The 119,495-nt window shown below is 44.7% G+C and overlaps 5 protein-coding genes across 6 annotated transcripts in view; 2 read left to right on the top strand and 3 right to left on the bottom strand.

Annotated features, from left to right (window-relative positions):
• Positions 1 to 17,013: 17,013 nt before the first annotated feature.
• TRIM31 (tripartite motif containing 31) lies at positions 17,014 to 26,742 on the bottom strand. The gene is made up of 9 exons (XM_046640970.1): positions 26,326 to 26,742; positions 25,572 to 25,667; positions 24,298 to 24,528; positions 23,271 to 23,279; positions 22,583 to 22,712; positions 20,565 to 20,639; positions 19,471 to 19,548; positions 18,634 to 18,849; positions 17,014 to 17,540 (listed from the first exon to the last, which is right to left on the bottom strand). Exons 1-9 carry the CDS (start codon positions 26,740 to 26,742, stop codon positions 17,014 to 17,016), a joined length of 1,779 nt encoding a protein of 592 aa, XP_046496926.1.
• Positions 26,743 to 51,663: 24,921 nt separating this feature from the next.
• On the top strand, positions 51,664 to 62,744 carry TRIM40 (tripartite motif containing 40). Its single transcript, XM_046639195.1, has 5 exons — positions 51,664 to 52,008; positions 61,217 to 61,312; positions 61,993 to 62,217; positions 62,520 to 62,542; positions 62,726 to 62,744. Exons 1-5 carry the CDS (start codon positions 51,664 to 51,666, stop codon positions 62,742 to 62,744), a joined length of 708 nt encoding a protein of 235 aa, XP_046495151.1.
• A 6,395-nt stretch (positions 62,745 to 69,139) lies between these two features.
• On the bottom strand, positions 69,140 to 75,915 carry TRIM10 (tripartite motif containing 10). Its single transcript, XM_046641401.1, has 7 exons — positions 75,487 to 75,915; positions 74,139 to 74,234; positions 73,314 to 73,544; positions 72,543 to 72,565; positions 72,086 to 72,201; positions 70,845 to 70,877; positions 69,140 to 69,657 (listed from the first exon to the last, which is right to left on the bottom strand). Exons 1-7 carry the CDS (start codon positions 75,913 to 75,915, stop codon positions 69,140 to 69,142), a joined length of 1,446 nt encoding a protein of 481 aa, XP_046497357.1.
• A 2,417-nt stretch (positions 75,916 to 78,332) lies between these two features.
• Positions 78,333 to 85,846, top strand: TRIM15 (tripartite motif containing 15). The gene is made up of 7 exons (XM_046638738.1): positions 78,333 to 78,701; positions 80,135 to 80,230; positions 81,305 to 81,535; positions 82,277 to 82,299; positions 83,771 to 83,886; positions 84,228 to 84,260; positions 85,112 to 85,846. Exons 1-7 carry the CDS (start codon positions 78,333 to 78,335, stop codon positions 85,618 to 85,620), a joined length of 1,377 nt encoding a protein of 458 aa, XP_046494694.1. The 3' UTR covers positions 85,621 to 85,846.
• Positions 85,847 to 106,561: 20,715 nt separating this feature from the next.
• Positions 106,562 to 119,495, bottom strand: part of TRIM26 (tripartite motif containing 26) — a 21,815-nt gene continuing 8,881 nt past the window's right edge. For both annotated transcript variants that reach the window (XM_046640737.1, XM_046640736.1), the window contains exons 2-8: positions 116,111 to 116,598; positions 115,831 to 115,926; positions 114,268 to 114,498; positions 110,141 to 110,163; positions 109,535 to 109,650; positions 109,260 to 109,292; positions 106,562 to 108,695 (exon numbers count right to left, since the gene is read on the bottom strand). In XM_046640737.1, coding sequence (XP_046496693.1) covers positions 108,013 to 108,695; positions 109,260 to 109,292; positions 109,535 to 109,650; positions 110,141 to 110,163; positions 114,268 to 114,498; positions 115,831 to 115,926; positions 116,111 to 116,548 — 1,620 coding nt within the window. In that variant the 5' untranslated portion in view covers positions 116,549 to 116,598 and the 3' untranslated portion in view covers positions 106,562 to 108,012. The remainder of the gene's footprint in view (positions 108,696 to 109,259; positions 109,293 to 109,534; positions 109,651 to 110,140; positions 110,164 to 114,267; positions 114,499 to 115,830; positions 115,927 to 116,110; positions 116,599 to 119,495) is intronic.

Here is a 119,495-nt window from a genome sequence, read left to right as displayed (position 1 = left end):
CTAACATCCGTACCCATCTTCCTCTACTTTATATGTGGGACGCCTACCACAGCATCACTTGCCAAGCGGTGTCATGTCAGCACCCAGGATCCGAACTGGTGAACCCTGGGCTGCTGAAGCAGAACATGCACACTTAACTGCTGCGCCACCGGGCCAGCCCCTACTTTCTCTTTTCTGTCCCTCCTGGAAGCCTCCTTCTTCCCTCTCCCTTTAACTCCCCGCTTAGCGCTAACAGTTTCTCTGAGATGTTGCCTCTCCTTCAAGTTCGTCCTGGATGCTCATTTATTCTCTTTCCTTCTGACAACCGCCCCATCAATGTCGCTGATATTTCTTTATCCTTTAAAAGTTCCCTTAAACATTCACTATTCATTCTTCTCTTCTTGATGTTCCCTAGCCCTTCTTATTCTCCACTCCCTTAGCAGTGTTCCTTTAGGAACTGAGCATTCATTCATTCATTCATTTAATCATTCAACAACTATTTACAAAGCACGTATTATGTGACAAGCACTGTTCTAGGGGTTAGTGTTCCACGGTGAACAAGCCAGCCATGGTCCCTTATCCTCTGGCAATTTAGATTCTATTTGGAAAGACTAACAATAAGCAAGTAAACAAATAAATTAACAAGATAATTATAGATGTGATAAGTGCTTTGAAGAATATAAAGTGGGTAAATAAGAGGAATGAACTGGAGGAGGTGTGCACACTTTTAATAGGGTGTCAGAAAAAGCTTCTCTGATGAGGTGACATTTGAGCTGAGCCCTGACTGATGAGAGGGAGCAAGCAGTGAGGAGAGTTGGGGGAGAGCTTTCCAGGCAGCAGGAACAGCAGGTGCAAAGGCCCTGAAGTGAGGAAGATCTTGATGAAGATTACACACTATGAGGTGTGATGAGAATGCTTTGATATGAGATTGAGAGGTACAAAGAGCCACGCTGTGCAGGACCTTAGGGAGCAGGACAAGGAGTTGAGTTTTGTTCTAAGAGCAGTGAAATGCCACTGAAGGGCTTTAAGTGGGGAATTTACATGGTCCAATTTACGTATTGAGACACTCACTGAGTCCTGGTAGTCTTTTCTTGCCATTTTATTTTCTTTCCATTTTCTTTTCTTTCTTTTTTTGTTTTTTTTTTTTTACTTTTTTCCCCCATCTTCTCCCCAAAGCTCCCCAAGTACATAGTTGTATATTCTAGTTGTGGGTCCTTGTGGTTGTGCTATGTGGGATGCCACCTAAGCATGGCTTGATGAGTGGTGCTGGGTCTGTGCCCAGGATCTGAGTCAGTGAAACCCTGGGCAGTCGAAGCAGAGTGTGCAAACTTAACCACTTGGCCACGGGGCCAGCCCCTCCATTTCCTTTTCTAACTCTTGTCCTCCTTGACATATTTACATTCAAAATGAGTGTCCCATTTCTATGTCTATTCCCCATCAGGGAGAAAAAGTCTTCCAAACAAATAATTTCTTAACCTATACGGTGCACCAAATGTAGCTAATTTGATTCTGGTTCCCACCTCTATTACTAGAGTTCAAAGAATCATAGATTTGAAGAATATTAGAGTCAAAAGGGACATAAACACCACATAGTCTACCTTTACATTATACATAAGAAAATTGAGGCCCAGAGGGTTGACCTAGCTTGTCTAAGATAACTGGTGTGTAAGTAGGGGAGCCTTTCTGATCCTTATGTCTTAGGAGTGCAGAAGCAGGTTTCTTCCTGTTTCTTAGACATTATTTCAATTAAAAGATATTCACTGACCACTTACTATATGTCGAGAGTCGAGGCCCAGCTTCAAAAGGAATGGAAGGGACAAATGACGAGGCCCGTGCACAGTCACACCAGGATGTGATGTGAGCATAACAGCTACTGCCTTCAGGAAGCTTAGAGTCTGTGGACGAGAGAGACACTGAGAAATCACATTGAACACAAACTGTAACGTGAAGGAAAGTACAGAGTGACGAGAGTTGTGTCGGCTGGCCTCAGTGCAGGAAGCAGAAATCACTCTGGGTGTTTTAAGCAGCGACGGACTTAATACAGGGGAATAGATAATAAGAAAACCATTGAAAGGGCTGGAAGATTAGAAGTCAACAGGTCCTCAGTGGACTCTTGGCTTCAGGTTCAATCACTGTAGGTCAGAAATGCTGCAACTACTGCTGGCAGTGCGGCCACTGCCCCAACTGTCCCACTCCACGGATGACTCATGTTTATTGGAGCTCGTCCATCCTCTCTGCTATGGGAAAATGGCCTCCACCTCCCTTCTGCCCTTCAAATCTCCTACAAATACATCTAATAGGCGGAACTTAATTCATGTCCAGAACCCTACCTGCAAAAATTTCTGAGAAATAGTATTTTACTTTCCAACCTCCCCAAATAAAAGAGGAATGAAGTCAACCCACATATCTAGAGTTGCCAGATAAAATGCAGGACATCCAGTTAAGTCTGAATTTTAGGTAAACAATGAATTTCTTTTTGGTGGAAGTATCTCCCAAATATTGTATGGAGCATACTTATACTAAGAAATGATACATTATTTATCTGAAATTCAAATTTAAATAGGAGTTTTATATTTTTATGTGCCAAATCTGGCAACTCTACAAAGATCCAGCACAGAGACTGATAGCAGGGAGCTCTAATTAGATGGAGGGTTGAGGAAGGCCTCCCTGAGGAGGTGACATTTAGGAGGAGAGCTGAGAGATGGATAACAGTTCACCAGGCATGGAGAGGAGGGAAGGCCATTCCAGGAAGAGGGAACAGCTTTGCAAAGATTCTGAGGCAAGAACAACTTGGGTTAACTTAAACAAACCTGGCGCATTATGAGCTGGGGGCAAAGGTGTGTGAAGACTTAGGCAGAGACCAGATATGCAGGGTCCTAAGTTTTGAGTAGTGTAATAAGACAAGCATTGAATGCAAGAGACCCAGGGCCAACACATGCTAATGGCATCCCCCAGAGTTGTGTGAGATGGTCATCCTGAAGAGAGAAAATTATTCTAGTAACTTAGGTGAGAGATGATGATGGCTTAAGTTAGGTGGGAGGCAGTGGAGCTGGAAATGATAGACCAGTTGGAAGTATATTTTGTGGACAGAACTGACAGAAGTGTTGGAGTGGTCTTTGAGGGTGAGGGAGAGGAAGATCAAGGGTGAATTCCTAGTTCCTGGAATGGACAACTGGGTCAATACAAGTGCTATTATGGAAATGGGAAAAGCTCTTAAAGAGCTTTGGGTGTTGAGATGGTATCACAAGAGAGGAGGTAAGAACAAAGTGATGATATGTCTTGTTTCAGTAGGACAACAGTGCACAACCACTGCCTCTCTCTGCAGAATACTCCCTAACGGGCACTTACCTGCCTATTCTTTCCCTCCCTCCCTGTCTTCTCCTCCATCATTTTCTCTTTCTTATTCTGTCTCTCTCTCTCTTTTTTTGCTTTGTAGTCATCCCATTTCCTGGACAGAATCAGAGCCTCAGCCAGTAAGATGGATGGAGCGTAGGAAGCTAGAAATGGAAAGGTTTCCTGTCATTCTGTGGTCCATGGTTTCCCAGTAGACCTAGTAAACCATTTAGCCTCTCTTCCCTGGACCCAGGAAGGGGGGAGGCTGAGAGGAAGGAGAAGAACTTGGACTGAAGCAGCTAAGGAGGCATCATGCTCTAGAAGATGGGAATCGACTAGTCCGAACCCCTCATTTCAGAACTGAGAAAACAGGGTTTTGCCCATTCTGATTAAACTAGGTAGGAACTACAGAGATGAAGGAACATACACCTCACTTGGAAACAGTGAATTTTCAAGATTTGACTCAACTCTTGTTAGTTTTATGACTATAAAGTGAAAACAACTATATTTACATCAGAGAATTGTTTTAAGGATCAATGGTAATAATTTATATTCATTTACTCAACAAATGTTTATTAAGCACCTACTATGGGCCAGATACCGCGGTGGGAGCTAGGGACTCAGCAGAGAACAAAGCAGATAGGAATCTGTCCTAGAGGGAATTTTATTCTGATGAGTAAAATAGATAATTAACAAGTAAGTAAAATGTATGATAGGTACCATAAAGCAATATAAAACTGAAAAGGAAAATAGCGGTGCTGGATAGGGTTGGCAGGGTTACAATTTCAGTAGGTAATATTTGAGCAAGGATTTGAAGCAGCTGAAAGAATTAGCCAATTACTTTATCCAGAGGAAGAGTGGTCCAGATGGAGGGAAAGACAGGCTCAAAGCCCCTGAGGCAGAAGCTGTTGATGTGTGAGATTTAGCATGAAGGCCGTGTGGCTGGAGCAGAGGGAGCAGTGGGGAGAGTGGTAGGAAGTTAGAGAGGTCATGGGCAGACCGTGCAGGACCTTGAGGCCATTGTGAGGACTTTCTGTGCTAATGAGTGAAGTGAACCTGGTAGGGGATGGAGGTGACAAGAACGGGCAGACTTCTGGATGTGAGCTGATGGAGAGCTGACACGGTTTGCTGCTGGATTGGATGTGGGATGTGAGAACAAAAGAGGAGTCAGGAAGCACCAAGGGATTTGGCCCAAGCACCTGGGAGGATGGAGCTGCCAGCGACTGAGGTGCAGAAGACTGAGTTGCCGATTTGGTTGGGAAGTCAGGAGTTAAATGGTGGACGTGTGAAGCTGAGCTGGCTATCAGATATTCAATAGCTTTGTGAAGTGTGCAGCCCTACAGAAGCATATGGCATTACGAGTAGGGGCAGAACCAAAAAGAATAGTTCGTGGTTATATAGCAATTTATAAACTTCAAAGCTTCTTCTTTTTTTATTTTGTAAATTTCACTGACTACTTCAGGACAGTGAAGACCATCTAGTTACAGGGAAGAAACTGGGTCGTGTACTTGCTTGCCCAACGTCAAAGGCTGCAAGGGGCAGAGTCAGGGCTGGGACTCAAAGGGCTTCTTCCTCCAACACAGTGTTAGAACTTTGACTCCTGACTCCCAGAGACACAGAGTCAGAGACATGGACTATGAGTCAGAGAAACCAAGTCAGAAACATGAAAGGAAGCGTGAGGCAGAGCACAGGGACCCATGAGGGAGACAGCAACACAGAGAGTGACCTAGAAAAGCTTAATGAGCTGGAGAGCACCTGAGGGAAGCCCCACGCGCCTCTTGGATCGTGGGCCACATGACAGACTCTCCTTCCCGCCCTTCCTTCCTCCTCCAGAGTGACCTGTCGCCAAAACATCACTGGCACGCTGCTGGCATCAAGCCTGCCAATTAGTTCAGGAGCCTCTCCCTCTGACTTCCTCCGGAGCCTCAGATGTACCTTCCCCCCCCCCCCCAACACACACCCCTCCAGCCCTGTCCCGCCCTGCCCTGCATCTCAGGGAGGAAAACTGGCCCTGGGACCTGACTCGGACTCTGTGGCTCCCCTCATCAAGCCCCTCCCTGCGCAGAGTGTGGCATCTCATGCCCTTTTATCTGCCATCTCTGAGCATCTTTGCCAGCGTCCTTGAAACCAGTGCTTGGTAGAGGCATCCATGGGCAACGCCTGGCGCCTCCACCCCCAGGGGTAAAGTGTGTGGCAGGAAGGATAGGGAGGGGCTTCAAGGAAGAGAGGAAAAAGATCCCACAAAAGTTCGTGGGATGGCTCTGAGGAAGTTGTGAAGATTTATTTACACCTAAGAGGAGGAAGGCAAAGCCTGCAGAGAAGTGCTCACAGGAGGAATTAGAGGAGAACAGAGCCCAGCAAATTAGATGGAGGGGAGAGGAAGGTGAAACGACAGCACCAGAAATGAATGAGAGACAGATGAGGAGGAGAGAAATGGTCTCACACATGTGTCTGGACTAGGGAGAAGATTTTGTCAGAACTAAGTAAAGATGGAAATGAATTTGGAGAAGGGGTAATAATAATACTTGTGCTGTTTTTTGAGCACGTTCACATATTTTAATTTATTTCATCCTTGTGAAGTAGATATATTTACCCCCATTTTACAGATCAAGAAACTGAGGCTCAGAGAGGTAAAGTGACTTGCCCCAAATCACACAGCTAGTAAGACTCTAAATGCTGTACTTTATCCTTTATACCACAGCTGCAGCTGCTTCTGTATGTGGCATATTAAATAAAAAAGAGAGGTTAAACTTATAAAAGTGAAGATTTTCAACCAATAAACACTTATAGGGCACTCTTTCTGTGCTGGGCAATATACTAAGTACTGAAGATACTAAGACAGGGCTTTCAAAAGACCTTGCTTCTAGTTGGGGTGTGATGTGGGCGGTACAAAGAGGACAGGAGGCTGTGAGAGGACTGAAGGTTCTCCTCTGCGGGAGGGCAGCTTTCATAGGGGAAGTGACACAGTCTGCTCTTAGAAGAAGGGAACTATTTCCTCAGTGGATGATGGGAGGGGGGTGGAGAGGGCCTTTGAGGCATACGCAAGCAAACACAGTGTGTGGGAGAGCTCCAAGGAGTTGAGTGTGATAAAAGAGAACAAAGGAGGGATGTGAAGGGAACTGGATGGAGAATAGTGATGTTTAATTCATGATCTATTTAAAACCATTGCCTAGCTGTAGTAAGGGTTGAGGAGGGATCTTACCACTATTATTTTATGGGATAATGAGGGTGTTTCTCCATTATGCTGGGGTAATAGGAACTTAAATGAAATAAAGAAACATTCATGGAGCATTCCTAGGTGCCAGATAGCATGCAAAGTGCTTTTATATACATTATCTAATTTAATTCATGTAGCAGTTAAAAAGAATGAGGAAGACCTATTTGGATTGACCTGAAAATATCTCTAAGATTCGTGATTAAAACACAAAGTAAGTGAGGAGTATTTTCTACTATGAGTTATGATCCATATTAGAGAAACACACAGGGCAGGGTTTGGTCAGATGGAACAGGGAGTACAGAACCAGGAAAGCCCAGGAGAATGAGGCATGTCTGGAGAATAGCAGGTGTTTCACCTCTGTGAGGATTACGTGTGTGGTGAGGATGGTGGGTTTTGCCTGAGGCTGGAGCTGAGGGGGACACTGAGCTTGCCATGCTTAGGGCTTAACGTCAACACTATTCTAGACGAGTCTCAGAGTTTTTAAGTGGGAAGAAACACACTCTGATTAAACCTGTTACAGAGATGGTTCTGGCTGCAGGTGGAGAACAGATTGAAGGAGGGAGGGAGACCCCGAGGGCTGCACCAGGCTGGACCGTGGGAACGCAGAGGAGGAGCGAGGGAGTGTGTGAAACTGGTCCGAGGGAATGAGTGGGTAGCAGATCTCAACAAGTCTGATGGGGAAAAAAAGGAACAAAACACAGATTATTTTTCAGGATTGTAATAGAAGTTATACACGCACATAAAAAGTCAAATCATTAAATGAGTTTAATGAGAAAAACCAGCAGCCCCACCCCTATCTCCACCAAATCCCTAGCTGATTTGCTTTTTGGTGTTGATCTCCATATCTATAAACACCAAGATTATATTATTACTGGATGCTCTTTCAATTTTCAGTATTATCTATTGATTTGCTTTTATGAAAGATACAGCGTTTCTATTTATTTATTTATTTATTACTGAGGTAGATTCGCCCTGAGCTAACACCTGTTGCCAATCTTCCTCTTTCTGTGCGTGAGCTGCGGAGACAGCGTGTCCACTGACAGATGGGTGGTGTAGGTCGGCGCCCAGGAATGGAACCTCGGGGTCCCGAAGTGGAGCATGCTGAGCTTAACCACTAGGCCACTAGGGCTGGTTCATTTTTCTTTTTAAGCACGAACCTCACTTGGTCCACAAACAGATATCTTTATCATCCCCACTGTCCTCACTTAATAGCTATTTCAAAAATACATACACACATGTTCACATATATATCTCCACATGTACATAAATATATATGAAAGTGCACAGAAAAATGTCCTGAAGGACCACATCAAACTAGGATTCAGGAGGACAGTGGCTAAAGGAAACTTTCATTCTACTTGTCTGATTTAAATTCCTTTCAAATGAATGTATACATTAATCACTTGTGTGATTACTAATCCACACAACAATACTAAAAGGTAATTACCATTAGCCACAGTTTACAGATGCAAAAACTGAAGCCCAGAGACTTAAGTAATTTGTTCAAGGTCTTAGAGCAAGCAAGCACAACTGGTAAAAACTGGATTTGAACCTAAAGGAAGAGAAGGGACCAGCACTGGGGCAGGACAAAAGAAAGTGAAAAAGAAAGCCAGGCTCTGAGGGGTGGGGGTGGGAGGAACCTTTAACCAGAGAGATACCACCTTCGGCAGAAAGAGATAATGAAGGCAGAAGGCAGGAGGAAGTAACCTCAGGGCTGTTGATTTGAAGGAAATGTGAAGGGCACCGTCAGTGAAGGGGGCTCACTAATAGTCAGACAGAAGCTGGACTGAAGGGGGAAAGGTCATGGCCCCACGTACTTGGAGAATGTCCCCAGAGAACTCATGTGCCAGGCATTTGCAGTGAGTCATCGGATCCCAAAAACTGACAGCAAGAGTGAGATCATTACCCCAAAAGGAAGGGAGCAGAGACAACAAGGCCCTTGGGGTCCAGGGAGCTTAACCCGTCTGGTCAAAGGCCACTGTCACAAAACCAACAAAGAATTCATATCTAATAGGTTTTCCTCAGGGCTCAAATGAGTAGGTATGGGAGTCACTGGGAGGCTGTGATACCAGGCAGGATGACAAACAAAAACAGCCTGACTACGAAAACAAGCTGCAGAGTCTCTGCCCTGGGAGAATGAGGGGTGTCTGGGGAGGAGAAGCCTAGGAGAGTTCGTAACCAAGGCCACCCAAAGCACCTGGCCCCTCCCTAATCACAACTCAACTTCACCCAGTGCCCAGGGTCACCTGTCCCCTCCCATGGCCATGAGAGTGGTGACTATGAGGGCTCAAAGAGCCAGCCATGTGACCTTGGATTATATGGCTGGGTTGCGGGTTGGATGCTGGAGATAAACTCTGAGGCTTGCTCTATTTAAAAAGTTTCTTGCTTTGAACTGGATTCTACACTGGTATATACACATGCTCCAACCCCACTAACCCATCCTTTCCCCAATTCCCCACCTAAAAACTGACAAAGGAAAAAAGAGCAGCCTCTGCATTCAGAAGCTAGTTTGACACTCGATAGCTAAACCATGTTCTTCTCCTATGAGGTGTAAACTACCCTACAGAAGATCAATCTTGGACGAGCTTACTCTGAGACCATGATAAAATGAGACAAAGTGAGGCCAGTTGATACTTCTGTCTCAGCACAGGCAAAAACAAGATCACTGTGCCACCCACAAAATACCAAACACCCCTTCTCTTAGCCAAAAGGAATGATTACTACTTCTTTAACAATTACAGCTTTATCCTCATTCTAGTCTCCCCACCCTGTAGATTGGGTGGATTGAGATATCCAGTCATAGAATTCACCCTGCTTTCTGACAGCATCTAATCTAGAGCAGATCTCTACTTCCTTAGACCCTCCCCAAAATTGCCTAATCAAAGCCCAAATCCTAGAATAGGTTTTTTCCCTAACACTCTCTTACTGAGACGTTCTGTGGTTCCCTATGGTGTGTGTTCTCTCTTGCTGCAGGTAATAAACTCAACTTGTTTAACTACAGGTGTGTTTCTTGGGGTCTTTGGCTGGAGGACGTTGATAACATCAAGTGTTTCTTTTCTTCATTCTCACCCTCTGGGATCTACACTGAGGATCTGGATGTAAGCTGTGTGGGAGAAGATGGCATAAAGGCAAGAGGTGCTGTCAGAGGGACAAAACCAGTCATACATTCATTCAACAAGTATTTATTGGGCACCCACATATGCTGCAGACTGTTCTATGTGCCAAGGACAATAGGCAAACAAAGCAGGATCCATGATTTTTCAGGAAGCTCTCAGTTGGGGCCAGAGGTGGGAAAGACAAATTAACAGATCATTATTGTTTATGAAGATAAGTGAAATGATTGAGGTAGGCCGTGGGGGCTGCTAATTCTCATAGAGGAGATGCATCTACACTGGTGTGTTAAGGGAGATGGGATATCAAAAAGCCTTTCTGAGGACAGGAATGTTTGAGGCCTTGGAGGCTGAGGACAATCTCATGAGAAGGGACAAGAGCAGGTCAGGGACATGATAAACAGCATGGTAAGTGGGGAATTTTACATGCAATCGATCTTATTAGAATGAAAAATAGGAAGCATGTTGGGGAAGGGTTAGGCTGGAGGCACTTACAAATCGTGATATGGAGTTTGAACTTCATCCTTTACTGAAAGGGGGCATCATTAAAGTCCACTGAAAGTTCAGTAAGTCCTGACATGATCTGATTATGTTTTTAAGAATCATTTGAATATCTGCAACTTACTTTAAAATGCATAAAATTACAAGATGGACTGATGGATGAATAAAGGGAAGGATAGATGGAAACATTTGCTAGAGCAATTATAGCAAAATGCTAACAGTAGAATCTAGGTGGTCGGTATTTGGGTGGTCACTGTGAAATTCTTCCAACTCTTCTGTTTCTTTGAAAATTTTCATAAGGAACTTTTGGAAAAAAATTACTTTGGCCTCAGTCATGGAGGATGGATTGGGCAGGATAAATCTAGAGACAGGGAGATGAGGGAGGAAGCTGTTGTCGTAATCCAGATGACGGCTGATGGCCTGGTCTAGGCATCTAGAGGACGGAGGGAAGTGCGTGGAGTCCTGAAGTAGGAGCTAACATCAACAGGGTGGGGCCTGAAGGACCGTGAGAGTGAGGAAGAAGAAGGAGTTGAGGATAATACCCAGGTGAGGTGACTGGGTGGGGGATGGGGGCAACAAATTAGTAGAGAACAGGGCAGTGGGAACAGATGTGGGGAGGGTGAGAAGATGACTTGATGGTCTTGAAGTGTCTGCAGGTACATGCTTTGGGAACTCACGGACCGCTGGCTTCTCAAGGGGGCCTCAGGTCGGGAAGAGGGGTTGAGCACCGTGGATCTCCTTCTCTTGACGCTTACTGCAACTTTGAGTGGACTTTTCTAAGAGCGGAGTGGCACGTGCTCACTCTCCCTCCCCGGGGAGCAGTCCTTCTGCCCTCCTAGTCCCTCCTCAGCTCCCACTGTGCTGCTGCTTCTTCTGCCTTTTGAAGACCATCTCTCTCCTTCCTCTGATCTGCCAGCCCAGATGCTCAAACTCGACTCTTCCTAGAGAATACATCCTCTGTCCCCCACTGCCTTGTCTTCCTTTTTCCTCATTGTAGCCTCCCTCAAATCTTGTCTTTGGCTTTCCTATCCAATGTCATTATCTCTCTCTTTTTTATACCCATGCTTTCCAGTGAGTGGTTGATTGGTAGAGTTATGGGTTGAATTGTGTCTACTCAAAAGACATGTTGAAGTCCTAACCCCTAGAACCTGTGAATGTGACATTGTTTAGAAATAGGGTCTTTTCAGATGTAATCAAGTTAAAATAAGGTCATACTAAATTAGGGCGAACTGGATAGCTAGTCCAATATGACTGGTATCCTTATAAGAAGAGAAATGTGGACACAGAGACACAAGGGAGAAGGCCACATGAAGATGGAGGCAGAGACTGGATTGATGTATCTACAAGCTAAGGAACGTCAAGGATTGCCGGCAAACACCAGAAACTAGAAGAGGCAAGGAAGTGTTCTTCCCTAGACACTTCTGAGGGAGCCTGGCCCTTGATTTCAGACATCCAGCTTCCAGAACGGTGAGGGAAAAAGTTTCTCTTGTTTTAGGCCACTATTTTGTGGCAATTTTTTATAGGAGCCCTGGGAAACTAACATAGGAGTTAAGGATGTCAAGGTGGAAGGCAATACCATGGAAAGGTTATTTTTTGTTATAACCATACTGTTATATGTTTTATGGGATTTTATATTTTCAAGATGGCTTTTGTATGTGCTTTGGATTAAAAGATCTGAGATTGAGCATCAGTATCATATCTGGAATATGGGGATGTAATGATACCTAATTCAAGAGGTTGTGAGGGGTAAATGGAATAATGTCTATGAAACCGTTTAGTAAAGGATTAAGCTCTGTAAACAAGTTGTTTTCAGGACTATTATAACTGTGCTATAACTATTATAAATGTGTGGAGGACCATGGACTAGAGAACGGAAAACTAGGCCTTTGGCCTCAGTAACCACTTGACATCCCAGCCACATTACTTTGTGTGTGAATGGCCAAGACTCTCTTCAGGTACGTCAATCAGCTTCTGAAAGGTTAAACAGTGCTTCCCTGCCCCCAGGGACGGAAGAGGGAGTGGTCATAGGTCAAGGTTAAGGACTAGGTGGGAAGACCTCCCCCAATTTATTTTTATTTATTTATTTTTTTGAGGAAGATTAGCCCTGAGCTAACTACTGCCAATCCTCCTCTTTTTGCTGAGGAAGACTGGCCCTGAGCTAACATCCATGTCCATCTTCCATTACTTTATACGTGGGACGCCTACCACAGCATGACTTTTGCCAAGCAGTGGCATATCCACACCTGGGATCCCAACCAGCAAACCTGGGCTGCCTAGAAGCGCAACGTGTGAACTTAACGGCTGGGCCACCAGGCCGGCCCAGACCTCCCCCAGTTTAAACCTTGCCACAAAGTATCCCTTCGTTCTCTAAGAACTGTGCAAGGAGGGTGGGAGAGTGAAACCAGGATAGTAAGAAGCTGTTTCTGCCCTCAAGGAGTTCACCATCTGCTGGGGTCAGTGTTGTGATGGAGCTGGCTGTAATGGCGTTGGGAGTGTGCACATTTCCTACAAGAAGAGCCAGGAACCCGGCCTGGGGAAGCCATCCTGGAGGAGGTGAGGTGAAGCTGGTCCACAAAAATTGAGTGGGATTGCCAAGACATCAGTCTTTTGTAGGAAAGAGGAATTAGGGGATGGTTTAAATTTAGTAAAGATTTATTATCAACTACTCCATTATAGGGTCCATGCTAAGTGTCAAATTAGGGGTGGGAGAAAGAAAGTTTGAAATCAGCATAATCCAGCCCAAGAAGATCTCCCTTTGTAGTCAGGAAGCTAAATCTGCATACAATTGGAGGAAAATAACAAGTTACAGTGTGTGATGTCACTGACTAGGGATTTGAGCGCCCGAAACAGGGAATTTGGACTGATGGGGGTGATTCTGAATGAACATCTGGAGGGGTGTTGCTTTCAGGTCCAAACCCTCATGTCCCCAGCCGTCACCTAACAGGCAAGTGAGGGCTGCTTATGAAATCGGCGGTGCCTCGCCTGCGACCAGGGGAACTGGACGGGGGAGCCTGGCCGGGGCTGACTGCGCTCCCCTGGAATCTGCGCTGGGGGCGTTGGCTCAGCCCGGGCCGGACACCCGGACCCGCCCTCCCGCTGCGGAGACGCGCGCAGCAGACTGGCGGTCTTCTGGCGACTCCTCACGCCTCCTGTAATCCCGCCACCTTCCAGCTGCAACAGGAGGCTGTAAATGCCCGGGAAGCCCGCCCCGATCCGCCTACTCCACCCCTTGCCCGGTTGAAAGGAGTCAAAGAGGAAGGAACACATGTTAATCTTGAACTCTGGCGCCAATCCTGGGTCTTCTCTGCGTAGGTCATCTTGTCATCCTGTTGGCTCTGTGTTTCCAAGCCCCTCGCCCCTTTTACTTTTTCGGGATCACTCTGGAAACAGGGGCAGTCCTCCTCCTCTCAGTTTAACTTTAATCCCTCACATGGCAAAACTATAAACGATCAAGATTTTTGTTGTGGTTGGTAGTAGGGAGGGTTGGAGAGCAGGATGCCTCTGGTCCTGAGATTGATTTTGTTTTCTGAACATGAGGAAGTAGAAAAGGCAGGCGGTTTTGTCTTTGAGAGGGAAACTATATCCACTGCCACTCCAGACTAAACCGATCTTTGATGAGAATCAAAATCTTTGAAAGGATGTCTGTGTTGTGAGTCAGATTCACTCCCAAATATTGCCTGTGGGAGGCCACACTTAGATCATGTCTTTAAAATTATTTTTAAAGTGTCAACTTTTTTATTACGCAGAATTTCAAACATACAGAGAGAAAATAACACAATGAACTCTTGTGTACCCATCACCTCCTTCAACAGTGATCAACTCATGATCAATTTTGTTTCATCAATTACATCCCACCTATCCTCCCCCTTTTCCCACTGTTATTTGTAAGCAAATCCCAGACATCATATTTCATTGGTAAAAACTTCAGTATGCCAAAAACTCCCTTTAAAAAAGTACAATGACCACATCTTAAAAATGCGTAATTCTTTAGTATAAATGTAAAATCAATGTTCAAATTTCTGTCTCATACTTTAAAAAGTAAGATTACAATTAATTTGTTCAAACCAGGATGCAAACTAATCCACCAATGCATTTGGTTGAACTGTCTCTTTTAATCTATAGGTTCCCTTTCTCCCTTTTTTTTCTGGCAACTTATCTGATGAAGAAAACTGATCCTTTGTCCTGTGAATTTTCCAAAACTGGGGTTTGCTGAGTGCTGTGTTGTTAAAGTGATTCTGATAGATCCAGAACCCTGATGGGTTTCAGGTTCATTATTTTTGGCAAGTATCCATGAAGTTGTTACTTCCTGTTGCATTACACTGGGAGGCGCATAATGTTGGATTGCCTCTCTTTTTACGATGTTAGGATTGATCAGTTGGTTCAGGTGGTGTCAGCTTGATCCATCATTATAAGATTCCCCGTCAGCTGTTCGCATAATATTTCTAGCAGCTGCTGATTATTGCCTAAGTTCATTATTTCATTAGGTATTACAAAAAAGTGATATTCTTTCATCCTTTCTTCATTCATTACCTGGAGTTTGTAATAAAGAACTGTCCCTCAACCATTCGGTTATCCTAGATATGTTTGTACAGAATGGTAGCATAAATACTGAGTCTTTCTCTTTATTTACCAGTTTTCAGAAAGTTGAGTGGGTTCCAAGCATCCTCTAACAATGACCAATGAGTTTAGTTTTTAATTATTATAATGAACTGATGGAATTTTTACATATTTGATGTGTTTCAGTCAATTGCAGTTATTATCCTTATTGATGCTAAGTATCCCATCTTTGACCCTTCAAGTTGGCTCTTGAGTAACTGTTTTTTATGTGAATTCATTCACTCAACTTTTTTTTCCTTCTTCTCCCCAAAGCCCCCCAGTACATAGCTGTATATTCTAGTTGTAGGTCTTTCTAGTTCTGCTATGTGGGACACCACCTCAGCATGGCTTGATGTGTGGTACTGGGTCGGCACCCAGGATCTGAACCGGCGAAATCCTGCACCGCTGAAGTGGAGCACAGGAACTTAACTACTCGGCCACGGGGCTGGTCCCAGCTCTTGAGTCATTTTTGAGTAACTCCAGGAGCTTTCTCTCAATCTGGTGTGACAAGATGTTCCAGAGTCATCTTATGTATTTCTTCTCCCAGACCTAGAATAAGCCAGTTCTCCAAGGAGCCATTTTCCTTTCAGTGGGAAATAATATTTAGAGACCACCCTCTGGGTGGAAGCCTTGCCCACTCAGTGCATCCAGATAAGCCATTATTATTAGGTCTTCTTTGTGAACAGAACTAAGAAATACATTTTATTATTTTTAAGAAAAAACACGTCATGAGTTTATACTGTTTTTCTAATTCAAATTTGGAAATACTATGCTTTTATTTCTCTTCTTTTATGTCATATTCATAAGAGAAAATCTAATCTTTTATTTTAGGCTGGTTTCTAGTGAGAGTAACATAATTACTTATTTACTTTACCCTACATACATGTATAGGCACACACATATATAATAGATTCAGTAACAACATTAATATTATTATTACCAAGATGATAACTGAAAAATTTAAGTTTTATTTGCAATTCTTTTTGTCATTAGTATTTATCCCACCAAGGATATACAGTCAAATTATGGCATTTGAAAGTCACATAAAATAACTCTCCTCTGGGTGTTTAAGCTATCAACTACATGCAGAGTTAGGTTTATTTTCTTTATATATATATATTTTTTTTGGGGGGGGGGGAAGATTAGCTCTGAGCTAATATCTGCCACCAATCCTCCTCTTTTTGCTGAGGAAGACTGGCCCTGAGCTAACATCCACACCCATCTTCCTCTACTTTATATGTGGGATGCCTGCCATATCATGTCTGGACAAGTAGTGTGTAGGTCTGCACCCAGGATCCGAACTGGGGAACCTGGCTGTCCAAGCAGAACATGCAAACTTAACCACTGAGCCACCGGGCTGGCCCTAGGTTCATTTTGTCTTGTTTTAATTTAATTTTGTTTTATAATGATGTTTAACATTTACCTGGCTCCAAATGTACAAAACAAGGTACATTCAGAAAAAACTAATTTCTATCCCTTCCACCTGAGTTTCCTTTTCCCCCATAGGTAACTGTTTCTGTTAGGTTTCGGTTTATCCTTCCATTTAAAAAAATAAATACAAGCAAACAAATATGTATATTTATATTCCCCTTTTCTTAGGTAAAATGTGGCATACAATGTGCACTGTTCCTCACCTTGTTTTTTTTTTCACTCATGGATATATCCTGGGGAGAGTTATCCTATAATAATACATAGATAGCCCTTATTTGCAAAATGGATTGAAGGCACCAGGGTGGGCCTGGCTGAGTCTCCAGGAGAGACAATGTCCAGCATAACATTTTTCAGGTCCCCAGAAAGGAAGAGGTCCAGATGGGCCAAGGCCACATCTAGGATCACGGAGGCTTTGGAAAACAAAGTGGAGGAGAAGAAAGGGGCAGCCCGGGGTCAGTTGTCGTCTCCTGTATCTGCGTCTCAACCAGGATGCAGCTGGATGCTGCTTTCTCATTGCCTCGTTTTCACCATCGCCTGTTGGTTTACATTTGGGTTGTTTTCAGTTTAGTCCTATTACAAACAGTGCTGCAATGAATAGCCTTGTGCAGAGTCTTTTCACGTATGTGAGGCTTTCTTTCGACCTAGGCATACTGGGGAGAGAGGGACTGAGAGAAAAACGGAAAATTTAAAGCGAGGTCAGAGACATCAGGACTGGACCAGGAAGGCCGAAGAGTATAACTTTCCTAAAGTGCTCCTGGAAGCCTAGCTTCAACCTTACCAGCTGCAGGACATCCCAAAGTGAGGGGGTATCGGGGAGGAGTTGGAGAGAAAGGTAAAGGAAGAACTCTAGGGACTCAGGATGATCTGGGTGCCGGGAAACAGGAGCCGGAAAAAGGGGAAGATCTGCCCCGGGAAGGAGGTGTGGAAGGTGTAGATGTAGTTGCTTGTGGTGGCGTCGTAGAAGACGACCTCCCCACACTCGTGATCCACGTGGACGCCCACTTTCCTCGGACGAACCGGGAGATTCTCCCGGGTGCCGCTCTCGGTGAGCGCCTGGCACTCGGAGCCCGCGATGCGCAGCGCCCAAAAGCCGGTCAAGGGCTCCACCACCAGGAAGCCTCTCCGCGGCACTAGCCCCGAGGCCACGCCTACCAGGCAGGCCCCGCCCTCGGGTCCTCGGAGCTCCGCCTCCCAGGCCTGGCACCCGGAGGACACGCCGGGCGAGCCCAGAACGCAGCAGAACGGGAAAAAGCGCGCGGGGTCCTCGGGCTCGGCTGAGCTGTCCTGAGGAATGAAGTCCAGCGTCACTGTCTTCAGATCCTGGGAAATGACGAGGTTTGGGTGGGCCGAGGCCGCATCCAGGGTCACGGGGGCTGTGGGAAGATGAGGAGGAGAAGGAGGCGCAGCCCCGGTTCAAGTCGTCCAGCCGCCTACCCCTGAGCTCCCCCTGGATGCCGCCAATGGAGGCTTTCTCTTCCTAGTCAGAACCCTCCTTATCCCCAGAGAAGTCCAAGCCTCCTCCTCCTCCTTGAAGTTAATCCCTAAATTTCACATATGCTGCTCTGTGGGTGCGGAGCGGGAGCTCCCCGCTGGTGGTAGGGGCGTGTAATTTCAACACCCAAAGCTGAGACTATCTTCTCTTCCTTCCCCGTTTCCTGTGGTCCTTGAGTCTCATACCTAAAAAACGCTTTGGGACTAACATAAGAGATGTTGAGGCTCAGACTTTCTGAGCTCGAGTAATTTTATAAAGTAGAGCCCCTCAAAGATAGGGATGAATGAAGGGTTGGAATATAGAAGGAGGAAGAGTCAGCTCCCACCCCACCACGTACGCACACTTCTAACTGGATTTGGATGTCGAGTCGTTGTTTATCAAGGTTAGAAGCGCCCCGATCCACCCTCTACAATGGCTTGAGTAGCGGTGGTTCCAGTCTCTGCTAACGATTTAGGCATGGGAGCCTCATTCTAGCTCCTGATTTGTTATCTAATCTCACACCCTCTTATTGGAATATTATTTATTTCCCTTGCTGGATGTGGAAGGTTGGGAAGAGATGGATGATGTGGGAATGTGGAGAAGAGGAGAGAGAGTGGTCAGGTTCATGGGGATAGGTTAGACGGATTATGACCCAGGCAGGCTTTACTTGTCTCTATACGCCACGCCTGGCAGAACTGCCGCCTGGGTAAATAGTTAAAAAAAAAAAAAAAAAAAAGTGCAAGAGATAGCTATCGGGGCTCCCTTTATCCACTAGGGGGCACTACAGCCAAAGCGATAAAGAGAAGCCAAGCGTGTGGCGGGGACGCTGGGTGTCCCAGATCATCTGCTTTTTGCTCAAGAACACTCGCATCCTTTCTCCAAGTCTTAACATCACCACCCTCGCCATTCTCAGTAGTCCGGGCCTCTCCCCACGTTCCACTTCTTCAGCCCGACTCCTCTCAGTCAGGGACCCCTGACTGCTCTCAGCTACTCACTCAGCGCCACCTTGAGCCCTTCAGTCCACTCAGCGCCAGGGCTGCTCGGGTTCTCAGAGCTGGCTTGGTTTGGAGAAAACTCAGGAAATGAGGCCATGCTTCGGGGCCGGGGCTGGGGCCGGAGCGATGCTGGAGGGGTGGCTTTCACAGCAAAGGAGTCCTCCGATAGAGTTGAGGGGTGGAGATTTGGTGACGCTGATTTAGTTGTTCCGTCCTCTTGGAGGGAGAAGGAAAGGAGAAAAGAGGTCAGCGGGAGAAAAGCAGCAATAACCCTCCATTACCAGAAAGTGCTGCTGAGCTCTAGACACAGCAGGAATGATACAGGTTAGACTCAAGAAAGTACACCTGAACAAGATAGGAGTAAGTTGATCAGGAGGTGGGCATATTATTGCCTGAGGGAGGTATAATTTGGGACAGAGTAGAGGAGATGGATGAGAAGTCTTCTGTCCCCACACCCCATATCTGCTCCTATCTGCTCATGCCATCCTAGCACCTGAAGTCTTCAGGAACTGTAGATTCCACAGCTCTTCCTCCCTGTCTCTCAACTCCCCATCCCTCTTTCAGTCTCTCTAAATCCCTCTCTCTGCTCTGTTCTATTCCCCTCCCTCACCGGCTAGAACTGAGAGAAGGTTATTTCCACCTAGCTGCGGTCAGGGAGTACTATCTTGTATGTTAGGAAGCTCTCTCTGCAGTCCGGTCTCCTCCCTTCCCCTGCGGGATCAGGTCAGCGCACCTGTCTGTGCTTTGGGTGAAGAGAGCATTCTGAGCCCCTCTAGGCTTTGAGGTCCCCTCACTACACCGCAGGAAGCCTCCGGGGTTCAGAGGCAGAACTCCTACCTGCAGAGGGTGACTCAGGCTCCGAGGTTTTGCTCGTTTTAAGGGTATGTTTCTCCATCAGAGAATGAAATGAAGACCCTAGGAATCAGGGAGAGAAAACCAGTTTTGGTCTTGATCACCAGAAGCTGCAAATTAAAAACAAAAGCAGGCACCCTGCCAGCAAACAAAAAGAATAACAGTAGGAGGTTCTCAGTGAGGACCTCTCCCACCCTGGGGAAATCTGGAAATTTTTGGATTGTCTCGATGACAGCAGGAGGGGGCTTCTGGCCTATAGAGTTTCCTGGTGCCTGGGATGTGAAACATTCCACCCGGCACAAGGCAGGGAGCACAACAGAGACTTGTCCTCTGCAAATGCCAGGAACTCCTCTCCTGGAGAAACGCTGGTGGGATAGAATCCCTAAATTCTGCTCTCTGGCTTTGGAATGCAACATGTAGTTTCTGGCTTTTGCAAAGTGAGTTCTAATTCTGTCTCTTCCACTTCGTAGTCGCGTGACTTACCTCCCCTCCCTGTATTTGCAGGGAACTCACTTATCTGTAAAGTGCACATAATGACACCCACGTTGAAGGATAGTTTTGGGATTTTGAACTATCAGATGTGGGGTGCTTAGCACACAGTGGCTCTTTAAGAAATGATACTTGGTAATGTTACTATCTCAGGTGGCAGAACCATCTCTGATGACTTTGGCACAGGCTGTTGTTACCGTGGGTCTCCATCCCCTGAGCTGTCCTCACCTCACACCCAGAGGAGTTTACCCAGAAACCTGACATACGGCGGAGGGCAGCTAATACTACGGAGCCTGAGCTCCCTTTGCCTCCTCTTTGCCCCACCTTTTCCTCTCTTCCTCTGAGGAATGAAGAAATAAATTTACAATTGCTATTACTTTTGATACCTCTAAGTTTTGAGGTCAGTCACTGTTTTGCGAGTTACCTGAGTTGAAAATAATAAAACATATCCATATGCCTGTTCTTCTCCATCAGCTGAGGGATGGGTATTCACCATATTTGGCTTTCCTGTAGTCATCGAGACAGAATGCTTCCCCTTTGCTTTCCTCACTTTCCCCAAATGGCAGAAGTAACCATCAGTCTCTACTTACAGCTCTTTCTGTAGTTTTCCTTCATGCCTTTGAAAAATCTGTTTTTATCTCTCTTCATATCAGCCTGGAAGTTGTCTGTGGGGAGAGAACGGAATGAGATGGAGAGAGTCCAGAAAGGCTGAACAAGGAACCCAGGACTGCACAGCAGGGCACTGATTTGAAATGCCTTGGAGAAGTGGAAGCTGGTTTTGTCTCTCATATTCATCATGGACAAAGAAGGTATAAAATACTGAGAGATGCTCTTTCTGCTTCCCTGAGGTGTCTATCTAGCACAGCACTGTCCGGTAGAAATATAATGTGAGCCACAAATATCATTTTAAGTTTTCTAGTTGTCACATTAACAACTAAAGTAAAAAGAAAGTAAAATTAATTTTAATTATATATTGTTATTTCAACATATAGTATAAGAAACTATTGCTATATTTTACATTCTGTTTTCATACTAAGTCTTGTGAAACTCGATGTGTATTCTTCACTGACAGCACACCTGAATTTGGACTATTAAGCTATAAGGTGGGGCCTCTGGGTGGGGGGCTTCCTCTGGGCCTCTTCCCCCTTGTAGTCCCCGACTACTCCAGGAGAGCACAGAACGGTCCTGGGGATAGGTGGAGGGAGAAGCACTCTTTGAGAGCTCCCCTGAGAGCCACCAGTCTGGCCATGGAGAACGCTCAAGGACCCTCTTATGAGGGGTCCATCTACCTAGAGCCAGAGCAGAGGAAACATTGCTGAGAACACGTTGCCAACAAGGCCCTTCAGGTTCCAGCCACTGCCACCTCCACCCCTGGGTTCCCAGACCCAGTCGTCCCCCACAGGGAGCAACAACCCTCAGACTAGGGGACTATGGAGATTGGATGAGTGTCGTGAGCAGACTCTCCAGCACCCCCTCCATCTGGGCTTTAATAGGGCTGAGTGGCAGTTGAGGGACCATGTTTGTGTGTAGGGGGAAGACAAAACAGACCATACCCAGCTCCACCCTAAGCTGTGCCCTTGAAGCCCCTCCCCCACTCCCAAATATGTGCTGAAGTGGATGGGGCAGGGGGCCCTTCATTGCAATTCTAAACTGGAACCAAAGTATTTTAAACCTGAAGTGACCATAAAGTTGCTGGAATGCGTGAGATTACACCCAGTGGGATGGGAGAACTGGACAAAGCAGAACAGTTACTGGGGGAAAGAAAAGCTCAAACAACAGAACTAAGAACAAAACCAAACCCTGTTCCCTGTTTGTGTGTGGCCAGTAGAGATTCCTGGCTGAATGACTGGGGTCCTTGGGGCGTTGCCCGGGCCCTCCTTTCTCATAGGCACATGGCAGGTATGTGTATGTGTGCGTGGGTGGGTGGGTGGGTCTTGTGATATTTCTAGGAAGAAAACTCCATCCAGTTGTCTTTACTCCTGGCCTAGACAAGCACAGCCCTCCCAGTGAAGGGAGTCCTTACAAATACCGAACGTTCTTACTAGTTGCAAACCCAGATGAGTTTTTGAAAGATCTCTGACTGAACATCCTAAGTCATCCACTTCTGTTCTTACTGATTTCTGTTTCCCTGTAAGTCTGGAAGAGGGACTTCCCCAGAATGTCACTGACTTTGAATCTATGTTCTCTTCTTCTGTAGTCAGGACTAGACAGAGCTCCAGTGTGCACCAGAGCAGTAACAGTCACTTGCTGGAGATCACACAGTTCCTGCCTGAGGGCCCTGGGAAGCCAGGACCCTGCTTCCTCTCTGGTCCACTGGACAAATGAGCATCAACTTCCCGACAGCCACTGCACCAGGCAAGGGGGCCTTTTGTGGCTCTGACAGGAGTCAGGGAGGCAGACAAATAACAGATGATTAAGATAGAGTGTAAGAAATCCCTGAAAGGAAGCACAGTGATGCATGGGAAGTGCTCAGCAGAAAGCCTTGCACTTGAGAGGGCCTGTGATTATTATAGGCATGTAGAGAAGTTACAATCCGGTTTCCATGGGGTGATGGGGGAAGACTCTTCTAAAGGGAGATGAATGGAGAAGGAGATAGCTTTTTCCTTACCTTTGAATCTCTTCAGGCTCTCTGTGAGGGAGTCATGTCTTGATTGTGCTTCACTGAGTTTTTTCTCCAGGGCCAGAGGAACAGGGGATGGGCTGAGATAGCGAAACCCTTCACTCCTAGGAAGATATGGCTAAGCTGCATGATGAGATCAGGGGATGGGGTGCAGGGGAGGAGGAGCTGTGACAGGAGATGGTATCCTAGGGGTGAGGGAGGAAGTCGGGGGATAGTGAGCTGGGAGTTGGGAGGCCAGGGCTAGGGATGTGGGGCCAGGGTGAGGTGGGCCACGGGGAGAGATGGAAATGGAGATGGGAGATGAAGCCAAAGAGAAGGAGAGAAGAGAAAGGAGGCAGGAAGAAGTGGCAGGGAGATGGGGTAGGGACCTAGGAGCCATCCAGTTGAACAAGAGGGCATGCAGGAGGGTTAAGGAGAGAGGAGAATCCATGCTGAAGAAACAGGAACCTGAGGAAAACAGCTCTTCTCTTCAGCAACCAACCTGCCTGCTGATATGCTCAGTTTGGGCCTTTCCTACCTGCAGCCTAAGTATTTGACTGCAAAGTTAGACGGAGTGTACAGGAATTTGTGAGGGAGGAATGTTGAGTGTGTTTGAATATGTATCGAACATTGTAGGATGAATGAATCAGTAGGCAAAATGCATTTGGGATGGCCCATCATACCTGCACAGGACAACTTTGACGTCCTAGAAGAGAAAGAGAAAGAGCACAACCTCAGCACCAGGTTAGGAGGAACTGCAGGCCCTGCTGGGTGTGGGCGGAGGAGGTAGAGAACACCTCCACGCCCCTCTTTCTCTTCCCACCTGCCATGAAGGGCTCCTCCAAGAACTGTCTGATATGCCAGTAGGCAGGAAAATGATTAGACCTCACTAGGAACTGAGGGGAAGTAGGAGTGAGATTTTGGAGATGAAATTTGTCTCTGGGACTAAACCAGAGACAGGAGAGGGAGGACAGGAAGAAGGGCTGGAATAGCTTTCATGATCTTTCTTGAAAGAAAGAAATGGATTCCTGAACTGGTGGGAGTGGGAGATGAATTCAGGAGGGATCTCAGCTTATTTTGCTCATCAGCTAGGTCTGCACCGTCCAGTATGGTAGCCACCAGCCACACATGGCTACTGATCACTTGAAATATGGCTAGTGTGATAAGGAACTGAAGTTTTAGTTTTTTTGAATTTTCAGTAATCCAAGCTTAAATTTAAAAATTGAAGTGGTGTAAAATCCTTTTTCCATTAAACACAACTATATTGATTTGGTAGGATTGCATTTTACTCTAACCATTGAAAATTTAGGATCCAAATGGAGATCTGCCGACCTATAAAATATATACCAGATTTCAGACTCAGTACAAAAAAGAAAACAAAAAAGAGATCATAAAATATTTCATTAGTATTTTTTAAACATTGGTTAACAGGTTGAAATGATAATATTTTGATATATTGACTTAAATAAAATATTTTATTAAAATTAATTTTACCTGTTTATCTTTTTAATGTGTCTACTAGAAAAATTTTAAATTACATATGTGGCTTGCAATATAATTCTAAATTAAATATTTGGTTCACATTATCTTTCTATTGGACAGCATTGGGCTAGGGTAGGGTGATGGGAGCAATCTCAGGTATTCTGCCAGGTGGTCAGAGCTCTGACCTGTCACTAGGGATGGGCTGCTGCCTTTTTGCAACTCAGCCCCCAAGGGATTCTTACCCGAAGCAGCTGACTGGGTGGCAAGCGCTGCATGGCCTTGACAGAATCAATCAACTTCCTGAAAGAGTTCAGCTGCGCCTCGGCAGAAGCAATGTAGAATTTCTTTCCCTTCTCTTCCTCTTGACCCAGCCAAAGTACCCGTGACAGTAGGAAACTCTCCTCTTCCTTTAGGACTTGACGCAGCTGCTTGAATTCTGTGATGATCCTTTGCTTTTCAAGTTCCACCTGGGCCTGGGGGCAAGGAAAATGGACACCCGGAAGATGAGAGGGTGGCTCCAAGGTCCATCTAGCCCATTTTATTCAAGTTTTCAATTTTATTAAGTTTATACTGAGTACCAATGCAATGTGCTGTGGCAGACCTAGAGGAAAGGACAAGTGAGGAGAACTTATTATGTGCTGAGTTTTAGTTTTAGGATATTTATTTATGATTTATCATTTTTGCCTTTGAGGACCTAAGTATCTTTTTTTTTTTTGAGGAAGATTAGCCCTGAGCTAACTACTGCCAATCCTCCTCTTGAGCTAGCATCTGTGCCCTTCTTCCTCTACTTTATATGTGGGACGCCTACTACAGCATGGCTTTTTGCCAAGCGGTGCCATGTCCGCACCTGGGATCCGAACCAGCGAACCCCGGGCTGCCGAGAAGCAGAACATGTGAATTTAACCACTGCACCACCAGGCCTGCCCTGAGGGCCTAAGTATCTAATACTTAACATCTACCTAATAGATGTTAAGTATCTAATATGTTTCCAGAAGGCTTTTCAGTTTATAATCTTTCACATAGATTTTTCTTTTGACACAAAAAAACAGGTGAAGATATTGGGTGGCTTTACAGTGTCTTCATTTTCTAACTGGGGAATCAACCTCTGGTTACTAAGGGACTATGAGGGGCAGAGCTAGGTCTTCAAACTGGTATTTCCAATTCTAAGACGAGCACTGGTTTCCCTTACACTACCCGCCCCCAGGTGGAAGAGACCAAAGCACCCACCTACTCCAATAATACAAGGCTGGACGTGGAAGGTGCTCCTACCACACGGCAAGCCAAGTGCTGCAGTGGAGAGGAAGGCATGAACACGCCCCGACCCACGATGCCACTATGCTTCCCATCTCTCCTGGTCTGCCCCTCCTATATTCCACCCTGTTCTTGCCCTCTGTTTCTGGGTTAGGGGTCTCTTTCTGAGTGGTCAGTGTAATAAGGGGTTCCAGGAGCTTTTGCAGAGATGTTTCTGCTTCCAAGCTCATAGGCCAGAGACACCGACACCTGAGGTTTTTCTTACCATGAAGACATTGATCTTCTGTTCACCTTGTTCCTTCAGTTGTACTATCACCTTCTCCTTTTCCTGCAAGACCTCAACCTGCGATTGAAGCTGCCCCTGTGGAGAGAGAGTTGCTCTGGCAAGCTGTGCCTGGAGTTCTCCCAGCCTCATAACACTGTCCTGATTGCTCAGGATGGGGGGTGAGGCTCACCAGGGTGATTCCTGATGTAATTATTAGAGCCCCCTCTCCTCGTCAGTCTAGGGAGCAGGGGTGTGATGGGGGAGGGAGAAATCTGGAACCTAAGTGACCTATAAGAGAGGAATGTTGTTATAAATTATAACTAATAAATCATGACTAATATTTGGATGGGGTTTTAGGATTATCAAAGAACTCCCACAAACTCTCCCTCATTTGTCATCCAACAGCTCTTAAGAGGTACATTATATTTGCCCCATTTGAAAGGTGAGACACCTGAGGCTCAGAGAGGTAAAGTGATTCCTTCAAGGTCATACAGTGAACTCAGGAGTCTGAACTTGAGCCCAAACCTTCTGACTCAAAATTCCGTGTTCTTTCCATTCTTCCTTATGCCTTGATTTCAACAGGCAGCAGTTCTCTAAACTCAAAACTTTGAACCCGCTGTGCCTGACCATGAGCTGCCTACTCAAGGATGGGGGCAATGAGGTGCAAGCTCAGAGGGAAGAGGTAACAGTTTTCAAGTCCTCACTGAACTCGTGGGTCTGATGCAGAGACTGGAAAGGGACCCCAAATGCCTACCTGATAACTCAGGGCAGCTTCTTCTATCAAACTTATCTTGTGCAGTTTGTGGTCCTTGGATTCACGACACACCACACAGAGGAACATCCCATCGTACTCACAGAAGTAGTGGAACTTCTCCCCATGTCTCTGACATTTTAGCTCTTCCCTTCCTGGCTGCATCTCAGAGGGATCCATAGCTTGGATTTTTTCCACCAGATTCACCAGCAGCCAGTTGGGCCTGAACGTGTCCCTCCTCACAAGTTTGTTGCAGAGGGGACAGTTGAGAAAGTCGTTTGATGTGTCCCCACTCTGGGTGATGCATCGGAGGCAGAAATTGTGCCCGCAGTCAATGGTGACAGGGTCCTGCAGAATATCCATGCAGATGGGGCAAATCACTTCCTCCTTCAGTGTGTTGGTAAAATGTTGGCTGGCCATGATAGGGCAGAGGGCTGCTTCGGGTCTGTAGAAAGTCTAGATGTCTGCTGTGGACACTGGTTCCAGGAAGGGAGAAGGAAACAGAGGAGGTGGAGTTCAAAGATTCCGCCAAGTAGAGAAGCAGGGAGGGAGGAAAAGAAAAGAAAGAGAGAGAAAATAAATGAATAACAGAAAAGGGTAAAAATTAGAATGTAGGGAGTATTATAAAGAGAGGAAAACAGATGGGCAATCCTACCTCACTCCCTCTTGAGAACAAATGGATATTGTGAATGGATACATGCTGCTTATAAAATAGGGTAAGTTGTCCTGAACCTTGGACTAATTAAAGATACATTGATAAGGCAGTTAAGCACATCAGAAGGATCAAGGTAACAAAGTCCACTCACAAAGGTTCAGGTGGGGAGTGGAGGAGCTGGGGGACGCTTCCTGAAACATCATAGCTAGTTCACCAGTGTACCTCTAGGCATTTCTTGCATGCAGAGCCCAAGCCTGGGGAAAGCATATGGAAAGGAAGGGAGGGGGTAATTCTCTACCTCAGGTTTTTTGGCTCCGCACTTTGAAGAGTTTTGTGAAAATGTGGAAGATGTAATCACTCACCTTGGGGAATTTCCAGTTATCAGGAGAAGCAACCATTCCTCTCACTAGGGGATTCCTAGTACAGTGGGAGAAGCGAGGAATTTCCTGTCTGGAAGGTCATTCTCTGTTTTTCTATGTTGTTCTCTACTCTGGTTGCTCTTTGACTTCCCCACAGCACCTGTAGCAGTTTGTCCTCTTTTGGATTTTTTCCCTTGTATGTCTTCAATAGTCTGATGTCTCCATGCCCATTCTTAGTTTGGTCTATCTGTGTTTTTCCCTGCTTCTTGGTGCTTCTCTGATCCCTGAATTGCTTTCCCTTGCGGCTTCTGTTCTGACTAGGAAAATATCAACCAGCATCGCCTACACACCTTTCTGTAGCTCAGCACATTTACGTCATAACCTTTTCTCCTTCCCTCTTGTGTTGAGAGTAGAAAATCTTCCTTCCCTCCCTTGTCATGTGGGTCCCACCTTCCATCCTTACCTCCCCTCTCTCCAGTATCTGACGTCTGTCCCCCGCCAAGAAGTATACCATCAATTTTTATCTGATCTTAATCTTAGGTCAAACAGGGATTATGGGTAATTTTATGATTATAATCAGAGTGATCATACATTCTGGTTTGCCTGGGACAGTCCTCAGTTTCCCCTTTGTCCTCTGTAATTAATAGCACCTCCTTTCCTTCTGAAAAGTGTCCAGTTTGGATGATCCATTATATAATCACCCTAATTATAGCAACTGTTGGAACCCAAAGGCTTTCTGAAATGCTATATCTCCATTTCAGAAATGTTATGAAAAAGTCTTTCTCTTTGTTTGCTTTGGGATTGAATTAAAGCATTAACATGTGTATAATATTTTACAGTTTATACCCATCCTAAACTGCTGGCCCCTGGAGGCAGAATTTAACTTTTAGACAGGTTTTGTTTGAATGGCATGGCAATTTGAAAAATAATGATAATTTGAATGCCTGTAGAGAGGGTGGCTGCTTATCCCACCTTTGTTACCTCTTGTCTGCCCAGCCTCTGAAGGCATTTGACCTTGCCCCCTAGCTTTATTGAGATAAAATTGACATATAACATTGTATAAGTTTAAGGTGTACAATATGGTGATTTGATATATATTTACATTGTGAAATGTTCACCACAGTAATTTTGCTTAACATATGTTGTTGTTATGGTGAGAATACTAACAATCTATTCACATAGCAACTTTCAAGTATACAATATTGTTAACTATAGTCACCACACTGTACATTAGATCTCTGGAACTTACTCCGCCTATAACTGAAAGTTTGTACGCTTTAGCAAACATCTCCCCATTTCACCCACCCGTCAGACCCTGACAACCACCATTCTACTCTCCAATTCTAAGAGTGCAATGTTTTAAAATTCCACATATAAATGAGATCATACAGTGTTTGTCTTTCTCTGACATTTCACTTAGCATAATGCCCTCAAGGTCCATTCATGTTGTCACAAATGGTAGGATTTTCTTTTCTTTTCTTTTCTTTTTTTAAACTCAAATTTGAGTTCATAATAGTTTACATCATTGCTAAATTTCAGTTGTACATTATTTCTTGTCTGTCACCACGTAGGTGCTCCCCTTGACCCCCTGTGCCTACCCCCCACCCCACTTCCCCTGGTAACCACTGAACTGTTTTCTTTGTCCATGTGCTTGTTTATATTCCACATATGAGTGAAATCATCTGGTGTTTGTCTTTCTCAGTCTGGCTTATTTCGCTAAGCATAATTCCCTCCAGGTCTTTCCATGTTGTTGCAAATGGGATGAATTTGTCTTTTATTCTGGCTGAGTAGTATTCCATTGTGTGTGTATATATATATATATATATATATATATATATATATATATATCTCACATCTTCTTTATCTAATCATCAGTTGATGGGCACTTGGTTTGCTTCCATGTCTTGGCTATTGTGAATATTGCTGCGATGAACTTACGGGTACATATGTTACTTTGGATTGTTGATTTCAAGTTGTTTGGGTAGATACCCAGTAGTGGGATAGCTGGGTCATATGGTAGTTCTATTTTTAGTTTTTTGAGGAGTCTCCATACTGTTTTCCGTAGTGGCTGCACTAGTTGGCATTCCCACCAGCAGTGTACGAGGGTTCCCTTCTCTCTCCACCCTTCTCCAACGTTTATTATTTTTAGGCTTAGTGATTATAGCCATTTTAACAGGCATAAGGTGGTATCTTAGTGTAGTTTTGATTTGCATTTCCCTGATTAATGATGCTGAACATCTGTTGATCTGTTTATTGGCGATCTGTATATCTTCTTTGGAAAAATGTTTATTCATATCCTTGGCCCATTTTTTTATCTGGCGTTTTTGTTGTTGTTGTTCAGTTGTGTGAGTTCCTTATATATTATGGAGATTAACCCCTTATTGGATGATTTGCAAAAATTTTCTCCCAACTGGTGGGCTGTCTTTTGGTTTTGATCCTAGTTTCTTTTGCCTTGCAGAAGCTCATTAGTCTGACGAACTCCCACTTGTTTATTTTTTCTTTTGTTTCCCTTGTCTGAGAAGACATGGTATTGAAAAAGATCCTTTTAAATTCAATGTCAAAGAATGTACTACCTGTATTATGTTCCAGGAGTTTATGGTTTCAGGACTTATCTTCGAGTCTTTGATCCATTTTGAGTTTATTTTTGTGTATGGCATGAGATAATGATCTACATTCATTCTTTTGCATGTGGCTGCCCAGTTTTCCCAACACGATTTATTGAAGAGACTGTCTTTTCTCCATTGTATGTTCCTGGCACCTTTGTTGAAGATTACCTGTCTGCATATGTACGGTTTTATTTCTGGGCTTTCAGTTCTGTTCCATTGATCTCTGTGCCTGTTTTTGTACCAGTACCATGCTGTTTTGAAGTCAGGGATTGTGATGCCTCCAGCTTTGTTCTTTTTTCTGAGGATTGCTTTAGCAATTCGGGGTCTTTGGTTGCCCCATGTGAATTTTAGGATTCTTTGCTCTATTTCTGTAAAGAATGTCATTGGGATTCTGACTGGGACTGCATTGAGTCTGCAGATTGCTTTGGGTAGTATGGACATTTTAATTATGTTTATTCTTCCAATCCATGTGCATGGAATCTCTTTCCATCTCTTTATATCATTATCTTTTTCTTTCCATAATGTCTTATAGTTTTCATTGTATAAGTCCTTCACCTCCTTAGTTAAATTTATTCTCAGGTATTTTATTCTTTTTTTTTTTTTTTGCAATTGTAAATGGAATTGTATTCTTAAGTTCTCTTTCTTAAGTTCGTTATTAGAGTACAGAAATGCAACTGATTTTTGTAAGTTGATTTTGTACCCTGCAAATTTACTGTAGTTGTTAATTATTTCTAATAGTTTTCCAATAGATTCTTTAGGGTTTTCTATGTATAAGATCATGTCATCTGCAAACAGTGAGAGTTTCACTTCTTCACTCCCTATTTGGATCCCTTTTATTCCTTTCTCTTGCCTAATTGTTCTGGTCAAAACCTCCAGTACTATGTTGAATAAGAGTGGTGATGGGATTTTCTTTTTTTAATGGCTGAATTATATATATATGTATGTATGTATATATATATATATACATACATACATATATATATATATGTGATCTCTCTCTCTCTCACACACACACACACACACACGTATCTCACATTTTTTTTTTAATCTATTCATACATCGATGGGCACAGGTTGTTTCCAAGTCTTGGCCATTGTCAATAATGCTGCTATGAACATGGGATTGCAGGTATCTCTTGGAGATTCTGATTTCATCTTCTTCAGATATATATCCAGAAGTTGGACTTCTGGATTGAATGGTAGTTCTATTTTTCATTGTTTGAGAAATCTCCATACTGTTTTCCATAGTGGGTGAACCAATTTACATTCCTACCAACAGTGCACGAGTGTTTCCTTTTCTCCACATCCTTGCCAGCATTTGTTGTCTTTTTGATAATGGCCTTTCTAACAGGGATAAGATGATATTGCATTGTGGTTTTGATTTGCATTTCCCTAACGATTAGTGGTGTTAAGCACTTTTTCACATACCTTTTGGCTATTTGTATGTCTTCTTTGGAAAAGCGTTTATTCAGCCTATTAAATCTTCTTTTTAATGGATTATTTGTGTTTTTTTGCTGTTGAGTTGCATGGGTTCCTTATATATTTTAGATATTAATCCCTGATTCAATATATGGTTTGCAAATATTTTCTCCCATTCCATAGGTTGCTTTTTCATTTTGTTGATTGTTTCTTTTGCTGTGCAGAAGTGTTTTAGTTTGGTGCAGTCCCACTTGTTGATTTTCACTTTTGCTGCTTGTGCTTTTGGTGTCATACTCGAAAAATCATTGTCGAGGCCAAGGTAGAGGAGCTTTCTAGTATGTTTTCTTCAAGGAGTTTTATGGTTTCAGGTCTTATATTTAAGTCCTTAATTTTGAGTTAATTTTTATGAGTGGTGTAAGATAGGGGTCCAATTTCATTCTTTTGCATGTGGATATTCAGTTTTCCCAACACCATTTATAGAGCAGACTATCCTTTCCCCATTGAGTATTCTTGGCTCCCTTGCCAAACATTGGTTGACTGAATATGGGTAGGTGTATTTCTGTGCTCTCAATTCTGTTCCGTTGGTGTGTCTGTTTTTATGCCAGTGCCATGCTGCTTTGATTACTATAACTTTGTAATATAGTTTGAAATCAGGAAGTATGATGCCTCCAGCTTGTTTTTTTTCTCAAGATTGCTTTGGCTATTTGGAGTCTTTTGTGGCTCCATACAAATTTTAGGATTGTTTTTTCTATTTCTGTGAAAAATGCTATTAGAATTTTGATAGAGATTGCACATTGATACAGATGGCTTTGGGTAGTATGGAAATTTTAACAATATTAACTCTCTGGTCCATAAATACAGGATATCTTTCCATTTATTTGGGTCTTCTTAAATTTATTTCACCAATGTCTTATAGTTTTTGGTGTATAGATCTTTCACTTTCTTGGGTAAATTTATTCCTAAGTATTTTATTGTTTTTGATGCTATTATAATTGGGATCATATTCTTTATTTTTTTTCACATAATTCATTGTTAGTGTACAGAAATGCAACTGATTTTTGTATATTGATTTTGTATCCTGAAACTTCACTAAATTAGGTTTAACAGTTTTTTGGGAAAGTCTTTAGGATTTTCTATATACAAGATCATGTCATCAGCAAATAGACATGATTTTGCTTCTTCCTTTACAATTTAGATACCTTTTATTTCTTTTTCTTGCCTAATTGCTCTGGTTAGGACTTCTAGTACTATGTTTAATAGGTTTGGTTAGTGTGGGCGCCCTTGTCTTGCTCCTGATCTTAGTGGGAAAACTTTCAACCTTTCACAATTGAGTAGGATCTTAGCTGTGGGTTAGTCATATATGGTCTTAAATATGTTGAGGTATTTTCCTTCTATACATAATTTGTTGAGAGTGTTTATCATGAAATCATGGTGAATTTTTTCAAGTGCTTTTTCTGCATCTATTGAAATGATCATATGATTTTTGTCTTTCATTCTATTAATGTGGTGTATCACATTTATTGATTTGTGTATGTTGACTCATCCTTGCATCACAGGGATAAATCCCACTTGATCATGACGTATGATTCTTTTCTTGTGCTATGGAATTTGGTTTGAGAATTCAAATCGTTGAGAATTTTTGCATCTATATTCATTAGGGATATTGGCCTGTCATTTTCTTTTCTTGTAGTATCTTCATCTGGCTTTGACAGCAAGGTGATGCTGCCCTCATTAAATGAGTTTAGGAGTGTTCCCTCTTCTTCAATTTTTTGTAAGAATTTGAGAATTGGCATTTTTTTCTCTGGATGATCAATCCATTGTTGAAAGTGGGGTATTGAAATCCCCTACTATTATTGTATTGTTGCCTATTACTCTGTTCATATCTGTTGGTATTTGTTTAATATATTTAGGTACTTTGATGCTGGGTACATATATATTTACAATTATTACATCCTTTTGATAAATTAACCCCTTTATCATTATATAAAGACCTTCTTTGTGTCTGGTTACCAGTTTTGGCTTAAAGTCTATTTTGTCTGATATAAGTATAGCTACCTCTGCTCTCTTTTGGTTTCCATTTGCATGAAATATCTTTTTCCACCCCTTCACTTTGAGCCTATGCATATCCTTGAAGCTGAAGTGAGTTTCTTGTGGCCAGCATATCATTGGGTCTTGTTTATTTATTCATTCAGTCATTCTGTTCTTTTTGATTGAAGAATTTAATCCATTTACATTTAAGGTAATTATTGACAGGTAAGGACTTACTATCCCCATTGTTTTCTGCCTGTTTGGTAGTTCCTTTCTTCCTCTCTTACTCCCTTCCTTGTGAATTGATGATTTTCCATGGTGGTATACTTTGAATCCCTTCATATTATGTTGTGTATATCTATTATAGGTTTTTGTTTTGTGGTTACCCCAAGGCTTACTTGAAATATGCTATAGATATAACAATCTATTTTAAGCTAAAACAACTTATCTTCAATTGCATACAAAATTCTACCTTTAACTCCCCCCTTTTATTTTTTTGCTGTCATAATTTACATCTTTTTATATGGTGTATTCATTAAGAAATTATTGTAATTATAGCTATTTTTAATACTTTTGTCCTTTAACCTTCACACTAGAGTTATTATCACACCCCTATATCACAGTATTAGAGTATTCTGAATCTGACTGTATGCTTAGCTTTACCAGTATGTTGTATATTTTTATTTATTTTCATTTTACTACTTAGTGGCCTTTCATTTAAGCTTGAAGAATGCCTTTTGGCATTTCTTATAAGGCAAGTCTGGCAGTGATAAACTTCCTCAGCTATTGTTTTTTGGGGAAAGTCTTTACCTGTCCTTCATTTCTGAAGAACAACTTGCTGGGCAAAGCATTCTTGGTTGGTAGTCTTTTTCTTTCAGCACTTTGAATATATCATCCCATTCTCTCCTGGCCTGCGAAGTTTCTGCTGAGAAATCAGCTGATAGCATTATGGGGGTTCTCTTATATGAGAGAAATTTTTTCTTGCTGCTTTAAAAATTCTCTTTGATTTTACACAATTTTATTATAATGTGTCTCAGAGAAGATCATTCTGGAATGAAATTTTGGGGTGACCTGTTAGCTTAATGAACTTGGATATACAAATCTCTCCTTGGGTTTGGGAAGTTCTCAGCCATTATTATTCTTTTTTTTAATTTTTATTGAGTTTATGATAGTTTACAACCTTGTGTCAGCCATTATTTTTTAAACAAGCTTTCTGCCCCTTTCTCTCTCTCTTCTTTTTTTGAGATTCCAATTATGTGTAGATTGTTCCTCTTAGTATTAACCCATAAGTCCCATAGCCTTTCTTCATTCCTTTTTATTCTCTTTTCTTTTTGTTCCTCTTCCTGGATAATTTCAAATGATCTGTCTTTGAGATCATTGATTCTTTCTTCTGCTTGGTCTAGTCTGCTGTTGAAGCTCTCTATTGAATTCTTTAGTTCAATCATTGTATTCTTCAGCTCTAAAATTTCAAATTCTAGTTCTTTTTTACATTTTCTATCTCTTCATTGAACTTCTTATTTTGTCCTTGTGTTGTTTTCCTGATTTCATTAAATTATTTATCTGTGTTCTCTTGTAGCTCTCTGAGTACCTTTAGAACAATATTTTGAATTCTTCGTAGGGCAATTCTTGTATTTCCATTTCTTTGGAGTCAGTTAGTGGAAGTTTACTGTATTCGTTTCATGGTGTCATGTTTCCTTCATTCTTCATGATCCCTGTAGCCTTACGTAGGTGTCTGCACATTTGAAGAAGCAGTCAGCTCTTTCAGATTTTATGAACTGACTTTAAGGAAAGACCTTCCCCTGCAGGTAAGGGCACACTGGAGCATGCTGCGTCTAGTAGGCACCCTGGGTCTAGTAATGTAGGATACCAGGTGTAGGGGTGTCTGGTGGCTCTGGGTCCAGGTGGCATGGTGACTCATCAGCTCAGGCCACTGGGGTCCACAACATCAATAACTGCATGGTCCTTGGATAGCACTGAGGGGGTCCACAGAGGCTGCAAGAGCTGTTAGAGTCCTTAGCAGTGCCTGGGTTCAGCAGCCAGGGATCAGCAGGCCCTGGTGGTGGCCGGAGCTGGTGGTAAGCATACATTTGGCTTCAGGGGCCAGCTGCAGATGCCTGTATAGTGGCAGGGGCTGGCAGCAAAACACACATATTAGTGGGGGCCTGGCCAGCAGCTAGGGCTGGGGTCGACTACAGGCACATTGGCAGCTGCAGGGGCCATGGCTGTTGGCATGTATTACCATGGCTGCTGGTTCTTGCCATGGGTGCATGGCAGTGGAGCCTAGTGTCAGGAGTTAAGCCAGGGGCATGCTGGTGCACAGCTGTAGGGGCCAGCTGTAGATCACCCCAGTGGTGCAGGCTAGTGATAGGAGATAAGACTGAATCTGGGACCACCAGCAGCTTTGGGAGCCTTGGCTATTGGTGTACACTTACTTGGATGCAGGATCTTGCCACAGGTGCACAAACAGCAATGGAGGCTGGTAATAGGTGTCAGGCCAGCAGCATGAAAGTGCATGACTGGAGAGGCTATCCCTGAGCATGCGTACAGCAGTGAGGGTCAGCCGTGGATGTCCAGGCTGATGTCTTGGACTCATGCAGTTGCAGAGGCTTGGACTGGCTGCTGCTGCAGGTCCAGGATTCAGTGGGGATGGTGGATTTGAACCAGTGAAACACTGGGCCGCCACAGCAGAGTGCGCGAACTTAACCACTTGGCCACAGGGCCAGCCCCGGAACCTCAAATTTATCTGTAATATTTAATGCTCTTTAAAAAAATCTGAAGCTGGCCCCATGGCCAAGTGGTTAAGTTCTGCACTCTGCTGCAGTGGTCCAGGGTTTTGCCAGTTAGGATCCTGGGTGCAGATATGGCACCGCTGATCAGGCCATGCTGAGGCGGTGTCCCACATGCCACAACTAGAAGGACCCACAACCAAAATATATACAACTATGTACCAGAGGGCTTTGGGGAGGAAAAGGAAAAATAAAATCTTAAAAAAAAAAGTCTGAAGCACATATGGCAAAATGTGTACATTTGTTAATTCTAGGTTATGTTTATAAGAGCGCTTCTTATATTATTCTCTTCTTTTCATATTAATTTTTTCAAAACAAAACAATTTAGTTAAAAAAGTAAAATTATAAAAAATGAGCAATGGATTTATATAGATATTCAAAATAATTCTTAAATTCTAAAATAAAAGTTCAACCTCCCTACTACTTGAGGAAAATACAGATAACGAGATACAAAGACAATAATGAGATAAAACTTTGTATTCACCAGATTGGCAAAATTTTTTTTTAAAATGTCCAAAGCTGATTAGGATGTAGAAAAATGGGACTCTTCATACATTGCTAGTGGGAGTGCAAATGGTCACTGTCTTTTTGGAAAGCATCAAGGCAAATGATAGAAAATGCAATCAGTTGTAACTAGAAAGCATATTATAAGAAAAGTAAAATGTACACAAGATTTCTAAAAGGTTTTCAGACTTCAAGATAAGTCCAGGACTGTGAGGTAGGAATGAGGTAAAGGGACAGCCTACACAGAGATATCCTGTAACCAGTTTCCCTAGGAGAGAGAAAGAGATTTTGCTTAGTTAAAAATACAAGTCAGAAGGGCTGGCCCCGTGGCCGAGTGGTTAAGTTTGCGCGCTCCACTGCAGGCGGCCCAGTGTTTCTTTGGTTCGAATCCTGGGCGCGGACATGGCACTGCTCATCAAACCACGCTGAGGCAGCGTCCCACATACCACAACTAGAAAGACCCACAACGAAGAATATACAACTATGTACTGGGGGACTTGGGGGAGAAAAAGGAAAAAAATAAAAAATAAAATCTTAAAAAAAAAATACAAGTCAGAAATTGAAAGTAACAAAAGCAGTTCTGTTAGAATATCTTGATGATTGAAATGTTTCCTGCATTGGTGAGATTGGATGAGGTTATCATATGACCCCATTTAAAAGGAGTAAAGAGTTTAAAGTCCTCTAGAGAAATTACACATGTGCAGAGAGCAAAGAAAAACAACCATAAAAATAAATGCAGGGGGTAATAGAAGTCAGTTTATAAGTAACAGTTTAGCATTCAATATAATATTGGACTGAATCGCTCAACAAAAGGAAGGATCAGTCATGGGATTAAAAAAAACAACAAAACATAATGTCTCTTTTCTTCCTTAAAGAGACCCATTAAAAGACATGAGCACAAATCCAGAGATAGTTTAAGGGCTGCTGTGCCAACACAAATCCAAAAATCTGTGGCAGGCTCACCTGTCTCTCTCTGCTGGGAGAAACTGCAGGCTTCCTAAACACCCCAACTCCAACTTACATATGAGCAAGGACAAGGGAAGAAGCTGAAAAGATCTGGTCTTCACTTGACTCAGTTATCTAAAGAGATTGTTTAAATTGTTGGGTTGGCCTATGTGATGACTAATTTCATGTGTCAATTTAGCTAGGCTATGGTACCCAGATATTTGGTCAACGGGAGTCTGGATGTTGCTGTGAATGTATTTTTTAGATGAGATTAACATTTAAATCAGGAATCTTTGAGTAAAGCAGCTTCCCTCCCTGATGCGGGTGGACCTCATCAATCAGTTGAAGTTAAGAGGAAAAGACTGGGGGCCTGCCCGGTGGCTCAGTGGTTAAGTGCACACGTTCCACTTCGGTGGCCCAGGGTTCGCCAGTTCGGATCCTGGGTGCTGACATGGCACTGCTTGGCAAGCCATGCTGTAGTAGGCATCCTACATATAAAGTAGAGGAAGATGGGCACGGATGTTAGCTCAGGGCCAGCCTTCCTCAGGAAAAAGAGGAGAATTGGCAGCAGATGTTAGCTCAGGGCTAATCTTCCTCAAAAAATAAAAAAGACTGAGGTCCCCCTGAAGAAGAGAGAATTCTGCCTCCAGACCACCTCCAGCTGCAACATCAACTCTTCCCTAGAAGTGGGTGGGTCTCCATCCCATCCCCCTCACCCTGTGGAGTTTGAACTTGCCAGCCTCCACAATGACGGGAGCCAATTTCTTAAATCTCTTTCTATGTACACATCCTATTGTTGTGTTTCTCTGGAGAATCTTGACTAATACAGCCTGTATAATCTCAACCTGTACTCTCAAAAATTATGCTACTTAGGCAATAAATGACATCAAAGAAAACTGGCAAGAAGAAATGTAAATATGGTTGCAGCTGATGCTCTAAACACTTTTTATCATAACACATCAGACTGCGTAACATTCTTGTACCACAGAAGCACTGTGCCCAGAGCCCAGTACAGCACTCTTCGTGATTCCTCACTCTGAGAGCCACATTTTAATCAAGATACCCACAGACTGGAGCACCTTCGAGGAGGACACTAGGATGGCGAGCAGCTTTGAAATCCCATTGCTGGAGGCGTGGACAAGGATCTGGTGTCGGCCCTGAGGAGACTCCGAGTGCATGAGAGCTGCTTTCTGAACGTTAGTAGGTTTGTAGTGGACGTCTGCCCGTCCTGTGGTCTCGACTTCATGCAGGTTGTTTTGGGCTGAATCGTGTCCCTCCAAATTCAGATGTTGAAGGCATAACCCCAAGTACCTCAGAATGTGGCTGTATTTGGAGATAAGACCTTTAAAGAGGTCACTAAGTTAAAATAAAGCCATTAGGATGGGACCAAGTCTAATCAGACTGGTGCCTTTATGAGATTAGGACACATAAAGAGACATCGGAGATATTCCCTCACAGAGAAAGGACCATGTGAGGACACAGCAAGAAGCTGGCCTACTGCAAGCCAAGGACGGAGGCCTCAAAAGAAAGAACCTTGATCTTGGACTTCTAGCCTCCAGAACTGTGAGAAGATAAATTTGTATTGCTTAAACCACCCAGTTTGTGGTATTTTGTTAGGACAACCCTAGCAAATTAGCATACAGATTAACTCCCACATGGCAGTAGTACACCTCACCCCAAGCTCCGAGGGTCCGGCTCCTCACAAGGGGTCTCCTTACCCCCAACACTTCCCACTGCACACAGCAGTGCTCCTGGCTGTTTGCCCTCCATTCCAAACTCCTCAGTGCAGCCACTCCACAGTCCTCTAGGTGGGATGTGAGCTGGTTCAACCTCTCTGGACTACACATTGACAATATATACTAAAATTCTTCAAAAATGCACATAAGGCCTTTTGACCCAGCAATTCCATGCCTAAAAATTTGCCCTATGGAAATAATCAAAAGTGTATATATATATATATATATATTTAGAGAAAAGAGACAAGAAGGATAACTTACTTGTTCATGACAGCAGATATTTAGTATTTTTATGTGCCAGGCACAGTTCTAGATATTTGTGGTAGACATTAAAGTGAACAAAGTAGACAGAAGCCCCACCCACTGAGGAAAGCCAGGCAAATTAGCTAAGCAAGTGGCTTATATATTAGAAGGTAATAAACATTATGGGGAAAAAAATAAAGCAGGAAGGGGGCACAGGGAGCAGGTGGTAAGGTTCCATTTTTCAATAGGTTGGTCAAAATGGGCCTAAGGTGGTGATAATTGGGCAAGAACTTGGCAGTTAACGGCAAAATGCCAGTAGCTGTTATGGCTGGTCAGTGGAACTATGGCTATTTTCTTTTATACTTTTCTATACTTTCCAAATATATTACAATGAACATACTTGCTTCTGCAGTGTAGAAAAAACCCACAATAAATATTACTTAAAAAAAATCTTCAGTCGGCCCAGGACAAAGTCTAAACAGCTGACGATAAGTAAGGGCCTCCTCCTTCCATCTAAACTGATCCTTAGTTCCTCCTCAAGATGAGCTGTCTTTTCCAGTCAGACTGATAGTCTGTGACCCAAATTTGCCAAGCAGAGTTGCCAGATTTAGCAAGTCAAAGTGCAGGACACCCAGTCAAATCTGGATTTTAGATAAATGATGAATAGTGCAGTATTGGGACATATTTACACAAAAAAGTTATTTTTCTGAAGTTCAAGTTTTACTGAGCATCCTATATTTTATCTGGCAACGCTACTCCAGATAAAGTGAGACTCCTTCCCCATCTGCTGGAAAAATCTCTCTTTTCCATTTTCCCAAGTCTTTCCAGTTAAGCCAGAGGGTGGGGAGGCAGGAAGGGAGTGGGTGGGACTGAAAGACAAGCCTGCCTGTCAGCTCCTGTATAAGATATACATGGGGTGGGGGTGTAATTAATGGGGCTCTTTCTTGACCTTAGCTTGTGACTTCCCTGTAGATAAAGAATGCACCTTTGATCAGAGGCCCCGACCCTGGAGTCAGGTAAGTAGGTGAATGTCCAAAGGCTCTGATGTTCTCCCCAGAAAAGAAATTCTGTTTTAATTTAGAGGACATTTATTCCAATCTTCTAGTTATTTTAATTCGGGTAAAATGTCCTTAGTCATTTTCTTTAACCCAAGAGTGTTAAAAAAATTATTTTTTTTTTGCTTCTTTACATGTTGAATAATTTAAGGAAGCTTTGAAATGTACAGCTTTTGTTCTAAACAAGGACACATCCCCATCTGTCTGACTACCCTTTACGTCACACTGTCCCCTACCCCTTCGTTAGCACCACAGGGACCTCGGAGCATCTTAAAGCTGATCTCTGAGTCACAGTCATGGTCCTGTCACAAGGTTAACTCAGAGCTTCTGCTAAGTCTGAAGGGGGCAAGGCTGATACTCCCGTTCTCCTGCAAGACAGCAGTGTGCTCTGGCCCTTAGCTGGCACAGGAGAGCTGCTGGGCTCAGGCTGCCAGAAACTCCCGGGCTAACATCCAGCATCTGCAGCGCACCAAGCTGCCTAACACCCACCAGCTGTCCCAGTTAGTCCACATCACAGACGATGGGGAAGCAGTGGGATGCCGCACCCAGGGCGCAGTGTAATCCCATCCAAAGACAAATTCTAGAAAAAACTTCCCCTTAAGACTGCGAGAATAAAGGTTCTTACAACCATGACTGTGTTTTTCTATCTTGACGTCTTCAGCACTCACTGTAGTCCCTGGAGCAAAATAGCTAATTTTTGTTGCCATATTAAACTGAGCCATTTCATAGAGGCTCTATGTACTGCAGTGACAAAAATCTTTAGGCTATGTCATTAAATGAAAATAGAACAGTGTTTAGCATGCAAAATTTTGCTTAATAAAAGGGAGAAATAGGGGCCAGTCCGGTGGCGCAGCAGTTGAGTTCCCATGTTCTTCTTCAGCGGCCTGGAGTTTGTAGGTTCAGATCCTGAGTGTGGACATATGCACTGCTTATCGAGCCATGCTGTGGCAGGCGTCCCACATATAAAGTAGAGGAAGATGGGCACAGATGTTAGCTCAGGGCCCATTTTCCTCAGCAAAAAGAGGAGGATTGGTAGCAGATGTTAGCTCCAGGCTAATCTTCCTCAAAAAAAAAAAAAAGGGAGAAATACAAATAGATATACTTGTATTTACTACTTTGTAAAGAAACATTGAAAGATACAGGAAACTAGTAAAAGTGTTTACCTGTGCAGCAGAGATGAGTAGTGGCAGATAGGGTAAATAGGGGCAGGGCGGGTGTAAATCTCGACGCACATCTTTTTATATATTAATTTTTGAATCAAGTGAATGTATAACCCTTTAAAAGTTAAATTATATAGTTAATATTAAATTATATATTTTATTTTTTTAAATCATTTTGTCATGGCAAAAAGCTGAACTGGAAATAGGAAACTACCCTCTCCAGGTGTCTCTGATCTTTCCTCCTGGACCAACAAGACACCATACTTGAGTTTCTATGACTTTATAACTTTAGTGCCCATCACGCAGTCTAAAATTTCCTTTTTTTTTTTTCTTTTTTCAAATCTGCAATGCCATTTGTTATAATTTCTAGTTCTCTGCCGGATCTTTCAAGCTTGGCTTTTATTTCTTTGAAGGTAGCATATCCATAGTCGTCATACAGTCTGTCCCATAATCCCAGTGTCTGAAATCTCCATGGGTCTGATTGTATTGTCTGTTTCTGCTTTTTTTACTGGTGTTCTCTTGTCTCTCTGATGCCTGGGTATTTTTGCTTGTGTGCTAGACATATTTAAAAAAGTATTTGTAGAAATAATTCAAGGCCTAGATGATGTTAGCTTCTTCCCAAAAGGGTTTTCTTTTTTGGCACTAGCAGTCTAGTGTCCCCTTAAACAGGTTCAACACCTGTGATTTTGGAGGCCGGAAACTCCATTTCTAGTTCCTTAACCCTTTGAAGGCTGCCAAAAATGCAGCTTGGAATCTCAGCAACCTGCAGGATAAACAAATGTCTCCAGACAGAATCAGCCCCAAGTTCCAGGCTCACCTCTATAGATTCCTTTCCCAAATTTTGGCCCAGCAATTCCTCACTAGCCCTTGGAATTTTTTATGTACCTTAAAAATATTTTATCCAGCTTTTTAAGCTGCCTTCACTTAGAGGAAGTCTGAATTACTCTGTCCACTAATGAGAGTGGAAACCCTTCTGATGCAGGTTCACTCCTCTCTGGACCATCTCTGGAGCTTTCAGACAATGTTTTTCTTCTTTTTACCTTTAGTAGTGAAGTCTGTACAGACTTTTCTTATGCATAGGCACTGCTCCCTTCATCCCCACTTAGGGCTGAAATAAAATCTTGCATCCTACACACAATATTCCAGAAGAGCTGGAGTCAGAGCAGTCCTCCTTACTAGGCTCAGAAAGAGTCTGTTTGTGCATATATTCATGATGCGGCCTCTAAAACGCAGGCACAGGCTGCAGCTGCGAGGATTCTAGCTTCAGTGCAACACCAGCATAAGGAATTATTGCCCTGTGGCATGAAGGCCCCTGATAGGTCTCAGTTTGCAGACCAGGATTTGACAATGAGATTGGAGCTGCAGCCAACTCTGGAGACAGAAAGAGGAGCCAAAAAGAAAACACACAAAGGTGCAAACAATGCATTAAAACCCTGTAAGCCAGCCAGGACTTCCGCAGGCCGCTCTTCTTAACAAAGCTTTTTCATTCCATTGGTTTGGGGTGAGCTGTTCCCAGATCTTTCGCTAAATGATTTGGGAGAGGGATGACTTGAAGGACTGAGGGTCCTGCAGGGAAAAAGTTCAGTGTCCGGCTTTCTGAAGTTGCCTCTGTTGTAGGAGATCAAGTGTTAATCTTTCCAGAGTCACTTACAGTCCCTGCTTTTGGCGACCACTCTCAGGGGTCTTTAGAGCGCGCTTTTCTGGGCTCTGGGCTTCTGTTTCTCCATCTGTAGAGTGGACATGGCTACTCTGCAGAGGTCTGAGACGCGCAGGACCGAGGTAGGGCACTGGCGCCGGCGCCCTGAAGTCGGCAAGGTCAGGAAGGGCCAGAAGGCGGCAGTGCGGAGACCCGAGAGGACCTGCTGGCGGTGAGAAGAGGACACCTCGGTTTTGGCGGCGGGCTCAGCGGCGGTGATCCGCCTACTGCGCAGAGAGGCGGGACAGGCCACCGGCCGCGAAGGGGCTGGGTCAGGATGCGGTTCGGGGCGTTAGGGCGGTTGGGGCGAGCACGACCGGATGAGCGCGCTCTGGAATGAGCCGGGCGCGCGCCCCTACTGCTAAATAAGTGATGGCATTTTGAAAAAGCAAGTGGTTTGAGGGTAATCCTGACTCTATATTGCCCCACTTTCAGTTGAGGTGGATTTTTTTGTTTTTTAATTCCAAAGCACATATTCGATCATGAAAGCCACGAAAAAGGTTGGAGAGGTGGGGCTGGAAACACCCGAGAGCCCTCCTGCGTGCTGGTGAAGGTTTTTGCGAACCAAGGCAAATGCAGGCTTTGCCTCTGGAATTCTGGAGCTGCTGCAAAGATAGGAACGAAGACAGTCTGAACACGCGGAGCCGCAGCCCCTTGGGACGGTTATGGATTTTCAGCAGGGACTTCTAAGTGGAGTGGCCTTTGGCACACTCAGCCAGGGCGCCAGGGAGGGAGCTCTGCTTCTCAGCTGTCACTCCATCCGTTGAGCTTCGCCAACCAGTGCACCCAAGCAACCTCTTTTCCTGTTCAACTCTCCTTAGAGCCTCCTGATGAAAAAGGGCCCATCTGTGGTGCCTTCGTGCTTCACACTGTCACGGCTGCAGAACGCTCACGGGGTGGGGGTGGGGAAGGGTCCGGGTCTGTGGGGCTTCAGGCTTACACGTTGTTGGGTCCTCTTCAAGAAAAAGGATACAAAATGAGAAATATAAAATTAGGAACCAAAGTTAATGCTTACTTAGCATGAGAAAATTAGTGACAACAAATTACAAATTTTAGAAAGCTGACAAATACCACAAACATCAAAAAATTCAGAGAGGGGCTGCCCAGCGGCGGAGTGGTTAAGTTCGTGCGCTCCGCTTAGCTGGCCCAGGACGGCCCAGGGTTTGGCCGGTTCTGGTCCTGGGCGCGGACATGGCACCGCTCATCAAGCCCTCCTGAGGTGGCGTCCCACATGCCACAACTAGAAGGACCCACAACTAAAAATATACAACTATGTACCTGCGGGCTTTGGAGAGAAAAAGGAAAAATAAAATCTTAAAAAAACATAATTCAGAGAGATTCAGCTGCCTGACCACAGCTGTATTTTCCCTATATTTTTAGCTTTATATTTTTCGTTACTCTCTTCATTTGACAACAATTTTGTAATACATTTTCTCTGGTGAGAATGAATAATTTGGTATTTCCTTTAGCACAGTTAATAAAAAAATATTTTCAATTGAACGTTTAGAAAGTTGATTTCAGTTTCACAATCATAACTGGTAATAAGATGTCAGTTTTCAGTATTGTTAACTTTGGGGAAACTTCTGTCAAGAGTTTCTTAAGTGAGCTCTAAGATTTCAGGGCATTGCAAGTTTCCTTGGGCAGTGATTGACTCTTTAAATTGCTAAAGGCCATTAAAGTGTCTATTATTAATTCCTTGTTGTAAAAGTGTATTATGAGTTCTAGATTATCTTTGTAGATGTCAAATCAAGAAATTTTTAAAAGTTTCGATGTGTTTATAGGTTCATTCTTTTTCATCAATTGATCAACAAAAAATCTAGGAGACTATCTTGTATTTAAAATTTCTCTCTTCCCTTTGATTATTGATTTTGGTTTAATCTGAAAATTTTTTTCTTTCAATTCACTTTTTGAGGTCAGAATAACTTCTATTGATTTAGTATAGAAATATATAAAAAATTATTTTATGATGTAGATATAATTGTATCTGTTGTGTTGTTAAATATATTCCTGAAGAAAAGAACTTCCATTTTGGCTATTCATTGATGAGACTGAATCCTACACTTGTGACTTTCCACATCTGGCAGTTGCAAACATTTATTCGTTCCAGTGTCTACTGGCTTCTGGCATCTCATGTCACAGAACACGTTCCTATCATGACACACCCTCTGACCCTGCACTTTAGTCTCTGGTGTCAGGTGAGTTTTGTCAGCGGCTGGTAGCGGTGTTCCTGGAAGCCATTTCTACACGGAGACACCTAGCAATAACTTACAAACCTCACATCTTAGTAAACCCAAACAATGTAAGCTCAATTCAATTTCCCCTTGGCTAGATCTCTCCCCCGAATGATATAAGGGAAAATGTGACAGAGGGAAGTTGGAGCAGAAAGAGACAGCAATCTGACCTGTGATTAAAATATATTACTTTTGCAAAATTTACAAAAGAGTATGACCATATGAACACATTGTTGGGCCCATCCCAGGGCCTTGAAAGGGTCAGTGCAAATGAGCAGCTTCTGGGTGGATCCTCCTCTGTATACCTGGCTGATGCAGCAAGATTGTCCCTGCAGTCTTCTCTCTGCTGGGGTCCCACTTCCGGCTGACCCTCACTCTCTGCCTCACTTCACGTCACTCTCTGCACTTGCTGGCTCCTTTTGATTCTTCTCCATGCCTCGGGGAGTTTGGAATCAGAAGTTCATAAATTCCCCTATAACTAGGAAGTGGCCAATTGTGTAGCCTTATCCTTTTGTTGAAACAGGTGTGTCCAAACAAGTACTGACAGTAAGTCAGCCACTCACACACATTCCCCTCGGGTGGATTCTGCCCTTTCTACAGCCTCTACAAGTGAAGCGTCCGTACAGGTCCATCTGGCTTTGCTTCGCAGGAGCAGCTGTTCTGCCGGACCCAGGGATTCTTCACCAACCTGGTCAATGACTAATGGCCTCAATACATTTCACGCTGTTTCCTCCATACTGCTGGTAGATTCCAGGAGCTTCTACCAAGAACATGTTACTTTCACTAGCAGCTCTTAAGGTCTCTGCTGAGTTCTCCGTGTCTCCTGAGTCTCAAATCTTGAGCTCTGCAGCACCACCCAACACACAGCATAGTGTCTTTCCTGTGATTTCTCTAAAATGTCTCTCACCCAAGCTGTTACATACAGTAGATTGACTGACAGTTTCCTGGAGATCCAGGGACGGATGGTGTTGAGTGCCGGAGCAGAGGATGGGTTTCATCAGAGCACACAGCTGCAGAACAGATAACTTAAGGTTCAATATTAGACATTCTGTCCTTGAAAATTCTTTGGCTATTTCTGCCACAGGACATTTTCACTGGCAAACTTTCTTCCTTCGTCCCCTTGCCTTCTCCTGCTCTGCAGGCTCTCTCTCTCCTGGGCTATATACCCCTCTTCCTCTTACACATTTATGCCCCCTTCCCAAACTTCCTCCCTCCCACTTCCCACATCTGCAAATTTCAGGTCTAACTTTCCACAGCCAGATATTTCTTGCCCTAAGGAATTACATTGCCTGTTTTTAAGCTACCATTTTTTAATGAAATATCCCAAGGCACTGCTGTCGAGGCAGCCTTCCCAGAGAAGGGAAAAAAAAAAACCAACCGTGTCCTGTCTTGGGAGATAGCGCCACCTACTGCCCACTGAAAACACACAGCTGAAGGACCCTCTCCACTGCCTGTTCCGGGGAGGTGGCAGATCATCCAGGTAAGAATAATTTTAGAAGGTGCACAGAATTTGAGGTGATGACGAGACATCCAAGGTTTCACAGGAATTTAAACTCAGTAAGGATATCAAGACCAGGAATAAGGATCTGGATGGTATCGGGGCTCAAGGAAGTTACAAGATCTGGGTAAGGTTAACAACTGCCAAGTGGCAGAGTAGAGATCTCAATCTGGCCAGTCCACCTTCAAAGTCCAAATAGCTCCACCTCATTGCTCTAGCAGGGAGTGACTATGCTTACAGATGGTAGTCAGAGAAGAGAAAGGGAACCCAGGAGGCAGTGAAGAAGAGAATTTCAAGGAAGGGACTACTGATGATCTGCTGTTTCAGAGCTGTCACTGTGGTTCTGGGCTGAGGAAACATAACTAAGATTCGGGTTTAGGATTTAGCTGGAGACTTTTGAAAGAATGGCTTAAGCTACCCACCACTGGGCTCGGCATTGGATGGTATGCAAAGATGGAAAGACATATTCCTATCATACCTCATGGAGCTAAATGTGAGCCAAAGTCAGGGAAGCTGGCAAAAGTTTAATGGCAATAAATTAGGTGGTGATTCAGGAAAGGGAGAGACGCATAGACGTCTGTAAGCCCCTCTGACACCCTGTGCAAATTAGAATGGGCCCCTCCTCCACTTCAGAGCCAATGCTCCTCCGTGCCAGGGTCCACGGCTTGGTGAGTGGACTGTGGGCTGCATCTCAGACCCTCTACTGGCTGCTCTTGTGCAGTGAACAACCTGCCAAACTGTAAGTGGAGGCCCTGGAAGAATGAAGACTGAGCAGTTAGGATGGTTTCATGCAGGAAACTGGGAGATGAGCTGGGCTTAAACTGATATGAAGAGTTTAGAGCAGCTGCAAGGAAGAGGTAGGAGGGCTTCTCCGCTGGGAAGTGTCAGAGCAGAGACAGAAAAGAAGTGACGAAGGAGAGGGAAAAGATGCAAGTCACCTGACTGCTGGCTCTAGTATTTTAAAGTAGGTGAAATTACGTAAGATCACTCATTCAAAAAATTATTGAGCACCTTCTATAAGCAAGGAGCTGTGCTGAATAGGCTGTGAGGCCGGAGACTCGTAATAACCCCTAACAACTGTGCACTGGTTTATAGTTTATAAAGCACATCCATTCCCAGCTACGGCATCTGATCCGCTCTCCGGGGAAGGAGGCAGAGGTTGTGGCTGTCCCAGAACATGAAGCCCCAAATCTCAGAATTAGGACCAAAATTCAGATCTTTTGGCTAGTCCAGAATTCATTCTAGCCACTGATTCTTCCTCTTCCTTAGATTTAAGTAATTGTTTAAATAGATGATACATTTACTGGTTCCAAATTTAAAAGTTACAATGTGAACACAGGAGAAGGTCCCCTTCCCACCCGTGTTCTCCAGCCACCCGGACATCTAAAGTCAGTGTCATTTTTTTTTTTTTTTTTGAGGAAGATTAACCCTGAGCCAACACGTGCTGCCAATCCTCCTCTTTTTGCTGAGGAAGACTGGCTCTGAGCTAACATCCATACCCATCTTCCTCCACTTTATATGTGGGACACCTGCCACAGCATGGCTTGCTGAGCTGTGCCATGTCCGCACCCGGGATCTGAACCGGCGAACCCCGGGCCACCAAAGCGGAACATGCCAACCTAACTGCTGCGCCATCATGCCGGGCTGGTCAGTGTCATTTTAATTTTCATTTTCTTCACATGCGTGAGATTGAGCATCTTGTCATCTGTTTTAGAAACATTTTGTATTTTTTTTTTTCTGTGAAGTGTTTGTTCATTTCCTCTGTCCAGTTTCCTACTTGGTAGTTGATAATTTCTTTTTTATTTGTAGGAGCTCTCTATGCATTAGAGAAATTTGCCCTTTGGTTTTGATGATAGTTGTAAATATTTTCCTTTTACATTTTCATTTGATCATTTGTCTCTTGACATTGCTTTTGTAGTTTTTTTCCATGCTGATCTTTTAAAATGTGGTTGAATTTATCTGTCTTTCCTTTTATGACTTGTACGCTTGGATCATACTTAAGCTAGTGTTAACTTAAATATGTGCAGTGGATCCCTGCCTTCAGGTTGCTCAAGAAGCCAGGAGGAAAATCAAGAAAAGTATCTAAATAACTACAGAAGTTACTATACGGTCAGTACTCTAAGGTGGTACAAAGCGCTATTTCTTTACCTGTCTATCCAGAATCCAGCTATCAATCTATCTGTCCTTTCGCCCACCCATTTATTAAGTCTTTACTGAACTCTTTCTAAGAGCTGGGAAAGGTGTGAAGAGGTGATGTTTTGTGGCGATGAAGCACGTGGGCTAGGATGACAGACACCCAAATCTGGATTCTGGCTCAGTTTACCCCTCTGTGGCCTTGCGCAGTCACTTAATCTGTCCACATTTTTGTTTCTCATATTATCTCATGAGATGTGACAGAAATGTAGAATGTGGAGCCGTCAAGGATTAGAGGTCGAAGAACAGACGTGGTGGTGTGTAGCTTAGGGAGAGAGCTGTAAGATGAGCCCCATGCCTGGCTTTGTGATTTCAGGTGGGGAAATCTGAATTCTGACAAGGTCCAGAGAATGGTCACTTAGGGTGGGTGGCAAAAGTAAAGGTCACTGGATTGAGCAAGTCAAGGGGCTGCAGGGCCTCGGTGTGGATGGTCATCTACACAGTCCTTGAAGTCACCGGGGATGATGGCAAAACATGAGCTAGGGAGAAGCCTGCGGGCCTCGTGTGCAAGTCCTAAATAAATTAAAGGGATGGCTCTGCGGAGGGCGGGCAGGAAGGAGTAGCGCGTGGACAAGCAGAGCTCCACAGCAGGTATTTTATCTGGCTCTGGGGAAGTCCTGCTCAGGAGGTGATAGTATGGGACGAGGAAGAGGCCCACCCACCCGTGACCCTGAGATTCAAGGGGACTGTGTATCTCCTTTGAGAAGAAAGCCAAGGAACCGTGACTTTGGGAAAGTGACTTTAGCAGCACCTCCACAGCAGACAGTGGCAAAGTGGGGCTGAAGGAGGAGACTATGGAGTGAGATTTTAACAAGAATCTTGAACCTTCTAAAGCCTCAACTGGCAGTCCTTATTGGCGGGACCCTCTGTGGGCCTCTCCAATGTCAGGGCAGAGACTAGCTTGACTGGAGAGAAACTGGAAGACAGCAGGGTGGGCAGTTGATGTTCCAGTGTCATGAGTAGACCCCATGGTTCTGTGAAGCCTGGATCCTGAGGTACCATAAGCTGGGGTTCCGGGAGGTCCTCATTCAGTGAGTTGACTCTCAGTTCGTGTCATTTACATCGAAGGCCCCAAGACCTTCCTCCTCTCCTTGAGCAAATAAGCCACACCCTGCACCAATCAAAGTCCATCTCACCTTCCAACTGCTCCAGGTCAGTTACTCAGCCATGAGTTGTTTCATTTTCCTGGTAAGTCAGTGTTTCTAGGAGAGGATGGGCCTTTTCACCTCTCCCCAAGTTTTACTGATACGTGAGCATATATAACCGGCACAATTTGAAAAGAACCATTCACTGTTGGCCATCTCTCCAGATCTGGAGCCTGAGAAAATGACCTGAAGTTGTAGCAGGAGAAATTGAGGTAGGATACTAACAGAGCTTTTTGGGAGGAGGACTAGGCAAGAGGTTTGGGGATGAGGGGATGAGAGTGAATGCAGCGTTTAAGGGAAGTGATGAAAGGGGAGTACTTCCTTCTTTGGGTCATCTTTGGAGATGGTTTGAAAGGAAAGGTAAAGGTGATTTTGAACATGACCCAGGTCTCTGGTCTGCTCTGTGTCCTGTTCTCTTTCTCTTACCCTTTCACTGTGGAATCCATATAACCCTGGAAAGGATGCTGGTCGAGAGAATGGCCAGCTGACAGAGATGCTGATGCAAATGGTTGGTAGTAGTAGTTGATAGCAGTAGCCAAATGCTTAGAGTGTGACCAGGAGCCTTCTAATATTCCAGTGTGGGAGAGGACACTCCAAACTCCTGCCAAATTCTCCCAGCTCAGGGTAAGTTAGAGGCTTTCAACTTTTAAGTTCGTCATGCTCTGACTTCTGGCCATGATGCTCTGGCCTTTTTAACTTTGAACTATAAAAATATTCACAGAAAACTCTGAAGAGGAAAATAGAATTAGTTTTTGAATCACCTGCTTCCTCCAGGTGTCTGAAAAATCAAGAGTGATTTCAAGTTTAGTAAGTAAAAGGAAACCAGAGGGTGCATGTCAGCTGATGAGATATTTCTGCAACTCACGGAGAACTGTGGTTTGTGTGGTCTGTCTATGGCTCCAGTGATGGAGAGCGGGCAGTTGTCTGAAGTTGTGGGGCTAAGTCATGTCCTCTAAGCTGCTCTAGGGCTGCCACCTTCCAGCTGGGCCATCTTACCTGGATTGTCTATGTGGCAGGCCTTCCAAAGCCCCAGTGGAGAAAGAGGTCCTATGGACAGGAGGCTGGCAGTGTGGGGTGGAGACCATGCTCCCTTTGCAAGAGGACAGCCGGGAAGAAGGCATCTGCCCCATTTGCCAGGAGAACCTGAAGGAGGCAGTGAGCACTGACTGCAAGCACCTCTTCTGTCGAGTGTGCCTGGCCCGGCACGTGGCAAAGGCCCCGGCCTCTGGAGTCCTCTGCTGTCCTCTCTGCCGGAAACCCTGTTCCGAAGAGGTGCTGGGGGCAGGCTATATCTGCCACAGCCACCAGAAGAAGGTGTGCTGGTTCTGTGAGGAAAGCAGACATCTTCTGTGTATGGAATGCCTGGTGTCCCCTGAACACAAATCTCATTGTGAGCTGGCCATTGAAAATGCCATCAGCCACTACAAGGTAAGGCTGGGTCCCCACCTCTGTGACCTTCTCTTACTCCTTCTACCCTTCTGTCCATTATGCCTGGCATCTCACAGAGGCTCAATAGCTAAGACTTTTCTTGTTTCTTCTGCTTCATCCTATTTTGGACACTTGTCTTTGCTTTTCCATATATTTTGCTACTGGTATTAAAGTGTCAACACATTAATATGAGTGTAAGAGGGGATACTGTCACTGTGATGTCAGATTCTCTCTGACACTGTGATGTCAGAGAGAAGCATGAGCTACTCTCACTTTCTCATCTGTAGAATGAAGGAGTTGGACTAGATAATGCAAAACGCTTTCAGTACTAAGACTATTTATTTCCTGAGGTTGATAGTACTAGAAATGGGGTAGAATGCAATCAAGTTTGACATATGCTAATAAAATCCTGCAAATATATCCATTGGAACCTGGAGATTAGTACATGAGTCTCTCTCTCTTTCTCTTCCTTCTTCCTTTGTCTTTTCCTTCCTTCCTTTCTATAGCGATTATCTTCATCCTATTTTTTAATTTTTTATCATAAAAGTTACATGCTCTTGGAAATAATTTCAGACAACACTTTAAGGTATAAAGTCAGGACTAAAGTCTTTATTCCTGCTTTCCTCCATTCTCAGTCCCTAGAGGTAACCATTGTTAGATTTTTGTGTATCTTCCTTCCATAAAATTTTGTGTGTGTATCAACGCACTCTTTAAAACACACACACGCACAAAAGGATTCTCTATTTTTTCTGTAAGTCATTTTTATCATGTAAAAATACATCTTGGACATTTTCCCATTTTCCCTTCAGTATGTATAGATCTTATGAATTCTTTTCAACAATCGCATGGTATTCAATTCTATGAATGTCCATAAATTGTCAGACATTGCGTTATTTCCAGATTATTGTTTTGTTTTGAGATCACGTGGAATGTTGCAATGAATACCCTTCAACGTATATTTTGGAGGACTTAGCATACCCAAGATATATTTTGGTGAAAGAGTAAGGTAACTTCCAGCAACAAGCAGCTTTTCCTATCACTGGTTTTTGAATAATCCGTAGTTCCCCCACTGATTTGAATGCCAGCTTCATAATATGCGATGTACGCACATACATATACTCGTATATTTTCTTGACTCTCTATTCTGTTCTATTCTTCTGTCTGTTCTTTCCTCTGTATCAAACCATTTTAAACACTCTATCTTTGCAACGTGTTTTAATGCCAGTAGATCTTAGAACCCTCACAATACTCTTATTTTTCAGAATTTTTGTGGATATTCATGTGTTTATTTTACCATTAGCTTTAGCATTATTTTTACCAAGCTTCCCTCCCTCCCACCCCCAATCCAGTCAGTGTTTGACATATTTTCACCATGGTGTCTTTCTATCAAATAATGAAGGATGAATTTCCAAAGGCTTCTATTCAATACTTGACTTTTTGAGAACTTGTTATGATACAGGATGAGAAAGTGGGGAGTCTAGGTTGGGGGTGACTATGGGAAGGTAGAGAAACAGTTTCGAAAGACAAAGAGGCAGAGCTCTCTGGTTCTAACGTCATTCCCTCTAGGTGCAGGATGGGGTCCCACCTGCTGATGAGCCGGGCACAAGATGGAGAAAATCTGCTTACTCACTTGATGATTTATTCAGGTCTGTGCTCCTGTAGAACGTCATGCTAGGAACTGTGGGAAGTAAGAAGATGATTCATAATCCTTGTCCTCAAGGCTACCTTTAAATTTAGACAGGACATCTAAAATAAATAAATAACAATATTTGTTCATTTAAGAAAGACTTAAATAAGTTCCTGAAGTGTGTTAGGAACTACAATATGTACCAGGAGTACAATGATGAACAAGAGAGATGCCATCTCTGCTGGCAGGGAGTTTTCAGTTTATAATGGAGAGAGACAAGAAATCAAACAAACTACAAGTTTTTAATGAGCCGGAAAGAAAACAAGCAAGGATCTGAGGTGGAGAGTAATGGGTAACTCATGTTAGTGTGGTCAGTGAGGGCCTCATGGAGGAGGTGACACTGAAACTGAGACCTAGAAAAAGAAAAGCCGACCAATGGGAAGAATGGGAGCAATCAGAGGCCCACGTCTGGAAAAGTCTTGTTATATTTGAAGAATTTATAATTAGAGTTTGAATTGACAGCATGTACTGATAGATTAGAAGTGGGGTAAGGGAATGAAGGGAATCCAAGATGACTTCATGAGTTTCTGTCTTGAGAAACTGGATGGATGATGGAAAGATAAGGACTGGGGAGAACAGGTTTGAACAAAACATCGTTTCATTTAGGACAAGTTGAGTCCAAGTTGAGACACATCAAAGTAGGATTTTAGATATGCAGTTGGATATGAACTCTGGATCTCCAAAGGGAGACTTGAATAGTATTCCCAAGATTTAGAATGAGGATCCATCAAAATAAAGATGATATTTAAATCCAAGGGAATTGATGCAATAGCCTCAGGAGAGAGTCCAGAGAGAAAAGAACTTCCAGGGCAAGGTCCTGAGAAAGGCCATCCTTTAGACGTAAGGTAGAGGAGGGCCCAGCAAATGAGACTGAGAATGAGCCACTAGCAAGGCAGGAGAGGAACAAGAGGGGTGGTGTTCCAGATGCTAAAAGAGAAGAATATTTTAAGAAGTGATGGCAGAGTGTGTTGAACGATGCCGAGCAGTCCCATAAGATAGGGGGCGGAGAAGTGAATGCCGGGATGGGAGGAAGTGCACTTCTTCCATTGTAACAGTAGGAAACAAAAGAAGGTGTCTGCAAGCGTAGGTAGTTTTGTAGTCTGGGAGACAGCTTGAGTGTTCTGGTTGATTTCCTCAATAACGTGAGGAAAGACCATCAGCAACGTGAGTAGAGATGGGGATGTGAAAGGTTTGAAAAGAGAGGAGAAGGTGTCATATCGTTTGTGAAAGCCAACCAGTGAGAGAAACTGAGTAGGATTGGCAGGCGGTGTGGAGCACCAATTTAAGTTCTGAAACTAGGGATTTAATGTGTTTCATGAGACTGCTTGAGGACAGCCAAGGAAAGACGATGGTAAGAGTTTATCCAGGCAGGAGTTGCCCGGAAAGTAACAGAAGGAGAGGCAAGGGAGACGAGGGTGTTTCTGAAGGAGTGATGACAATGGTGGACTCTGTGTGTTTGTAGATGTTGATAGAGTTTTGAAATAAAGGTTTCTTATGATTTCTCACCATGTTTCTATTTCTTTGAATTACATTTTCTTTTTTTTTAAGATTGGCACCTGAGCTAACAACTGTTGCCAATCTTCTCTTTTTTTCTTTGTCTCCCCAAATCCCCCCAGTACATAGTTGTATATATTTTTTAGTTGTGGGTCCTTCTAGTTGTGGCATGTGGGACGCTTCCTCAGCGTGGCTTGTTGAGCGGTGCCATGTCCGCGCCCTCAGGATCTGAACCAGTGAAACCCTGGGCTGCAGAAGCAGAACGTGCGAACTTAACCACTCGGCCACTGGACCAGCCCCTACATTTTGTAAATGTTATAAACTGTGTCCTGTTTAAAGGAATTATGTAATCCCACACTGCACTACAGAAAGACTGAAAAATTTGCAATGCTACAAAGTCCTTTTTGTACACTTGTTTCCCCAACAGTCCAACCCATGTCAGTGTCAATTACTTTAATGTATTTTGCTGATTTCCTACATATGTAACAGTGACTGAAGTTTTTTGCTTTGCTTGATTATGAATGCTGGTGGTGAGGTTTTCTTCTATATGAAGACTCGCTGTCTGCATTTTCCCCTAGAATCAGAGCATACCTTTTACATGACTGCATAAACGTAGTTTGTCTTTTGGATAATAAACTATATTCGTTATGTTTCATAACCATTTTTCTTATTCCGTTATTTCTTTTCTTATTTATTGTATTTTGGGGCAAAACTTTTAGAAGTTTGTATGTAAATCAGTTCTATTGTTTAAAAAAATATAATCAGTGTCTTACTTAGAAATTCATCTAAATGATTTGCTTTTCTGTTTCCTTTTTAAATATTAGTTAATTCCTTGCTTGTTTGGAATTTAGTATACTGTGTTGTATAAAGGAGGACACTATGTTAATTTTTCTTTATGCTGACATCCAGCTGTCCCCAAAACATGTCTGTAAGAGTGAGTCCTTTCCACATCTATGTGTTGTTTCTGGTTTGACATAAATTAAATTTTCATAATAGCAGGGTTTTTTTTTCACTCTAGTCCATTGATTATTTTTTCTTTCCTAAAATTGTTATATAGTTTTAATACTTGTTTTGTTTTTTAAAAAATCTATAAGCATCTTTGCCATATAATAATTTTTTGTAACCTGATGTTCTTCTGACTGTCTTTTCAGAGGAATTTTCTTATGCAATGTTTCTAAGTTTTATAAAGCATTCCCTCAGATTTTAATTGGCATTGCATTAAATTGGTTGATTACATTAATGATTATAACTTTTGGGGGCTTACTTAATTTTATGAACTAATAGTCGAATATATCACTGTGTTTTCATTTATGTTTCTGAAACAGATGCTAAATTGTCTTTACTTAAACCTTGTATTTTATAAGGTTCATTTTTTGGCAATTGGTACTTGTAGATCAAATGAGAGTCTTTGCTGAGCTCATATATCCTTTAAGTTAATTTCCTGACCTTTTCTAGATGCACAATCACATGGACATTGTTAGGTTTAGTCATCAACCCACTTTTCCTCATAAAATATAACGAGTGACATCATTCTCATCCAGATTTTGGGACATTTTTAGTTCGATAAGGAGGATGCTTTTCGAAAGTTGGTAGTTTTTTTGGAAACTGTATCAGAAAAAGGCAGCTTTTTGCCTGTTAACCACTTTTTCTTTCATGAGTTTTGTTAGTAAGCCATTTGAGAAAGAATTTCAGTGTTGCTACGTTCTCATGTTTTATCACTACTTAATGCTCTTTTTGGTCAATTTTTTATACTGGAAACCACATTTTATCTGATATCTGGTAGAATCACAAACTTTTAAACGTATCCATTAAGACAAAACAGGTCTTATACTATTCCCTATATTTCAATTTGTTTTTTTTCCCAGAAGAATATTTTAGGAAGATAAAAGTTTGTAGAATTTTGCTTTTTAGTTCTAACGTGTGCTTTATTCACATGATATGCACCCACTAAATATTATTTTAATGCAAAAATGAACAATTTTTTGAAGAACAGAGGACTTTACCTTACTCATGTTCGATATTGTAAATGATAGATCGGTATTATCTTTATTTCATGCATTATTCTTTATTGCTGTTATCTTTGCTTTCTTTTTTACTTTACACATTGTTTGCAGTTGACTTTAAAGTCTTTATTAAATTTTCAACTACGCCAGAAGATAGGACTGTGGCTTTTTGGACTGGATCTTAAGAATGGGCCTGATTTTGACAGGCAGAAATAGATAGTATTCCTTCCAGAGGGAATTAAAAAGGAAGCCGTGAGGAGGTGTGGCTGCATGGGGTGTGTTCAGGAAACCCCAAGTGACTCTGTTTGGCTGCTGCAGAGAACATGGAGAGAGTAGGGAGAGGTAACGCCGGAGTTGTAAATAGGGTTAGGTCACGGACAGCCTTGGATCCTGCATTAAGGAGTTTGGGTTTATCTTTGGTAATGAGAAGTCATTTTAAGAGAGGAGTAGCATAGGTAAAAGATGAAATAGGTCTGAGATTTCACTCTGGGTGACAGGCAGACTGGTGGGTCCAATGACAGAAGCATGGAGGTCAAGAGTAGTGGATTGCGGAAGAGAGTGGGGAAGGGGATCATAAGCATGATTTCTCCAGATTGGTTTTGAGCTGCCAATAGGGCAGTAGGAGATAATTAGCCCTCAGCTGGAAACGTGGGATTGACTGTTAGGAGAAAGATCTGGTTTGGGAATTGCGATAAGATCTTAAACCGCCAGATGGAAAGTGAAAGATATAGTTTGGAGATAGAAAAGTGTTACGGAAACAACCTCAAGGAGGTCAAGGAAGGACAGGGCTTTGGGGTGGGGAGAGTGAGGTGGGACACGAGGGGAGAATTACATCAGAGAATAGGAAGCCTGAGAACTTCATTCCTGGAGATCAGTGGTGACCGTGGAGAGAGAAGTTTCAAAAGAGTGATGAGAAACAAAACAGTTGGCAGAGGAGCAAAGGGCCCATGAGGAGGGGAAGACAGTGGGGACTGACTACTCATTCAAGTTCAATTGTGAGGGGCTGGCCCAGTGGCGCAGCAGTCATGTTCAATTGTGAGGACAGAGACAGAGAGTAGATTGATGAGGTAGCAAGGTGAAGCTTGTTTGTTTGCTTTTTTGAGCTTTATGAGACCTGAACTTTTGTAGCCACATGAACAATTCCCCAGCCCAGCCTCCTCCTTCACCATTGAGACCCATGAGTGAAATCCACGATGCCCATTTATTACCTCCCACACCTCCACTGAGTGTTTTATTCCTTCTCTGAAGGGAAATGACTGCAGGTGACACCCAGTGACATGACAAGTTTTTAATAACTTCCTAGTGACATCATTGTCTCCTCTGCTTACTGAAGCTTTTTGTTTGCATGGATGTCCTTGCCGATCTCTCACCCACAGTCCCTTGACTTTGATTGCACCCGCAGAATCTCAGCGCCAGAACTTTCAAAGTCATCTCCTCCAACCCCAACCTCCACACGTACATCTCCGGTAACGTGGGGCTCTTCCTGAAGCAACACATTTTAAGAGTTTATGAGAGGGGACCAGACAAAAATGACAAAAACAAAACATATTCCTCATAAACAGTCAACAACAACAGCAAAATCTGCTAATTTTTTTTTTTCACCTGAGGTGGGAAGGATTCAGTTAATGAAACACACGCTCTTCAGTCAATAGCACATCCTTATCTTTAGTCCACAAATCCCTTTCTTGTTTTACTTGCTCGTTCCAGTTAATCACCATTCCTCTCCATCATGGGCAACCATTTAAAGCATTTACTGTATTTTTATTCATAGATGGTTTGGTAAAAACACATATTTCTGTGTTGTGTGCTTGTATATTGAATTAACAAAGTTATATTATAGACCTCCTTCTATTTCTTGCTTTTCCACTCCACCGTGTTTTTAAGATCAGTGCATGTTTTGTGTGTCATATAGTCCATTGCTTATGACAACTGCATAGTATTCTGTAGGAGGCGTCTGCCACACTCTACTCATCCATTTCCCCAGGAATGTACTTTACCTAATTCCAACTCTCTGTTACCACAAACAATTCTGTAGTGTTCATGTCCTCTTAGGACATAAGTGAGGAGTTCTCTGGGATATTTACCCAGAAGCAGGACCACTGGCTTACAGAGGAAAGCACGCTTAGGTGGCCCAGACCCTCACCAGAGTGGCTGTGCTAGTGCACATCTCACCAGCCTGCAGTACGTTCCTTATATCCGCATCCATCCCCCACCCCTGGCATTTTCCAGTTGTCTAATTTTTATTAATCTGATCGGTGTCAGTCAAATACTATTTCATCATTGTGTCAATTTCCATCTCTCTAATCACGGGTGAGTTTGGGCATCGATTCACATGCACTTTAGCCCTTTTCCTATTTCCTCTTCTGTGAATTAACTCTTCATATTCTTGGCAAATTTTTCTCTTGGGTTCCTGTCTTCTTATTGATTTGTAGCCTTTCCTTTTTACATTCTACAATTAAGTCTCTTGATTTTACACTTGGCAGATATCATCTCCTAATCTGTCATTTCTCTGTTAATTTCGTCCATGGTGTTGTCACTGAGCAGAAATATTTAATTTTGAGGTAATCAAATTAAATAATTCCTTCATGGTTTGTACTTCTGGGGGGTTATTTTAAGACATCTCTCCCTGCCCATAGGTCCCAAATTTATTCTCTAACATGATTTTCTTTTAACTTTATAGTTTTACCTCTCACACTTAGGTCTTTAATCTACCTGGAGTCTACCTTCACATATGGTTCGAGGTAGGGATCCAGCTTTATTTTTCTCTGTTCTTGCAGGCCAGTTTTCTCAACACGGTCTCTATAGATTCTGTCCCTTCTCTCACTGATTTATGTACCACTTTTTCTTTTTTAAATTCCTTTATAAACATGAGCCTGTCCCTGAGCTCTCTCTTCTGTCATTTTTGATTTGTTCTTGCACCAGTACCATACCATTTTATTGCTACGGCTTTGTATGACCTTTTATCTGGTAGGGCAAATACATTTTATAACTAATCTAACAAGAGATTACAAGAATATTTCCAGAATCTTTTGTTGACACCTGTCCTCTGGCCCTCACCTTTCTTCCACTTTGATTCATTAAAGGCCTATGTTGTTATCAGTACTGGCTTTGTTTATTTTTGCTTCCCTCATGGTTTATCAAAAACCCAAAAGCAAATTTTTTTGAAACTGAAATCATTCATTATATCCTTAGCTTCAGGACCCATTTGGACACTGATTTATGATTTAGAGAGAGGTCACATGCTTCCCTGGGCTGTGGGTTTGCATCCAATAGAGGGCTCTTGTCCATCCCAGCCAGGCCAGGGAGTGGTACCAGAGGCTTTGCATCTCCCCTAAGTCAGCCTCTCTAGACTTGCTTCACTTGTTGATGTGAAGTAGTAAGAATTGCCAGTGATCAGCATACAACTTTTAGATGTTGGGAAAAAACATCCTGAAGTCAAATAGAAAAGCTTCTGTTACTACGTTATTTTTGTGTAGTTAAGGCTTTTAAAAAAATTGCCCACACAACCAGAAGGACGTGCAACTAAGATATACAACTGTGTACAGGGGGGGTTTGGGGAGATAAAGCAGAAAAAAAAAAAAGATTGGTAACAGTTGTTAGCCCAGGTGCCAATCTTTGGGGAAAAAAAAATTGCCCATAACTTCTTCCCCATCATTATCCATTAAATAAACTCATGTTCCTTATCCCAAGCAGGATGCTTTGAGGACTGCCGTTTTTTTGGAGGGAGATTAGCCCTGAGCTAACATCTGTGCCCACCCTCCTCCACTTTATATATGGGACGCCTGCCACAACATGGGCTTGATAAACGGTGTGCAGGTCCACACCCAAGATCCTAACTGATGAACCAGGGCAACAGAAGCGGAGCATGTGAACTTGACCGCTATGCCACTGGGCCAGCCCAAGGACTGCCTATTTTTAAACAGAATTTTACTTTAGCCTCATCCTGGGTTCAGGACCCGCACCATGTTTGATTAAGCACCACCTTCACCCGTAGTGTGACAAGCAAGTGTGTCCGTCTCTCTAGGAACGACTCAACCGCAGAAGCAGGAAGCTCAGAAAAGACACTGAGGAACTTCGGCGGCTCAGGGCTCAGGAGGAGGAGAAACTGCAGGCTGTGCAGGTGAGATGTGCAGAGTCTTGGGAAGGACACCTCAGAGTGTCCTCAGCGCCCTTGCTCCTTGTTCTGGCCATGTTGCTGTCTGGAGCAGCCTAATGTAGGAGGAGGTCCTGCAGGCTGGCAACCTGGGGGCTGGGCTCGGCCTCATGGTTTGCTGGCTGAGTGACCTGGGGCAAGTCAAGCCCTCTGATCTTCATATGGTTTATATGTTAAATGAAAGCCAATCCTGTTACACCTGGCTCACGGTGAGGATCAAAGGAGACAAGCGGCTCATCAATTGAAAATGACCACACAAACTGTAGGTCTCTATCTCTGTCTCTGATGGTCTACCTTTCTGTCCCTCTTGCCCACTTAGGTGGGGGTCCCTTCTCACCTTATAACCTGAAGGGTGTTAAAAGCAGGCAGTGGAAAGATATTGCTGAGCAGTGTGTGTGTGTGTGTGTATGTGTGCCCACTGTGTGTGATATGGCATCCGTGGATGTTCACAAGAGTGTGAGGTGGGAGGGAAGGTGTACCCACATTTATGAGGAACACAGCTGCCTCTGCAATGCCTGTGACCCACAGAGGCAATGCCACAAGAGGAAGAGGACTGAGGAATTAACATTCTCACTCAGAGTATTCAGAGACTGTGAAGGACCAGGGAGACATTTGACACTGAATCTTAGGGAGTCCCTTTTCTGTAGTTTCAGGTAGACTGTGGGACCAACAGGCTGGAGGCTGAGCTGGAGAGCCAGCACCAAACCAGGAGACAACTGGAGACCCTCCCTCAGCAGTGGCCAGACCAACTGGAGGACATGCCAGCAGAGGTGTCCAAAATCTTTGACATCTCCAGGGCAATAACTCAGCTCAACAACGTGGTCACTGATCTGGAGAGGACAGCTAAGGAACTGGACGCCAACACGCTGAAGGTACATACCTTGAGACACCTCCCAAAGATGGGGATTTTCCCCAGTTAGTAGGCAGGGCAGCTTACCTGTGGCACCCTTCTGGGAGGTCTAAGAAGGAGAGGCTTCCCTGTAACATGTGGTGATGGCTTGTCCAAGGCCTCACAATGCTGCTACAGCAAGGTGGGGTGAGGGGGGCGCTATCGTCTCCAGTTCTCAAGGTCACCCCCCAGAGTGGCATCCAATAGCAGGTCAGGGAGAGAATTTGGAGGTGACAAGAACCTGCGAACCAATTATGATTCTCTCTCTCATTCTCTTTCTTCTAGAATGCCAGTGACTTATTGGCCAGGTATGAGCCGTCTCATCTTTCTTCCCATATGTGTTTACACATGCAAACCCACACAAGCATAGACATGCTCATGAGCTTTATCAAAGTCAAAGAGATCTACTTCTCTGTTAACTTTTGTATCTTCATGCTACATGGCCAGTAGAAGATTCAACGGAATACACTGAAGGATTTCTTTATTTCTAGGAGTGCTCCACAGAAATAAGAGGCTATTTATCCCGAGTTAGAGAAAAGAATCAACGAATCACTTCTTCTGTCATCCTCAGCAGCTCTGACCTGTTCATCCCTGGACGACCTCATCTCAGACTCACCTCAGCCTCCTTGATCTCCTTTCTCCAACCTGTCTGGCTTTCCATTAGGTCTACCCCATGTACCTTCAGACCTGCCATCTCCTGAACATGACCCCCTTTTCTCACCCCCACAGCCGTGACCTGATGCCTGACCCTCTGACACTTGGACAATGCTCACATCCTCCTTCCTGAACCAAGTTTGTGCTGGTGGTTCCCACTGCAGAGGTCAGGATCCAAGATCTCCATTTTGCCTGTGAAACGATAATAATGCTCATCTCTTACAATCTCATATTAAAATAGGAGTACCCAGGCACCTGGATGGCATGAGCTCAATAGTGGTGATACCACCTCTGTGCATGGAGCTGGCAGGTCTGTTGGATGGAATATTCCTTCTGAGCTCCTGTAGCGCCTATTGTCTGTACCACTCACCTGGCACTTATTCATTATTTTTGTGGTGGACAGACTCCAGGGTGGTCCCCCATGAGCCTCCTCTCTTGCTGTTCATGCCCTTGTGTGATCCTCTCCCCTTGAGCATGAGCAGGATCTGTGACTTTCTTCTAATCAATGGAATATGGCAAAGGGGATAGGATGTGACTTCAGTGACTGTGTTACGTTGTATGGACTCCCCATTGCTAACAGACTCACTCTTGAGACTCTCATTGCTGGATTGATGAAGTGGCCCCACGGCCAGCAGGCAGCCTCTAGGAGCTGACAGCAGCCTCCAGCCTTTAGCCAATAAGAAGTAGAGGCCATTGGTCTTGCAGCTGCAAGAAAAGGAATTCTGCTAATAGCCTGCATGAACTTGGAAGTGGATTATTTTCCCCAGCTGAGCCTCCAGATGAGAACCCAGCCCAGCTGACATCTTGATTGCAGTCTTGTAAGACCCTATGCAGAGGACCCAAATTTCTGACCCACAGAAACTGTGAGGTAATAAATGTCAAAGTAACTGTGATGTAATAAATGTGTGTTGTTTTAAGACTAAATTTGTGGGGTTTTTTATGGAGCAATGGATAACATACATTTGTGTATTAATTATTTGTACATCACTTCTTTGGTTGAGTAAGGACAGTATTCTGTCTTTGTGTCTCCAGCGTCTAGGACAGTGCCCGGCTCATAGTTGGTGCCCAGTGAAATGTGTCAAGTGGATGTATGAATGAATTAATAGAAAATATAAGGACCTTCTTGATGTCCCATGTTCAACAAAGGCAGCCTTTAACTAGTATTTATTGAGTCTTTGCTGAAATAGTCAGTACTATACTAGGCACTGAGGGATATAAAGAATAAAACATGGCCACAGGAGGTGCTGCCTTATGGTGCAAAGAGTGGGAACTCAGATGTGTGTCAGGCTTGAGTTCAAGTCCCAGTCCTGACACCTAATACCTCTGTAACCCTGGGCAACTTCATCTCTCTGAGCCTCAGTACTACTCCCTGTAAAATGAGGATAATGGTACCTGCGGCCTGGGACTGTCGTAAGAATTAAATTTTGTTATGTATGCTAGGTGCCTGCTGTAGTGCCTAACATGTTGTAAACATTCAAATGTGGTAATTCTGTCTTATTCTACTTCTGCGCTCAGAAGTTTATAATCTAGCTGTGGAACCAGTACAAGCATATAAGGAATAACAAGAGAGTATGTGACACATTAAATTAAGTGTCACAGTTGCTAAGTGCTGTGGGGGTCCAGAGGAGAGAGTGAGGCTTGGAATGTTGGGGTCGGCTTCCTGAGGGAGGTGGGGATTGAACAGCGGGAGAGAAAGGTGACAGCATTCAGATCAGGATAGCTCCACAAATGAAAATATGGAGGTAGAAAAAAGCCACAGCACATATGTAGGAGTCCGAGGAAACTGACCTGGTTAATCTGGACTATTCAGGAATGGGGAAGACCAGAAATCAAGCAGAGGGTTAGTTTAGTGACACAAAGATGTAGGCACCCATCAAAGATTTTTGAGTCAGGTGTGAACGGAACAAGTGGTGTTTAAGGAAAACCACTCTGGACTCTTGGTGCCAGATAGATTGGGGGCAGGAAGTTGGGGGTTTAAGGGGAGGCAGAAGGGGAAAAAGCCTAGCATAGATGTTCAGATAAAGGAGGGTATAGTTACTAGGCAGGAAGCTGTAGGTCTCAGAGAAACAGGAGACACCAAATCTAAGAACAAGACATTAGCCAAGAAAAGAGCACTCCTGGAGGTGACAGCTAACCATACTTACATCCTAGTTGAGTTATTGTCACAGAGAATTTGGCCAGAACTATCCTACCCAGGAGTGGGAGGAGACTGAGGAGCTCCAAGGGCCTCCCTCCACTGGAGAGTCAGTTAGCCTGCAGGTGCCTGCCAGCCCCTCTCCCCTCTTCTGATATGACTACAGATGGTTGGACTGGGGTGGGCATCTGACCAGCAGATGGTTGGTCAATCAAGCCTATGAGGTGGCCTAATGAGAAAGATTTTACCAAAGTGGGACAATGATAACCAACTGAACATCAAGTTCTCTTGGAAATTCAAAATGGGTCTGTGATGAACACCTCATTAGTTGGTGGAAAGAGCAGCAGCAGAGGGAATCAAAGCCACATGTGTGGCCGTGTACTGGAGCGAGTGTCCATGACCTGTGCTGCTCAGTAGCCACAGGATAATCCAGTCTCTAAGCTTCCTTGGACTTCAAGTGGCCTTCCTATCAGTTCTTACACATACAGAGGCAGTATTACATAACGGACATGAGCACAGACTTGGGAGCTAAACCATCTGAATTCAAATGTGTTATTACTGTCTAATGTGTAATGTGTGTTATTGCTGTGCTGTTTACTCTTTGCTAACTTGGGACCAGTTACTCAACCTCCACATGTCTCAGTTCTCTCATGCATAAAATAGGGCTATTAATAATAGTACCCCCTCATAGGGTTGCTGTGAGGATTAAATGAGTTTATATATAAAATATTTATTATAGTGACTGGCCAAAATGAACTCTATATGTGTTTGTTATTATTATTAACCTTTTCTTTTGGTGAGGAAGATTGACCAAAGCTAACATCTGTGCCAATCTTCCTCTATTTTTTGTATGTGGGATGCCTCCACAGCACGGCCTGAAGAGTAGTGCTAGGTCTGTACCCAGGATCCGAGCCCACGAAACCCGGGCTGCCGAAGCAGAGAATATGCACTTAACCCTTACACCACCGGGCTGGCCCATGATTATTAACATTTTAAAAATCTCTGGTTCTTCCTTTGGGATTTGGTTATGTCACCCCACCGCTTCTGTCACCCCCACCACAGCTTCCCATGAGGCCTAGCAAATGGTGGAAAATCCCATTTTCCATATTCACATGTCTGTTCTTATAAAAAACTTTCCTGTTATTTGAACTAACTTGAGTGAGTCTCCATTCTTTGTAATAGAAAGAGCTAAGACAGTGTAAGCTGTGAAAATGTAAGCTGTGAAAAAATATGGATGTCACTACAAGTATGCACTGCTCCTTTGGAGTCTCGGAGAGGGCGATTGGAAGGTTGGGACCTCCTGAATTTAGTGCTTCTCTGGAGGCGGGAACCCTGAATCCAGACTCTGTGAAAAGCAGAGCATGGAGCTTCATCGAGCTGCCTTATCTTGAAGTCATAATGTTTTAGGATCCACCTGTTCCCTCTGTGCTCACTCCACCCTCTAAAACAAGTAAACCTCAAATACAATTACTCCAGGAGAGAAGCAGGTGCTGACAGCCCAAGCGGAGTATTTTCACTCACTAGCAGTTTTATTTCTCAGTGTAAGAAATAGAAATTGTCTTTCTGATTCCAAGTCAGTTGTGGAGAGTGTGGCCGGCATTAAAATATTCACCAGGATCCACCTGGGCACCTATTTCTGAACAAGGCAGTGTAGGAGAGCGGTTAAGAGCTCTTGAGACGGACATGAATTAAAATCCTGGCTGTGGGGCTGGCTCCGCAGCCGAGTGGTTAAGTTCTTGCTCTCCGCTACGGCGGCCCAGGGTTCAGATCCTGGGCGAGGACATGGCACCGCTCGTCAGGCCACGTTGAGGCAGCGTCCCATATCCCACAACTAGAAGGACATGCAACTAAGATATACAACTATGTACCGGGGGGGGGGGGGGGGGGCTGGGGAAAAAAAGCAAAAAAAAAAAAAAAAAAAGATTGGCAACAGTTGTTAGCCCGGGTGCCAATCCTTAAAAAAAAAAAAAAAAATCATTGCTGTATGATCTTGGCTGGGCAAATAACCAAAACTCACCAGGCTTCAGCTTTCTTCACTTAACAGTGAAGAAAAGTGGGGATAGTAAAAGGAGCTACCTCATCAGTTGCCACGATTAAGTGACATAATGTGTGTTCAGCCCTCCAGCAGGCCAGGATCTTCAAACATATTTAACCTAGAGGCTAATGGTCATTTTTAAAGACCCAGCCCAAACCAATAAAAATAAATAGAAGAATGCAATCCACTTTTTGGTGGAATCCCAGGTTTGGGGGCCTTGGATATGTTTTACCATTATATAGAGAATTTGCATCTATTTTTCTTGAATATACATTTTTGTAGGAAATGCTGAACACTCCCAGAGAAAGCAATTCAGCCCCCCTCCAATCCCTGGCTCCTAACCTCCACGTCTTTTCTACCTGCTAAGCTGAGATGAGCAACAGAAGTTCTTGGGTGACTTCTAAGCCTGTGCCGGCTCCCTTTGAAACTGCCCGCTGGATGGTTCACTCCTCCTGGGGCCCCAGTGGGGAGATGATAGAAACATTTTAGTTTATGTCTGAGTAGAGTAAACAGAGACAATGTTAAAGAGATTGTCAGTGAAGGATATGTTTAAGCAGAATAAATGACAACACCAACAAGAACTAGAAAACAAAAGGTGCTGAGACGATACTTTTATTGTGCATAGGATTTAAAACTCCCCCTGGGGATGACTGATAATCATTTTCCAAATTCTAGGCAGTCATGTGTTAGTGCTTGTACCTCTCCCAGAATCAGCACCAGGCACAGGGATTTCTGGCATCATCAGTACTCAGCTTCTTCACACCACGTGGTCACAGACTCCCCCAATACCACCTGGCTTCCTGTCTCTCCTAGAGCTCTCCACCCCAAATCCACACATCTTCTCCAAATCCCTAACTGTCTCTCTTTTTCCACCTCATCTCTCAGATGTCACTTCTTGTCCAGCCCTAGAGCAGTCTCAACTCTTTGGGCTAAAGGTCATGGGTCATCCAGTTTATCCCCCTGCCTCCACCTGGGATCCTTTTGCCTCATACAAGGGTTAAGACGGTGCTGTTCTGGCTCACACAGCTGAGCTATTTGAGACTCATTCCTTTCCACCATCTAATTCTTTTCATCTCATTATTTGACTGATGGCGATCAACAGATCAGGAAGAGGATTTTCCCCAGAAGTTGAGTGTGGTCCTTCGGTTGTGGTTTATGGCCATGCCTCCCTGGTCCCCTCCCACCAATTCCCATCTTCATCTTGGCCAGAAGGACACCACCAGGAGGAGGGAAGCATTGACTGCTGTCAGGGGTGGGGGTGGCCCCATCTGCTCATGAGGATAGTGGAGATGACCCAGTGTCTCTTGAGTCATGGATCATCCAGCCAGTTCTCTGCCATCCCTCTTCCCTGAGATTCTTCTTCCCCTCCTTTCCTCATTCACGATATTCATCTTTTAGACTCACTCTTTGCAGAAAGCCATCCTGACTCACCCACTGACATCCAAGAAGGGTTATACTCCCTCCTCTGGCTTCCCTAACCCCAAGGTCAGATCTCTATCACAGCACCCATCACATGGTACTGTGATTTCCTCTTTATGTCTCTGTCTCTTCCCATGAGCTCCTTCAGATATGGGACAATTTTTAAAAATTTTTATTTTCATATCACCAGTGGCTACCATACTGCTTGGTTTATAATTAACACACAATAAATGTTTCTTGAGGATGTGAGTAAATTAACCCTAATATTTTTGGAAGAAAACAAGATGAAGAGAGATGAGATGCCTTGCTTAAGATCACACAATTGGTTGGTTACAGGGCTGGGTTTAGAATCCAGGTCTTCTGGCTCCAAATCCAGTATTCCCTCCTCTGCACAGCTACTTCTGTGCCTAGTGGGGATGGTGATGAGGAGGTCTGGCAGTGGTCTGAGTCCCCGGATACGCTGAGCATCCACTGGGCATGGAGGAAAGGGCTTCGTCAGCAGATTGAAGGTCATCTCATCTTGTCCTTTGCCAAAGTTCTGACTCATTATATCATCTAAAGCAGTAATTTCTGTGCCAAGTCTTCCAGGTGATGCAGCCAGGGGTCAAGTCCATAAGGTCCTCTCTTTGACACTTGTACTTAGAGGAGGGTAATTGCACCCTCTCAGGAGCTCAGAGAGAAACTAGACCCTCGGCCCCAGAGCCCAAAGAAGGGGAAGACCTTCTGGGTGAAGGAGGCAGTGAAAGTATAGATGGGCATGTGAGTGACAGCATTGGCAAAAGTTACCCAGCCCACCTCATAGTCGATAGACACCCGCAGCTTCTGGGGCTGCTCCTCCAGGGCCAGCCGTGTAGGGAAGGATCCCAGGGCTGAGACAAAGCCCCAAGCCAGTCTCAGGGCCCACACCCCCTCCTCCGGCCGCAGCCGAAGCTCGCCCTTCCGCTGCATGTCCTCGCTGACGACACCCACGGTGCAGCTGCCCCCGTGGACCAAGTCTACATTCACCACCCAAGTGTGTCTCCCTCCTGTAAATCCACTGCTGGCCAGGACACAGGTGGCCCGGTCAAAACGCTGGGGGTTGTCTGGTGAGTTCTGCCATTTGTAGGAAAACCGAGCCTGCTTGTGGTCCTCAGATAAGAGGAGCTTGGGGTGGGAAGTCTGGGCATCTAGAGAGATGTGAGCTGTGGGGAAAACCAAAAGCAACACAGATGTCAACAGACATGTTATCACCTTCAAGAAAGGCCTAAAAATCCCCGTTGGCATCCACCAGTTGGTGTTATTATCAACAATGTGTATAGTGCCTACACGCACCAGCAGCATGGTTATCACCTGGGAATGTGTTAGAACTAGACCCTCAGGCTTCACCCCAGACCACCTGAGATGGAATCTGCATCTTACCAAGATCCACAGGTGATTGGTGCGCATGTTAAAGCCCGAGAAGCATGCCTCCGAGGATGCGAGGATGCGTCAGCTGGATATCCACGCTCTCGTCTGGCTCTATGTGGTCCTCTGGAAAGCAGTTCTGCTCCCTGCAAACTAGTTGACTCCCAAAGCTGTGCGTGCCTGCTCTGATCTCCTCCTGCTGCTGACACATCACCTCCTCCCCCTCCTGTATCTCCTATCTCGGAGGGTGGAGACAGTCTCCCCTCAGTCCTAACTTCATGATTCCTCCCTGGGCACTTATGACTCATTCACAGTCTTTGCTCCTGGCAAGCTCTTGGGCTCACTCGCAGGTTATTCATTCTGCCTCAGCAATTCTAAAATCATCAGAGTCAGAGAACCACTTTTTAACATCAAAAACTTCTGCAGACCCCTGCATAGTTACTTTTAGTATCCATAAATTGAGACAAATTCATAAATTCAGATACGTCCATGGGTTAGAGTCCCTTCCAATAAACAACTCTATGACTTCCCAAGGTCTTTGGCTGACAGACTGGGAACAACAGCCTTGAGTGGGCTCCATTCTGTTCATTCCTTTCTCACCCAGAGGCTGCCCTCCTCCTAACGCTCACCTAGGAAACAACACCTGAGAAGGAGTACAGGTTCCCAATGGTTCTAAGAATGCGATTCCAAACACAGATCAAAGTTCCCCTCCTCCAGGAAGCCTTTCTTGATAGACCTTGTCCCATTCTGATTTAATCTTTCTATCCCCTCATCATGAGCAGATGAGAACATGAGCTTCATGCCAGGTATGTGATATGTGTGTGCACCCGTCCTTTCTTCATGGTTCTCCTACACGCTTTATAAAGGCAGTGACGTGTGTGTGTGTGTGTGTGTGTGACAATATATTTGCAGAACTCTGCAAAGCTATCTGTCCTTTTCAATTTTAGATTCCTCATTCCCTCCCATCCTGACGTAGGGTGCTTACCTGGCTCATAGTCCAACTCAAAGCAGAGTGTTTCTGTAAAGAGGAAATAAAAAACAATGAGATTTCTTTAGTCTCACAAAACCGTAGAACATTTAATGATGAGGAAACAGGCCTAGAGAAGGGAAGGGACAAAGAGAAGAACGGAAGCCAGAACCCTCTCGACCAGTGCTTCTAAACTTGAGCTTGCACCAGAGTCCCCTGGAGCAGTTGCTAAAACACTCGTGTTTCTGATTCAGGCAGCCTGGGGTGGGGCTGAGAATCTGCGTTTCTAACAAGTTCCCAGGGGATGATGCTGCTGGCCAGGAGCCCCACTTTAAGACCCACTGCCCTAGCTCTGAGCGGCAGGGACCACGTCTGCCTTGCTCGCCTCTATATCCTCAATGCCTCGCACACAGCCCAGGACATAGTCAATGTTCAAGAAACATCCACTTAATGAATGGATAACTGGGTTAATTTATTTCTCATTCTGCTTAGAAACAATTTTTTGGATAGTCAAAAGTCAGCCTTTGATTAGGGTAAAGTTTCCTCACTGCCAGGCCACTGGGAATACTTGCAGGAAGTGGACTCATGCAGAAAGCTCTTCTAGGGTGACATTTTTGTGGGTGGGTCATCTAGAAATAGGTGGCATAGGTGGCATCACTCATGATGTCATATGTGAGGGGGGTGTTGGCAGAGAGCCACATTCATGACTCTCATTTCAAAGCCTCCAAACCCTATCCTACCACCACTCCCTGTTCCAGAAAAGGGGGGCATTGTCACCACAGGAGCAGTTCAATTGTGAGAACCAGACTAATGGGGGAAAGCGAGAGAAAAGAGGAAGGAGGGAAGTCAGTGACCACAGGGCAAAGAGAAGTACTGTTGCTGGTTATTAATTAACAATATTCATCATCAAAAACTTACCATGTATTAAAAATGCCTCTGTGGATTTTTTAAATTATTGAGAATGACAGATTTCGTTAATCATTATCTTTTCTACTGCTTAATGCCAATTGATCAGATTTATTTGTTTACTTATTTTTCAAATCAGCTAAGTTTTTTCCAGAAGTCTTAACATTTATTATCTCTCTTCATTGTCACATCATCCTGATAAGTAGATTTTACAAAGATCTTCACATAAGGAAACCAAATCACAGGAAGGGTACAGCCTTGCCAAAAGTCACACGAGCATCAGGCAGCCTAGCATGGAGGCCATTCCTAAACCCAGGCTTCAGGGCCACCTGTGCCCTGTGGGGTCCTCTTACCTAGGAACGTCTTCATCTCCCTCTGCAGTGGAAGGGCCTGCTGGGGGAAGTCCCGAATCCTCTGGCCCAGTTTAGGGGACACAGCCTCTGGTTTCCGGCACTTTCTGGTTTCAGATCTAGGGACACAGAAATGGCGGGGTCTGGAAATTATCTGCCTTAGCAATGCCTCCAGACTCAGCCAGCTGCCTTCTTCTCACTGGACATGGAGATGCCAGTTCCCACAGGCACACAGGCCTCCTCTAGGGTGGACCCCACTGCCCACTCCTGGGCAATGCTATGCAGGGATGTGTGTCTATGGCTGTATGTGGGAATGCATTTGAGCATGAGCAAGTTTACACGTGAATTTTTATCCTTAATAAAGTGAGAATGTTGTATACTTTCATGGCAGTAACTAGGCATGTCGTGCATGTACATATATGTAAGAAGGAAAAGAGAAGAGAAAAACTGTACCGCTTACCTTATTAGAGTGCTTCTGATATCCTAGGAGAAGGGGAGAGAGAGAGCAGGGATTCAGTCTCCACCCTCCCCCTTCCCCTTTTCTTATAACTAGAAAGACAAAATACCATATTAATAGCCCTGGACAGAAAAAGGACCAGATCCTACAGTCACAGAGTTTTAGGGTTTACGAGGTTTCAAGGACCATGGAGCCCAACCTCTTTATTTTTTAGACTCAGATGTGAAGTGACCTGCTCCTGCTAGCTGGAGGCAAAGGCAAGTCCCATCCCACGGTCTCCTGTTTCTCAGCCCTGACTGTGTTCCCCTAAATCGTGTAGCCTTTCTGATGCCTTGTTGGAACCCCAATATCTCTCTTCCAGTGTGAGGAAGTGAAATAGACCAGGAAGAGCTTCCTGACTGGTGGGTCAGTCAGGATACAGAGAATAGCTCGCCTTGGAAATAGCACCTGACATTTGTTTACATAGTACATGATGCTTTTCAAAGTGCTACTTTCACTCCCATCTTACTGTTGGATCCTCACAAAATCCCCGTGAGGAAGATAAGGAAAGCATCTTCCCTATTTGATGGATAGTGGGATGGAGAGACCGAGACCAGGGAGCAAAGTCACCAGGGCATTCTTGACGAAGCAAAGACGAGAATTCAGAACTTCTGGTCCTGTGACCCAGCTTCTATCTGGGATACGGAGATGTGTGGGTGAAGGAGACATGGCTTAGACAAGGTAAAGATGCAGCAAATATAGGCGAGCACAGGTGGGGAGGGGCTCAGGCCTCACCGTCAGGAGCTCCCTTGCCGGCCTCTCTTTCTTCTCCTCTAGTTCTGCGATCAGGGCGCTAAATCGGCAGATCTCCTCAGTGATCAGGACATCAAACTCATCCCGTTGCTTCAAGATGTCCTCATCCAGCCTCTCCAGCTGGGCCAAGAGAATGTTCTGCTGTTCCTCCAGGAACTGGCTCAGATGCGCAAACTCGGAAATCACTTTTTGTCTCTTGGTGGCCACCTGAGTCTGAGGGGGCAGGAGGAAGTTATTCCTCCTTCTCCTCCTCCTCCTCTTCCTTTTCCCTCTTTTTCCTTCGTTCACTCCCATCTCCCTCCTGGCCCAGATCTTCCAAGGTCTGGTGGTAAAATCAGAGGCCCCCGCCCTGCCTTGGGTCCCCAGACAGACTTGGAACTGTAGGAAGGTTTCCTTTCCACCTGCCACACTATTTCTGGGAGCTAGACCACCCAGCCTTGCCTCAGCACCTTCTGCTGGAGCTTCTAAAAGGGTGGGGCTCATAGGGGGTATAGAGGATATGGTGGGGACACACTACCTCGTGCCTTTTACAAAATGCATACCACGTGCACAGCACTAAGCTACGTGACAGACACGGTCTCATTCAATCCTCACAGAAATTCAGTGAGGTAGTGACAATTTTTAATCTCCACTTTACAGATAAATAAACTGAGGATACAGAATTGTTTGAGGTCATAAATCTAGTGAGCGTCAGAGTCAGGATTCGAACTCAGAATGACCTCACAGGCCTATATGCTATGTTGCCTCTGTTTCAGGGAGGCCCTGGACCTGAGGAAGAGGGTGCCCAGGGAAGGGATGATGACTTACCAGGAGGACTTGTATCCTTTCATTTTCTCTTGACTGGATTCCCTGAATCTCCTCTCTCTCTTTTCTTAGACACTCAAGACACTTCTGTATTTGTTTCTGGAGAGAAGGAGCATAAAAAGAGCATATAGTGTAGAAGAAGCATAAAATATTTAAGATGGAAACAATGATTTGTTAAGAGGTGGCCAACCCTCATCCAACACTCTGCCTCCAGGAATGGAATGACACAAGGGAAGACGTCATTCTCTTGCTGACAATGCCTGTGTCTTAACTGCCCTTGATAGCGTACTCTCTTTAGGTCTTGTTCCTTTGCTTTGTCCTCCAAGAATTCTGATCAGGGCTTTCCCCTTCTATCCTATGCCATCTCAGGCCGTGACTTGGTGTTCCCACCGGAGCCTTCTTTTCTTCAGGTTAAACACCCTAATTTATTTTGCCTTTGGTAAGTGATATTTGGGATCTGTCCTGAGCTTGAGATGCCGTTGTTTGAAATTATTCCTTGTTTGAAATATTATGCGTCCCAAAGGGAACACATCCCAACAACCTTCCTTTGTGAATGGAATAAATTTTCCATGTATGATTCTAGCGGGGGAGAAGAAACTTGGATAACGCAAAGGTAATCACTGAATTGTTTTAAAAGTTGCTTGCTCTAGAATAGAGTTAGGAACAGGTATACACATGTAAATGTCCATTTAGGTACTTTCCAAAATACATTTGGAACTCTCACCATCAAATGCTAATTAACTAATTGACATATACACATAGACACCCACTTGTATAAAACACAATACGTAAACAACTAAAACCAACACACACTCATTTCATGACACACAAAATTACACACCATACAAATCTACTCAATCAGCTTATATGTAAACACTAATTTATTCACAAACATGAGCATTCAAACAATTATTTTACACTTCAAATAGTCCGCCTCCAAAGCTCCCACAAAGGTCCCAGTGCATCCCAGCACATGCTGGTAAACGCACAAACATTAATACATATACACACCACTTGAGCAATCATTCTCTCAAATACAAACTCAGACCTCCTCAGATAGACCTGACTGATCCACTGCACAGACACGTACACTCATGTTGGTCTCTCATTCATTCAACAGGTATTTATTGAGTTCCTATTATGCATTGGCTATAAGTAAACAACACAGAACATGCTTAAAACACAAACATATAATCTTTCACGCCTGGCTCTGTTGCCTGGGTGATGATAGACGTAGGGAGATAAAATTTCGCTTCAGAGTGGCCCAAATCATCCACAACTCTGCTCTGATTCTTTTAGTTCAGTTCGATCCCAGACCGTCCCTGGGAAGCCCCCATTTCCCCTTTCCTACCCTGTAGGGACTCGCTGCATCCTCCAGGAAGCGCACGGTGTGGGCTCGGTGCTCCTGGGCCTCCCGGCACACCACACAGAGCTGCATCTCATCATCCTCACAGAAGAAGTAGACTTTCTCCCCATGTTCCCGGCAGACATCCTCCTCTCCTGAGCCTGGCAAGGACACCAGCTTGAGGCGCTCGATGTTCTCTACCACACTGGCCAGCTGCCAGTTGGGCCGGAAGCTCCCTGGGCGGAAAGGCTCCTTGCAGAGGGGGCAGGTGGGGGGCTCCTCAGAGTCTGGAACAGGGATCTCGAGGTAGCGGGTGAGGCAGCTGCGGCAGAAGTTGTGGCCACAGTCGATGGTGATCGGCTCCCTCAGGGTGCCTTGGCAGATGGGGCAGTTGACCTCATCTGCCAGGCTAATCACAGAGGCGGCCGAGGCCATGGTGCTGCTGTGCCTGTGGCCTCTTCAAGGTCACCTCGTCTGCTCGGCTGAGGGGAAAGGGCTGGAAGAACAGTGAAGACACACATCACACACTCACACACCTACATGTGCACACAGCTGGACACAGACACATCTTAAATATGTACCAACACCCTCATTGTCACACACACACACTCACACACACATGCACAAGGGCAAGGCACCCACTTGCATCTCTGGTAGACAAAGTTCTGCTGTTCTCCTCCCAAAGGAACAGACACACACCCTCGAACAGCAGAGATGGAGAAATAGCAGAGGAGGAGGAGGAGGAAGGGGACGAAGAAGGGTCACAGCATTCCAGAGATGACCTCAGCTACTCTTCCCATCGGTGCCCATGACCTGGGGTTCACCGTTCCTTCCAGTCCCTCCAGAGACACTCACAGTAGAAGGCTAGTGCTGGTATCTTAACCATCCACAGTTGAAAGAGGTTGTTCTTCTTTCGGGGACAGGAGGAAGACTGGGTCACAGAGCAGTGATGCCACTCAGCCTCCCTGCACCGTGACCAGCTGTCTTCAGGGAGATTGGAGGTATCAGCCAGCCCAGGGGAGTGTGGGGACCCAGATAAGGTCGTTGTGCCCCGGGGACATGGCACAGGAAACTTCACTTGATGCCCCAACTGGCCTGCCAAAGGCTTCCAAAGAGGCTGGAATATACTCTGTGTGGGGGAGGAGAAAGAAAAATAGCAACAGCTCGCCCTTATTTATGATGACTATATTCCTCACACTGATGTAAGCAACTTAAGCATACGATTTATTTATTCCTCCTGTCTGCTGTATAGTGTCATTGCTATTAGGAAATTAGCTGGCCTCAGCCCTGTTATGTAGCTTGCCCAAGGCACACGGGTAGGAAGGTGGGTGGCCACAATTTGCACTCAGATCTGTGTGTCTCAGAGCTGTGCTGTCCCAGAGAAACACAATGTGAGCCACGTATGCAGTTTAAAATTTCCTAGTAGCCATATTTTAAAAAGTAAAAAGTGAAATCAATTTTAATAGTTCATTTAGCCCCAAAGATTATCATTTCAACATGCAAATGGTATAAAAAATTAGTAATGAGATAGTTTATATTCTTTTTCATTGGTGCTAAGTCTTTGAAATCTGGGGTGTATTTTACACAGGCAGCGTATCTCAGTCGGGACCGGCCACATCTCAAGGCTCCGCAGCCACATGTGCCTGGAGACTCTTGTGTTGGACAGCGCAGCCCCAGACGCTGCACTCTTGGTGGGGGGGGGGGGGGGGCAGGTAGGATGGGAAGAGAAGGTGACGGACAAAATAGTTGAAGTGAAAAGAGAATGAAATAGGGTGCGGGGCTGATCATTCAGTGGGAGAATGGGAGTGTCTCCTTGCTTTTTAACTACAGACGGAGGTAAGTGGATGAGGTACCATGGCCGTTTGATCATTGTCTTGGCTTGGAGTTCGGGAAGAGCACAGGCTGGAAGCTGGCAGCCTTGGATGGACCCCAACGTTGCTGCTTTCTAGTTCTCTGACCTGAGCAAGTCACTTCACCTTTCAGTTTACGTTTCTTTCTCTGTAAAATGGAAGTGATCATTCCTGCCCCAAAGGCTGTTATCAGATTTCATGTAGTAATACGAAAACACTAAGCCTTAGGTAAATATGGTTGAATCTGTTTATCTTCTTGACTAACTGAGTTTTCTAAATTTTGTTTATCAACATGATCATTTGAGTTATGGACAACATTACCCAAGCCCAAATGGGGACACTGGCACTCAGGGGTAGTGGGAGTTCAGAGCTTAGGAGACACCAGCCTGGGCAAATGGAGTGAGGCAAGGAAAGGAGGGCAGAGGGGGGGACCTTGTGAGCAATCATCCCACGGTGGACCTGCAGTGTCTGAACAGAGTCTCCCGGAAGTCAGTCAGCTACCACTCCGGCCTGGACTTTGCCGCTGTGGGCACACCTCAAAGCCAGAAGTTTATGGCTCCCACCTGCTCGAGTGAACAGGAAGCTGCATCTCCTACCCAGTTCTCCCCCACCCCACTGAGGTCAAGGGAGGGATTCCAGGAAACCCTATCTTCCTGTGACCTCACGGCATGCTCTGCTCCCCACCCCAGGGACCGGAAGGAGGCAGAAGGAGGCAGAAGGAGTGGAGAACGGGCTGACAGAGCCACTACTGGGAAATGCTGGGTAATTTGAGATGCCCTGGAGTTTGGACCTGCTCAACTGATGGGTGGTGGCCAGGGTTCTGGGGACGCACAAGAGGTGGAGCCAGGTGGCTTCCCTGTCCTGACGTTCCTGCCTTCCTGTCTCTTCACCTCCTATTTCTTTCCTTCTGTGATTCATGTAAAAGTGACTCAATTTCAGGGAAAGACAATTCGTGTGGCCTGAGACAGAGGCCTGAGTGGACGGGCTGGGGAAGGCACCGTGATGCCCTCAACCCCCGCTCACGAGGGGGCCTCCTGTCCTGCCTGCAAGGGGTCCCTGGAGCATTCAGTGACCGCCACCTGTGGACACACCTTCTGCTGGCGGTGCCTCGCCCTGCACTCCCAGATGGGGGCCCAGCCCTCCAGCAGGGTCCTGCTCTGTCCCCTCTGCAAGGAGAAGGAGCAGACAGAGACTCTCATGGCCCCGGTGCCCCTGGGCCCTCTGGGGGAAACTTACTGCGAGGAGCACGGTGAGAAGATTTACTTCTTCTGTGAGAATGATGCTGAGTTACTCTGTGTGTTCTGCCGTGAGGGTCCCTCCCACCAGTCCCACAGCGTGGGCTTCCTCGACGAGGCCATTCAGCCCTACCGGGTAAGAAGCTTGGCTTTAGCTTGGACACATTGGGGTGGGATAATGTCCTGTCCTGGTGAAGGGAGGGGGCGGGGATCTAGATGAAGGGCCACAGCTCCCACATCAGGGAACCCCAAGGCTGTAGGGACACTGGGGACAGCCCCAGACTGAGGGAGACATGGTTCCACTAAGCTGTGTGGTCACTTACAGTCTTAGGGGAACGTCAGCTCCAGCCGTCAGGGGACCCCGCAGTGATGGAGCACAAAGAACTGTAGCCATGGCCTCACTGTCTGCGGAAGGATAGAGAGCCCTGGGTGAACTTGGTCTCCCGGGATCCGGACTGGATCTGGGATTCCCCAAAGCCCTGACCACTGGGGCTCAAAGGGAGGAGGGGGACAAGAAGGGAAACTTGCAAGTGCTGCTCTTCTTTTTGAGAAAGCGAGGTGCGGCACAGCCCATCTGGTCTTTGGGACGTTACCCATTCCTGTCTGCTTCTCAGATCTCTCTCTTGCTTCCAGTCACCCGGTCTGGGAGTAGTTTCCTCAGAAGCATGTCTCAAGTCCTTATCTCTGTATTATTCCCACAGCCACTGCCAAATCCGGGCTCTCATCATCTGTCACTCAGACTTTGCATGCTCTCTAGCACATTCCCTGTCTCCACTCTCACCTTTCCAACCACCCTCCATTCTGCTCCATTCTTCCAAAAATGCAAAGCCAATCATGATGGTGTCCTGCTCACTATCCTTCTCTGGATCCCTAGTGCCCAAAGAAAGCCTGATGTCCTTAGCAAGGATTTAAGGCTGTTTGCAGTCAGGATCTTGCCTTCCTGTCCAGTCTTATCTCTTAGCTGTCCTCCCCAAGGCACTATGTTTCCAGCCAGACTGACCTGTATAGACCTGCTGTTTGCCGAATTGTTTTACTTTTTCCTGTTTCTAATACTTTTCACATGTAGATCCTGCCTCCTAGAATGCTGTCTTTCCCTCCGACCCTCTTTTTCTTTTTCACCTTTTTAACAATTTTTAAGTGTACAGTCAATTCAGGGGCATTAAGTACTCTCCTCCCCTGTCTTACTCAACTGGAAATTTATCTTTCAAGGCCAATGTAAATGTTTTCAGCTTTCTAAAATCTTCCCTTGGCCCTATAGCAGAATTGTGCCCCTCTGTGCTCCCATTTCACTGTGTGCCCACCTAGATTATTGCATTTGTCTATTTGTATTTTAATCAGCCGTGACCAACCCCTTTCCTAGATGGTGATCTCTTTAGGGACAAAAACTGTGTTTTTTCACCTTTGAATTCCTCGGCACTCAACAATGGGCCCAACAGGGTAGACAATTAATATCTGTGAGCTGAACTACGAATTAAGCCACCTCTTTGTGCCCAACATGGTAGACAATTAATATCTGTGAGTTGAATTATGAATTAAGCCACCTCCTTCTGCCCATTCTTCTCCCCACAGGATCGTCTCAGGAGCCGGCTGGAAGCTCTGAGCATGGAGAGAGATGAGATTGAGGAGATAAAGAGTCGGGAAGACCAGAAGCTCCACGTGCTTCTGGTAAAGGCCGTGCCTTTGGCCACCTTCTCCTGTGGAGGTTTTCTCAACAGATTCTGGGGAAGTTTGTTGTACGGTGTCTGTTGCCTGGCTGGAAAGAACTGGCAAAATGTTTTCCTTTTCCTCCCAGTCTTTGCACAAGGGCATTTGGGGTGAAGGTTGTGAAATTCAGAACATCAGAGCTGGAAGTGGTTCTGATATCTTCTAACCCACGATCCATCCTGTCAGCCATTTTTTTACAAGCAGAAAATTGAGGTGCAGGAAAGTGATGCTCCCAAGGCCACACGGCAAAGCCCAAATTCGTGATGAAATGGCTAGAACCTGGGTCTCTTTATCCTTAGTCCATTGCTCTTCCCATTCTGGTCTGTCTGCCTGAAATCATTGCCTTTAGATGGGAAGCTTGGGGCCAGAAGGCGTATCTTAGGGTCTGCATTCTAGTCCTGACCACAAAGCTGACCTGAGGACAGTAGGCTAATGGTGTGGCTGCATTCAACTCCCTTCCATCTCTTTTTTCGTGCTAAAAGTTATCCAGGAGGAAATTTACAGTGTGGGAATTTCTGGTACCCTGACTAAGGAGATAGAGTTTTGGGACAGGAAGATCTCTCCAGCATCCCTCTACTCTCATCTGAGTGTGCCCTGTACATGGTGACCTCAGTGACTAAGACCAATTCCACACACTCTTCCAATAAGTTGTGCTGACTCTAATCACAGCTTCTTTTCGCTTCAATTGCTCTCTAAGAAATGACCATAATCACCTCCACCTGACTCCAGGGAAGGTCTGGGAGGGTTAGGATGGTATCATAGATGTGGAAGGATGTTCGAAAAGTTCAACATGGCTCTAAGAGCATAATGTGGCATTATTATTAGAATCTCAAGATTAGGGAAGAGCATAGCCCTGAACATTGATAAGTTTACCCTGAGACCTACCTACTTCTACCATAGTATTATTCGGGAGAATGAGTTTGAAACTAGTTATTCCCTATCTCTCTTAATCAATGGTAAGTATGTAGATGATCCTCCTGGAACCCAGCTCGGTGAGCTTCTCCCTAACCATGGCTATCTTTCTACCGCTCACAGACTCAGATTGAAAGCAAGAAGCAGCAGGTGGAAGCGGCCTTTGAGAGATTGCAGAAGGAGCTGGGGGAACAACAACGTCTCCTCCTGGCCAGGCTGAGGGGGCTGGAACAGCAGATCCGGAAGGAGAGGGATGAGTACGTCTCGAGGGTCTCTGAGGAGGTCGCCCGGCTTGGAGCCCAGGTCAAGGAGCTGGAGGAGAAGTGTCAGCAGCCAGCAAGTGAGCTTCTACAAGTGAGAGACACCCCACCACCTCATGGGATAGGAGAGGGATTCTCCAGGAAGGGGACACGGTGCTGGGGGCCGGACGATGCTGGAGAGAGGCAGGAGAGGGAAGCAGAGGTTATTTCGAATAGGAGGAACTGAGCGTTACAGGGTTCCTTTGGCCCAGAGAGGTTACAGAGATGCCAACTCAGAAAGGCTGGGTGACTTGCCCACACACTGTGGTCAGGTCAAGGGCTTTGAGTTTAAGCGCCGGCTCTTCCAGCTGCATGACCTTGGTCAGTCTCGTAACCTCCCTAAACGTGAGATAATAATAGCACCTCTCTCATAGGGTCGTTGCAAAGATTATAAGAAACAATTCATGCAAAATGCTTAGCATGGTCCCTGGCAGACAGAAAGAACTCAATAAACGGTGCCTCGTGTGATTATCACTATATTATCCTGTTTCACATCAGGCCCAGCTGATAACTCAAGGCCTGGTCCTGTTCTCCGCCATCTCTTAATTACTGGAGGCAGAACGCACCCCCAGGATAAAGCTGAGACAGAGAAACCAGCTCAAGGAAACTGACTAGAGAGTCCCCAGTTAGTAAGGAACCATGATGTAAAAGAACAGTTTGATGAGTAGGTAATTAAACAGTTCCAATCCCTGGAGGAAGAGACTTTTGAGCTGATATGTTAAGGTAGAAAGGATGTATAGAATCTCTGATGGGAAGGACGTGTGGAAACTAAGTGTGTGTTCTTTTACCTTTGTAGGATGTCAGAGTCAACCAGAGCAGGTAGGGTGCATGCCCCAGTCCCGCCTCCTTTACACTTTGAGTATACACTTTACACTCCTTTACACTTCTCGCCTCCTTTATAGTGGACATGGAGACTGAAGCGGGAGGGGTGCGCCCTCCCCCTCCCCCATAGATGGCCACACAGGAAAGCAAAAGCACTCTGAGGGACACACTGTCTCATTCACGCACACGTAAGTGGCCCAGACTTAAAAGTTTGGGTTCTAAAGGTTCATTTTTAAACTGATTGCTTGGTATCAGGGACACATTTTTTCCCTAAAAGTGAAGTTATAAATAATAATCATGTTTTTTAGGCTGATCTGGTAACATCTATTTAATCCCTGAAATTGTTAGTACTTGAGTCAGTATTTATCACCATTTAACATGTAATTCTAAGGGGGAACATTTTCTATAGAATATAATAATCACGGAACCTGGGAAGACCAGCCTGTTCTTTTCTTTTTTTGGTGAGGAAGATTGGCCCTGAACTAACATCTGTGCCAATCTTCCTCTACTTTGTATATGGGACACCACCACAGCATGGCTTGATGAGTGGTGTGTAGGTCCAAGCCTGGTATTTGAAGTCGAGAACCCCATGCCACCAAAGCAGAGCACATGAACTTAACCTCTACTGGGCCAGCCCCGACCTGCCAGTTCTTTCAATCATTTTTCCCACTCAGCTCCTTGGTTTCCTTCAGAATTTTCAAATGCTACTGTAAAACAAGAGCCACCAGGATCCGGAAGCATTGTAAATACATACTCCTTTCCTCTCTGCTGGAAGCATCAGCAGTCAGCTCTGAAATGAACAGAGACACAATGACTAGGGAGCATTTGTCACATGCTGTGTGCCTATGCATGTTAGGGGGCTGAACCCAGGCGTCCACAAATCAGGAAGTGTCTCTAAACATGATTTTCACAGTGCTTTAGATATAGGAGGGTCTTGGAGGTCTTCTAGTCTGATGAAGAAGCTGAGACCTAGCGGGGGAAAGTCACATAGAGAATGACAAGCAAGGACTGAGCTGAAACTGGAATCAAGGGCTTTTTCACTGCAATATATGTTTTCTTTCATCTCATTTTTTTTCTTCCTCCCATTTCCTTTCCCCTTGTAATGAACAGCACACAAATTAGAAAGAATAACTTAAGGCTGCTTTCAAATGGTACCATACTGCCTTCTAGAGGCTAACATGGATAATGATCTCTGCTCCTTTTGGCCTCCACAGGCCCAAACATTCTCTTAAAAGACCCGCCTTTAATTCTTGAGGAGTGCTTACCATTAGTTCCTCTTGGGTCTAACTGAAATGCCTCTTGCTTTAGTAGCTACACATTTCCAGCAAAGGTAAAGAGTTGATTCTTAATCTAATTATTCACCACAGATACCAGATTTTGTTAAGTCTGATTTTAGCCTCACTTGGTCTATATCACCAGAATACTATTTTTGGAATTTGGACCTAACTGGTTACCAACTTGTCTGCAGGGGTGAGATGAAGACTTTTGTGAGTCCAGAGGCCATTTCCCCAGAACTTATCAAGAAGATCCGCGATCTCCACAGGAAAATACTCACCCTCCCAGACATGATGAGGGCCTTCTCAGGTAAAGAGGAAGGGCAGCAGCTTTCCCATTCCCTTTAGTTGCCCTTCTGCCTGCCATCCATCTCCATCTTTCCCCCGCTTCCAAACCTGGCTCAAGACGCCTTCCCTCCCCTAAGCCTTCCCTTAGCGATCCCACTCTCAGGGGGCCCGTTCCCTAGAGCATCTCCTTCTCCCCCTGAGGACCGGCACTGGGCTGAGAGTCCAGGCATCTCTCTCATTGGACCATAGCAGAGGGCGGGCCTTCTCCCGTCCCTGCCCTCACATTGCTCCCAGGACATGCTGCCCCTGAGGTTGCCTGCAAGAAATAATAAGTCACAGATCTTTCTCTTTTGCTTTCCTCAGAAAACTTGGTGCAGCATCTGGAAACAGATTCAGGTAAACAGCTGGGGGTTTCAGGAGCCGTTCTTTCATTCTTCCATGCGTGAATTCATCCATTCAAACCAAGCAACAGAGCGATTAAATATATGAATTCTGGAGCTTGATTGCTTGGGTGCTCTATTCTAGCTCTTGCTAGTTATGAGACACTGGCAAAGTTATGAAGCCTCTTTGTCCCACAGTTTCTTCCTCTATAAAATGGAGAATATAATAGTACCTACCGCACAAGCAGCTGTGAGGTAAATGAATTCAGAGTTCCTGCAAAAAGCTTAGCTACCTGGCACACAGTAAGTGTTCAGTTAATGGTAGTTACTTGTACAGATATTATTTATTCAAAAATATTTATCAAGCCCTTGTTTTCTGCCCAGCATTGTGCTAGACTGTTTAGTGAGTTGAACAAATATTGTCTAATTTTTTTTTAAAACAGCATTTCCTCGTAAGTTGATGCTTAATTTAGAAACTAGTTTCACAAGCATCACCTCATTTTGCTTCTCAAACAATGTGTGGAAAAATCACCTGAGGGATCTTAAGACCAAGTTCTGACGCAGTAGGTCTGCAATGGGGCCCAAGATTCCGCGCTTCTCACAAACTCCCAGGCAAAGAGGTTGCCGCTGGTCCCTGGACCGCACTTTGAGAAGCAAAGCCTTACAGCTCAGCACCATTTGCGGTCAGGTAGGAGAGCTGTCATCTCTGTCCTCAGGGAAAGGAAGGGAAACTGAGGTTCAGAGAAGCGGGCTAATGGCATGCTGCACGAGGCGGGTGCTCTTTCTGCCTCCCACGCACATTGCACGGGCTCTAAGGGCATTTTTGGTTGCTGCCAGCTGCTGATGTCCGCCCTTTCCTCTCTCTAGGGGTCGTTACTCTGGACCCTCAGACCGCCAGCCGGAGCCTGGTCCTCTCCGAGGACAGGAAGTCAGCGAGGTACACCCGGCAGAAGCAGAAGCTGCCCGACAGCCCTCTGCCCTTCGAGGGCCTCCCAGTGGTGCTGGGCTCGCGGGGCTTCTCCTTCGGGCGCCACAGCTGGCAGGTGGAGGTGCAGCTGGGAGACGGCGGCGGCTGCATGGTGGGGGTGGCCGGGGAGGAGGTGAGGAGGAAGGGTCTGAAAGCTGAGGAGGGCGTCTGGGCCGTGATCATCTCGCAGCAGCGGTGCTGGGCCAGCACCTCCCCGGGCACAGATCTGCAGCTGAGCGAGATCCCGCGCAGCGTGGGCGTCACCCTAGACTACGAGGCGGGGCGGGTGACCCTGCTGAACGCCGAGACCCAGGCGCCCATCTTCACCTTCACCGCCTCTTTCTCCGGCAAAGTCTTCCCTTTCTTCGCCGTCTGGAAAAAAGGTTCCTGCCTGACTTTGAAAGGCTGAGGTGGAGCGTCCGAAAGGCGGTGTAGCGGGGAAAGCAGCGCGCTGGGATCCAGCCCTGCCACTGGCCAGCCCCGTGACCCCGGGGGATTTCTTGTGCGCTAGCGAAGTGGGAGGACGCCGGATGTCAGAGTATCCGTTCAGCTTTGTAATTGTTTTTACTTTATTTATCTTATGTCCTTCACTCCCCGACGCTCTGATCCTCCCCGTGACGCTTCGTCTTCTCTGTACCTCCGGTGGAGAACCAGGGGCAGGCTAGGCTGTGCCTAGGGCATCAGCAAAGCTGGGGAGCCAGCGGATTTTTGGAAAAAAATAAAAATCTAAAATAATTTAAAAAGCTTCACAATAATTATGATGGGAAGAAACAGAACTTTGTTGGGCTTGCAGTAATTTATCCAGCTGATTGTTTTTATTTTGACATACACGTGGAGATGCTCCTGCCTTTGCAGGGTTTAGGGCCTCTTCCCCCAGCCCTGGGTGAACCCAGGTCCCCTTCCTTTCTGACACCCTTCAGGTCATTTATCTTTCTTGTAGAGAATGCCCTAATAAAATGTGCGACCCCGCCAGACTTCTGCGTTTCATGTGTCTAATCAGTGCTGACGGGGCTGAAGGAAAGGCTGAAGCCAGTGGTCCCTGTGACCAAGACACAGTCCTGTCCCTTCTTTCACTCAGGACTTGCCTGATGGCAGTGGCGCCAAACGCCGTTGTCCAAAAAAACGAGGCTTGTGTTCAGGGCTAACTAACCTCTCAAATATTTATAATTATTACCATTGTTGCGATTGGACACAGACCACACATTAAAATAATTTTGCAAAGCAAGCTATGAATCTCTGTAAGGACGATGATTCCCACACCACCGCCACCCCCCTTTCTGATTCTAGCCCTCTCTCCTCTCATGTTTAACACTCACATTCCCACCCTCCCGCCCCAACCCCTGAAGAAACCTACCTTTATCCCCAAACCAGGTTCCTCTGGTATGAGTCTGTGTACAAGATCACCTTCTTTATCATACGAGCCCTGCTCCTGAAGTGTGGGGTCAAACGTTTTAGAGAGCTTCTAAGTGCTTGTACCATATGTGAATTTCATTACGAAGTTCTATTACAAATCATTGTGATGTGAATAATTACTCCCAATATAACCAGGCAGGTAGACAGCCTTGTTATAAAAGAAGCCAGAGGATTAAGAGTTTCTTCTGTCTTCCCAGGTGACAGGCAGAACCACCCTGTGTCTAACCCAGAAAAAAATCAAATTGTTTTTACAGAAGTCGAAATATAATGATGTACACCTGAATTTTATATAATGTCATAAACCAATGTTACCTCAATTAAAAAAAATACGGCCCAGGCCAGCCCAGTGGCCTAGCGGTTCACTTAGCATGCACCGTAGTGGTTAAGCAGTTCAGTTCTCATGCTCCGCTTCTGTGACCCGGGGTTTGCAGGTTCAGATCCCAGGGTGGACCTACACACGGCTCATCAAGCCGTGCTGTGGCAGCATCCCACATACAAAATGGAGGAAGATTGGCACAAATGTTAGTTAGCTCAGCGACAATCTTCCTCACCAAAAAAAAAATGTGTATATATATACTACCCATAAAAAAAATCAAGTTGTTTGGTAGTCAGCCAAGTAGTAGGAGTAGTATTGCCTAATGTTTATTATAAAAGTAGTTTATGCACATAGTTAAAAAAAGGTGCAAACATTTTCAAAGAGTCTAGGTGCAAAGCCTCTCTCTCCACCTCTCAACACTCCCTCTTATCACATCCCATACATGACCATTGGTATCAAATTTTGTATATCCTGCCAGTTTTATATACAAGTGTATTTAGCTTTTTTTTTTACACAAATGAGGCTATATCATAAATACTCGTTGCAACCCCCACCCCAAGGAAAAAGTATATGCAACATGTGCCCGTTGTAACAGTGTCAAACATTACGAAATCAAAGTTTTTTTTTCAAATATATACATCTTCCTTTGAAACTTATAATAAACCTGTGAAACACATAGGACTTATTTTGTTTTTCTCATTCTGTGGTTGAGAAAACTGGCACACAGTTAAATGAACTTGTCCGACAAGTTTCACAGCTGGTCTCTGTGATCTGCTGGAAGGAGGACCTACAGGTCCTGGTCCTCAGTCCCTCAGGACCATGAACTTTAGATGCTCAGACAAATCACAATGGGGCTTTCTTTCATTTCCTCTGCACGGAACTAGTGTTTTCGACAGGCAAAGCTTTTTTGGTTGAGTATAGGATTGAAAAAACAAATGAACAACTTATTCTATTTCCAAGCCTCTTGTACTTCTAATTTTAGGGTGGACCAGGTAATTTAGGGGTGTGGACATGCACATTTGGAGGCCCTGGGCCAAAATTAAATTGCCCTGCATAGGAAAGAAAAGAGAAATTAGAAGCCCAAAGGGGAAGGTTTAGGAACAGCCAAGAACCAAAGATGAGGACTGGGAGCTGCCTGGAGGAAAAGCAGAGGAAAACAATCTATTTGGTGGCGCCACTGGAGTCTGAGGTTATCTGTGTTGCAGTGTTTGGGGGGTAAAACTATCCTTGATCTCTTTTAGAGGATCAGTGCAATCTACGTTGGTCTCACTGCTTTTGTAAGCACTGCTGATTTCTGGGAATGTGAGAGTTTGGAGTCCTGTCCACTACTGCACAGGAGGCAAAAAGAGAGCCCACGAAAGAATGGCCAGGCTGCTGGATTACACAAGGAGCAGTCACACACTCAAGGTGCCCCAGAGAAGCAGAGGGGTGATTGTAAGGACCGAGGTGGGATCTGTAAGAGGGATCCCTCCACAGCCTAAGAGCGGTGATTACATTGGGCCGGATGTGATGGGAACTGCAGCCGGGGCAGATGCCTTGTTTCTGGTCCACTTGCTTTGCTCTGCGTGTAGGGCCCATTTCTCTGTGCACGGGCAGGCTGCTGGCTTTCCTTGTGTCCTTTATGTTCCCCATCACTTCAGTGCTTTCATTTTTTCAGACTCCAGTGTAGAGAGTTGGCTCAATCATACTCCTCAGTTCTTGGTACATAATCATCGCCAGTCCATGCCAGTTCTTCTTGTTTGGTTTGTATTTTCTCCTTTATCTCTAATTCTCAGTCTCATTCTCCTCACCCCCATAGGCAGCTACTATCTAATGTTTTTTATGTGTCCTTGGATACAGAAGAATCCTTGAATATATAAATAGTACAGTACTATATCTGTTTCTTACTTTTTTAAACCCAGTACCGTGGTTTTAAGATCTAGTTGTGTTGCTGTATATATATCTAGTTTATGGCTTCTAATTGCTGGATAGTATTCAATAGTACACATTCTCTGCATTTTACTGTACTTTCTTTTGGCAAACAACATCTAGGTTACCTCATCTGCCTATGACAATAAGCAACGCTGTGAAGAACAGCCTCATACTTTTCCCTTATGAACCTGTGTAAGAGCCTGTCTAAGATACATCCCAGGAGTGGATGGCTGGAACTTGCACAGTTTCGTTAAGTACCACCAAATTCCTCCCCAGAATGGCTATATCCACTTACATTTCCACCAGAGGGGCAGGGAGGTTCCTGCTCCCTCACCACCCACCCCAGCAATAGATACAATCAAACTTGCTAATTTCTGGAAATCTGATGACTATAAAGTGATAGCTCACTGTTGTTTTATTTTTGTCTTTTTCTGACTACCAGTGAGGTTGTGCATCTTCTGTAATTTTCTATCGACATCTTTTGCCCATTTTTCAGTTTCCTATCTTTGTTTCATTGACTTCCAGGAATTTCTTGCATATTCTAAATGTTGCTCTCTTGATCACTTTTGACTTGAAATTATCACTCATTTATTAACCATTATTAAATAATCACCATTATTAAATAATGGTGTTATTTGTTAGATAGAAGTCTTAAATTTTGGTAATAAATTTTTCACTGTGGTTTATGTTTTTAAGATCTTTTTCACCACCACAAGATCATATATGTATGATTTTATATCATATATAAATATGTGATATGTGTTTATATATGTATCTCCACTCGTTTTATACGTTTACTGTTCATATTAATATCTTTAGTTTACCTGGTGTGAAGAAGACAATCAACTCTACTTTTCCACATACACTGAACCAGTTTTTCCAACTCCATCTACTTAAATAATCCACCTTATTCCCACTGATTGGTGGTGCCACTTCTAATATACCAATTTCCCATGATTACAGGGATTATTTCTGAAATTTCTATTCTGTCGTATTAGTCGGTTTGTCTTTCCCTGAACCAGTGTATCCTGCTTTTCTGTTGCTACGACTTTGTCATATACCCTGATGTCTAATAGGGCTACTCCCTCCTCTTTGATTCTTTTTCAAATTTTTTTTTTTTTAGGAAGATTAGCCCTGAGCTAAAATCTGCTGCCAATCCTCCTCTTTTTGCTGAGTAAGACTGGCCCTGAGCTAACATCCATGCCCATCTTCCTCTACTTTATATGTGGGACGCCTACCACAGCATGGCTTGCCAAGCGGTGCCGTGTCCGCACCTGGGATCCGAACATGTGAACCCTGGGCCGCTGAAGAAGAATGTGCACACTTAACTGCTGCACCAACGGGCCAGCCCCAATTCTTTTTCAAATTGATCTTAGCTATTTATAGACCTTTATGCTTCCACACAAATTTAGAAGCAATTTTTCAGCTTCTTTAAAAAAAAATCCTGATGCCCTTTTAATTGAAATTAGTTTGACATTGAATGAGATTTTATTGAATCTGGGGAGGATTGGGGGAAATTAATTTGGAAAAAACTGACATTGTCCTCCTATCCAGAAACATGTTGTCTCTCTGGCTGTTTAGCTCTAGTTTTATGTCCTTTAATGGGATTTTGAAATTTTCCTCCACAGAACAATTTGGCCATATCTGGTAACACGCCTATCCTCTGATTCAGTAATTCTCCCTTTAGAGAAATGTTCACACACACATACAATGAAACACATTCAAAATAGTTCAGTACAGGGGCTGGCCCCGTGGTCAAGTGGTTAAGTTCGCGCGCTCCGCTGCAGGCGGCCCAGTGTTTCGTTGGTTCGAATCCTGGGCGCGGACAAAATAGTTCAGTACAGTTTAAATTATAGAATGGATAATAAATTGTAGTATATTCATATAGTATACTACTATACAACAGTTAAAATGAAGGAATTGCAGCTGCATGTACCTGTTGCATACATTTCAAAAACACACTGTTGAATAATGAAAAATACAAGTTAAAAAAATATATATTGTTCTATTTTTAAAAGTTTGGAAACACACAAAACAATTCTATATATTGTTTATGGAAACTTATTTTTGTGGTAATTCCATAAAAAGAAGCGAGGGACTGTTGAACTGTAAATTCAGCCATAGTGGTTACTTCTGGTTAGGAAGGTAGGAGGGAAATGTGATTGCAAAAGTGGTACCCAGAGGGTATCAACTATACTTTTAATGTTTTATTTTCTAGGGAAAAACTAAATCATATTTGCCAAAAGATAACTGTTTGATGGGGTTGAGTGGTGGGTATACGATTGTTCATTAGGTTACTTAGAGCCCTTATCTGTAGATCTGAAATACTTTATAAGAAAAAACAAAACTAGATCTTCATAAAGTTTGTACGTTTGGGTGAAGCTATGATATAATTCTTGCATTTCTTTTATGAAAAGTTCTTCTTTTAAATTATAATTATAGTTGGTTGTTGCATGTATAGAGGAGCCATATTGATTTTTATGTTAATCTTGTATTCATCAATTTTCCACACTCATTAAATCTAATAGTTTTTTTATTTGTAGGGTTGCCTGTGTAGAAAACATTATTTTATCATCTGGAAATAAGACTTTTCACTCTTCTCTTCTAATCCATGTACCTCTTACTACTTTTTCTCATCCTGTTTTGTGGGCCAGGACTTTCAACACTATGCTGAACAGTGCTGTGACAGAGGGCATCCTTAGTCTGTTACTAACATGGAAATAAGTTCACTAAGATTTCTTGGTTAAATATAATCACTATTGTGGATTTTTGGTAAAGAAGCTTTATTAAATTAAAAAGTACTTCTCTAGTTCTACTTTTCTTAAGAGTTTTCCAAATAAAACCTAGGTTTTAAACTTTATCAAATACTCTTTTTTTCATGTTTCAACATAGTCATTGTGATTTTTTCTCTATTCATCCACGGATGTGGTCAATCCACTGTCAGATCATCTGATATTAAACTGCCTTTGCCTTTCTGAGATAAACTTTACATGACAATGACGTATCGTTTCTTACCAGTTCACAGTTCGAGTGTTGCATGATTATACATGAATTCTGCAACCTACTCAGGACCTTCTTGGCTGCGCTGCCAATATCTGCACCAGTGCTTCTCAAACTTTAGTGTTTAAAAGTCACCTGGAAGTCTCGTTAGAATGCAGATTCTGACTCAGGAGGTATAGGGAAGAGCTGAGATTTTGCATCTCTAAGACGCTCTCAGGGGATGCCCATGTGCTGACCCCGGACCACACTTTGAGTAAGGCTCTGTGTCACAACCCTCACCCTTCCGCTCCTACTGTAGAGCTTCAAACTCCAAATTCCTGAGAAAGGCTTTGATTGGTTCAGTACTGATTTTTGTCCCAGTCTGCCAGTGACTAGCCAGTGTGTGTGTGGATTACCCTTGATAAGATAGCTACCTCAGGGCCAACTCACTGAGGCCAACATACTTCGCACAGTTCATGGCCCTTTGGCTTGGTTATTGAGAGTTCAAACTTTAGCTCTGCCAGAGGCAAGTTACTTAATGCCTCTGAGTATTAGTCTCCTCATGTGAAAGAGATCAAAATACCTGTTCTGTAAGATTGTTAAGAAGCTTAAATGGGTTAATATATGTAATGGGCTTGGCACAGTGCTGGGCATTTAGTGAACTGTTAATGTTAGTGTTGTCCAGGGTAATGGAGTTGGGGCAAGTTCTCTGAGAATGAGACCCTGGCAGGAAGCTCAGTGATTGATGTCTAACATAACCCGTCTGCAGAGTCAAAATTAAACTGGTGTGGGGGCTGGCCCTTTGGCCGAGTGGTTGGGTTTATGCACTCCACTTCGGTGGCCCAGGGCAGCACTGGTTTGGATCCCTGGAGCGGACCTAGCACCACTCATCAAGCCATGCTGAGGCGGCGTCCCACATGGCAGAACTGAAAGGACTCACCTCTAGAATGTACAACTATGTACTGGGGGGCTTTGGGGAGAAGAAGAGAAAAAAAAAAGATTGGCAACAGATGTCAGCTCAGGGCCAATCTTAAAAAAAAAGAATTAGACTGGTGTGAATCACTTAAATGTGCACCAAACAGGACCTATTTAGGAGCAGGCAAAGCCTCACTTGTCCATTCTTTTTCTCATGTATGATAGAGAAGTCTGTGGTCAAAGTAAAAAACTTGGGATAAGTCCAGTCCAGGACTCTTGGACAAAGATAACCATAAGTGAGCAAAAGTGAGGCCATCTGGTTTTGCTAAATGCCCCCAGCCCCTCCTCTGTGTGACGACTCGCTGCTCTGCACATAATTAAAAAAATTAACATACTCTCCTGATTTATGGCCTCTGCTTACATGTGTACTTGCCAATACCTTGATAAATTAAAACTTTGTTTTATGAGTTTCTCTCCAGGAACGGGCTGACCACAGGTGGGAAATACACCTATAACATATGCATCACAGCTGACAGAAGAATAGAACAATGTGATGCCTGGAGCCCATTATGCCTGGAGACCAACATCCCTGGACCCCCTCCTCATTGCCCATTTTCCCTATATAAATGCCTCAAGATTCTGTAAACCTTGAAGATGTGTTTTTGAGACATTAATCACCTGTCTTCCAATTAGCTGGCTAATCTAATTAAACTTGCTTTCTCCATCTCTAACTCATGATTAATTGGCTCAGATCGCAGCGAGCAGAGTGAGCCCACTGCTCAGTATCGTAACCAAAGTGGCAGGACTCAGGACCACAGATGAAGGAAGGAGTGGAGCCGGGGGTGGCCGCTGCATCTCTAGGGCTGGGTGTCCCTGAATTTAAAGAGAAGTGCAGCTTTATTGCCTGGGGGTCAGAGTAGGGAGTTAAAAAAGGAAACATTCAAATCCAAAGAGAAACAAAAAATTAAACTAACGAGAATTACTGTGTATATTACCTTTAATTTGGGACAATGAGACCATCACAGTCAATATTATCTTTGTAAATTCCTTCCCTCCCACCCCCCCCATTAGAAAGACACAAGAGGTAATTATCTTCATCATGACAATAAAGCCATTGCCACCAGTATCATCCCTTCACAGAAGTCTCTTTGTATAGATTTTGAGACTGGTGAGTGGCCCTAAGAACCATGCAGAAGTAACAGTGAACGCAAACAAGTCAGCCCTGGGGATGTGAAGGCCTCCCACTCTGGGCTTGGCTCAGCCAATGACTTTGACCTTGGGAAACTCATCTCGTCTGCCTGGGGCCTCTTCATATAGGATCTCTTCAAACTAGGAGACCTTGTGACTTAACTCCTGTCCTCATGGGGCTGTCCATCTAAGAGAGTGAAGAGTGAATGCTGCTTCTACTCTCTAAGTATCGCCTTGTTTCTGGGGACTGGGGGCCAATTTCATATACTTTCTTCTAGGTCTCTTGGGAAGCAACGACCTCATACCTTTGTACTCAGTGAAAACCATGGGCTCCAGAAACAGGAAGACGCTGATTCAAATTCTGACTCATGTTTTAGTTGTGTGATCTTAGGGAGGTTTGCTTAATCTCCTTGAGGTTCTAGACACCTGGTCTGAAAACTGGGAACAAGCACCCACCCTAGGATTGTTATAAGGAGTAAATGAGACAATATGTGTAAAAGTGCTGGGCACAGGACCTGGCACAGTGTGAGCATCAAGGATGATGCTGATGATTTTAGAATCTTGGAGCTGGGAAGAGCCTCAAGGGATGATCAGACCCAGGCTCTCTCTTTAGAAAGACATCTGAGGATGTCCATTTTATAGATAAGGGAACAAAAACACAGAAAATTTAAGTAATGAGAAAATGGACATTTCCTCCAATAAATGAGACCTAGAGGGGGAAAGGCAATCTCTTTTTTTCAGGAAGGTCAAGAGTTATCAGGTGCTGTGTCTTCCTCGAAGGTCTCATTCTCTCATCTCATGGTAGAGCATGCACCAGGGTCACATCAGCTTCCTTGTTGTGCTGGCTTCTGGCGCAAATTCATAGAGCACTGCAGATTTGCTACGGGAATTTTTGAAATTTTTATCTTGACTTAAATTTAAGGCTGATGAGCATAGCTCATCCTGAGCCTCACCATATTGTAAGCTAACTACCGTGTTAAAAACAACAATAGTATGTTTCTGCCAGTGGCACGACGGGTTAAGTGCTTGGCCAGAATTTGTTTTTGCAGTTTCGCAAGAAAACAGATGAGTACACTGGCACGCTTGAGGAATTTTGTTTTTACTTTGTAAATTCAGAGAGGCTGTGAGAGTCGAGGCTGCGGTGGCTGGAGCGTGACACCTCCTTTGCTCCAGAATCCAGGCCTCAGGGAATAGGTTTAACATCCTTGAAAGGTCAGCAGATGAAGCCTTGGACCAACAACGGGCAGGGAGTCACAACTGAGACGAGCATAAAACCGAGTCCCTGTGAGGGACAGTCTGACAAAGGATAAATTGGGGGGAAACCACCTGGTGGCACAGGAAAGGGAAGGGGAGCTTTTCCTGGGAATCCTGAGAAACAGAGGCCCTGGCCTAGTGCATGGATAGTGTTTTGGTTTGTGGGGAAGGAACTCCCAAGCCAAAAAATAAAGATAAAATTGGTATTGGACAGCTACTATTCCTGGGCTGCCTGGCAGAAGCACTGCTCAGAATGTCCTCAAAAAGCCCCGCTGAAGATGAGCTCAAAGCAAGTTATTAAAACCACATGAAGAAAGAACTCCCCTCCCCCATCAGAAGACACAAACTGGAGGGGTACAACCCCAAGAACGTCAGCTACAGAACAAGCTAAGAGAGACTAAAAATGGGTATTTTTAAATTATTAAAGGACTAAAATGAAAGAAAAGAACATGAAAATCTGGTGTGAAGAACCAAGTAGAACTTCTAGACATAAAAATATGATGAATGAATATAAAGTCTTATTGACTTGATTAAACAATAGATTAAATGTAGATACAGAGAGAATTTATGAACTCTGAGGAAATGAACCAAAATGCAGCTCAGAGAAACAAGGAGAGGGACAATAGGAGAAAAGTTAAGAGATTTGGAGAATGGAAGGTGAAGATGCAAAATCTGACTTTCATGAGACCTAGGTGGAAAGAAGAGAGAAAATTGGGAGAAATAACATTTTAAGAGACACTGACTGAATTTTCCAGAACTAATAAGAGGTACCTTGCATAGATTCAAGAAACACAAGACCTGAACATGATAAATAATGATGAATCTACCCCTAGACACAGAAATTGAACAAAATAGAGATGAAGAGGAAAATCTGAAAAGCCAGAGGGAGAAGAGGATTACCTCCCAAGGAATAATTCAACTGCCCATAGACTTCTCACCAGCAACAACGGAGAGCAGTGAAACAGTCCTTCAAACTTCTAAAAACATTACCGTTCAACTAAATTTCCATTCTCAGCTAAACTACAGCTCCAGAATGAGGATGAAATGAAATTCACAGAGAAAAAAAGGGAGTTTATCACAAATCTGAGAGATCTACTAACATTTCTGTCTCAGGAAGAGGGAAATTAAATCCAGAAGGAAGCAGGGGGATTCAAGAAGCAGCCATAAGCAAAGAAACTGGTAAGCATGTGAGCAAATATAAACCATTCACTCTGTTTTGTTGTTAGTGCTGTCAAGTTGATTCTGACTCCTAGTGCCTCTGTGGACAGCAGAGCGGAACCCTGTCCGGTATTTTTGTGCCATCCTCTCACCTTCCTGCACTATATCAGACAATGTTCCACTGCTATTCCTAGAGATTTCATGGCCAATTTTTTCAGAAGTGGGTGGCTAGGTCCTTCTTCCTAGTCTGCCTTGGTCTGGAAGCGCCACTGAAACCTGTCCACCACGGGAGACTCTGCTGGTATCTGAAAAACAGGTGGCATAACTTTCAGCACCACAGCAACAGGCAGTCGCCATGTTTGACGACCGACAGACAACAGACGGGTGGTATGGTTCCTTGACCAGGAAACAAATCAGGGCCATGGCAGTGAAAGCACAGACTCTTAACCACTAGACAACCAGGGCTGGCTATTAACTCTACAGAACAACAGTAATAGTGACTAATTGGAGGCATATTAAGACAAGGTGCACACAAGATTGTTTCAGATAGGTTAAACATAAAAATTTGAAGGAAAAACTGTAAAACTTTCAGAAAATAATACAGGAGAATAGCTTCATGATCTTGGGACAAGGAAGGATTTCTTAAGACCGAAAAAAAAAAAAAAGTCACTCACCACAAAGATATAGATGGATAAATTCTCCAGCATTCAAGTTCAGAACTTCTGATTAGAAGACACCAAAAAGAGTGAAAAGACAGGTCAGAAACTGGGGAAAGATACTGGCAATATAAGTAAATGACAATAGACTAGAACCCAGAATATACAAAGAACTGCAGATCAACACGTAAGAGACAACCTGAGAGAAAAATGAATGAAAGACTTGAGCTGGCACCACTGAGAGGTGGTGCCACCTGTATAAAGTCACCCTGTATAAAGATGGCCAAACTCTCCTTGGCAACCAGGGACATGTAAATGATAACCATAGCGAGAATCTATTCCTATGAACCAAACTGGCAGAAGTTTACAAGACTGACATTACCACGAATGAAGCAGAATGAGAGAGTTCATACACCCCCAATGGGAGTGTGAACTGGTACAAATATTTTCAAAAGCAGTTTGGCGTTATCTGGTAAAGCTGAAAACACACCACGCTACATATGACCCACAATTTCACCCCTGTGTATATTCTGGAGAAACTCTTGCACATGCATATGAGGAGAAATACAGAAATATTCCTAGCAGCACTGTTCTAACAGCGAAAAACGAAACAACACAAACGTGGAACAAAGCTATGAATAATAATATCACATAGATAAAGAGGTGCTTCAAATTAAAGCATTCCAAAGTCTTGTATTGTTCGGGAGCATGGACGGACACTGGCAAACTTTATATTTTGTCAATTCAAGTATGCATGTAAAATGTTATGGGTAAACCAAAAGAGTATATGTAAATTCCGGGCCAGGAGAGGAGAAACAATGGAATAAAGAAAGTTTAATCAAGCCAACAAAGAACAGAAAAAAGAAAACGAAAAGAAGTGTAGAAAAAGAATGATAAATAGAAATCATAAAATAATATAATAGAAATTAATTGATCTATCAATAATTACAATAAACATAAGAAGAATAACTCATATTTGCCAAAAGACAGGCTCCTAGACTGGGAAAAATAATCCAGCTATGCTGTTTACAAAAGAACTAATAAAACAATGGCACTGAAAGATTAAAAACGATATAGCAGTTAGCGATAAAGGGAAAATTGATGTAATTATGTCTATATCTGAGAAAATAAACTTTAATGCAAGAAGTATTATTAGGTTATAGAAAAAGGGACACTACATTCTGGTAAAAGGAGCAATTTATCTGGAAACTATAACAATTCTAAGCTCTAATACATTTAACATTTAACATCGTTAGAATTACAAAAAGAACGTGGTCAATCAACAATCATAGTAGCAGATTTTTAAACATATTTCTCTCACTCATTGACACTTAAAGACAAAATATTCAGAAGGATATAGAACATTTGAACCATAAAATAACATTCTTCTAATAACGATATAGCATATTTGAGTAACAAAATAAAGTTCACCTAATGGGCATACATACAGCCTTGAACTTAAGAGCAACGCAGTCTTTTGAGCGCTCACGGAACATGTAAAAAAAGGGACCAAGACTCAGGTGCAAAAGCAAAAGATCAATATCACTGTCAAAGCAAAACATTACATGCCCCACATTCTATTTGTTTAACATTTTCTTCCATTTTCTTCTTCCATGGGTAAGTTTTTGCGCTTCTCATCCTGCTCTTTCCTCCTGCTGTTAACTAGTAGAATTCTTGTGCTGAGTCTTGGGAATGTTGGCTCTCCTACATCCTAATTGCAGCTGCTGGCAACAGGAATATCAGACACGGGGTGATGCTGTCTCCTGCTGGTTCTGATGAGGTGTCTATCGGAGGGCATCAACAAGAACATCAGATTTCTGGGTACAGAGTTCTGTGGCAACTCATACCTATAACCACCCTGTTCTGTTTTCTGTCATAAAACTGTTCTTACAAATGTTCTTTCAAGATTTCTGAACTCCAGGTGTTATGGCTATGCTCTGCAGAATCCAGTAAAACTTTTAGTTTCTAAAGTGTCTCCTTTGTTAAATGATATTCTTGCTTGATAATAATTGTTCTGGTAATGTTTGAGTAAACATGTTTTCTAAAGGTATAAATGGTTACAAGATTTATTTATTAGTCAGAGAGATTTGAAAACTATCTATCTCTCTCCATGCAACAAAGTCATGACCGACAGAGCTCTATTCTTAAAACAATGTGGCTGATTGATTTTCATCTTGTCAATTATGCAGACAATGATCTCTGATCACAATGTAACAAAATTAAAAATCAAAAAACAGAGATAATTTTTAAAGCCTATACATTTACAAAACTTTGAAAACACACTTCTGAATTATTCCTGGGTCAAAGCTGAAATCATAATGAAAATTTTAAAATATTAGAGCTGAAAGACAATGAAAATATCCAAAGTGTTTGGTGCAGCTAAGCAGTTTTATTAGTTAGCTATTGCTGCATAATAACAAATCATCTTAAAACTTACCAGCTTAAGTTAACAAACATTTATTATCTCAGAGTGTCTGTGGGTCAGGAATCTCAGAGCAACTTAGCTGAGTGGTTCTGGCTCAAGGTCTCTCACGAGGTGCATTCAAGATGTCAACTGGAGCTGCAGTTATCTGAAGCTGGACCATCCAATTCCAAGCTCACACACCATCACTTCCACAGCGGTCTATTTATTGGCAATGAGTCCCTAAGTCCATAGCCAAGGGGAAAGGAATTAAGCTCTACCATTCAAAGAGAAAAGTATCAAAGAATTTTGTGGACATAACTTTAAATCCAGCACAGTATTACTTACATGAAAATGTATAGTTTTAGATGTATATATTAGAGAAAAAAGAAATAGTGAAATTAAACTAAGTGTCTAACTCAGTAAGTTAAAAAAAAAAAAAAGAGTAAGCCTAAAGAAAGTAAGAGGAAGGAGTGAGATGAGATCAAAAATAAATGAAATAGGGGTCAGCCCGGGGGTGCAGCGGTTAAGTTCACACATTTCAGCGGCCCCGGTTGCCGGTTCAGATGCCGGGTGCAGACATGGCACTGCTTGGCAAGCCATGCTGTGGTAGGCATCCTACATATAAAGTAGAAGAAGATGGGCATGCATGTTAGCTCAGGGCCAGCGTTCCTCAGCAAGAAGAGGAGGATTGGTGGCAGATGTTAGCTCAGGGCTAATCTTCCTCAAATAAATAAATTAACAAATAAAATAGAAATGAAAGACATAAAAATGTTCAACAACACTGAAAGCTTGTTCTTTGAAAGAACCACTATAATAGCAAATCTTCAGCAAGATTGATCAAGAAAAAAGAAAAATTACAAATAAATAATATTAGAAATGGAAAATAGACAACTGTGAAGAATTGTGCAGAACTTTACATCGATAACTTTGAAAAGAGAGACATAATGGACAATTTTATATAAAATATAACTTGCCGAAGCTGACTCATGAATAGAAAACATGAATAGATCTACAACCATTTATTAAATTAAATTAGAAATTAGAATTTTAAGTCCTCCTTCCACCTCCCTCCCAATAAAAATAAACACCAGGTCCACTTGGGTTTTACAGGCAAGTTTTATCAAACTTTCAAAAAAAAAAAAAGATAATTCCCACCACAAAGTATTACAGAAAAAAGACAGAATGCTTCCCAAATAATTTTATGAACCTAATGTAAACTTGATAGTAAAACTAGATGTAGATAAGGGAAATCTGTAGGTCAATTTTAGCTAGGAACACAGATTTAAAAATCCTAAATAAATAAAATTAATAAACAGAATTGAGCAAAAAAGAATTAAATGGTAGAGTTTACCCCTGGAATATAAAACTGGTTTAACATAAAAAACTCATCAATGTCATTCATTAATAGATTAAAGAAGAAAAATATAATCATTTCAATAGAAGTAGAAAAACACTTGATATAATTCACTACCCATTCTTAACGAAAATGTTTAATAAACTAGGAATCGAATTTTATTACCTTATAAAAAATATACTACAAAATCATATATCCAACACTGAATTTAACATACTTAATAATTCTAACTAAAAAACAGAAGCATCTTTGAAAATCAGGAACAAGACAAAATGCTGTCATTTCTTCTATTTAACCCTGCACTGGAGTCTTAGATAATTAATAAAAGAGAAATAAATAAATAGTATAAATATGGAGATGAAAGAAATAAATCTATCACAATTTCTGTCATCATTTCAACATTCAATCTGCTTTTATTTAAAACTGCTGTTGACAAAAATAATCCATAACCAATTTATAAATGAAAATTTGGGTGAGTTTATTCCGAACTAAAATGTGAGGACCATGGCCCAGGGCCTTTCTTCCCAAAGGAAGAAAGGGCACCAAAGAAGTAGGGTGTACAGAGTGGTTATATACCTCCAAAGAGGCTGTTTCACATATGATTGAAATGTCCCTTTTACAATAGTCGTGAGACTGCTCTGTCGGCACAGTGATTGATGGACACAGCAGGTAGGTCTGCTGTCTCCGTGGACACAGCAGGGTGGCAGGTCTGTTGTCTTGAGCTGGGTGGTCACAGGTGAGCTCAGCAATCAGTTCGTAGCCTAAGGAAAAATGCTTATCCTTATGGAAATGCCAATGTGGGGGAAGTCTCACCTTTATCTTAAGGGCATTTGTTCTTGCCATAGTAAATGTTTAAAGCAGATATACAATGCATGCTCAACGGCCATGGTCAGGCTCTTTTGGAAAAACAAAGTCAGGCTGAATTAGGTTTACACCAAATGGCTTCCTCATGCACTCCAATATATACTATTGCTTGCCATTTCTATTTGTCACTGCTCATGACTCCTCCAGGAAGATTGTTCTGGAACCTCCAATCTCTCCTCACCATCCAAGTCCATGAACTAGGTGTAGGACGGGCACTAGCTCATCATCTCCACAAGCCAAGCACCAGCTCCAAGCTGATTCTCCACTCCATTCTCTTTATCACATGCCTGAGAAGACAGCCTGAATAATCACCATCTTATCTGCTCAATTACCGTCAAGGGCCTTGACTTTAATGCAAATACCACAAGTCAGGCGTTAAGGACCTTCTCTCTTCCTGCCTCCTAAAAATACGCGCATCACAATCCAGTCCCCTAGTTCCACCAACAGCCTCACCCCGACAGTGTCCCATTTTCCCACGTCCTTCCACTCCCTCCATCATCCGCAGCCAAAACTTGGTTTGCTGTCACCATCACTACTCAAAAGAAGTAATTAAGGACAGTTAATGGAGGGACTATTTACAAAGATGTGTGTAGGGTTAAGGCAGTCCTGGAATCTTGAGAGAGTTGTAGCTCCAACAGAAGCTGTGGCCTCAGGTAGACGACAGCAGCATGTCAGCCCATGGGCCCAGGAGGGGAAGGGGAACAAACACTGACCTCTCTCTGTTCCCACTCTCTTATCTCCTGCGGGGCCACCTATTGGCTAAACCCAATTAGAAGTCAGAGGCAAGAGAGCCTGGTTGATGCAAAGAGGTCATCTTTGCCGGGCACAGACAGGGTGGAGAAAGAACAGAAAGCATCGGGTGGGGCAAGCAAACAATATCTACCACGTCCCACAGCCCAATTATTAGCACTCATTTTTTTCAGCTAAAGTTTTTGAACAAGTTGTAACTGCTCTTTCCACCCCATCTTCTATTGTCTCCATTTTGCCAAATCCACTGGCTACTTCTTTGTTCTTATCTCCATGACCTCTCAGCAGCATTTGACACAGTTGACCACTCCCTCCTTTAAACATCTTCTCTTGAGTTTCAGCCCCCTACTTTATTGGGCTTCTTCCTACCTAACTGGCCACTGGTTATTAGTTTTTTTGCCAGCTCCTCCTCTGCCTGGCCTATAGATGTTAGAGTACCCCAATGATCAGTATGGGCCTCATTTTAGTTTTATCTTTACACTCACCCCATGGCACCTGTATATTTTTTACTCCCAAATCTGTAGCTCCAGCCCTGACTCTTGGAACCCATTACCTGCTTGACTTCTCCATTTAGATGTCCAATAGACATCTCAAACTTAACACAGGCAAAACAGAAGTCTTGACTTCTACCACCTTGCTTCCAAACCTACTCCCCAGTCACCCTTAACTTTCATCTTTATCTCCTTGATCGAACCCAAAATCCAGGAGTTGTCAATGATTTCCCTTCTTACGATCACCTCCAATCCATTCAGTCTAATTAGCAAGTCCTGTTGACGCTATCCTCAAAACCCACCCCAAATGTGCTCATCTCTCCATCTCTCCCATCACCCTAATCCAAACCACTGTCATCTCTCACCTGATTTACCGCAGAAGCCATCTCTCTAGACTCTCTACTTCCTTTCGCTCCCTGCAATCATTCTCTAAACAGAGATCTTCTAAAAAATTAATCATACTTTTACTGTCTATTGCATTTATTTTCTGATATACTATATATTTGTATTTCCTATGCTTATTTTTAATGTCTTCTTCTCCCTTCTAGAATGTAAGCTCCTTGAGGAAAGGGACATTTTAAAAAACTGATGCGGGGCCGGCCCGGTGGCTCAATGGTTAAGTGTGCATGTTTCTCTTCTGCAGCCGGTTTGCCGGTTCGGATCCCGGGTGCGAACATGGCACTGCTTGGCACGCCATGCTGTGGTAGGCGTCCCACATATAAAGTAGAGGAAGATGGGCATGGATGTTAGCGCAGGGCCAGCCTTCCTCAGCAAAAAGAGGAGGATTGGCAGCAGATTTTAGCTCAGGGCTAACCTTCCTCAAAAAAACAAAAACAAACAAAACCCTGATGCATCCCAAAGTGCCAAGAACAGTGCCTGGCAAATAACAGGTGCTCAATATTTGCTTATTAAATTAAATCGTTACTCCTCTGCTTATATTGCTTCAGTAGCTTCCCAATGCACTGAGAAAAAAATTCAAACTCTAGCATGGTCCACGAGGCCAAGATTCGTCTCTGCTCACCTCCCTACCACTCTCCCTGCTCTCCCATAACCACACTTTAGACACAGTCTTTCTTTCCCGATTGTCCTTGCCTGATGACTTTGCCCTTCTCTCTGGCTGGTGTGATCTTAGACTTTCCTTCTCATCATTCAGATATCAGCTTTAACGCCACCTTCTCTGAGAAATTCTTTCTAATCATCTATTATAAACTCAACTCCAGATCACCATCCATCACAGTCCTATTTTAGTTCTTTGCATGGTGCTAATTACTATTTTATTTTAGTTCATTGCCTATCACTCTTCAGTAGAATATAAACTCTATGAGTGCAGGGACTTTGTTTACCTTATCACTGCTGTAAACTAGAAATATTCTGGCACATCGCAGGTACAAAACAAATGAATTCAGGAGACATACGAAGGTTGAAGATAACAGACTTGAGAGCACAGCAAAAATGGAGAAAAATCATCAAGAAATAATTCAATATTTTCCCAGAACTGAAAGGTTTTGAATTTCTAGAGTGACAGGGCCGACTGAGTTAATTAGCACAACGGGGCAAAAAAAACTCATACAAAGGCATATCAAGAAATTTAAGAGTAAAGACACAGGTAAGAACCTATAAGCTTCCAGAAAGAAAACACAGGCCATATACAAAGGTTCAGGAATCACAGTGTCACAGGAATTCTCAACAACAACAGTGGAAGCTAGAAGGCAATGGAGCAATCAATGTCTTTGAAATTCTGAAGGGAAATTATTTCCAGCCAAGAAACCTATACTTACTGAATCTATCGAGTAAGTGTGAAGGTAGGAGATATTTCCAGACATTTAAGATTTCAAAACTTCCATGTACCATTTCTCAGGAAGCTACTGGATGATGTTTCACCCAAATGAAGTAAATTAAGGAGAGGGAAAATACAGGACAAAGAAATAGGAGAATCAACCCAGGATTCTCAGCATGATGGTGAAGGGAGATCCAGGAAGCTGTGCACAGGTGAGGAAGCAACTATTCCAGCCCGAAGGTCAGGAGGCTTCAGGAGAGATGCATGAAGAAAACAAACTGATAAGAGTACCTGATCACTGTACATCTTTAGAGATTTTGACAACTGGTGAAGAGTTGGGGTTCAATTACCAAGAAGGATGTAGGAAATGAAGTAAAAGGGGGGAAAAGACAATTAACTCCAGGGAAGATAAGGCTGCACAGGAAGGAAAAGCAATCGTAGTTTACCACACGGCCCAGGAGTAAAAAGCTTTTACAGACATAATAACACCCTGAGTACTTACCTGATGTTAGGACCACACTGAAGGGGTGGGGATGGCTGGGAAGAGTGTGTGCGTTGCGACCACGGGGAGGGAAAGGGAGAACAGAACTAAATCCTCCTTCTCCACAGTGGGAAATCAGAGGGTAATGCCCCAAAGTCATGTTATTTAGAACAAATGAAGGTAAACACCAACATAGTCTATTAAAAAGGATGAACGGGACCCCTGGGGAGAGGATTGGGACGGTTCTTTTTTCTTTTGTGATAAGCATGGTAGATAGATTTGACCACATGTGCAGGTGTAGTTCAAAAAATCCCCTTAAATATGAATATAAAAAATAAAAAGGTTGTAAAGAATTTGTTGACTAAATCTTGCTGGCAACTTTCTGTACTAAGGCGGTGACATAAAGCACACATTTTTGTTTACTCTTTTGCAAGGGTCTTTTATACTTAAAAAGTTTTTTTATCTTCTACAGTTTATTTTGGACGTATGACACTCATAAAACTCATTTAAGCAACAATGACCTGAAAACATTAATATTTTGTCCAAAGGAAATGTTCCCTACTGAATAACTATTAGCTTTTAATTATATGATGATCACCTTAAAAGTTTCAAAAAAATCTCTCGTTGTTTAAAAATTCTTTCCAAAAAAAGATAAAAGGCATTTTGATACTTATGAAATTATTCCATAAATAAAAGATCAGTAGAGTATGAGTTTAGGGAATGATTCACATCAAGCAACAAAAGAAATTTAACTTTTCAAGAACATGCCAGTAATTACTGTCTCTCAGGTTCAAATGTGGATTAACTGACCTTATTATAATTGATAATGCACGTGTTATTTCTAATAATTGACAGATACTTTGCAAATATGTATTTAGGAAGAAAAGATAAATTAAAAAACAATAAAAGAGGAAAACACAAATGAGTCCACACACGAGTGTACAGAAGGAAACACACCCGTTGTCTCTAGTATAATCTTAGAGGTACTTTCCGTAATCCTTTCTCTTCTATCTTTGAAATGGCAATTAAAAAAAAATGAGAAAGAACTGCAGGGCTGAAGCTCTGTAGGTTATATCTTTTTAGGGGTACTGCTTATTTTCCCAGCATTGCGAGTGTGCTGTGCTGGCTGTCACCCTTCTCACGGGAGCTCCACCACACACTGCAAGCGCTGGATCTCAGCTCCACTGCAGGACAGAACGAGGCGGAGCCTCAGCAGTGGCCAGGCTGTGTCCACTGGGGGGCTCTTCTTTGGGGATTTCCAGAAATGACAGCATGTGTGCAAACAGAGGACAGAAAGCAAAGTCGCAGAGTTCTAACCGACCCAGAGGGGACACAGAAGACAAACTTTGGGCTAACGCTATCAGTGGAACCTTTTTGTAGACACAGACTGAGAAGGGCTGGTGATATCTCAGTTAGAATAAAATATATATAAATCCAGGCTGTTCATTCAACAAGTTTTTATTGAGCACCTACTCTGCGCCCAGCACTGCACTAGGTGCCATGGAGGATACAAGAGAAGTTTAAGATGTGGAATCCGCCCTTGAGAAGCTTACAAAACTAGAGGCAGAAATCAGATGTACACGTGACTCAGGCAGCATGTGATATAGACACAGAGTGCAACGTCCAGACAACGTGGTGGCTAAGAGACTCCCAGATCCACGGGGGTGGGAATAGTCTCTTAGAGCAGGTGAGGAGTTAAAGCTCGATCAGCAGGGGACTGGCAGAGTGCTCAGAATGGGCGAAGGCTGCGAGGTAATCCGGCTGGAGCGGGGTGCTCGTGTTAAAGTCTGGCACTAGGGCAGCCAACACGGAGGCTGGGGCTTGGGTTGAGCTGTGAGCAGTGAGGATACGCTAGTCCCTCTCTTCACAGGAACACCTGGGGGGCCTGTGGACTCCTGCTGCCTCCTCTCCTCTCCCCACACAGCCCTGTCTTGCCCTCCCCGACCCCTCCCCTAGGAAAACAGAACCTCCATGCTGAGCAGGGCCGGTGACAGAAGCCTAATGCCCTGCTGGAGAAACTGATCACAGCTTCCAAGGCAGGGCAGGTTTTGCTTGACTGGACATTTGCCCTGGTGTTTTTAGAAGACCGATCAAGAGCAGAATCATCTGGATTGTTTTAAAAACTCTCCTCAGAGACCAGCCCACAAAGATCACCAATCACAACTGTTACCCCAAAGCCACGTGTGTCCGGACCTTTCCCCTAAGACCACAGATGGCTCCAGGGTGTCCCACCTCCTGGAAACTTCATATGCTCAACCCAGGTCTCTGAGAGGCACAGACTCTGCTCTGCACCTCACTTCGGGGGGCTCACTTAAACGGTCCGGGAAGCCTCAGTGGGTTTTTATTCAGTTCATTTCCACGTATGTGTCACTCTGAGTTGGGGTGGCAGTATGTCTGTTTAAAGTGCCAGGGAAGGCAGGCAGCAGGAGTGAATCTGGGCAATGGGGAAGCTCTCAAATTTGAGGACAGCAAAATGGCCTTGAGTGTAATGGTCAACTGGTCTTCCCCAAGAACAGCAGGCATGGGATGCCATACTTGGCAAGAAAATGCTGCCTTGACTCTTGTTCAACAAAGAGTATGCAGAGCTGGGTCAAAGGCTGTGGGAAGATGGGAGGGAGGAGCCCCCACAGACTGCAGGGTCAGAAGTTTGCATGGGACCCCCCAGGAGTTGGGAGAAGAGCCTGACTACAGCAGTGTGGATGGAGCAACAGCACTTAGTGAGGTCTCAAAAGGGCCACGGCCGTAGGGAGGGGAGCAGCAGTGGACATGGGATCCCTCTTCTCTCCTGTTCCAGGTGCTCTGGTCAGGCACCTCCTGCCCCTAGTCACAGAGTCTTGGAATTCCAGAGAAGTGAAGCATCTGTAGGTGTGGGGCCAGGGACAGACGACGGGGCTCAGGGTCTAAGCAGGAGGCGTGTTCCCGGCCACTTGAGCCACAGGAAGGGGACCAGACGCCGGGTGAAGGTGGCAGTGAAGGTGTAGATGAGTTCTTGTGACTCCGCGTTGGTGAAAGTCACGGTGCCCCCTTCGTAATCCAGGGCGATGCCCACCCTCCGGGGCCGCAGCGCCGGGAAGAGCTCGGCCTCGGGGTCGGTGTTGGCCCAGATGCCCGCGGAGGAGAGGCGCAGGGCCCACACCCCGTCCTCCGGCCGCAGGGAGAGGTCTCCCTTCCTCTTCACAGAGTCTCTGGCCACCCCCACCATGCAGCTTTCCAGAACTTCCTCTTCCTCCTCCTCTTCTTCTTCCTCTTCATCCCCCAACGATTCCTCGTCCTCATCCGTTTCCCAATCGTCGTATCCATCCCCATAGCCAGCCTCCTCTTCCTCCTCCTCCTCTTCCCCCTCTTCCTCCTCGTCCCCCTCCTCTTCATCCTCAGACCAGCCTTCCCTCTCCACCTCCACCTCCCAGTAGACCTTGCCCCAGGTGAAGCCCTTACTGCCCAGCACCCCCGGCTCACAGTCAAACTGCTGGGGGTGCAGGTAAGCACCCTGGTACAGGCTGGTGTAGGTCACGCACTTCCAGTCCTCTGACAGCTGCAGGTATCCACTGGCTGACTGTGGGTCCAGGGTGACACTCACTGTGGGGACAACAGAAGGAACAGTGTCACCAGTGGGCTAGGAGGGGGCCCCTGGTCTCCATGGTGTCCATGGCAGGGCTGGCACACTGCACAATCCAAGGGGTACTATTCACATCTTGGTCTAAGTGAAAGGGGCCCTCAGGGTTACGCAGCGCACAACCTGATGGCAGGGCTGAAAGGCAGCACAGCAGTGGGGCCTGGCGCAGAGATGGCCTCTGGACTTAGGATGCCATTGCAGTTGGCTCTGCATATAGGAGTCACGTGGTCAGGCAGGTCAGAGGAGACTTAGTCACAGGGAAAGAACTGGTGGTAGGACCTGTGAGGATAGAATACCTAAAAACGGCACAGAGGAGGGGCAGACTATCAAGTGGAGGCCTCTAGTGCAGACTAAGGAGCAGTGAATTGGTGAGAAAATGCAAGTGGGGATTTAGATTTGCAGCTGGGAAGTTCTCCCTGTTGCATAAGAGAAGGGACAACCTGGGGGCAGCAGGGGGCAGTCCGAATCTCTATGGGGAGAAAATTCTTTATTAGAGGTAAATCTGGAACAACCCTGTGGACTCTCACCTGTCTTATATTCCAAGTCTCTCAGCAGCTTCCCTGGAGAGAAAAACAAAACATAGCAATGACCCTCAAGCCCAGCAAACTTATGGCCCATTTCTTACTTCGACAGTATTAATTCTGTGACAGGGCTCCATCCCCAAGATCCCAAGAAGAAAAAACAACCAGGAGACCCTCAGAGGAGTGAGGTTGGAGAATACGATGGTAAGGAGCCAGGCACCCTATCTCAAGGTGGCACCCCAGCTCCTGACTCCGACCGCAGTGCTCTCCCCAACCCTTACCTTGGAATTCTCTCAGGCCCCGCTGAAGAGACAAAAGTTTATCTGAGAATTCTCCTGTCCTTTTTTTAACCAAACGAGCAATGGGTTTCCCAATCCAGAACTTCTTCCGTGGATACCTGAGAAGATGACAGGCATAACCTGTTACTTAGCTCTTCTTATACGTCTCTCAATCCTCATGACAATTATGAAGGGGGAGGGAAAGGTACCATTATCCCCAGTTAACAGACAGAAAAACAGGAACTCAAAGACACTAAGTGAACTGCCCAAGGCTGAGCCAGGACTCAGGACCATCAGCGGACTCAACATCCAGAGCTCTCTTGTCTACCAAGCCACATTTCTACCCCAGCCACCCTGTCCTGTCTCAGACGAGGACAGTGGGCAAGGATCTGGGATTACACAAAGAACTCGCTTCGGTGGAGAGCAAGTCTCAGTTCTCAAGGAGGCGTTCTCGCTTCCCAGGAGAGAAGGTCATCAGGATGGACCATGGGATGGGAACCTCGGGCACCGTATCACTCCCAACTAATTCAAATGGCTCGCAGTCAAGGGAAAGGGGAGGGACGCAGGCATAGGGGAATGAGGCGCACTGTGGAAAGGAAGCTCTTTTACCTGTTTAAGAAGTCTCTGGTGTCCTAGAAGGGAAGAAAGCACAAGCATCAATGTGAATCAAAGAAGACTTCATTCATTTGTACCAACACTGCATCACAGGCTGGGGGCACATCAGTGAACAAATAAATGTGGCCCCTTCCTTATAGAGCTGACATTCTAGGGACAGCATTGGATAAAACAACAAGAAAACTAACAAAATAATCACCATGGCGGAGCAATGGGCCAGGGGGAGTGGGGGGCAGAGATGACAGGGCCAACTTCTGTGAGGCAATGACGCTTATGCTGAGATTTGAAGGAGAAGGTGCTGGTCAGGTGAAGAAAGGGAAGAAGGCATGGTGGGAAAGGGCTTGGCAGAGGAGGCAGTGGCCAGACCATGCAGGGCTGCACAGGCATAAGAAGGAGCTTAAATTCTGTTCCACATAGAGTAGAAAGCCACCAAAGGGTTTCAAGCAGGGGAGTGATAAACGTGATCTGCTGTACATGTGGCTGAGACTGCTAAGTATCCTCCAGGACCCATTCTCCCCTTCTTCCTTTTCATAACAGAACAAAAAACTTCATTTCCCAGATTCCCCTGTAACCAGTTCTGGTCACGTGACTAAGCTCCAGCCAATGCAATGTGAATGAAAGCAATGACTACAATTTTGGGGTCATGCCATTAAAAAAAAAAAAAGAATTGCTTTCTACTTCCTCTTTTTCTCTGGCTTAATTTTGGATATGGTGGTGGTGAGCCCAACTTTAGCTACATAGCTGAGGACAATACTCCTTGTGGTTGGTGGACCAACCAGATGGAAGTCACTGGCTCTCTGAATGACCTCACAGACAGCTGCCCTGACAGTTCTGGACCTATCACCTCTGAACTGTTACTGAGAGCGAATAAACTTGCTTTATTTGAGTCACTGTACTTGAATTTGATAGAGCTGCTAACCAAAATCCCAAGTGATCAATCACTTGGCTTCCTGCAGAAAATGGATCAAGGGAGGCAAAGCGAACATGGCGGGCCAGTCTGGAGGCTGTTGCTGTGGACCAGGCAGGAGATAAAGGTGGCCTGAGCCAGGGCAGTGCAGCGGAGACAGAGAAGCAGCACGTTCCAGGTATCTGAGACAGACGTGACTGGGCATGGTGGTGAAGGACAATCGAGGACAGGCCCTGGCTAGAGCAGGAGGGAATATGGTAGTGCCGCCTGTGTGATGGGACAGGGTGGAGTGGGGAGGGGGTTCTTATGAGATGCTGGTTATTTCCATTCTGTGAGTCTAAAGCCTCCATAATACTTCATACTAATTTTTGCTTTCCTTTCACTCATTCCACAAATATTAAGTGCTTCCTATGTGTCAGGCACAGCTCTAGAAGCTTGGGATAAAGCAGTTAAAAAAAAAGAGATACAAATCCTTAGCAGAGGAAGCAGACAGCAAACAATCAACATGAATACACTTTGCTATATTACTAAGTGATGAGTATTAATAGGAAAAGAAGAGTAGGGTAAAGGGGGACTGGGCTGGGGGAAAGAGGTGGCAGGCGGGCCCCTTTGAGAGTGAGATTTGGGAAACAAATGCAATCACCAAACTGTGGAAGACCCTGAGGCTCTGCTCCCGGGGAGCTTAGAGCTACAGCCTGCCTGGCCTATGAAGCAGTTACCCAGACTGGTTGTGAGTTTGTGGCAAATCCTTCCAATCTGTCCCTCAAAACAATCAAGTCCGAGCCAGCTTCAGAGGATGGGGCGACAAATCTGAGGCAGTGTGTGTCAACAAGTCTGCTGAGAAATGTGGGGTAAAGGGGCAAATAAACAGGCGGTGGGTGGTTAGGGAGCCAAGAGGGCATATTCTGTGACAGGAGTTCTAGAACAGCAGAAAGGGAGAGAACGAGGGCCGTCTAAGGGTTAAAGGTTGAGAGTAGCCCAGACAGGGTGGGACCTGGAGACTAGGGCAGGAACGCTTCTCCCAAAGGACACAGGAGAGACTGGGGAGCCCCAAAGCAACCTGCAGCCACACACTGGGCCTCCAGGGGGAAGCAGCCTGCCCAGGGCTCCTGAGGACCTCCCAGCCCTGAGACGTCTGGTGCGGGGGTGATACAGCCAATCAGAGAAGAGCCTGGGGCAACAAATCATGGCAATCTTGAAGGGGACATGCCTGGGTATTAACAGAGAGCACGGTAGAAGGTTCCTCACGGGCATGGAGGTGACCAACATGGGGGAGGCAGAGGTGCGACCTGCCAGTCAACCCTGCAAGGCCCATCCAGGGCTGAACGGGGGCGGACGACAGTGTCTCCCTGGCCTCGCCTGTCCCCTTTAACATCTTCATGATATTCCCAGTTCAGAGATCTTTCTTTCCTTTTCCATCACTTTTGTCAAAAGGTCTCTGTTTTACATCTTTTGTCCTGCTGCTTCTCCCTCTCATCTGTATTTCCCTACCAGACTTTTGGATCAGGGCCCCTATTTTACAGGGTCTCAGTCTTACTCTCCCTTGGCAGTCAAATAATCTCTGGGAAAATATTAATGACAATTAAGGAGTTAGCTGTCCAGTTCCCTTAAGCAAAATCAAATCCAAACAAGCACACAGACAAAATCCACCAGCAGCAGTTCATGTACTGGTTCTAAGCTGACACCCACTTTTCTCCCTTCCCTCCTCCCACCCCACCTGGATGTCTTCGATCTGAGTGGTCTCGGAGGCAATGAAGGCCGGGTCTCTGCTGGTCCCCACATCTCCTCTGGGTGGACTCGGGAGAGGCCCCGCTCTGGGCAAAAGCAACTAGATTTCAGCCCCCACCAGCGCCCTCAGTCATGTCCCTCCCCGCTCCATGTGTAACTGCACATCCAGTGTTGGCTGTGGCAGAAGGAAGGACGTGCATCTCTGAAGGGAAAGGAGGAGAGGAGACGGGGAAGGAGAGGGGCAGCAAGTGACCAAAGAGTCTGAAAAAGAAATTTGAGGGGACAGAATGACATCCGGAGGAAAGGAGGGCGCCAGAGGGACATTTTGGACAAAATGAGAGAAAAGAACGAGAGCACAGAGGCCTGCGAGTCAGGCCACCTGGTCTGGAGCTTTGATTTGATTTCTGACCCGCCTCAGGACAGACCCCTTCCAGCCTCTGCCCCTGGGTGATTTCATCAGTGGGGGCTGGACTGGAAGAGTTCTAAATCCCTGCCAGTCCTGGTTAGTGAGTCTGACGACACAATGATGGAGAGGCAGGCGGAGGCCATCTTTTTACGAGACCTGTGCTGGCACACATACCTGGACAACTTGCTTTGCCATCTCTCCCCCGGCTACCGATCTGCCCTGCCACCGGCCTGGACAGCATTTTCCTAGAGGAGATTCCTAGTGGTCCTGCTGCTGAGACAGGCCTAGCCACTGCAAACCACGCAAGTGGAGGGGATCATCACATGGGCCTTCTCCCAGCCCGTGAGGGTGGCGAGATCAAGCATGCCCCCTCCAAAGGCTGCTGAGCACCATTCAGGGTGGTGAGACTCCTCTGGGAGGCTCCAGGAGGAAGGAGTTATGGTGTGATTTCAACTCGGCAACCTGCTCTCTAGTCCAACATTCTCCCTTTCTCAGTATCAAAGCTGCCTTCTCCAGGAAGCGTTGCAGAGGCACCCTACCTGTTCCACATCTTTCTCTGAGTGTACACACTCCCGAAGAAAACCTTGCCCATCTTTGTCTCCCTTCCCCAGCTGCCCATCTCCTCCAGACCTTGAGAGAAGTCACCATTCAGCCCTCCCTCAGCCAGCCTCACCACCCCAGACTTCTTCATCTCCAGAACCATAAAAAGCTTCCACTGGACAAGCGTCTGCCAGGAACTTGTTAGAACAGAGGTTCGTGATGGTAGTGACGAGGATGGAGGATGGAGGATAGCGTGAAAATATGAATAACCTTCCCTTCCATTTCTACAGCACTTTGAAATTTTGTTGGCATTTTTTTTGCAGAAAATTTACTTTTTTAATTGACATGCCAATCATCTCATTTTATGCTCATGCGACTATTGGAATAAGTGGGACGGGTAAGGATTATCATCCCTATGTTTCAGATGAGAAAACTGAGGCCCCGAGAGGAAGGGACTCTCCCAAGGTCCTACAAGTGAGGGGCCGGACGGAGACCTACTGTCCTGGTCTCCCGGCTCCCTGCCCAGCGAACGTCTCTCACCTGCATGAGCTCTGCAGCCGGCTGCTGTGCCTTGTCCTCCAGCTCGGAGATGACCAGCGCCAGCCGGGCAAGCTCCCCGACGCCCCTGGTCTTGTACTTCTCCCTGCCCTCCGAGAGCTCCTGCTCCAGCTTCTCCAGCTGGTCCAGCAGGTGCTGCTCCCGCTCCCTCAGGAACTGGTGGCCCTGCTGAAACTCAGCCACGATGTACTGCCTCTGGTCCTGGAGCTTCTTCTGCAGGGGTGGGAAGGGGGAGAAGGGGGTGATGTCTCTGCCTCGCGGTGGAGAATCCCTCCAGGATCTGGTGTTGGAGGCGCGCAAGGCTGGCTCTCTTCTCCCCTGGCTACTCCCATTCATGAATTACAGCATTCAGGCTGGAAGGAGCTTTAGAACACTCCTGGTCCAACCTCCTCTCTTCAAAGATGTGGTAAGTGAATCAGTCCAGTTCCCTCAGCCACCATGGGACTGGAATCCTGACTCTGCCCAACTGGTCAGCCCATTATGCTCTAGGTAAACCAGTATGTTCCAGGGCCCTTTGAGAAACTCTATGAGCCAGCACATTTTTCCTCCTGGATACCCATCTCTGTCACCTCTCCCAGGAAGCTTGCCTTGATTAATTTCACCCAAGCCTGATCAATCGTCTCCTCAGCACCCTATTATGTATAAAATATCTGTGTGCACCCATCCCTGCCATGTAGGACTGCATCCTGTTTGCTCCCTCAATGAAACGGTGGAATGTCTGTGCTCAGGGATCATGTCCTTTCCTGCCTCCGAATCTCCCCACTGAGTTCAGGCTGGGGTCTGACTAGTGTCCATGCTCACTGAGGGCCTTGAAGCACTCCTCGACTCAGGCCATCTCCTGCTGCACTCTCTCCCTCTCCCAGGGCCTAATCACTCACTGCCAGGCCTGGCCCCAGCATCCCTCCAACGCCCACTTCCCTGATAGACACTCCCCCAGAAAACTGGAACCCCCTTATCAGTTTTCTCCCTCCTGATCCCATCTCTAATCAAGCACACAATGTGCTGCTTGTTTTCTAACTACTGGCAGCCATGGGCGCAGGCCTCACTAGACACAGTGTCATCGAGCTGGCCAGGCCTCCCTTAGCCTTCCCCTCTCAGCTCTTATCCTGGAGCCAGTGCCCTCCTTCCAAACCCTCTGGCCCCCCTCCACTCTCAGGAATCGGGTCTTTCTCTCCTTCTTTGAAGGGAAGAAGGAAGCCAGGCCTTCCTCAGGTCCCTACAGTCTGGCGATCCCTAGCAAAACAGCAGCAGCTGCCAGACATGGCCCTGCCGCCAAGGTGAGTCCCAGAGAAGGAGAAGGGACCTTAACTGACATCTAGGAAACCCACTCACTCGTCAGATGAGGAAACAGCCCAAAGCCACAGAGCTCAGACTGACAGGGCCTGGGCTGAAACTCAGTCTCCCGCTGGGCGCTGGGCGTCCAGTGCTCACTCTCCCGGGGAGCTGCCTCCTAGCAATGCCTCCCAGCTGTGCCTCTACAAGCGCAGGCCTCTCTGCTCCATACAGCCAATCGCCTTGGGGCTTTCTCTTAACAGCCTCACTTACCAGCGCAGCCAGGATATCAGCTTCTCCCTTCGCCTGAAAGCCCTGAATTTTGTCTCTGTCTCTCCTTAGGGTACTCAGGTGGTTCAGGATTTTTTCCTGTAGAAAGACAAGCAGTGGGGACAGGTGGACGCTCTGGGCGGGGGCAGGAGGGTGGACTCAGGCTGAGTCCTTGGCCAGCAAGAAGCCTTCAGAAGGGTCTTAGCCAGGCCTTCCCTCCGGACAGGAGCAGAGTGGAGCACCCCGAGGAGGGTGGCAGAGCACCCTTTGGGCGCGGGCTTACCCTGTGGGGCTGGGCGGCCTTCTCCACGAGGATGGCCGTGTGGGGCCTGTGCTCCCGGGACTCCCGGCACATCACACACAGCAGTTTCCCGTCGTCCTCACAGTAGTAGTGCAGCTTCTCCTGGTGCCGCTCGCACAACTTTGCGTCCTGCTGCTCCCGGGCCACTTCTCCCGGCTGCCTGCCCTTGTCCACCTTCAGCCGCTCGATGTTCTCCACCAGGCTGGCCAGCTGCCACACGGGTCGGATGTTCTCCTTCTTAAAAGGCTTCTTGCAGAGCGGACAGACAGGGCGGCCTACTGAGGCTGGGCGGATGTCGGTGGTACAGCTGCGGCAGAAGACGTGGCCACAGTCTATGGTCACGGGGTCCCGCAGGTAATCGAGGCAGATGGAACAAGTCACCTCCTCTTCCAGGGTCCGCAGAGGGGCCGACGTGGCCATGGTGTCCTTAGCTCAGAGGGGTCTCTGCTCACTGGCAGTGGCTTCTCCTCCTTGGAGACCAGACATGGAGTCAAGAGCAGGCACGGCAGAGGTGGGAGCCCGGCACAGGGCTGCCAGCTCCAGCCATCAATCAGTCAATCAATAGACACTCATCAGCTCCTACAAGGCTCACACAATATCAGAGCAAAAGGACTTTACCAATCATCTAGTCCAAATCCCTCATTTTACAGATGAGGAAACTGAGGCCCAGAGTGGATAGCTTTGTAGAGTGGAGAGCAGGGCAGCCACTAGCCCCTGCTGAGCTGTTGGGAAAGCACTCCTGCCTCAAGGCACTTTCCTTCCATCTGTTGGGAAATCGCTCTAACGTACCAATTATGACAGAACAAGACACCTGATAACTATCTGCTGGAAAACTGTCATAACAAATACACAAATCTACAATGTCTACTATGTACACGGTGCTCCCTCGGTTGTGCAGTACACAAGCTGCACAACTATTCATGGGGGCACTGAAGAGACTCCACTGTTGGCTCCTCTAGGTGTCAGGTTTCAAGAACTAAGAGCACTGAGGTTCTTTACCAAGACTCAGAAGGCATCAAGAAGCTGAGTTCTGGTGTCCCCCTTTATAGGTGTTTCCCTGGGCTGTGCCATGGTTTAGGCGTGGTTCCCTTCCCCTAGAAAGCTGGTCTCTACCCAGACTCAGCCTGCCAGCAGAGCGTGGCCTGGGCACACTGGATTTGTTCTCAGCTGTGACTCCCTGGTGTAGCTGGCCTGGCTGCTCTGTTGCTAACAACGGGGGACTGTCCTAGCTGAGCTCACACACGAAACCATATGGGAGGAATCCTCAGGTGGCTGTGACTGTGATACTGGTGAGGGCCTGGCCCTTGGAGGGAGCACAGCAGTCGAGCAGAGAGGACTTCGGTCCTGTGTACCCTTGCAACTTTGACCCACTTCCTATCTGGGGTTAGGAGCCTCAGCACACCTGATCCAACAGCTGCCTCCTGTCCCTGACTCTGTGTGACAATAGAGAATTCATTTAAGTATTCTGAGCCTCAGTTTATCCATCCATAAAATGGGGATAGTGATACTTACCTTAAAGGGTTTCTAAGGGGGTTGAGTCAAAGAACTATGTTGAAAGTACTAAGCACGAGGGTGGTACACAGAGCGACATCTAGGAGAGAACCCAGAACCCTCAGTTCCCAATTCCAGCGAGTGTTCAAAGCACAGAGTGCAAGAGCAGAAATTTAACGTGGCAGGGAGAGAGGAAGTGTGGAAGAACCAGCCACAGTGACACATGCGCCGCAGAGTCAAAGTAAAGATCGTCTCAGGGTGGGGATTGGGGAATCTGCTCTGCCATAGATCCAGGGAAGGCACATGCAGTGGCCAATGGGAGGAGAGCCAGCAGACGGCGCACAGGTAACCGTGAGGCCGGCACGAAGCAGCTGGAGCCACAGGCTAATCAGTGCTGTTATTATGTGCAGTGAAAGTCCATTCCAAGAGAGGTCAGTGGCCTTCGGGTTCTTTCACTGTACTGACATGAATGAGCTCGAAGTAAACCCCCAGGCTCTAAGACCCAAAGAGAAAAACAAAGCAGGAATATAAGGTCTACTCCTTGAGGATCCAATGCAATAATATACAGAAAGTGCTTTATAAAGTGAAAGTACTGTATAAATGTAAGGGATTATTACATGGCTGACAGTAAATCCCAACTGGAAGCTGCAATGAAATTAGAGACGTGTGACTTTAAGAGATGCAATGAGAGTGATAAAGCATGTACGCACAAAGCTCAGATGCAGGGATTAAAGAATTTAACTGGTAAATGAAGGCAATAAAGTTTTTAGAATGTTAGTAAGGCTAGTAAAAATCCTAGGAATTCCCTGGTCCAGCTTCCTGGTTGACTGCTGAGGAAAAAAGCCTGACCCAGCATTTCAGCTGTAACACACTGCAAAGGGTTAGCAAGGAGGAAAGGGGCACCACGCTGGGGAGTCCTCGGGGCTTTGACTAATTGAATTTAAACTAAATTCCCGACCCCAAAGATAACACATGCTATCCCCCAACGACAAGACTAAAGAGAAATAACCAAATGCAAACTGGACCCTGGTTTTTAAAAAAAAGCTATAAAAACAGTTCTGGAAAATTAGAGGAAATTTGACAAAAGACTAAGTATTAGATCATACGAAGAAATTATCATTAATTTTTGAATGGTATTTATTGAGGTTACGTATGAGAATGTCCACATTGTTAGGCAATGCAATGCATGCTGCAGTCCTCAGGCCTGCATGACTACGACCTACTTTTAAATGGTTCAACAAAACAAAATAAAAAGTTAAAAAATTTTCTGAGGAGAGGGGCTATAGTCTTCTATCATTCTTAAAAGAATTCATACAAGAGTCTACCAAAGATGTTAAAAACCGCTAATAAATTACGGTGATGATACCGTGCAGAAGCTCAGTACGCATGTGCTGAACAAATGAATGGATGCAGAGGAGCTGAAGGCGGTGCTCATTGTACAGAACCATGTGGTTGAGAGTTGGACGTTATCAGACAAACGAAACACAGTACACGTCTATGTTTAATCCTATCGCTTGGTTATCCAGACTCCATCTTGAACATACAGCACATATTGAAAGATGCTTACTGTGGCAGCGCTGAAGACACACGAGACCCGGGGTGTCAATCCACGGGGTGAACAATCCAGGTTCAAGTTTGTGCTCTGTAACCCGACAGCCAGGTGACTAACAACTTCTTGGCGACAGTATTTACTTAGGACCCACCCCATCTGCCGTTGACACATCTTATGTTACTCAATGCTCAGGTACTCTTCTGAGGAAACTGAGGCTCAGCGAGGGTAAGCACCTTGCCCAAGGGCACACGGCTAGGAAGCAGTGTGTGGTGCATGTGCCTCAGCCCAATCCATTACACTCTCTTCCCACCAGGCAAACTGTAA

This window comes from Equus quagga, chromosome 15, assembly GCF_021613505.1.
Source record: "Equus quagga isolate Etosha38 chromosome 15, UCLA_HA_Equagga_1.0, whole genome shotgun sequence".
Classification (NCBI taxonomy): Eukaryota; Metazoa; Chordata; class Mammalia; order Perissodactyla; family Equidae; genus Equus; species Equus quagga.
This window is presented reverse-complemented; position numbering and strand designations above follow the sequence as displayed.

What these genes read in the sequence shown, in the direction of transcription:
- TRIM31 (XM_046640970.1), bottom strand. Translation starts at nt 26,742, where the DNA reads ATGGCCAGCCAACATTTTACCAACACACTGAAGGAGGAAGTGATTTGC. An exon ending in GAGCCTGAAGAGATTCAAAG is followed by an intron (nt 20,640 to 22,582) that starts GTAAGGAAAAAG and finishes CTCTCCCCACAG; the next exon opens with ACAACTTCCAGGCTGATATG. An exon ending in GGAAAACTACAGAAAGAGCT is followed by an intron (nt 19,549 to 20,564) that starts GTAAGTAGAGAC and finishes CCTGATTCCTAG; the next exon opens with GGTCTTCATTTCATTCTCTG.
- TRIM40 (XM_046639195.1), top strand. Translation starts at nt 51,664, where the DNA reads ATGCTCCCTTTGCAAGAGGACAGCCGGGAAGAAGGCATCTGCCCCATT. An exon ending in ATGCCATCAGCCACTACAAG is followed by an intron (nt 52,009 to 61,216) that starts GTAAGGCTGGGT and finishes CCGTCTCTCTAG; the next exon opens with GAACGACTCAACCGCAGAAG. An exon ending in AGAAACTGCAGGCTGTGCAG is followed by an intron (nt 61,313 to 61,992) that starts GTGAGATGTGCA and finishes CCTTTTCTGTAG; the next exon opens with TTTCAGGTAGACTGTGGGAC.
- TRIM10 (XM_046641401.1), bottom strand. Translation starts at nt 75,915, where the DNA reads ATGGCCTCGGCCGCCTCTGTGATTAGCCTGGCAGATGAGGTCAACTGC. An exon ending in ATGCAGCGAGTCCCTACAGG is followed by an intron (nt 74,235 to 75,486) that starts GTAGGAAAGGGG and finishes CCTTCTCTCCAG; the next exon opens with AAACAAATACAGAAGTGTCT. An exon ending in ATCAGAAGCACTCTAATAAG is followed by an intron (nt 72,202 to 72,542) that starts GTAAGCGGTACA and finishes CTGTGTCCCTAG; the next exon opens with ATCTGAAACCAGAAAGTGCC.
- TRIM15 (XM_046638738.1), top strand. Translation starts at nt 78,333, where the DNA reads ATGCCCTCAACCCCCGCTCACGAGGGGGCCTCCTGTCCTGCCTGCAAG. An exon ending in CAGCAAGTGAGCTTCTACAA is followed by an intron (nt 81,536 to 82,276) that starts GTGAGAGACACC and finishes TTACCTTTGTAG; the next exon opens with GATGTCAGAGTCAACCAGAG. An exon ending in CATGATGAGGGCCTTCTCAG is followed by an intron (nt 83,887 to 84,227) that starts GTAAAGAGGAAG and finishes TGCTTTCCTCAG; the next exon opens with AAAACTTGGTGCAGCATCTG.